Source organism: Lissotriton vulgaris, chromosome 8 (assembly GCF_964263255.1).
Source record: "Lissotriton vulgaris chromosome 8, aLisVul1.2, whole genome shotgun sequence".
Taxonomy (NCBI): Eukaryota; Metazoa; Chordata; class Amphibia; order Caudata; family Salamandridae; genus Lissotriton; species Lissotriton vulgaris.
In genome coordinates this window covers 1,425,123,457-1,425,267,635 of record NC_141696.1, presented here as the reverse complement: position 1 = coordinate 1,425,267,635, position 144,179 = coordinate 1,425,123,457, and the positions used below count along the sequence as shown (strand labels likewise).

At 43.5% G+C, this 144,179-nt stretch overlaps 1 protein-coding gene across 1 annotated transcript; it reads right to left on the bottom strand.

Annotated features, from left to right (window-relative positions):
* Positions 1-25,312: 25,312 nt before the first annotated feature.
* On the bottom strand, positions 25,313-93,033 carry LOC147698862 (uncharacterized). The gene is made up of 6 exons (XM_086935467.1): positions 92,955-93,033; positions 44,754-44,894; positions 33,625-33,771; positions 32,465-32,614; positions 28,652-28,798; positions 25,313-25,706 (listed from the first exon to the last, which is right to left on the bottom strand). The coding sequence occupies exons 1-6, from the start codon at positions 93,022-93,024 to the stop codon at positions 25,693-25,695; spliced, it is 669 nt and encodes a 222-aa protein (XP_086791593.1). The 5' UTR covers positions 93,025-93,033; the 3' UTR covers positions 25,313-25,692.
* Positions 93,034-144,179: the final 51,146 nt, after the last annotated feature.

The following is a 144,179-nucleotide window of genomic DNA, read 5'->3' as shown; positions in this document are numbered from 1 at the left end:
CCGGGCTGAAAATTTCCCGGGGTGCGACTGTCTCCCCCCTTAAACGCCCGCACGGGAGTCGTGCACGGAGTGCGGGACCCTTCCCCTTCTCGGGATGCTTCCCGGCTCCCTTCACCATGGTCTGGGCGGAAAGGAATAAAGAAAATAGAATAGAGAAGAGAAGAAAAGAAAAGAGTTTAAAAAAGTAGTTTAAAATTAACAAAAAGTAGCAGTAAACACAAAAATATAGGGCTAGAAAAATAGAGGGGTAGATAATAAGTAAAATAGATTAAAAAAAACTTCAAACAAGCAAAAGATGGCACGGATTTAGAGAGGAAGCATTCCCAGAACCATAGCAATGAATGAGAAACAAGATGCTCGCGCCCGTTCACGACTGCGTGGGTAAGTTCACGTGAGATGTTCCTCGCGAACACTCGCGAAATTGTACTTGCGAGCCGCACACTTTGCGAGATTACACTTCGCGCCCGGAAACGGAAATACGTCATGCAAACAAGATGGCCGCGCCCTTGAACGACCGCGAGGGTAACTTCGCGCCTTGCGCTACAAGCGGCTCGCGAAAACGCACAAAACCTTGCGAACTAAAACGCCGCAAAAAAAGAAATCGCATATTCACACGAATTCCCGGCTTCCGAATCCGATCTCGCACGTGTTTGCGCCCCGCAAATCCCGCAAAATTGCAGAAAAACGAGTTTTGCTAAACTGAAAGCAATCAGCAGGTGCAAGAGTTCAAACTCATCATTAGTAACAATTCACTGTAGTGCATCCTGACTGGGGCCCCTCCAGAGTTCAGTTGATAGTTGCAACAATTGTATGACCCTGCTCTGACCCTCACAGCAGGCTCATAGAATAGCTAGAAGCAGGCCACAAAGGTCCTGGAAAAAAAATTGCACTGCAACAGAAAGCAAATTACTGATAAGGAAGCAGGTGCCAGACCTGGAATTTTAAAACAGTGACACATTAATAAACTAACCCCAAATTAATTCATGTCAGTAGAAGCAGGGCAGGAGTGCTTGCTTTCCCCCCCCATCATCTACAGTGATGATGAACCAGAGGGTGGCATTGATGTAACAGAGGGTGGCATGGGTGAAAGAGAGGGTGGCAGTGGTGAAACAGAGGGTGCTGGGAGGCTGTGATGATGAACCAGACGTAGAAACAACATAGTCGCGACCGTTGCGAGCCGACAAGTAAGTTCGCAATTGCGAACTAGTACCAAACCCTCGCGAACTGGCAGAAACCCTTGCGAACACAAAAAAAAATCCGCAAATTCGCAAGAATTCGCGGATTTTGCGGATTGCGAGTTCGCAAATTCGCAAAATTCGCGAACGCCAGCTTCGCAAAATTCGCCCATGCTTAATGTAGACATAAAAGAGTCTTAAGGATCATAATCAAAAGCATATCACCAATAGCGATATATGTATTGGATGTCTTTTTTGTTAAAATGTTTTTCATGTAAAATGTGGTTGTGATATATGTTGTACCACACATTTATGTCTTATTTAAGTATGTTTGTTAAATTGTTTTGAGAACAAGGATGTATTGATATGACACGACATACGTCTTTTTTCAGATTGAAAGAAATAACTAAGAATAAAAAATAGTGATAATAAAAAGGTGAAAATACATACACAGGTTCAAACTGAAATCAATGGGTTTGGCTGTTTAGCAAAGACATTCAGCTTTCAAAAAATGCGAGGCACAAGCACATTTCTCATTAGCAAGTTATAATACGGCCCTGCTTGCCCCTTGTCCCCTTGGGCCTAACTCCTCTTTTTCCTAACTTTCTAAAAGTGGCATTGCCCAAAATAGTTATTTAAATTCTGACTTGATTATTTGATTGAATCATAAAATGCCATTAATTTTAGCCCTTAAATCATTACTCTAATTATTCACAAACTGAAGTTTTGCATCAGTGGTATAATGTAACCCAGTGCTTTTCTATGGGAGAGCTAGTTTTCCCACAGTAAAAAACAGATTTTGGGGTTTTCATGGTCAGGACATATAAAACTTAAGTACACATGTCCCTCTTTTTAATTATCATGCACCCTGCTTTATGGACATTATAGGGCCTAACTTAGGGGTGACTAATAAGCCTTAAAATGAAGGTTTAGGCCTGGCAAATGAATTTTTTTCCAGGTCGAACTTGCAAGTTTCAGGTTTTAGAGGCAGGCCAAGGGTCATGCTTTGCATTGTCACTTTAGTGGTGGCACAATAAGTGCCGCGGTTCACAAGATACATTTAACTTGCAGACCCTCAGTACAATGGGTGCCATTTACAAACGTCTAAGAGGTAAGTTAAATGTGCCAATTTTGCTGGTCAGAGAACATGCACTGGCGCTTGGTTAACAAGGTCCCAGTAAATAGAATCCAAAAAACAACAGCATCAGTGCAAACAAATGGGGACGATCATGCAAAAAGAGCCATTTTCTTGCGTCAGGGAGCTCTGTTTTTCTTTTCTGGGGGGTACTCCATCTGAGGCATACATTGCTCTTTCCTACATGTTATGCCTCTTCCCTTAAATATGCTTCCCTCCCTTCCAACACTCGCTTTTGTCGACAACCCTCCTTGATTATCTGTAAAAGCAGAGAAACATGCCTATTTTTAGAGATTTGGAAAAAGAACAGACTTTATTTGGTTGGCTTTCTTTTATCTCCTGTTTTCCATGTGTTCCATGATAGCAGAGTCTTTGGCACACAAAGACAGCATTTATGACACTTCACTCCCTCAGTTTACATCTGAGGCAGAAGATGAATTATTTTTTCTTTTTTTCCAAGCTTTAGGTACTGAGATTTAAACAACATCTTCACAGAAAAAGACTCTCAAAAGAATCACAAAGCTTCAAAAGTGCATCCGCGGAGCAATACAGGCAGGTGGTGCAGAAATCTTCAGAGCGTAGTTCCAGATAGCAATGCAAAGGTTGCATTCACCAAGACTCAGATGCATGTCCTGCAAAGTACTAAAGACCCGTCATCAAGTGATCTGTGGTGCTTAAATCTCCCAGACGGTGAGAGGCTGACCACTCCAGGGACATCCTCTCTGGGGACCAAAAGGCACATTAAGTGTATAGGGGACATGGAGGGTGGAGGGGGAATGTCAAAGGGGAGAAGAGAACAGCGCATAACAGGAAATAGCACAATTGAGCCCCCACAAGTATGTGAACATTATCAGTGGGTGGGTCACTGTGACAATGGGTTGTCACCTCCCAGATAATGGCATCACATTGCCCATCTGTCAAAGTGATGCGTCGGTCCACTAGTAGGTGGAGGAGCGATCAGTTGAGTGATGTTTCAGCACTTGTTACCCCAGAATAATTCAAAGATGTGTGACTGATCATTTAAGTTGTAAGTTATTTTTTCAAGTCCCTCGACATGGTACAATTCGAGGACAAATTAGAAGTCATGGAAATGGGTGGGTTGTCGCCAAAGGTGGAGTATACAGAGTTGTGTCATGGCTGGAGAGATGCCTAGCCATCAGCGATCATTATATGTCATGTCAAGGAGGTCAAGGAGAAGTCACGCAGGTGAGCCATGGGGGTTGAGGGATCAGCTGTAATAACCCCATACCACTGCCAGCTGACCCACACTTTTATCCAATAGTGTGCAATGATTGGACAGGACCACAGGGCATGATGCAAGTCACATCTAGTAGATCTGCATTTCCAACAAAGGTTATAAGGCAGGAGCTTCACCCTGAATAGAGCTTCCAGGGAGTCCAGTATCAATCTTGTAGGATTTTTCAAGTAAAGGAACTCCATCTTGTAGTCTCTGATGCCGAGGATTCAGGGGAGTATGCTTTCACCAGTAAGTTCTGGCATCAAAGACTGGTGGAAGAAAGGGACTAATGAGAACCTCATATACTCCTGAGACCAATCCCTTGCATTGTCCAAACCCCCATAAGTACTGGACAATGGGGTACAGGGGCAGGCCAGGTGGTCATGGGCCACGCATCATGCGGAGACAATGGAATAATTGATGATGTCACCAGGCATCTGTGTGTCACAGCCAAATTCTGTCAGCAGGAGCTCATAGGGTTTGAGTGCACATCTGTTTAAGACTTGGTCGAGAAAGTTTATACCCTTATCATTCCAGATTGCCCACTAGAATGAACAACCACCAATGCAGAAGGCAGGGTTGCACCATAACGGTACCTTCTTGTGAAGGTAGGGAGTCATTCCCAAGAGGTGGAGTGCTTCCCACCAAGCCCAGGCTGTCATTGTCAGAATCATATTCAAGATCACCTCTGGAGCCTTGGACAAGAGGTATTGGGGCTGCATCAAGGCTACAGAGGGGAGAAGGCGTCTCTCCAGTCATGCCCAGAATGGGTTATCCCGGCTGTAATAGATATGACATGTAACCTGGGAAAGGTGGAAGACAAGGCTATGAGAAAAGAGATGGGGGAGTTTGAGGCCTCCTGCTGTTGTATCAGCCCAAAGTCATGATGCTCAGATATGTAGTTTGCATCCGCTCCAAATGTAGAAACAGATGTCATCCTCACCTTGTGCCAGAAGGGTTTTGGGTATCCAGAGAGGTAGCATGCCGAAGACATATTAAAAGTGGCCATTTTAACTGTTAGGTGTGACCACTTCAGGAAGCCTTGATGTATCCATTCCAGGAAGAGAAGGGGGTTATCCTCCACCTTGTGAGACAGGGCTCTAGTAATCCGGATGCTGAGAGGGCGGAGTCCCTTTGGCACCCAAATCATGTCGAACTCATCAATGCATATAGGACTGGTATTCATAGTTATCGGAAAGGCCTCACTTTTTGTACAATTCATCTTATACCCAGACAGTGCAGACAAGTCTTTTGTGATTAACATCACTGCAGCCATCAATGGAATGGCTGGGGCAGAGAGAGAAGGATGTGATCTGCAGACATTTTATTTCACTAGCTCCCCTAAGGATTCCAAGCACTTCTCACAAACCGCAGATCACAGCAGATAGGGGCTCCATCACCAGGAGGGAGAGGAGCAGTGAAAGAGGGCAGCCCTGGTGGGTGGCATTCCTGATCTCAAAGGTGTCTGAAAGGAACCACCACAGGACGCTTCAATGGTGGAGAAATCATATACCAATTGAACTTTCCTGATGAAGTCATACCCTAATCAATCCCCTAGCAGAACCTGCAGCAAATGTCTGCAAAAACCTTGAGAGATGGGCTAGAAAGTGAGTTTTGTCCACTGCAGGAGCATAGATCGATCCCTCTATCATATAGCGGTCTAGAATATGGAGCTTGGTGGACACCCACCTGCCCTCTATGCCTTCTCAAGTCTGAAGGAGAAGGTAAGTTAAGTTCTGTCACATCAGGATCACCACATCAAATTTTTAGGGCACCCTTTGCTGAGGATGGTTATTCAGCATTGTTGACTGCCCTGCTACTACTTATGAACTTACCCACTCACTCATGGCATAGCTTAGAGGCCTTCTCGGAAAACAGGTGAGTCTCCTGCAATAGGGCTATATCTGTTTGCTTTTTGTGTATATAGTGCAGGATTCTCTTATGTTTGATAAAATGGGAGAGACCAATTACATTCAAAGACACTACAAGACTGGCATCTCCAAGACCATTGTTCAATATGTAAAACATATTTAAACTTTACAGAAACACACAGTCACTGGAAGATGTCATCAGTGATGTCATCAGTGATGTCATTTGAGATGTCATCAGTGATGTCATCAGTGATGTCACTGACCATGTCATGAATGATGTAATATGTGACATCTTCAGCAGTGGATTGCGGGTGCGCGAAATATAGTTAGTACAACTAACTATATAGGAGCAATTTCAATGGTTATTTAAATGCTAATTCCTAACTATATAAGGCCTGAAACCTATGGTTTTTTAAGTGAATATATACTCGGGTGCACCTGGAAGTAAAAGTGCTTTATTCCTCTGGCAGCATGACGCGTTTCGACCGAGGGAACCCCGTCTTGATCACATGATGAGATCACAAACCAGCGGGTTTTAATGCAGTTAGTGAACACAAACTCCTCCCAGTGTAGCATAAACATGAAAGACATACTATTAACAGTGGTGACCTCTGTAGTAAATACTAAAAGCTATAATTAGCAAAAATACATGAGGATAAAACGTAGATGAGCACGCATTTACAAATAAATATGCAATATAGAATATAAATATTCATTGTCAAAGCATATAATACTAAGACTCAATCAAGGGCAAGTGCCCAAATTTATCCAAACCTAGAGTGGTAACTACATTTGCACACATAGTATAAAGTCTATAGTATATGTTAAATTTAAGGAGATAGTGCAAACAACAGCATCAACAAAGTGCAAAAAGTGCAAATTAAAATCATGTATTGAATCCATTCTAGATTCATCCATATATCATAGTAGCGGATGTCAAACCATCTATAAAGTGCAAGTGCCTAGTGTAATCTTAATCACATTAAACAAAACATAATTTTTTATATAATCATAGAGTTACAATTGGACCCTGAACGACAATTATGGTACAGAAAAATAGGTGTACTAATATGAAAAAAGATCATAAATTCACCTAAAAGCGGAAATCCCAGTATTATCTCAAAATAACGGGCTCAAATTACCATTCTCATATGTAAAATATCACAAGCCCGTTTTTACCCAATAAATCACCATCCAGACCCCATACCACATCTCCACCAGAAAAAAACCTGTAAAACTAGACAACTAGAAAAACTAGTCAAAATCCGGTAAAAACATGAGTAAACAAGCATTTACAATGCAATGGTCTCAGCATTTTTAAAGTTAGAGCTATTGGCATTGCTCATGACATTATTTTTATTTATGTTTTTGTTTTTAAAACAAAAATAAATGGCATTGTCATTTACAATGCCAATAGCTTAATCGCTCGCAATTGCGAGACCTATGGCATTTGCACCCACACACAGAGCCACACACATACAGAGCCACGCACACACACACAGACAGAGCCGTGCACACACACACACAGACAGAGCCGCGCACACACACACAGACAGAGCCGCGCACACACACAGAGCCCTGCACACACAGACAGAGCCGCGCACACACAGACAGAGCCGCGCACACACAGACAGAGCCGTGCACACACACGCAGACAGAGCTGCGCACACACACATACACAGACAGACCCGCGCACACACACACACACAGACAGAGCCACACACACACACACAGACAGAGCTGCGCACACACACACAGACAGAGCCGCGCACACACACAGACAGAGCCACGCACAAACACACAGACAGGGCTACGCATACACACACAGACAGAGCCACGCACACACACACAGACAGAGCCACGCACACACACACAGACAGAGCCATGCACACACACACATAGAGCCATGCACACACACAGACAGAGCCACGCACACACACACAGACAGAGCCACCACACACACAGACAGAGCCATGCACACATACAGACAGAGCCAGGCACACACAGACAGAGCCATGTACACACAGACAGAGCCACGCACACAGAGGCAGAGAAAAACCGGGATGACAAGCAGGGAACAGAGGCACAGAAAAACCGGGGGAACAGAGGCACAGAAAAACCGGGATGACAAGCAGAGAACAGAGGCACAGAAAAACCGGGATAACAAGCAGGGAACAGAGGTTCAGAAAAACCAGGATGACAAGCAGGGAACAGAGGCACAGAAAAACCGGGATGGTTCAGGGGGAAGACATTGAAGTTTCTCAGTCTGCCAATAAAGTGGAGCGGCATATGCCACTACAATGCAAGCTTTAGACTCTATACAAAACAAAAACTGCTCTAGCTTTTGACCAGGGTTGCCTGCCTGGTAATCTGTGATGCCATCTTCAGTTCCCAGCATGCACCACAAGCTCTGCGAAGCCCATTTTACCAAAAGTGATTTCATCTTATAAATAGGGAGTGCAACTTTCCACTGTGGACAAAGTTGCAAAGTTGGACCTCAGGCTGCTACAGCACCTCCACAGAGTCAAAACTCGGCAGGGCTGAGATTTCCTTGACAATCTGCAGATTACTTTAATAAATCCCAACCGCTCCCCTACCGTCCACAATCCAACTGGCCCCCTCAACCACTGACAACAGCAGATTCCTCCCCATGGGGATCACATTTGTTCCTTATGTAGCACTTCTCTGTAGCCTGATACATCCATTATTATTTTATATCAACCAATCTCCATTTCAGCTCAAGCAGCTCCTGCTTATCTGAAGGAGCTAAGACTGTGTACTGAGGTCCCTCTGCACAAACAGCATTATTTACAGCTGTAAGTGATTAACACATATTAGCATTAATAAATACCAGTAGCGCGTGCTGAAACTAACAAAACGGAAATCGGCCACAGGCGCTTGCCACTGAATATTATAGTGACATCCAGGAATAAAAATGCAAATCCGCTACTTTATGGAAGGCGGTTTTGCAATATGTGTTAACGACAGCTGCTCCCCGAAGTTTCACCAGTTGCGCATTTCTTTGCCAACGATGACAAACGACGCTCTGCGCGCTCGGATCAATATTTTACAGGCAGAAAAGTAAAACTGCAAAGCTCACAGTGTGGCGCGAGTGAAGAGGGCCCGCTGCTAAGCGCGCGATACATGCCACGGGTGCACATTAAACATAATACGGATAAAAGTTTCAACAGGAGACACTGCCCAAAATATTCCATTTCTATTTCAAATGGCCTGATAATAGTCTGTATTTTTCCGCAGCCAAAACGTTAATTGCTCTAGGTTTAGGTGCATAGTTTCCCACAACCTATGGGCACAGGGACTTCTTTTTTTTTTTAGAACCGGGGGAACAGAGGCACAGAAAAACCGGGGGAACAGAGGCACAGAAAAATGAGTGGGGGCACCTGCCAAGGGTGGTAGCGGGGCTTGGGGTGGGGGCACTTGTGTGGTAGCGGGGCTTTGGGGTTGGGGCACCTGCCAGGTGTGTGTGAAGCGCCTCAGATAACACGTCTCTCTGGAGTGCAGGGTCTGCGGAGCGCCCGCGAGGCGCTGATCAGGGAGATCCCGGACTGCGGCAGGCTCCGATGAGGGGAAGGGGAGGGAGGAAGGAAGGGGTAGGCACCAGAGGGAAAGAGAAGAGATGGGAAGAGACGGGGCAGGAGGAAGACACCAGGGGAGGGATCGTGACGAGAAGCGCCCGCCATTTCCTTCTCCTGGAAAGCAAAAGTATTGTGTTGACGCACAGGGGACGTCGGAGGGCGCCGGCCCGAGAATCCCGGTGCCCGCCTACCAGCAGCAGCAGCACCGAGGCGAAGTGCCCCCTACCTGTGCCAAGACATCGGCGGGTCTGCGGAGCGCCCCCGAGGCGCTGATCAGGGAGATCCTGGACTGCGGCAGGCTCCGACGAGGGGAGGGGGAGGGAGGAGGGAAGGGGGAGGCACCAGAGGGAAAGAGAAGAGGTGGGAAGAGACGGGCAGGAGGAGGACACCAGGGGATGGATCGTGAAGAGAAGCGCCCACCATTTGTGTTTAAGCCCCGTCTTTTTCAGACTGGGGGGCGTGTATTTTCATGATGACGTCACAGCAAGAAAGAAACGAAAAAACACGCCCCCGAATCTGGAAAAGAAGGGGCTTAAAGGGAGTGACGCCCCTCTCCTCCAATGGCTGGCAAGCATTTACGAGGCCAGCCAATGAAGAAGAGGGGCGGGTTAATGCCCCATACTAAGAAACATTAAATCTTTGGACCGAACTGCGCAAGCGCAGCCTACGGTCCTCGACCTAAAAAGGACACAGATAAAATTCATCAAGGTAAAAAAAGATTTTTAAATTCCATAGAAAAAAACAGCAACAACATAGCAGCAATATAGAGTGAAACTATGGAACAGGTTACATAGATTAACACTAGGGAGTCAAGCCTGCCCCCAAATGTGCTTACAGAAATCCGAATACTTAATATAAATATCTAAAATGACAAATAAATATTTATAAAAAGTTATATAAATCTTCCCCTGTGTTAAGACTATTTGGAATCTTAGGGGCCCATCAGGATTTCAGCACCGCCTGCCACAATGCTAAGAATACGTGATGCGCCAGCCACTGTGGGCGGCGCATCCTAATACCCCCCACAGGACCCCTGCCCTTATGACCCCCTTAGTGTCAAGAAGTAGAATGTAATGGCTCTCTAATTGTCTAAGTTTTCGCTCCCTATCCCCATCCCCCTTAGAACTAGGCACTGCGTCAATAACAAAATACCTCAAATACTTGAGATTATTTTGATGAACTAATTCAAAATGACACGCCACAGGGTAACTGGGATCGGAGTTAACAATCGCTCGGAGATGTTGCAGGATGCAAATGTAAACCTGGAGCTTAGTGCTCCCAATGTATTGCAAATTGCAAGAACATTGTAAAACATAAACGGCATAATCTGTTTTACAGGTGAACAAACCTTTGATTTTAGTAGCATCTTGAGTGAAATCATCCCACATCTAAATGTAAAAAGAAAATTACTTCCTTAATTAACATAATTAATTACCAATTAAAGAAATATTAATAATTAAAAAACAAATTAAAACTCATAACAAATTAACTTCCCACACTTTACCCCTATATTCCCCAGAACCCACAGCTAAAATTAAACTGTAAAAACATTAATTACACAACTAAACAACGGGCCACAAATACCCCTATCCTCTAAACCATAAATGGAGATTAAAACCTGACCTGGAATGTGCGTGGGCCACCATGATATCTACTCTTTTCTGAAGCAACACCAGGTGCATTATGCGCTGCTACAAGAGCCCCATCTGACGTGCTCCAAGATCTCCAAACTGCACAGTTATTCGCCACTCATTTCTCCTCATATGCGCTTGGGCACTAGTGTGGATAATGTCGGCAGTCCCATTTACTGCAGAAGATGTGGTGATAGATCCCGAGGGTAGGTATGCCCTTGTGTTGGACAGACTAGATGGTAGGCGCATGCTACTCGGCAGGTTTTATGCCCCTAACACAGACCAAACAGTATATTTCAATGCTCTCTCATGGGTCCTTTCACAATGGAGCTGGAGACCATGATTGCTGGGTGGCAACTTTAACAGTGTTCTCAATGTCCACTCAGAAGTTTCATTTTCTTTGTAGCCTGGCACCACAGCCTCATCAAAAACTTAAGCTCTAGAAAACCGTTTAGATTACTGGGGCCTCATGGATATCTGGCACAGGCATAATGCTACGACTAAAGTATAATCCTTTTACTCTGCACTACATGCTGTGCATGCCAGACTGGATAGGCTTGTGGGCACATCATAGGTCATGCAGCATATCACACATACTGACTACATGGGCCGTACGCATTTGGACCATAACCCACAGTATGTGCAACTGACATAGAATACTACATGCCCCCTGGTCCCAACCTGGCGGTTGCAGCCCATTGCACTAGAAGACCTACCTTTTCCTGCATTGGTGAACACAGACATTGCAGCATATTTTGGTCACAACGCTAACACAACAGACACACGATCACTGGAATGGGATGCATTTCAAGTTACGATAATTGTCTAAGTTTAGGTTTGACCTGGAACATCTGAAAAGTGCTTGATACAGGCCTGATGTGCATAGAGCATAAACTGTTGAGGTTGGAAACTGAAGCGGCAGACAATCCCACTGATAGACAGTGCTTGGCAGAGGCGCATACTGAATGCGCTGCTTTATTAGAGAAGTTGCGCTGTCACAACTACGCAGCTCATTTAGAGAAAACTCATGATGTGGCGGATAGGGCAGGTTCTCTACTTGCCTGGCTAATTCATCAGGTTCACCCTGATGGCCCTGTTGGCAGGGTCAGATTGGATCACAATTTGACCCGGGCACTGACGAAAAAAGTGGCCCACATTCAAGAGGCGTGGCCCATATTTAAGGGGCGTGGCCCACATTCAAGGGGCGTACCCTTTCATGAAACACTATTTGCACAGACAAGGAATGAAAGTGGGAGGATACTGTTCTTGCACAGCACACAGGGCAAAGGTGCCAATGGCTTACATGCTGAGCAACTAAAAAAAATAGCAAGGCCCCTTTCTGTCACAAAATTATTCCAGCCCTCCAGCACAGGAGCACCTGAAAAGCAGCAAAGCCCCTGCTATTACTAACATACTTAGCCCTCCCCAGACCTTCAGCTCAGGAGCACATGAACAGAGGTAAGGGTCCTGCAATTAGTAAATTAATCAGCCCTCCAGGCCTTGGGAAAATGTCCTGGCAGGGGAGCACAAAACACAGCTTTCTGGGTCATCCAAAGTAGCCAGGTAGCCAGGGGGAGGCTGAGGTGAAGCTGGTGCATGGGAAGTGCCTTCCCAGTGTGTTCTGGCAGTTTGAGTGTTTACCATTTACTGTAGTATTACCCTTGTACCTGTGTATGGTACCCTTTTGTAACTTGCACAAGCCACTTTTCTCTTGTAACACACTGTTTGCTACCTCTCACTTTTGTTTGCTTTAGATACTTGCACAAGTGCCACCATTGCCTATGTAACGTTTGTTCTTGTGCTGGAGTGTCTGCCATTTATTGCAGTATTATACCTCTACTTGTACTTTGTACGCTTTTGTAACCTGCACACATATCACCTTTTCCTCATGTAATGTACCGATTGCTACCTCATGTATTTTGGTTGATCACTATTGTCACTTTTGATTCATGTAACTTAACGTTTGCTTTTGGCATTTGTCCACTTGTAATTGTTCTCCTCATGTATTATTGCTGTTCCTTGTGTGAAGCGCTCTGACACCTTCGGGTAAAGTCCGCGCTATATAAAATTGCATAAATAAATAAATAAAATAAAAAAAAATCCAAACATCACTTGGCCCCCACAGCAAGACCCATTCTTCCTCGTCCACTATGCCCTGAATGTGAAGGGCTGTGGGCGAGGTGCTAAGACTAACACCGTTTCTGGGCTGCATGGGCCCCAGGGGGGCCGAGGTGAAAATGGCTCAAAGGCCTGAGAAACACCTGGCCCCCAGGGGGCTGATTCTTGCCAACAATCACCCCTCCCCAGCCTCAGCTTGATTGCTTGGCAGGGTAGGGGTGAAGGAGAGGCCACAGCTGACAATCGCTGTCCGGCCGCACAGCGAGGCTGCTTTCATTTTCTCTGTCTGTCTCGTGCCCTCCGTGGGCCGTTTTTTTTCTCCCCTTTCCTAATCCACTCTCTGTGGACTGGGACAGGGGAGAAAAAACGGCCCACAGAGGGCACTGAGGCACCGGCCCTTCGGCCCATTCCCGAATGCCCGCCTTGCCAATCCGCCCCTGCCTGTTGGTGGCCTACACTCAACAATCGGTACTCTCCTACATTCTCAGTGTGACATTCACACAGAATTGACCCGCCACTATGCATCCCTGTATCGTTTACAGACACTAGCATCCCCAGAAGATGTCACCTCCTTCATGACTTGTGTGATGCTACCCATGCATACACTAGAGTAGAAACAGGAACTTTACAAGTCTATCACACCCTTAGAGATACATGGGATAATAAGAGCATTAGCAACGGGCAGAACTCCAGGCTTAGACTGCCGGCCAGTGGAGTTTTATAAACTCTCACGCTCCGTTGCTGGTGCACCGCCTACAGGCCATGTACGGGGAGGCTCTGGAGGCATCCTGTCTCCCGGCTTCCCTCTGTGATGTGCTCTAAATTTCACTGCCCAAGCCCGGTAGAGACCAAGAAGCCCCAAGCTCCTACAGGCCGCTAGCCCTTCTTAACACTGACTACATGATTTTGGAAAAGGTACTTGCAGATAGGCTCTCTTTGCTGACACCTTCATTAATACATGCAAATCAAAATGGTTTTGTTCTGACCCCCACCACCTCTCTTAACCTGTGTAGATTTTTTAGAATACTGAAATATGCCCCAATGACTTTGTCTCATTCTGGGTGCTTGCTGTTGGATCTGGAATGAGCGATTGATTCATTAGAGTGGGCCTCTTTCCTAGCTGTGTTTCCTTGCTATCTAATTGGCGCCCAATTTCTCAACTATATTAAGTTATTGTTCACACTGCCCCTTTCCCTGGCGAAGAAAGGGACTCTTACCTCTGAGCCTATTCACATAGGAGGCAGCACTAGACAGGGGTGTCCTCTATCACAGCTGCTCTTTTCATTAGCCGTGGAACCTCTGTCAGCTCGCCTGCATGCATGCTGCACTTAGTGGGGCATTCCGTATGGTGATGGTATGCATTCTGTCTCTCTATATGTAGATGAACTACTCATTTACCTATGTGATGTCACTGCTGTCCCTGTTGAGGTTCTGAGTATCCTCCAGCAATTTGCCTCCATCTCTGGACTACTTGTAAATTGGAGCAAATCATGTTCATTCCAGGTTGATCCTAGTACATCAAGTCCAAATAATACAGTTGACACAATTCCACTCACCTGGCAGCCTAGTATGTATCATTCCCTATCAGACCTTTTTGAAGGTATCTTGGGACGTGCGGTCATGTCACTGAGAGTCCAGGTGGTCTGCTAGAGGACACTTCATTTGGTAGTGACAGGCCATGTGGAGCTACTTAAAATTGTGACACTTTCCCCCCTCCTGTATTATTTTGAAAACGTGCCACTATACCAAAATGCTTCCTTCTTTTGCACATTTTGTGATGCAGATATTTATCTGGAAAAAATCCTGTTGCCAGGTGGCACTCGCAAAATTATACCAGCCAACAGCTCGCAGCGACCTGGTAGTGCCTAATTATGAGCACTATTATTTGGCAGCACAGTGCAGTGGGTGACATGTTGGCTCACTGCATTGCACTTATCAGCCACAACAACTGCACTATCAGCCTGAAGCCAAACTAATCTATTGAAAATGTTCCACCCATGTGCCCAGCCCTCATTGTCACAATGTATGCTAATCCAAGTAGCTTACCACTGTTACAAGCAGTGTCAATATTTCACACACTGCACCGTCCCTTATGCCCCAGCACTAGTGATACTTGGTACATCTTGCGGTAATGGATTCACAAGTACAGCGGAACTCAAAAACTGGGAGGTGGCTGGGCTTCAGACAGTGGTGCCCTTTACAGAGATGGCACGCTGTTTGAGGAAGACAGGTTCCCTCTGGGACAGTTTCCATAACCTGCTTTGCTAACAGTGGCTCTGTGTCACAGCTGGGGGTACATAGCAAATGAATTACCCACAGATTTAACCATACAATACCTACATATGTTAGGACGCAGAAAACACTTAATCTGCACCCATGCAGCACTTCCCCTTATGTGGTTGTGCAGTAAGTGGGAGACTGACTTGAATTGTCCCTACACCAATAAGGAGTGCCATGCAGTATTGGAGAGCCCTGTACTAATCCCACACTGTCGTCTGATTCAATTGCATGTGGTGCATAGCAACTACCTCACCCCCCGGATAATCAATCGCTATTTTGGGCACCCTGACAACAAATGTTCTCACTGTCAGTTGATGAAGGCTGACTTTCTGCATATGCTGTGGGCCTGACCTCAGCTTGTGCACTACTGGCAAGCTATAATGGACTGACTGTTGCATTGCACTGAAAGGATTCTCCCATTCACATGGGAAGTATGCATACTAGGAAGGTATAGGAGAGGCATAAGGTTATGTCCCACTTCATTGACTTAGTATTTATCTTAACCAAATGTTTTATTACTTTCAGATGGAAATTCTGTGATCCTCCGCAGGATACGACCTGGATGTGCTGGTTCACAAATTGGGCGCATGTGGAGGGCATGGCCTTAGACAGGGAAGATAATCTGACTGCTTGGAAAATGACAACATTTATTAAACAGTAAAAAACATAACAAAATTGTTCGGTAGCCATGAACAAAGTGTATGATGTAGGCTGGTCCCTTATAGTAAAACTGTTTAGCTCTGTTGAAAAATTAAGTTGCAAATGCAGCATCTGCCAGTGTTTATCAATGGCAAATACTATGCATATATTGAAACTGTATTACCACACTATATGATGTGACTAAGCAGTTTGTACAATGTGTATGTATATGATTTACAATAACATCTACAAACCACACTGTCATTGACAAAGTTGTACTGCTAATGAACATGCTAAATCAACCTGAAAAACAATAAAACAGATTAAAAAAATGAGTGATGTAATATGTGAAGTCATAAGCAGTTTAGTGTGGGGGAGTGAGTTATAGTTAGCTCAGATAACTATAACTGCTGAATTTCTCTGGCATTGTACAATTGAAATGTCAGTCACCAGTAGGTAGTTATAGTTAGAACCTTGTTGAAAAAACACAGGTTTCAGGGTCGTTATAGTTAGGAATTAGCATTTAGAAAAACATTACAAATTCTGGTACGTCCTGTAAGTCTTACACAGCAGGATTCCTGAGAGCTTGTTGGAGTCCCAGCCCCCTTTCTCCACCACTCTTCAAATGCTACTACTAGTTAAAAAAAACTTAGAAATTCACTGAAAAAAGGCTACAGTGATGTTATAGTTCGGAATTAGCATGTAAAAAAAGGTTACCCTTCGTGGGACTCATTGCCTACAGGTAACTATCAGCTCATTTTGGAGGCATTCAACAAAGGCATTTATTCTTCATTCCTGTTCCATTACGATCGTCAGTCTTACGCGTTTCAGGCCACCGCCCTTAATCATGGATTGCAGTTGAATAATATCACCGCAAGCACACATACTGGCGTTTTCCCTTTTTATTTAAATGGTCACATGTCACTCATAGACCGTTGCATTATGGGGCTAGTAGTGTCAAATGTTCAATCCCTCGTGGGACGCTGACAGTCCTAACAGTCCTACTTATTACAAAGGTATGGCACACCTGAAGCCATCTTGATTGGAATAAAGTGGTAACTCTTAAAACATTTAATTTAAAAAGGATCAAAATGAAGGGGTATATTTTGCCATAGAAAGTATGATTAGTGCTGCAGAAAGAAAAATTAGGGAACATTTTGAGTGACTTCTCAAATCCTCTTCAATTTCATTAAAAAATTCTGACGTACAGTCTCCCAAGATGGCCACCAGAGACAAAAGAGCCTAAATGTAGCCCAAATATCACCCAGATGTAGCCCAAGTATAGCCCAATGACAGAATGTCCCAGAGTGTTCTAAAGAACAACTAGAGCGCTAACATTCTTACTTATGACAAAAGTATGGCACACCAGAAGCCATCTTGATTGGAATGAAGTGGTAAGTCTGAAAACATTTAATTTAAAAAGGAACAAAATGAGGGGGTTCATTTTGCCATAGAAAGTATGATTAGTGCTTCAGAAAGAAAAATTAGGGATCATTTTGAGTGACTTCTCAAATCCTCTTCTATCTCATTAAAAAAATTCTGACATGCAGACTGAAACATGCACTTTGAATAACAGCAGCAGACTTCCCTGGTGAGCAGTAGCTTTACTACAGTGATCTAATGAGCAACTAGAGTGCTAACATTCAGAATTTATGGCAAATGTGTGACACATCTGAATGCCTTCTTGATGGAACCAAAGTAAACAAGCATTGAAAATGCAATAGATCTCGCCCTCGTTTAAGTTAAAGCCATTCTGTTTGTACTGAGGTGGCTTTTTTTTTTAATTTTCATGTAAATAACAGACATCTGTATACATATATGTATATGTATGCATGCATTTATATTTTTATTTATATAGATATACAGATTATATATGTTTATATATGTATGTATATATATATATATATATATATACATACACATACATATATAAATGCATATGCATATATGCATATATATATATGTGTATATGTGTGCGTGTAGAGAGAGGTAGAGAGGTAGAGGTGTAGAGGTAGAGAGGTAGAGGTAGAGAGGTAGCGGTAGAGAGGTAGAGACTAGTAGAGAGAGAAGTGGAGAGAGGTAGAGAGGTAGAGAGTAGAGAGTGAGTAGTAGAGAGTAGTAGAGAGCAGTAGAAAGAGTAGCAGAGAGTGAGTAGTAGAGAGTAGTAGAGTGAATAGTTGAGTGAGTAGTAGAGAGTAGTAGAGAGTGAGTAGTAGAGAGTAGTAGAGAGTAAGTAGTAGAGTGAGTAGTAGAGAGAAGTAGAGAGTGAGTAGTAGAGAGTAGTAAAGAGTGAGTAATAGAGAGTAGTAGAGAGTGAGTAGTAGAGAGTGTGTAGTAGAGAGTAGTAGAGAGTTAGTAGCAGAGAGAGAGAATAGTAGAGAGTAGTAGAGAGTGAGTAGTAGAGTGAGTAGTAGAGACTAGTAGAGAGAGAGTAGTAGAGAGTGAGTAGTAGAGAGTAGTAGAGAGTGAGTAGTAGAGTGAGAAGTAGAGAGTGAGTAGTAGAGAGAGAGTAGTAGAGAGTGAGTAGTAGAGAGTAGTAGAGAGTGAGAAGTAGAGAGTGAGTAGTAGAGAGTAGTAGAGAGTGAGTAGTAAAAAGTGAGTAGTAGAGCGAGAGTAGTAGAGAGTGAGTAGTAGAGCGTAGTAGATAGTGAGTAGTAGGGAGTGAGTAGCAGAGAGAGAGTAGTAGAGAGTAGTAGAGTAGTAGAGAATGAGTAGTAGAGAGTGAGTATTTGAGAGTAGTGGAGTAGGAGAGAGTAAGTAGTAGAGAGTAGTGGAGAATATTCCAAAGTTTGGCACAGCACCACTTGCACAATAAGTCCAATCAAATCATATCACTTAGAGTCCTTATTGAAGCGCTGAATCTTGGTGTATATTCAAATGCTTTTATTTTCCTTAAGTTTATGTACCACAGCCAGCCGAAACGTTTCGTTCTGTACAACAGAACGTCTTTAGGGCGTTCTTATTTCCTTCAAGTTATGTCGGTATCCTGTTGTCATATAACTAGATATTTCTTCCAAATGTTAGACGAGACGTAAGTACATTCTTATTCAAATTGACTATGTATCAATTTTACCCACACAATTCGGGCAGACTTGAGTAATTTATAGCATCCTCAAAGTCAGTCTTTCAAAAATTCCAAAGTATAGGACATGATAATCCAAATCCAAATGTTTCTCAAGAAAAGTCATTTTCAATTGTTCGGAATATCGGTGTTTGGGCAGATATGACCCAGGGACCCCAGTATGCAAGGGGAATTAGTCCCCCCTCTGCAAACTCGCCAGTGGCCTGCGTTGCAGAGAGGTGTAAAAAGGGGCCTAGCCTCATTACACCTCTGTGCAATGCAGCCCCCTGGTGCATACTGGAGGTTCCATGTGGGCTAGTTGGCCCCCAGGGACCCCTAGTATGCAAGGGGAATTAGTTCCCCCTCTTCAAACATGCACGGGGGCTGCGTTGCAGAGAGGTGTAAAAAAGGGTGTGGCTTCATTACACCTCTCTGCAATGCAGCCCCCTGGAGCATACTGGAGGCTCCTGGTGGGCTAGTTGGTCCCCAGGGACCCCCAGTATGCAAGGGGAATTAGTTCCCCCTCTGCAAACGCAGCAGGGGGCTGCGTTGCAGAGAGGTGTAACAAGGGGCATAGTCTCATTACACCTCTGCAATGCAGCCCCCTGGCGCATACTGGAGGTTCCAGGTGGGCTTTTACCCTTCTAGGCCCCCCTCAGAAAACCTAGGGGGTCAGGGGGTGTCTACTCTGCCCCCTTTTAATTATTTCCCCCTTTCTTTTTCACCTCTTGAGTCTCGATTCTACCGAGACACAAGATGGCGGACTCTCCAGACTGTTTAGAATGTTGAAAGACAACCGACAGCCAATCACCTTTCCGCTCGGGCACTCCCGCCGGGTGCGCTCCCCGGTACGCGTACCGGTGAGCGCCTGGAGCGCGCCTATAGATATATATGTGTTTTTGAAGTTAATTTTCTAAAAATCCACTGGAGCAATTTCCACCAAATATAGCAAAGGCACATCAGCGTACCAGTCCCTACAATTTTGCCAAGTTTGGCGTAATTCCATTCAGCGGTTCGGGCTGTAGACTTGTCAGACCGTCCTATGGAAATTAACAAGGGGAAAACATGTTTTGGGACCCCCCTTTTTTCTCAGCCCCCACTTCATGAATCTCCCCGAAACTTTCAGGGAAGGAACGGAGCAGAGCTGGCCAAACTCCTGGAAAATTACACCCAAATTCCTTAACCGGCATCAGAGTTATTCCCAATAGAATGTTGCGGATTTCCTATGGTAGCCAATCCTAACTATAACTACCTACTGGCGACCGCCAGTAGGTAATATGTATATATATAGAACACCAAGTTCCGGTTGGTAATCAGTCTCGCTCACGGGCGGGTCGGCGTAGGGCTACCGGTCACCCAATCCATCCAAAAGTACATTTCTCCATTGGAAAAAACGTCGCCAACACACAGAAAGTTGCTGTGCACGGTAAATTTAATAGGCAGGAAAACAACGCCATCAGCAACTTTCTGTGTGTTGGCGACGTTTTTTCCAATGGAGAAATGTACTTTCGGATACATATATATATATATGTATATATATATTCACAAAAAAAAACATAGGTTTTAGACCTTATATAGTTAGGAATTAACATATAAAAAACCATTGAAATTCCTCCTATATAGTTAGCTGGACATTTTATTGACATAAAACCCAATGAAATTCCATATATAGTTAGTTGCAATAACTATATATCGCGCACCCGCAATCCACTGCTGATGATGTCACATATTACATCATTCATGACATGGTCAGTGACATCACTGATGACATCACTGATGACATCATCCAGTGACTGTGTGTTCTGTAAAGTTTAAATATGTTTACATATTGAAGAATGAGTGAATGTATAAGTGTCTGGATGAAGGATTTAGTAGGTGCGTGACTGACTGAGCGAGTGAATGTATGTGTCTTACTGAATGCATGGGTTAATGACTAAACTGTCTGAAAGTGTGCATCAATATGTCTGTTGTTGTGCAAGCTGCTGCATGTGTTGATCAGTAGCTATATGAGTGGCTATATAGCTTATTGATTGGTTGCCCAAGTATTTGTATGGAAGACTGAGTGTGTGTGTAACTGGCTGGGAGGCGAGTGACTATGTGCAGATCAATGTGTACTTCTATAAGTAATTGTATAAGAGAGTAAGTATGTGTTAGTATATGTTTGGAAAAGTAAGGTGTTCTGTGTTTAACTGTATAGATGAGGAAATCGAAGTGTGATTGATGCTTTACAGGACTGACTAGATGTGTGAGTAACTCCATGGATGAGTGGCAGTGTGTGAGTGTCTGCATAGGTGTATGAGTACATATGACAGTGTTGTAAAAATGAGTGACTGTATGTACGAGTGATTGTATGGGTGAATGAGTGAATGTGTGCGTAGACGTAGGAATCAGTGAGTGCGTATGTAGTAACTGGTATTGGTGTGTCATGATGTCATCAGTGATGTAATTTGAGATGTCATCAGTTATGTCATCAGTGATGTCATTTGAGATGTCATCAGTGATGTCATCAGTGATGTCACTGACCATGTCATGAATGATGTAATATGTGACATCATCAGCAGTGGATTGCGGGTGCGCGATATATAGTTATTGCAACTAAATATATATGGAATTTCATTGGGTTTTATGTCAATAAAATGTCCAGCTAACTATATAGGAGGAATTTCAATGGTTTTTTATATGTTAATTCCTAACTATATAAGGTCTAAAACCTATGGTTTTTTTTGTGAATTTCATTGGTTTTTTAAAGGCTAATTCCTAACTATATATAGTGTATAACCTATGGTTTTTTCAGTGAATTTCATTGGTTTTTTAAATGCTAATATATAGATATGTAAGGGCAGAAACCTATGGTTTTTTCAGCAATTGGTGCCTAAGTGGTAGCTGCAATTTAAAGAAACAGAGTTTAAGTTAAATACCCCAAAAAGCATGTTATATAAAAATACAAAATAGGTAACGGGTAACATGGTCTTATAATGCCGTATATGAGTTCTGTTGACATTTACAAAACACTCTGCCTTTGGCCTCTTGGGTTGTGATGTCACTAGAACACCTTGGTGGAAATATTGGACAACATTCGACTGTTATGTTATATATAAATATATATATTTATATATATATCAACGTATTTTCATTTTTAATAAGGGTTATACGGTAAATAGTTAAATACCAATGCCATGAATGCAGTGTTTTCGTTGCTAACGGTAAAAAGAACCGAAAAAAGAATCGTGAACAGTTTACTCCTCTTTCATAAAATATATATTTTTTTAATAAAGTTGATATGAATATTTAAATACCAATGTCATTAATGCAGTGTTTTAGCTGCTAACTGAAACGGATTGTGAAACGAATTGTTAACAGTATGATCCACCTTCATCAAAAGCTAAAACAGTTTACAGAAAATATTTCCACAGTACTTTGATTAGGACAGACATTTAAAAATGCCAAATTCTGCCGCATTCAAGACCCGCTTACAGTCTGGCACCGCAGGGATAAGTTGACTTCGGTGCTGTCGGGATGGTATATCTGTTTCCAAGAACATTTTAAATGAGGGCTTTCCTTGGTGCTTTAAAATCTACGCCCGTTTAAAAGACTGAAGAATAAAGGCAGACCCAGGGCCCAATAGCAGAAGAAACTGTGACCTGCTTGAAACTGGTACACGCTGTTTCATAACGTTCCTTTAGTTGATGAGAAGGCCGACATTTTTTATAAATATGGCTTTGAGCAATTGCTAGTAATGTGTATGTTGTCTCTGATTGGCTGATAACTTGGTCCAATTAGATTTTTGTTTCAAGCTCATTGGCTGACAGGATGCGAACTGTGAGGCCACCGAGTGCCCCTGTGGACTCTTAGTGCACGGACACAGTGCTCCGAATCCGAATATATTTAGGTGCACAGAAACGCCAACAACAATGTGCACCTAACAAATGTAAGATTTGGAGCGCAAACGGAAAACTCTTACTGCGAATATACAGTAAGAAACAGCTCGAATATTCATTTGTTGTTAATGGTTAAATAACCCGCGTTTTCAATTTCTCAAACTGACATTCCTTCTTGAGCCGAAATAAATGTGTGTGTGTTTGAGTATATGAATGGAAGAGCGTGTGTGCGTATGTGCGAACGTGGGGTTATGTGTGCGTGGCTGTAAGCGAGTCTTTGTGTAGGGCTGTGTTTCTGTGTGTGTACTCTGCGCGAATGTGCATGTTTCTGTATGTGCGTGTACCTGTGCCTGTGTCTGGTCCTTTGTGTGCCTATCTGTATGTGTGCTTTCTCGTTTATGTGTGCGTGATTTTTAGTGCCTGTGTGTGTGTGTGAAGAAACCATTACACAGCAAAGGCTTCCCCCAGGCAGGGGGAAGCGGAAACCACGTCCTCCCGGCCCCGCCCACAACCAGGCGGCGGCCATCTTAAGGCAGCTCGGGTGGCGGCGGTGATCTCGGGGGCAAAACGAGGGGTGGGCACCCTCGAAATCACATTAAAAACAATAAAATGAAAGAGAGAAGCCCCCCAAGCCCCCCCCCCCCCAAAAAATAGTGAAAAATCGTGGGGTGCGCGCACGCGTTCGCGCTTATAGATATATAATTGATTTCTCTTTGATTTCTCTTCTAATTTTCTCAGGAACCACTGAAGGGATTTACACAATTTTACCAAAAGCGTGATCTGCATACCAGACACTACCATTTTGACAAGTTTGGTGTAATTCCCTTCAGCAGTTCAAGCTGTAGCTGAGTCTAAAGGTCCTATGGAAATTAACATGGGGAAAACACGTTTTGGGACCCCCCTTTTTTCTCAGCCCCCACTTGACGAATCCCCCCCAAACTTTCAGGGAAGGAGCGGAGCGGAGCGAGCCATCTTCTTTGAGAAATTTGTGAAAATTCATCAACCAGGGCCAAAGTTATTCCCAATAGAATGTTGGGGATTTCCTATGGTAAACCGTCCTAACTATATATACCTACTGGCGACCGCCAGTAGGTAATATATATATATATATATAAATATATATATATATATATATATATATATACATATATATATATATATATATATGTATATATATAATTGTATATATATATTACCTACTGGGTGTCACTAGTAGGTAGTTATAGTTAGAACCTAGTTTCCATAGGAAAAGCGTTTTTTGATTTGCCAATAACTTTGGTGCCGTTTGACGAATCTTCACCAGAGAGGTAGCCCGAGGCCACGCCCCTTTTTACACCGCTCTACAAACGCACCTCTTGGCACACTGCTCATGGGGCGATGAGGTCCTCTTGTGTCCTGAGGACCTCAGGACACAAGTGGACTTCATCCTCCGAGCAGCAGTGCACAAGGAGCCGCATTTGAAGAGTGGTGTAAAATGGGACGTGGTCTCAGACCACCTCTCTGCAATCCAGATCTGTGGCACTTACTGGAGGCGCCTGGTGGGCTGGTTGGCCCCCCTAGGGACCCTCAGTATTCAAGGGGAATTAATACCCCAACTTACAACCCGCCAGGGGGCATGTTTACTGACTGGTGGAGAAAAGGGGCATGGCCTGGTGTGAGAAGTTAGCAATCCTGCTGTGTGGCACTTACTGGAGGTAATAGGAGGGGTAGTTGACCCCAAAGGTTGACATTGGGGGCTAACTACCCTTCCTGTTACCTCCAGTAAATCTCACACAATGGGATTGCTAAGAGGTGCTCGGATTCTACTCTAAACTTTGACCACCACTCTGCCAACATGACTGCTACGTTATAGTTACAAATTAGCATTTAAAAAACCTTTGAAATTCACTGAAAAAACATAGGTTTCAGGGACATTATAGTTTAAAATTAGCATTTAAAAAGCCTTTGAAAATCACTTAAAAAACCATAGCTGTCAGGGACGTTATAATTAGAAATTAGCATTTAAAAAAGCTTAGAAATTTACTGAAAATACCCATAGGTTTTAGTGACGTTATAGTTAGAAATTAGCATTGAAAATACCTTAGAAATTCACTGAAAAAACATAGTTTTCAAGGACATTATAGTTAGAAATTAGCATTTAAAAAACCTTAGAAATTCACTGAAAAAAACATCTGTTCCAGGGACTTTATAATTAGTTGGACATTTCACTGGTATACACCCAGAGAAATTTGGCTATTATAGTTAGTAGATCTAACTATAACTCGGGCACCCTCAATGCACTGCTGATGATGTCACATATTACATCGCTCATGACATGCTGAGTGACAGCACTTATGACAACACTGATGAGATCTCAAATGACATCATTGATGACATCATCCATGTGATCATCTGATGCACACCCTAATAAAACCTTTCATACACCCACTCTAAAACAAAGACTACCAATATCAAAACCCTAGATACACCAATACCAGTTAGTACATACCCGCTCAGTGATTCATACAGCTACACACACATCCACCCACTAACCCATACAGTCACTCATATAGGCAGTCACTTATCAATACAGCAACTGATATATCCACTCATACACCCATATAGACACTCACACACTGCCAACAGTTAAGATCTCTATTTTGGTAATTAAATAAAGTAATTAGACACACTAGTTGTTTTAAATAATTTTTATTTGAATTACTTGTATTAGGAAGTATTATCATGTATTGCGATGTAGTAGATTGTGGGTTCTTCCTTCATGGTTGTTGGGAAGGAAGGAGATAATGAATATGTAGTTTGAAACTTAGCTGTTTTAATGATGTCTTATTGTGGTGCAAAAGGAACAGTGAAAAACAGTGGTGAAAATTAGCAAATGAATTCCAAAACCAGGGGCACTGCATTGTCAAAGGGCAGTCTATAAGAGGAAGTTTAAGAAGTAGCGCAGACAGTGAAATTCAGGCACTCTTTTCTTGATTACGGTTTTGTGATATCCAAACTGCGGTGTTAGGACATGGCGATGATAGTGTGAATTCAGGAACAACAATTAACACCGTCTTGTCAGGAAGTTTCAATTAAAACGAGATAACTGAAAGAAAATACAAACAACAAGTTTAATATACAGCTACTGTAGGCAACACAATTTAGAAGTGATATATTCTGTGATTAAGAGCGTAGGGAGAAAATAGATCTAGGACTACTATACAAACACAGCGAATGAGGGAATACGCTCACACCAGGAAACAGAACACAAGGGTCATTGGAAAAAACAGGAAAGTAAGGAACCATTCTGCAGGGCAACACACCATCCCAAAAATAAAATGAACAGAGCTGTCGATCTTAAGAAATAGCTGCCGTGCATCGTGCAATAGACACACTCCATGTCCATAATTTAGCTTACAGGGCCATTTATTAGGACATAGTTGCAACCACCTATTTGAACTTTCTTAACATTTTAACAATAACATCAAAACTTCATCAGTTCGGCACTTCTATTCCTCTTGTAACCATTCAAACCTCACACCAACTTTCATCCAACAGCTCTCATGCCTTGGTTCATTCTTATCTCTTACAGTCATTGAGCTTCAATGAAACACTTTGCCTGCTCAACGAGCTCCAGCACACACGCTTCTTGCACCTGTGCTCCTTTCCCCTCACCTCCTCCCCCCAGGGATGGATACTTCTGCATGTGACTCACACACCCCAAAGATCCAGCCTAATGCATCCTAACTTGGCTGCAACACTATATATAATGACCAGCACCTTGTACCCCAGAACATGTAGGGAGGGTGGATGTTCTTCAATACATTTGTTAACCCTTCCAGTGGTGCTTGGAGTCAGGAAGAGGCTGGACACACCATGCCTGGCTACTTTATGGGGTAACCCTAACCCCTCATCCCCTTCCCCTAAAATGTGGCCTATCACCACCCATGTCTTGTCCCAGAATGAAGCTCCCTGGGGGAAGACTAGTCTGCGACTGTTGCTTCCCCGGGGGCCCTCAGAGTCAAGCAGAGCCAAATATTAAAGGCAGTAAACAGGTAAATGAGGAGTGAGAGGCTCAGAGACGAGAATGCACTGGGATACAATTAGAGGGAGACAGAGGTACAGAGGAACATGGTAGAGTGTGAAGAGCGAGAGGGCAAGCAAGGCACACTGGCAGAGAGACACGTGAACTCTGCACTCAAAACTCACACACACACATCCCTCCCGACAGAAGCCGTGCCTGACTTTCCTAGATTCACCCATGGGTCCGAAATGTATGAGTAGAGCGTGTGAATCATTTACCATATGTAATGCTCTCTGGCACCGACAGTGGCGTCTGTACAAGTGAATTTTAGTGGGATGCATACATTGGGTCACAGATCAAATCGAAGGGGTCACCTACGAAGGTGAATGGTAAAGAGTGCACGTATTTATTTGGTTGGGTTTGTAGGTTAGCTCAAAGCTCACAGAGCCAGATTAAAAAAAAAAAAGCAAACAAGGCTGCTTTGCAGTGAAAGGCATTTGGGCACATTACTAGTACTATGTAGTAAGGTGCAGTGTCTGTTTTTTTCTATCTGTCTTATGCCACATTAAACAATTTTGGTGGGTGAGACTTGGAGGGGTGCAGGACAAACGGCACTGATGCATGATCAAAAGAAATAAAAGCACATTTGTTCATCACAATGTTTTTTTTCTACATTTTAGCCAATACATTTTCAAAAGTGGTTTAATGCAACTGAGCTTATAGATCCTGGGACGCTTGAATATCTTCTGCCTCTGGGTAATGTCTCAGGCCTTCCAGCATGCCTACCCAAGAATGAGAAGCCATTCTGGGGAGGGGAAACTGCTTTTAAAGGCCGATGTGGCCAGAGCACTGACAGGCCTGACAAGACTAGCCATCTCGGGCAGGCTCAAGGGTCTGCAGATCTAGACAGAATATTTATTTCTGCCTTTAAACCTTCACGCCTTCACGTTTCGAATACCTAAATGAGGGTGATATCATCTCTGCACATACTACAAGCATCATCAGCAGGTGGTCACAGGAAGACAGTGGAGAGGGAACAAAGAGGAGAAACTCCTCAAAAACTTGTAAGAAACACTGCATTCTAAATCTCATTGAACAGTAACACTGGTCAGAGCTGATATGGCTCACCTTATATGCACATATACAGGAAATGAGAGAAATCGTGCACCTTAATGAACGTTTTGTCAGCATCATTGGCGCTAAAAGGCCACTTCACAGCAGGGGTTTTGGAGAATCTCCCATGTGGGAGATGTTACAATTGTGGTAGGCAATTATTCATTTTAAAGCACAGACTGCCTATAATGTTGGTCAGATGCTAATAGATCTTAAGGAAACTACCCTACTTGGGCACCTTTACAGGCATGGTGGAAATTTGGGTTTTCTCTTCAAATTAATATTTGGAGAATCACAAGGTAAATTTATTTTGAAAGCACAGTGGTTTCCTTACTCTTGTATGTCACCACAACTTCATCACCCATACGTGAAAAGGGGTGTTGAAAAGTAGGCATTGTACAGTATAGAACACTGTTGCAAACCCGAACAGGGTTTCCTTAAAGAATGGCTTTCTCGATAGAAGTGGGGGGCTCTCCTAGGCTGCTGTTTGGAAATTCAGACTATTGCTATTTACATTGAGGACTGCACTAGCAGACCTAACCTGATGCAGGTTGGAATATTGTGCAATCCCCCTCCTCCCACTCCTCATGTCTAAGATATTTACAGCCTGAGTATGGTTAACTAGAAGACTAGTCTGAATGGACCACCTTGACCGAAAGGCCACCAATAGTCTCTGTTACCTGGGTCAGTGTGGGGGTTCCGATCCAGTCCAGTGTGAGTTTTGCATTTTTCCCCATTATAAAATCAGGAACACTGTCTCAGAGCGACAAGCAAAAACCTGACCTGTCTGAGCTAATCATGCTATTCCACTTTAACCTATTTCCACTGCAGTGCCCCGAGCACCCGGTGTCAACTTAAAGTACCATCATTCACACGAATCAACCGGTGGTTTAATTTTGTGGGTGGTCAAGTACCTTGCTCTATGTGTGGATAGAAGCACCAGATAGTTTGCGGTTTACTCGAATCGAAACAGCATCCTTTCTGAGAGCACTGATCAGCACTAATTCCAGGTTTGCCGCAGTCAATCCTTGCCTTTGGTTGAAGCCCACATTGGACAATGTCTGCAAAAAAAGAAAGGAAGGAGGTACTCCGATTAAGTCATCCTCTCAGTTCAGTGTAGTTCAGAATGACTTTATTCAATTGATAATACAACCAAAAGCAAAAGGAACATAAAAACACAAGGAAGCAAGCAGTAAAATACATCCATATTTCATAAATACTACTTTGTACCATACACAATAATAAATCTAAGAATTAAAACCAAGTATGAATAATGCAGGTAAAGTGCATAGTGCCCTTCATTTCAAAGTAGCAACCCATGAAATAACTAGCAGCATCACATATTTTAAGTAAGGTGCATAGTGCCACGTGATTGTACAGCAGCACAAAGAAAGCAAGTTAGGACAGGGCAAGTGCCCGTGTCTGGAAGATGTTGGAGAAAAAGGAAAGCTAGGGCACAGTGTCTCAAATTCACTCTAGAGAAGCCATTGCCAGTTTCACTCCCCCAAATTGAAGGCAGAATTCCTAAACCTCAAACGTTCCCTAAATATTAGTCCTAAAAATCATATGCATCCCATCCTTGGGGCCTTATAAAGAGCTGGTATTTAAATTCTGTGTACAGATTTTTGCTGGTCAAACTTGCAGAACGTTATTACAAATAGGGCCCAAAAAGCAGGCAATGGTAATTAAATTAAGGGGGAGATGTACTAAGATTTTGTCATGATTTTGTCACAAACATGATGAAAATCGGTGCAACATATTTTTTTTCCAATTTACCTTCCAGTGCTAAACAAGCGAAGGAAATAATGTGAAAGTAGCACAAACCAGCACATAGCTCTGCTTTGCAGTACTTAGCGCCAAGGGGGCGTGCCATGGATGGCGCATGATGTTCCAATGCAACCATCCAAGCTTTCTGATGCTAATCAAATTTAAATAAAGTAGCCAGGGTTTAGCATCAGAAAACTGAGCCCTTTTGAAGAAGACTCAAGGAAAGAGAAGCGCTTTAATTTCTCCTTCCTTTTCCGACTTTGTACATGTGCTGCACCGAACAGCACATATACGAAGAGGGAAAATGGTTTAAGTCAGTCTATGCATAATATTTTGTACTGGAAAGGTACCTTTCCAGTAGTAAATCTATGCTATACTCACGGAGACACCCTTGCAACATGGCGCAAAGGCGTCTCTGTGACGCAAAGCAGCTGCTTTCAGCACCGGCTCTAGGGAGAGTGCCCTATTTCAGTAAATTTGGCTCTCCTTTTCACGCAGCACAGCATTTGCGGCTGCTGCAATGAACTGCATGAAAAAGTGGTAAATCTTCCCCTAAGTGTATTAAATACCACATGTTATGTCTTGTTTCCAGGTAAAATACCTGGAAGAGGAGGTATTTAACACAATAGATAAATACCTCACTGTGAGTTATTGTTGAGGTATTAATTGGGTGTGTTAAATACCTTGCTCGTAATCAATGCCTTAGTCACTGGTTACCTCATGCTTTATTCTAGTAAGTCAATGACTGGAGGCCATAGCTATCATTCTTTCATCCAACGCAACTCAACAATACAACTTGCTGCGCTGCGTGAAAGGGAGAGTGCAGGAATGCGCCATATCTATCAACATATGGTGCATTGTTGTCTTCTGCCTTCGCTGGAGCACATTTAGCAGCCTAGCACCATCGCAAGCACTCTTGCAGCATGGAACATGGGTACCTACATTGCAGGTAGTATTATTTTTGGGCATAAAGGTACAAAACTGTTCAAAAACAACCTTGAGAGGCATGTTCCTCTTTCTAAGTATGCTGTATATTCTGCAAGACATTTCTCCTCTTTGCACCTCTGGTGGGAAGGCGTACAATTCTGATGCATTCTCAGGTCTACCTGTGTTGGCAAATGTGGGAATGCCTCTGAGTACATGGGAGAATGCTTGGGAACACCCACACTCTACCCCTGTAACGCCCCCACCAAGTAGACTTGTGTTGCTTTGCATTACTCTAGATTTACCAAGCAACACAGGGCCATGCAAGGTGGCTTTGTGTGACTTGGTAAAACTCATCTACATTTTGTGTCACCCTTGTGTTACCTTGGGTGGCGTAAGAACGATGCAAAACTTTGATTACTATTCCCCTAAGTGACCCATGAATGATGTGCTCCGTGATGTAGCTAAATGGCCATCAAGAGCTAAGAAGCAGGGTTCCATTACACCCATTTTTAGACAGCAACTGTTTCCACAAAGTTTCATGAAGTAAGGCTACCTTTATGGAGAAAATTCTGATATTCCAAAAGTGAACGAACTTAAGTCAGTCAAATATAATTCCAAAAGTCCGGATTGATCTTTCCATGAAGCTAATCTTTTTATTCCCCAATACTTTTGCAATCGCATATGAAATTTTCGCTAAGGGGCTTTTAATTAGTTATTAACCTCACCCTATAGATCTCTTTTTGTCTGTACATATTTCTAAAAACATTATGTTTTTAATGTAAATTTGAATAACTTTTTGTTGAAAGGGCACTCCTGGGGGCATGCTTGAAAAAAATACAGCATTCAGAAAAAAAAATTGATTTGAACACAATACAATGAATATTATAATTTTGATTTAATTATGATGATGTTATGCAGTATGGAAGTTTACAAAGTGCAAAATCCTTTTTATTACGAACACCACAGGAAAGGAAAAAAAAATGTTTTCGGTTTACGATAACACTTGCCTTTTTTCAACACCACTAAACATTCTATCACATATATTAGAAGGACGTCTACCTGTGTAATGTTACATTAGTAACCAATGGGGAAAGATCTAAACGTAACTTGTCTCCATTCTGCACATTCACAAACAATTACGTGTACATACATGTACATAAAGGATTTGTACATATTGCCACATCTTTGGAATACATGCATCATCGTAATTTTTCAGGCATATGTGCGTTTTCACAATGTGTTTTAATATTTTTTCTTGTCTAGAAAATAATTTTCACTACAAAGAAATTCCATTGCCAGTAGTATTCGTGGAAACTTGTTCCTGTCGGAATTTCCAAGCCTTTCTAAAGCGAATGTTTGAAAATTCAAAAAGTCGTCGATTTACTTTACGTTGTTTTTGTGAAATACCCTCTCAGAGATTTGTGATTGTCATTGAACTCTGAATCAGGACCCTAGCCTCTTCAAATGTATTTTATTTTTTATTTATTTCTTTATTGTAGAGTTTTATACAGTGCAAACTTGACTCGAATCAGGTATCAGAGCACCAGTTACGTTACATGAGGACACACATTAATTTTTGTTAGGCAAGGGGAGATTAAGTGATTTGCCCAGAATCACAGGAGATTTAGCGTTATTACCGAGACTCGAACCCAGTTCCAAGGTCGAGCACCCTAGCCATTAGGTCAACTCCTCTCCCCATCATAAGCATTTTAATAACTTCAGGTTAAGCATAACTAATTATGAACCTCAAATAATAAACTTGTTTTAGGACTATTAGTACTGGTTGTAGATTTGACCACTACTCCACTCTGAAATGGCCACGCAAGGGAGCTTAAAAGTTAAAACTTACCCTAGTCTGGTCTGGTGGATACCTAATGACTAATGCATCCACTTCAGGGATCTGTGTTTTGCATCAAGGTAACAGGTTTGAATCCCAGCAGGTTCACTCAGCCTTTCATCCTTTAATGGTCAAAAGATGAGTACCACGGAATTTGGTAACTTTAAACAACTGTTGTACACCACCAAGACATTACCTCTCTTGATGCGTCCTTTGAAGCACCAGCTCACGCCTTTGACACTGGAGTCAAAGCAGCAGCCGCTGGCCCTGCACTGGTTTGGAGTCACTCCCGGACGACCGCAGTTCACTCTGTCCTTGGGGTTCTCAGATGAGCACATGAGTTCCACTGGTGGAAGGAAAAATAGTTCTGTCATTTCTCTACAATGGTCTTGCATAGGTCTTTGACAAACAAATGTTTTTTTTGGTAAAAGCTCCCCGTACTGCGCTTTCACTTTAATAGTGGAAGCGGACCTTGCTTTAGACACAGCTCGTCTAAAGAAAGGTGCGTGGCCTCAATTAATGTGAAAGTGCGGCATGGGGCGCTTGTGAATAACAAGCATTTGTAATGCAATAGGTCTCGCATTTTCAAAACTTTGACCTATTGGTATTGTAAATGACTACGCTTTTTATAATTGCAGGTAAACACATAAATAAAAGCCATGGTCATTTACAATACCAATAGCTTAAAATCTCGCAATTGCGAGAGCTATTGCATTGTAAATGCTTGTTAGAAGGTTGTGCTAAGCTACTTAACATGGCTTAACGGCACCTGGTACATATGCCTCTTTTCGCTGCAGTCTGCTGCATAATGGTGCGGGCAATGGGTGTTGCTGTGGGTGTTGCACCACAACACCCATTGCTTTTAGAGGCTGCCCTAGCTTTACAAGGCTGGGGCACTGCCAAAAACTAAGGCCATGTATAACCGGGTCTTAGGATGGAGATACAAGGAAAAAGTATACATTTCTCCTTGTTTTCGCTCTTTCTATGATGTGCTGCATTCTGCAAACCACCATTATTGATTGTTTATGTGGATTAAGCTCTTTCTAAAATGGGTTGCAGTGCCGCTCTGAGTCATTCTCTTGTGGATGAGGCCCTTAATTAATCAAAAAAGATATACAGCATGTTGTATCTCTAGTAATGTAAAGCAAAATAATGGCTTCCCAGCAGAATGTGGTAAGGGGCACCTGAGACTCCCAGATGTTGTAACTATGCATAGGTCTCAGGTTGAGTTGGAGACTCCATGAATGGAGGTGCCCCTAGAGCCTCAAGGGCTTGTGTTAACCCCTTTCTCTGCCTCTGCCTAACTGTACCTACTGCACACAGAATGTGAGCTCATAATTATGGTAGCAATATTACCTGATTCAAGGGTGGGTTGAAAGCACCAGATGACATTAGGGACACTAGAATCGAAGCAGCATCCTTTCGTCGTGCAATTCTTGGGGGAGATGCCAGGATAACCACAGTTTACTCTTGCTTTCGGGTCCTGTGCCTTGCACTGAAACTCTAAAAGCAGAAACCAGATGTGTTGGCATAGAATCTAACATAGCAATTTTAAGCCAGTTTCATGTATCATGTAATATCCTTGTTCATCTCTTCACCTTAGTCTGCCTCCTGTCACTGATGATGGTATAATTTTAGAAATTAATCAATCAGTTGTACAGTCAATTACTCCACTAGGAACACAACATTTTAGTACAGTTAAAATGCAAGCAATGTAGTATACACATTTCTGCATCAGTATTATACAAATGTAATATGTTCCTGGTTCTTCATCTGAATAGTTTATCTCAAACCAATACAGAAAAAGAGAGTAAATGTTAATATATAAAATGCTACGAAAACAACAAAAATCCAATCAGTGGAGGTGGAGGTATTGAAATTTACATTTTTAAATGAAAATAGTACCAATACGCTGAAAGTGCCAACTGTGGGTATCTGGTTTCACTTGACCAGGACAAAGTCACAAAATCAGGCCAACAGCGAGGAATGCAGCATGGGCATAGGGCCAGGTTTGCCCAACTGGGAGTTGTACCTTATGTCTATGGTTCGAAGTCCGTGCAGCAGTGCTTTTTTTAAGGCTTTGGGTTACACTGAGTACATACTTGATAGAGCTTCCAGCTGCCGATTAGGCTTTGCATCTCTTGGTGTTAGAGGCTTTCCAGCTTTCAGATGGGATCCGCATGGCATGACCCTTGAGAGGCTTTACATTGCTCGGCGTACGTTCTGGTGAAGTCTTCAGTTCATGGCTGTTCTGCTGTGTGGGTCTCTGCATCTCTCTGCTTCGGACTTTCAGTTAGACAGGAATTACCGCTCTCTGATGCCAGCCAAGGTTTCAGGGCCTGGGGCTACCCCTTAGTGAATGGTACTCACTCCATGAGAGGCAGGCAGCTGAACTCCGGCAGGTCCAGCTAGTCAGCAGGTCAGCCGGGTGGTTTCATGGCAGGCCTCTGAAAACCTTTTATGTGCCTGTAGATCAGAAAGGAGGGCAGCAAACTTAACATTGGAGTGACTATGTGTAGTCTTGGATCAAGGCAAGCAGGTCCAATCTTCCTTCTTCAGACAACAAGGTAGTCCGTCAAGCAGCAAGGCAATCCTTAAGCCCTTCTTCTGAATATTCCACAGGTCCAGTTGTGTTTTTAAGTTCAGGTTCCGAGAGTTCCACTTTTATCCTCAGTGCCAACCTGTGGTTGGGAGATGCCACCTTTGCTTAATTGCCCCCATTACTGACTTTGGCTCCAAACTGGCTAGGTTCAACAAAATACAGGCGTGTCCAGGTGTCAGCTGCATTATCAGTACCCATGTAGGCAGTCCTTAGAAGTCAGGATGGGGTTGGGCAAGCCCTGAGGCTGTCGCTCTGAAGCTTAGGTATTGTTAGGGCCAGTCCCCCAGGAAATCCTGTTCAGGGAGTAATACCCTGCCCCAAAATTACCGGAGATATGAATCTTTTAATTTTAGGGTTCAAAACTGTGCCAAAAAGAAATAAGCACCAACCATGGACATCTGGTTGTGCTTGACTGGGACAAGGTATGGTTTGAGGCAAATCGAGATGCAGTAGGGATTCGATACAGGGACCAGGTTCATCCAGGTGAAAAGTTTTTTCTTTGGACTCTGGAGTGGAAGTCAAAAATCCTCAGTGAGGCAAATTAGCATCTCGGGGAAGCCGTTGACTTTGGCATATAAGCTTATAGCAGGAGAAATTTAAATGTTGTGTTCTTGTACTCTTTGCCAGGTGAAGATTTCTACCTTCAGACTTATTCACTTTTTCCAAGCTCGGAAATGTCCAATAGAGCAAGGCTACAGACTGCAGCCATAAGGGCTCCATAAGGTCGTATAGCATCTCCGCGAGGCCTAGCTGATTTGGATTTTCTGCAAAGAAGAACCTTAAAGGAACAATCTGAATCTTAGGCCCAGGGAGAACATACTCTGCTTGGCAGATTGTCCAGGTCCCACGCCAGTTTTTAGACCACAAAGTTGGCAAAAAAGTTTCTAGATCTTAGGTTTCAGGATACTTTAGGAGACGTACACTTTGACACTATCCAAAGGTCCAAGACCTTGGGACAGCACTTCGGAGCAAAGACTCATTGCAGTAGAGGCCCGCAACAGGGTCCAGGGCAGGTCTAATTGGAACTGACCACCTGTAAAAGCAGTAAAAAGCCTCTTGAAGCATGTAGTGTACCTGTAACCCTAACAGGAGTTCAGCCTTATGACCCTTGGAGTCCATGTTTTGCCATGGGTAGAGGGGGAACAGCAGATCCAGTCTTCAGAACACAGACAGCAGGTTTAGTCCTCTTCTGTTTCTTGACATGTCCAGAAGTGATCTAAGAAGGGTATTGGGAATGGCACTTTTATACCCAGTGCCAGCTTGGTGTGGAAACTCCTGGTCACTTTCTAATCAATGGGGCAAAAGTTCAGGTGGATTATACTGCAAGCAATCTCACACTACCCCTCGCTGCCCAAAACCAACATGGCAGAACCTTTCTTCCCTTATGTAAAGCTCCTTTGCACAATCTTGAAGTGTGACCATAGAAATAGAAATAAACAGCCCCCACGCCATGGTCATTCAAAACCAGTTCTGAGTGCAGCTCCTCTCCCACTGGGTTCGGGGCTTAATGCACTGAGGGACAATGAAAGGGTGCAGCCCCTTCTGTTAGCTACATCTGCCTGTGACAGGGTAGGCCCCTCTGAAGTTGGTTAAACTCCTGGGCACAGCCCAGCTGGTCAGCCTGATATAGAAACAGGAACATCTCCCAACACCCAAGCACTTGCCCTACTCTGTGGGCAATTTTCTCACCTCATTAAGGTGGCTATTCAGCTGCCAGGTGACAGTTGCAAATAGGTCTGCAGAGGTTTTAGGCAGGGAAAAGGTATTTAAAAAAAAACTTTTCTAAAAATGTTATTACAAATCTGAATTCACCAATGAATTGCTATTGTAATAAATATTTAAGAAAATCATAAATTACATTTGTACCTGTTCTCTAACCAGAGCTAATCTAGGCACCTATCCAGGCACACATTGAATACATAAGGGGGGTACAAGGGGCAAATAAAGGTCCAGCATCCTCACTCTAATCAGGATATGTAAATCACAAAGGTGTGCAGCTCCTAACGGGAGAGGAAGAGGTTGGGAGAAGCATGAAGCGTCAGATCGGGGGATGTGATTCTTCAGGAGCAAGAGCCCTCACACACCCAAATGGGCGTCCTGCTTCATTATCGGGCAGATCATAATTTGGCCAGCGCTGCAATGCCCATGAGGGGCTCTTTGCCGGAGTTCTTTTTTGCTTTTTGTCAATGTGAAGAGTAATGTGCAGTGTTGATTGTGATACTATGTGAGTAGGCTGGTCTATTGTGGGATTAAAAAATGACTACGGGGTGGGTCCACTTGGTATTGTTTAAAACCAATAAATGGCTAGAAATGGATACAATGGTCCATAATAGTTCAGTCAGTGATCATTAAAAGAAAATCAAAATTGTTCTTGCCTATTTAATGTCAAAGCTGATCATGCCAATTCATCAGGACCAATATGCTAATCTGCTCATGGTTGGGTCAGTAAAAGGTTCATAATATGTAAATCATACCCAACAGCATTCACAATAGTATGAAGTATACCTTCAGGGTTTTAAATATCCCTGTTAATGGGCACATGCCACCGCATATAAAAAGCCCACAGACTGCAACAGTCTGCTTAGATATGACAGTCACCACCCCAGACATTTGGGATAATTTGCCTGTTGGGTAATTTCTGCGGTAGTTCTTCACTGCAACTGTAATTCCAATAGTGACAATGATCAACAAGCACATACCCTGACTGCCAATTTAGAAGCACACCAGTAACCATCTCACTGTGTTAAGGTGGCTCGGAAAAGGGCTAAAACAATAACAGGGCAGCAGTGTTGGATCCACGCATGCGCACTCAAGATGATGTTCTGACATGTGTGACATTTTTCACTCCGAGCTCCAACAAGATGAGGAAAATCATTAGGAGGCATTGGCCAATATTTGAAATAGGGTCCCTCCCTTTCTCTGCCCCATATTTTGCCTTTAAATATACAAACAACATCAGAGACCCGATCGGACACACCAGACCAAGGGCAACTACAAGACAGACACAGTAACATTTATGGTGTTTAGTGCCTGTTGCCAGACACTTTCTTTGTGAGTTGTGTGGAGTCTGTGACCTTACTGAACCGTCAAATGTCATCCAGATGGATCACAAGCATGTCTGGACACTGAGGTCCCAAAACTAATTGCAAATCCAAAAACAGTGTTTATATGATCACATTTATTTTGTATTTATTTATTTATTTAGATTTATAAAGCGCCTTATCACCCAGAGGTCTCTAAGCTCTTGTCCAGAACCACATACTAGTTTGATCACGGGGCAAGAAGCTATTAGAACGAGCCCCACATCACATGCCCCTGTACCAAATGCTACATAGTGATGACTACCCGGGCAGCGAAGATTAGAATTATGTAAAACACCAGAGTGGTATTATCTGTAGAAATACCACTACCAGAATGAGCACATATTACCTTGACACGCAACATTATCCTGAACACTTACACTGGACAGTGTTAGAAGCACATTCGCAGATGTGCAAAAACACACTATTCTATAGGGAACACAAATCTATTTTTGTCTGGTCACACACCAAAACATCAAAAATTCAACAGAGGGTCCCTGAAATATAACAATACTAAGAGAGGGAGGCAGGGAAATTAACAGGAACAAGAACAAAACCTCTCACACGTTTTCACTTAAACCTTAGGTAATATATCCTTCATTGATTCAATAGTAACATTGTCCCAGACCAAAAGTTATTAGAAAAACATATTCTCTTTTTTATTTAAATGATTTTCTGATAAGAGAAACATAACAATCACAATATACCAAAATCATGATACTAATTTTGTATGTATATTCTATAAACAACATATATTCATAATATATACAGTAGCCCCCAAAAAACAAAATATATACCAACCATATAATTCACACAGCTCATCACAACACACCATCATACATACCTCATGAACTCCCAAAACATAAGTCAAAAACAGTGGACAAAATAGACATAGGAAAACTTAACCAATTATACAATCACATAAAATATATACAGAACAACACAACAAAGAGTGAAGCGCCAGCGCGCGTTTCGGAAAAGGAATTCTGTCCTAACCTCCTTCGTCAGGGCGCAGTAGGTCAATATTCTTGTAAGCACAAATCTTTTTCTTGAATATTTGTACAAAGTAATTTAAATCCAATAATTACAATAGCACGGGGGTTAAATCCTGAATCAGTATAATTACTGACAATATCATCCCTCCTAACTGTTTACATCAAGACGATATATCGAAGGACAATAGTCTGGTGTCACGCCATACAATACTGGCCACACACTAATCTCCAGGCTGAATCATCCAAATCACTATCCAGCCGGAGTTTCTCACATAGGGGTAATCCTATCCCGATGTTGTCACGGGCGCCGCCGCCACACTATTAATTCAAAACCTGATATCTATGAAAAATATTTTGTGGTACAGTAAGTAGTGTAAAGGGGGGCAGTCGATCCCAGAATGGCTCATCCCGAATATTCTAAATCGGTACTGAATAAATCGCGCAGTTCATTCGAGGTATCGGCATCTCAATTGCGGCAAGCAAGTAAAGCCTCTGGTCAAACACCAAACAGGGCTCAACAACAACATCCCCTGGGGTGAGAAACAACGTGAAAACTTGCCCATACCAACTGGCACATTGCCCACATTTTGCCTGTACATAGACAACGCCATAGAGGAACACTTCCGTGGGACGTACAGGAATACCCACGCCCTGGTTTGGAGTCCATGTTGGCTCTATGCCAAGCGCCACCCAAAGTCACCTACTTGCACATTTCAGGGACTAATCCCCGCTTGGCCAGAATCTGTTTCCAGTACAATATGGTTTTGTAGCTATACCAGTTTCAACCGGTATACACTTTACGAACCTTAGCCCACTCTCCCACCTAGACTGCCATGTATTATGTCACCCTACATTTCTTTTATGAACCTTTCCCTGTGATTACCAAGGTCTTAACATTTGTACAAGGCAGCACACCACTACCCCTTGGGAGCTTGCTGCTGGGCACATTGCCATAGATGTCTGAGTGCCCAGAACTGAGAGTCTCTCCCTGTAATATTCTGAGTCCTGACTCTTACTCCTAACACCGTAACTCTTACTCCCAACAGTGCTGCACTCCGGTGAGCAGGACACATCACAGATAGATGCTCCAGTGACAAGCACCTTCAGACTCTCCCATGACTATGGAGGTTTTCACTTCATCTTAAGACAATGCGCTACTTCCTAGACAGCGCTTAGTGTAGAACACATTGTTTATGGATACCCCAGTGGTCAGCTCTCTCCTTGTAACTATGAGAGTTTGCACTTTTCTTAAGTCAGTGATCCACTTCCAGAAAAAGTTCATTGCTGTGTCTCGTGGGTCTTTTATTTGTTCAGGACTTCTGGGGCCTTTTAACTGTAGAAAAGTTTAGTTTGTGCTTGGCTTTTCTGACTGTGACTCATGTTCCTGTCCATTACATGAATAGAAATAAATGTTTTCAATAAGCCATGAGCTACAGTCAAGATGGCGCCTGCACCTGGACGGACACTCCTGCAACATTCTAGTGGCCACATTTTGCTACATCTGTAAACACTTAGACATACACTGTTCGCTTCATAAAGACCGAGGACTTTGCACACCAGATACCTCTGTGGTGGCAGAGATTGGGGTAGGTCATTTGCAAATCGCACTCTCGACAAACCGTGAGTATTAACTTCCAAGGACTAGCTCGCTTTAGATATTAAATCTTACTTACTCGATTCTGAGTAATGCTCATAATTGTCTCTCCTTAGGTTGCTTAACACCAACAAACATTTTTCCCTGCCACTTTATGTTAGGGTATAGTACTTCCCTTTATTGGTAAGCCTCTCTGTTTGGGACATAGGCTTTTTCCTTATTCATTGACACTGAACTGGGCATTTGGCCTTTTGTTGTGTGTCGCATGTCTTTTGTCCGTGTGTACTTCTTTCTTTTTTTGGTTATTTTTTTTGTTGTTTGGTCATTCCACACCTGCATCATTAGGGTAGAGATGACCTCAGCATCCACCATTCCAATTGCACAGTATGCCACTGAATGTAAATATTTTGATTCATGGTTTACTTTCTCTTTCAGGTCTGTTTTCAAAACCCTGAAGGTATTCTATATGCTATTTTGTTCACTGTTGGGTTCCGCCCAGGGCGAAGTTGGCTATGATGCGTTTCTTGATTGTAGCTGGTGGGGGGATCCCCTGTAGGCGGTGCCGCTGATGGTATCTTAAAATATGATAGTGAGTCCACCTCCTAGTTTGTGCCTGGTGAACTTGTAGCAAGCGGGCTGTCATTAGCATTTTCTGGAAGCCGAGGTAGGGTTCGCCATGTTTCTATAAGAAAGAACAGGCCCGGATCTTGGCCATTGAGTAGATTACATATCTCTTTAGCATGTTTGGAGAGCAAGCTAGTGTTGAGGGGCAGGCATGCGAATCTAACATGTTGTTTGGGTTGTGTTTAGTCTGTGTTAGTGTGAGCGTTGGCTAGCATGTGTGAACCTGAGGAAGTGGGGTGCTGGGTGCTGGTGGTGTGGGAGAGTGTATGAGAACTTGCAGGAGGTGCATGTGAATTATCCTTCCATGTTGTGCACCAACACTCTGGCACGCCTCAAGAAGGCATTCAGCAAGCAAAACCCCAAGAAAGCCAGCTGGTTCACCCCTGCCCTCCACGAGTCCAGACGCACCTACAGGCGACTATAGAAGATATAGAGGAACAACAAAACACCGGAAACTCACACAGCCTTCAAAGCAGCGATCATTAAACACCACCTCCTCCTCAAAACCACTAAGAAAATGTCCCTCCAGGACAGAATAAATGCCAATGCACACAACAGTAAAGAATTATTTACCATTGTCAAGGAATTTGCCAGGCTCACCAGCGAGACCACGGATGTCCCCCTCCCCCACAAGACGTCTGCGATAAAGTCTGCACCTTCTTCCACCACAAGATCAGACTTATCTATGACAGTTTCGACACCCAAGGCCCTCCCAGCAAGCCTGATACGATCACTAGTCCTGGGTGGTAAATTCTGTTCCGCTCGCGGAATTTGGGTAATTTCACGTTCCGCGGAGAAAGCGAAATTGCCCAAAATTCTGCATTCCGTAACTTCGCAAAATATTTTGCTTGTTTGCATTCTCAAAATGCATGTTTGCGAGATATTTCCCCCCGAGCACGCAAACAGCAATTGCAAACAGTAAAAAAGCATCACGAACATGCAATTTGGCGTGTTTGCGGAATTTCTGTGTGTTCGCGGACATTTTTTACTGTTTCACGGAGATTTGCGTAATGCGATTACGCAAATTCCGCCCTCCCCTAACGATCACACCCAACAACGCCGCACCCCAACCGATCCTGCTCAACTGGACCTTGTTCGTCACTGACAACACTCTCAAGACCATGGAGAGCATCCACTCTGGAGCCCCCTTGGACCCATGTCCACACCACATCTTTCACAGAGCAGTCAGCGTAACCAAGCACAGCTGCACTATCAACTGCTCCATCGAGACCGCTACCTTCCCCGACGACTGGTAACGCCGAGATCTGCCCTCTGCTAAAAAAAAAATCAGCAGACCCGACAGACCTCAAGAACTTCAAGCCTATCTCCCTGCTCCCATTCCCAGCCAAGGTCATTGAGAAGGCCATCAAAGCCTAACTCTCTGAGTTCATTGAAGCAAACAATGTCCTGGACATCTCCCAATCCTTCTTCAGGAGCAACCCCAGCACCGAGACTGCACTCCTTGCCACCACTGATGACATCCACTTCCTCCTTGACCTGGGCAAAATCACAACCCTCATCCTCCTAAACCTCTTGCCGCCTTGAACACCCTCTCACACCGCACCCTAATCAAGAGACTCCACAATGCCGGCATTCGCAACAAGGCCCTGGACTGGATCCACTCCTTCCCCACCAGACGAACACGAGTCAGACTCTCTCGGTTCCTTTCCAAACCCACAGAGATCTCCTGCAGAGTCCCCAAGGATTCTTCCCTGAGTTGCACCCTCGTCAATGTCTACATGGCCCCCCTCATGACTATCATCAGGAACTACGGACTCTACATCGTCTCCTACGCCAATGATATCCAACTGATCCTCTCCCTCACCAATGAACCAACGACCGCCAGAAACAACTTCCACAGAGGAATGAATGACCTCACCACCTGGATGAAGATCAGCTGCCATAAACTGAATTCGGACAAGCCTGAAGTCCTCATCCTAGGACCCTTAACCCTCAGCTTGGGATGACTCATGGTGGCCCTCCACACTGGGAACCCCGCCCACGCCCACAGGCCACACATGAAACCTCAGCATCATACTGGACTCCTAGTTCACAATAAACCATCAGATCAATGCTAATACAAAATAACAGTCACCCATGCACTCATCAACAGCAGATTCGACTACGGCAACGCAGTCTACGCTGGCGTCACCCAGAAACTCCTCAGAAAACTTCAGAACCTTCAAAAGGCCACAGCCAGACTGGTCCTGGCCATCCCTCACTGCAGCCACTTCTCTGAATACCTCTGAGAACTCCACTGGCTCCCAGTCAGCAATAGGATCACCTTCAAGCTCCTCAGGCATGCCTACAAAGCCCTCTACAATGCAGGACAAGCATACCTGACCCACCGCCTCCCATTCCACTTCCCCATCAGACACCTCCACTCCATCCAGCTTGCCCTGGCCACCGTACCTCAGATCCACTTTAGACAATCCCTGTCGCTGACACAATCCAGGAAGGACCGCAAGACCTGGCTCTTCGACTGAATACCATAGCACAGAAAGATCAGCAGTCCCCTCCCCCACCCTCAACCCCCAGCACCTTGAGACTCTCACCTGTGAGTAGCCGTGCTTTACAAACCTTGATTGGTTGATTGATGATTGCTTCTTCTATGAAATTGATATTTGACATCTTTGATCAAATTATGTCTATTTTAGTGGAGTGTATAATTGGATTTATCAATCCCTAATATTGTAGAAAATAAAGTGCAACTGATACATTTTTACTGGTCTGAAAAGAGTCTTTTATTTGTAGGCATGTAAGTCACTCAATGGGTGTGGCTTTACGACAGAGGCTGTGATCAGAAGGACGTCTGACATTAATTTACGAGCTGCTATAGAATGTGAAATCTCCCTTTTCAAATTATGTCAATTGTTAGCAGGTTAATCTTTTTCTCGTACTTTTGTTAGAAAGTAGGCAAGACAATTCATGTTAGAGACAGCTATCTTGTCTAGTTTGTTCTATAGTATCCACATTGTCTGTCACTTGAATGTCATAGACTTTTGCTGGCATGATCCAGACTGACACTTCCTATTGTGAAATACCAATTTATACATGCCATAAAAATCTAATAAAACTAAATGTGACTTTTTAAAATGAAAGTGCCTCCTCAACAGAACCTGGAGTTATCTTTCTTTTAGCTATCCTTTCTTTAAACAGTCCTACTGAAATGTAACCTGTCACAAGAGAAAGCAGATAGCAAGGGCTATTTGCCACAAGCCCCTCTATTTTAGGGCCCCACACTGTCACTATCAAATCTATTTATATTTTGTGATACAGTCTCAGTAAAACCAAAGAAGGAACCTGCATCACGTTTGTGTCATAAGACTCACAAAACCTTCAAAGATGTGGCTAGAGGCGATACTAAATCCAAACTATTCAAAGTCAAACTTTTATGTGCAACATAAATACTATGGTGGAGGACACTGTGCAAGTAGATTCTTATGTGGATTTGGCATGTACTCCCGAAAGAGGGGGACTTCACTGCCCTATTCTAGGCACTCCATTGATAATATGTCAATTTAGCCTCAACTGTTTTTACAACAAACTGGCAATTGACAACACAGAGTTCCTTCATGTTAGCACCTTACCTTTCTGGCGCAGAGGGTTGAAGCACCAGATGGTATCTGGTTTGCTGTTATCGTAGCAGCAGCCCTTTTCAATGCACATCTCTTTGGTGATTCCTGCTTGACCACAATTGTCTCTTAATTTTGGTTCAATGCCACATCTGTCTGTGGAAAACACGTTTGAAAACGTTTACTTAAAGAAGACATTTTGCAAAGAAAGGTTTGTAAATAAAACTGCAGATAGTCTATCAATTTCCACAAGGTTGCATGTATATTAACATTGACCCTATTGTATATCTGTGGGCATAATTTAAAGTTTAAGTGGCAATGGTTGCTGCAGCAGTCTCTGCTTCTCCACCAACCAAGGAAAAGGACACTTCAAAAACCACAAAGGCCCTCCTCTGGCAGTAGACTTTCACCGCTAGTGGGATTTCCATCTCAAAGTCTGAACACTTGAGATGCACCCACAACATGAGAACACACTGCCAATGACTACACGCCGACCCTGCCTACCATGCTGGGTGAAGTAGACTATACTGATTGCTAAATGAAGGTCCACTCCCTTTGTGCAGCAGACTGCCGCAGAATTACCTCCAACAGACAGTGGCAGATCACCCTCTCAGATCAGGCAACTAATATGCCACTACTTTTAGCACAATTTCCTCAACAATGACACCATGGATAGAGCAGCTGCAATATTTTATTTGGTGGTATATCAACCTTTTGCAGCACTCCAAATTGACTATGCAGCTGGAGCTCCATGCCGGAAGTATACCATATCATGGCAGATTTTAGTTGCTGCCCTCCTCCAAACGAGACCATTAGTCCATTACATGAGTGCAATCATAATTAAGAGCTGTGCTGAAAAGTACTCCTTACACTGGACATATACTTTACAGTTATATCCTGAGAAACTCCACTATGATAATTGGCAGAAAAGTGAGATGTGCTGTTTTGGGAAATGTGTTGTGGACTAAATGTGCATCAGATTCAGAGACTCTCGTCACTTTGCCTTTTTGTATTCCTGATCATATCCAATAAAGCTCAAATTGCACAGCTGTTTTATTCAAGCTTTATTTTCTTTAAACTTTTACTATATTCAAATGATCTTTCTCTTCATGAAGATATTCTTCAAACTGGCTATTCCACTAATATTTACATGAGGCCATCTGACAAAGCAGTCTTTGGGATTTTGTGTTAGTTCAATGCCATGTATGAAAACATGGCCTTTTGCGTATCCTGTCAAACAGCAGCTCCAAAGCCCAATTAATAAAGCAAAATGTAGCAGGAGAAGCTGCCTACCTGAAGCTGTGGTTTAGGTTCAGGAAAGGTAGACATATTTCACTATAATATTTTATCAAATCCCATATATTTTTAAAGCGGAAATCACAGGCAAAACCAAGGGCTTCGTTTCTAGAAACGTAGGACCAGATTTACAAAGGGCTTGTGTTGCTATTGTGTCACACAAGGTGATGTAAGGCAAAGCAAGCCCTTAAGTGGGATTTACTAAGCCAGGACGGTCACTGCCTTGCGTTACCTTGTGGCAGGGAGGCGTTTAATAGATAGAGTGTGGGTTTTAAAACTCATCCACCCATGGATTTTGGAGCATTCCTACATTTACAAAGAGGAGAAATATATGTATTTCTCCTCGTTTCTTCCTTTTGCTGTGTGTGATGCATTCCACAGCACACATAGAAAAGGATACATTCCTTTAAGGATTGTTTTTGTGCAGGAAGGTATCCCGTCATGCAGAAAAACAATGCTGGCTGTAAAGCAGGCACCCTTGCTTTGCCAGGGTGCCTGCTTTGGTGCCAGGCAGCACACAATGCACCAGCACAAGGAAGAAGCAGAAATGAGACATATCTTTGTAACCATGTTGCATTATTTATGTCTTTCTTTAATGTAAATGCAGAGCAGTAAGTTGCCTTGCTTTGCAATGCTGCATTGTATGAAATGTTAGTAAACATGGGCCTTTGATTCTGTCACTGAAAGAAGCCAGATGTATTACTGAATGTTCAAATGTCTTTCTCCCAGTTTAAACTTGTTTTATTAAAGATGTGGACTCTATAGGGTTTAATCACAAAGACATGTTTGAGTTTGTAAAGTAGTACTTCTCTGGTCCTATTACATGCCCCTTTAAATTGGCCCCAATTCACCCACGATGGGGAAAGAATGAAACATTCACGGCATATTCATATGCAATAAGTACAGATAGAATGAACTATGCTCTATTTCCAATTTTATTAACAGGAAAATGGATGATTTTGGCCTAATAAAAAACACCTGTAAAAATAAGAAAAAACGTACTCTTAAGTACTACCTCTCATACACATGAACACTTTTGTGAATTGGGCTCACTTGATGTAAGTTTGAGTCACTCACTGATGTTGAATGTGTTTTTCATCCCCTTTAGAACTCCATAGGAAATGGTTATGACTAATGTTTATGGAACAAGAAATTAGTTCATGTGCAGAGACAGTAACAATAGTAATGACACATGACAACCCACAGTTTCGGTGAGGTTTTTTATATTTATGTATCCAGCTCATTGCTAATTATTTCATAACCCTTCAGAATTTGGCTCTTCGCAAATTACCTATTTATTTGGACATACCTCTGTAGTACATGGCTTTATGTTTTGTATATAGGTGCACAATTGTGACAATCCCCCAGATTCATCAAAGTCCTCTTTTGCAAGTCCTTAATAGCGATTATTAAGGAATCGCTATTAAAGACTCGCAAAACGGGATGCATGTAGATATCGCAATTTATTTAGCGATTTTTAATGCTTCCTTATTTGTGACTCGCTAATTGCTAATCGCAAATAAGGAATGGCTTTCCTATTCATTCCTATCGGCCTAAAGGCTCATAGGAATGAATGGGGAGTCATTCCTTATTTGCGATTAGCAATTAGCGAATTGCAAATAAGGAAGCGATTTCAAGGGTGCCAGGGTGTCCAAAGGACACCCTGTAGCACCCCTGAAATGGTAATGTACACTGGTGTTGTGCACACACATGTCCAAAGGACATGTGTGTGTGTAACATACAACTTGGAAAAATGCACTAAAGTGCATTTTTCTAAGTTTCCGCTATTTACCACGAAGTTACACTTGGCGGTAAATAGCAGCCCCATATTGCGAATTCGCAATTTTAAAAAGGTTCATGACTAGCATTTAAGGAATCTCTAATTGAGATTCCTTAAATGCGATTCTTCGTAATTTTGCGATTTCTATAATTGCGATTTTTGCATTTGGGATGATGAATCCCAAATGCAAAAATAGCGCTCGCAAAGGGCCAGATTCTCAGAATCTGGCACTTTGCGAGCCGATTTTGGCTTTATGAATCTATATGAATGTGCCTTTTGGTTCCCAAAGATTTGTTTATTGTGCTACAAATGAATTATATTTTATTATTATATTTATTTTCTAATGTTTTTAGAAACTTTACAAATGTGTTTGATTTGTCAGTAAGCTATTTATAATCGTGACTCTTCTTGTCATTGAGCTTGAAAGAACACTGCACACAGGACACATTGGAATACTATCATCCCATCTGTTTATTGCTTCCTCCACAGTCTTTACATTTGAAATCGTTGTGTTAGTAGAATGGTTTGCCATCTACAACATATAGTAGGAAATCTGGTGTCCCAAGTATTTCAGAAAGAGTTGCAGAGATTAATTAACTGTACCTAATTTAGTTATATACTTGTATGATCTAATTATATAGCTCCCCTACAAATGAATTCTCAATTCTCACTGAAATTCAATGACATTTTAATTAGAGAAGTTGTCACAGCCATTTCTCTTGTTTACTGTAGCGATTGATAAAACTTATGAAACCGGAGTTATATAAGTATAAGGTGTTACCATGTATCAGTACAAAACCTGTGTATGTTATAAGTGGAACACATTGAAACAAGGCATGCCTATCATTGGGCAACATTTTTATCATTGAGATAATCTTTCAATGTATAAGCATGCTCTTTGACTGTAATAACTAAAGTATTTTTTCTCTCAATTCAATCTCACAGTCTATGCGAAAGGCATGGTAACTGGAATTATGTGTCAGTCAAGCACTAGTTCATGCAGCAGAGTCAATCAGTTATACACAAGAAAAGGAAAATTATAGATCATAATACAGACCATTTTTGTGGCAGTATTATTACACTATATTGTAATTTTAACACACGTTAATAATGTGTGGGCAACAGGGTAACCTAATTTACACCCATTTAACACTGTGTGTAATGCTTTCTTTAAGTACATTTTGATTCATCTGAGCTAGATGTGTCGATCCATATACGTGGGTAAAACATTACAGCAATGGAATTGAATAATTCCAGTTCAATGACCATAGACAAATAACTCAGCATTCGTAGCACTGAGGTTCCATAACCTTTTTTGCAGCCATGCATCCAAGTATTTTGAAAGTGTTTTCTAGCTTTTGCAATCTTCAGTGATATTCTCAGCTTTCCCAATGTCCTATCATTTTGAGGTTTCACTAAGTAACCATTGTTTCAGTCCTCCATATAAAAAATTCCTTTAAAAATGCCTGTCTGATATTGACTACTGATATAAGTTATTTGTAAGGTGTAACATAATCTGAAACTGCTCTATTTTGTATCGGTGTCAGACCTTTGTGACTTGTCTAGTCACAATAAACAGATCCAGTCAAATTTACCACTCTGCTGTGTTTTGTAATGTGTAATGTTTAAATAATGCACTTTAATAAGCAAAGGTATATTACAAAGGATTAAAGTTATCTCTTGGACTCACAAATTCCCAGAGCCACCTATACAACCAGGTACATTTGTTTAAATAAAAAACATGATATATCCTTTTTTTTAATCTAGTGAATTTTCTGTTCAAGTCGCTGACCTTTATAAGCACATGAAGGTTCCTATCGTGACTAGAGCTGAAGGAAAGCTTACTAATATTATGTAATGTACAATAGTAATCCTGGGACCTTATCACAGACAACCTGTCATGCTGCACAATATTTTCTGTAGGACAACGGGTATTCCACAGAGAAGGTGTGGATCACATCTCCATGTTCTAAAGGAAACCATTAAGTAAATAAACTAGGTGTTTTGTTCGTTAGTTTATCTTATGCGAATATCATAAAAATATGCCCAAATCCAGCAGCCCTGGAGCTTAGTGGGGCACACTAGTTTTATACTTTCAACACACATATTTACATTTATATCCTTGATTAACAACGCAAAGAAAGCCATAAACATATCAGTTATTAACTGTTTAGAAAGGTAATCAGTTATTTAAGATTAACTATTGCCATATATTTTAGATACTCAAATTTATTTTCTTGCTACTTTAGTAATAAATAACCTTTTCTGTAGTGCTTCATGTCACACTACTGCCATTTTTTAGTAGTGGAAATAACATCTAATATTTACCAATTTATTTGGCTTCAGTTAACTAACCTCAGAACACAATACAGAAAAAAACGGTAGGCCTTATTTAGAGTTTGGTAGCTGGGATACTCCGTTAAAACTTGATGAGTATCTTGTTTGCTGTAGTATCTTGTTTGCTGTATTAGAACATTGGAATGTTGGGAGCTCCATTGAAAACAATGGAGTGCTCCGGGGTTAGAGTGGCTGGTATAAGCCTGGAACTCCAACATTCCAATGTTTCTTTGTTCACAGCTGTTTTTTTTTGTTAGAACATTCTGCCCTCTAGTGGCAGAATGTTCTAATAGCCTTATAGCCCTTCGTATCTGGGCTACACGGCTATTAAAGTCCCTCTCCCTTGTTAAAGCTGGAGAGGGCCTTTAATAGCTTGTATAGCCCTCTACGGCGTGCTATAAGGCTACATTACAAGTGCCATAGTTTATTATTCACTTGGAATGCAGGAGACGGAACATCCGCCACGTTTGTTATAGGGTTTCCTGTCAGCTAAACTTTCAATATGGTCCTAAATCACATTTGCCAGGATTAAGAATTCATACCTTAACAACCAAAGTTTTGTCAGCAAGGACTGTTTAGCTCGCTGAGTCACCTGTCAGCTGTTTTAAGTGCACTACAAAATTTTAAGAATATCCCACTTTTCTGTATTTTTGATTGCTGATTAATGGATTACAGTTTTCTAAATCATAGTAAAAAGTTATACAAATCTACCTCACTCTTGTGAATTGTTTATGACATATATCCAAGACTGGCTGGCAAGATGTCACCTTGAGGTAATGCCCTTCCCTTTTCTTTCCTTTCTGTGGTCTCCAAATCCAAAGATCAAATCACAACCTCCCAAACCTTAGGTCAGTAAAATGAGTACTATTATGTAAAGTAATGGTAATGCCTTTGAGTAGAAGTTCCTAAGTACAGAAAAAGTGTGATATAAAATGACTACATAAAAAAGTGATTATTTAGCATATAAATTCTCTGGAAATTGAAAAATTGAAACCAAGACAAACACAAAAGCAAGCCTCTAATAGAACAATTGCAAGATTCCTGCATGAACTCCGTCATTGAAATTATAAAAGGTTGTGTAATGTGTAACCAGGAGTCTGTCCATGTCCGCCCCTGAATATTCAGCATGTATAAAAGTGACATATGGGAAATTTAAGGGTGAACAGATCATCTGTGTTTTTTTCCTAGTCTTACAGTATTGTCATAAAATCCCTTTGGCTAATGCACACAAATGCAAATGGCACTTGTAGAGTAAGAACAGATTTGTAGACAGAATTTGCTCCTACTCTTTAGCAGCATCAGGAGAAGACATTTACATGTGTTGATAAATCTTCCAAATTTTGATAATTGGCAGATTATGAACAGTGATAATTGTGTATGGGGACGATGTGCTCAATAGAGAGCTGTGATGTAAACCGTGGTGAATACGTGCAAACTCACTGTACATTTGTGTGAAGTCACAGTTTGTAATGTATTTCCTAGCCTGGAAATGCAGTAGTACAAGCTGTTTCAGTTTGGGACGGGAAAGCACAAGATTTCAAGTGGGTATAAGGGAAGGGTTTTTTCCACAAAAAGGAATACCTATTGAGATAAAAGAGTTACAAAAATAAAAGTTGTGTTTGCACATTCTGTCGTGCTTACTCAAGTGGACTGTAGGCTGTATGGAAAATTCACTGTTACAGGGTTAGTGGACAGGTTGTACGACTCGAAAACCTAGATTTGAAACAGTTTCCTTGCATTATATGTAAGTATTTACATGGTATATCAATTCAATTCAAATTCAAAAGTGCTTTATTCGAGTATTACTCATAAAAGCAGACAAACAAACACATAATAAAATACAATTAAATTACAAGATCGAATATGACTTAAGCACATTGGACATTAAAAAGACAATTAGAAATACATTTCATCCTATTTTATACAATCCAAGGTGCAAAGTTCATAAAAAACAGATTTAAAAAAACAATCCAATATCACTGTTAAAAATCAATATGATTTTTAAAATTATTCATCAGATAAGACACCTCGCATGGGAACAGAGAATAGATAATCTAGCAGTCTCTGTTCAACTAAGCAGAGAGTAGTTACCCTACTAGCAATCTCTGCCTAATTACCCACGCCCACCCCAAATACTTTGCAGTCGCTATTATAATCCAGTTTAAGGAGGTAGATTTTACAATGCGTAGAGCTACCATACTACTTTTAGTACCCAGGTTTCTACACATAGGAGCCAACCAAACACGTCTGGGAACGGAATATGCATAACAAGAGAACAAAAAGTGACCCAACGTTTCCTTTCCTTCCCCACATATTGGTCAGGTATCTGGACCTCCATCTCTCCATTTTGATGTTAAGTTACGTAGAGGTAGAGAGCCAGCCCTCATTTGGAAAAGCAGCTTCCTATCCATGGGTTTCGTTATGAAATCCCAATACATTTCGTACGTAGGAAACAGCTTAGCTTCAAGGAAAGCAGTCGTCATAGACCGATTATTATTGCTAAGCAGACTCCTGTTTTCAACCTGTTCCCAGAAAAGATTTTTTATAAATAACTTAGATGGAAAGGATGACCCGGTTGGATCGGACCACAGTTCGTTTAACCCTAGTTCACATAATGCTGATTTTAATGATCTGAACCATCTGTTTTTATGAAATCGGTCTGCTTTGATGACATCAGCAAACCCTGCTGCATAATGTGACAACTCAGGAGTGGTCCAGATTCTACGCCAATATAATATCGGACGAAGTTTGCACATTGCCGAGATTTCTTTCCTACCAAGGTCATATCTGAGAGGCAAAAGGGGGCTGCTCTGTGGGGTGCCTGTTAGTTTCCGAAGGAAGTTATTCTCTGATGTCTGTAACTCCTGGAGGTTTTCTTGCCCACACATCTCTGCCCCATACAATGCTGACCCTATTGCCTTTGCCTCATATATGATCAAGGGAGGTTTATTTGGTTTGGTCAATGATTTACTATGCTCCTTAATGATGGTACCAGCCAATTGTTTGTGTCTTAACACTGCAATGTTTAAATGTTGGTTCCATCTATTATCATTAGAAATGTGAATCCCCAGGTATGTAAAAGAATTTACTACTTCGAGGTAACGCCAACTCATGGATATTTTAGATTTAAAATTTCTACAAGGATTAAAAACCATGAGTTTTGTTTTAGCTGTGTTTACCTCCAAGCCGTGGTCACTACAAAACTTGTCAAAAATTACCAGTGCCTTTTGCAGACCGCTAGGGGATTTCGATAAAATTGAGGTGTCATCTGCGAACATTAAAATAGGAACTTTTACACCTGCAAGGGAGGGAGCATCCACAGGCTGGGATTGCATGCGGGAAACAATTCCATTAATAAAAAGTGTAAACAATGTTGGTGCCATTGAACAGCCCTGTCGAACCCCACGCTCAACAGGGAAATCAACAGTGTCGTTGCCTTATCCACCCTATTGAATTTTAGCATAAGTGCCCTCATGGAGTCTCATGATCAAGGTCAGAATGGTCATTGGGACCCCCAGAGCTGCCAGCACCTCCCACAATTTTGCCCTTGGCACCAGGTCGAATGCAGCCCGTAGGTCAACAAATGCTGCGTAAAGACTGCATCCACCCAGTACCACGGTCCTCCACTGTATCAATTGAAAACGGAAGACCTGGTCCACAGTGCTGGTTGCTCTGCGAAACCCAGCCTGAAAAGGAGATAAAACATTCTGCTCCTCTGCCCAATCAAGCAAGTTGTTAATAATTACACGCCCTACAACCTTTTGAACCGTGTCAATTAAGCTGATTGGGCGGTAATTGCAAGGTTGGGCACGGTCTCCCTTTTTATATACTGGGATAATAACAGCACCCCGCCAGGATGCCGGAATTTCAGCGCCCCTAGCAATGTGATTTAGTAAAAGGCAGATGTATTTACTCCACCTGTCGGTGTCATTTAAAAAGACATCCGCAGGGACTCCGTCAATACCAGGGGCTCGGCCACTGTGAACAGATTTCAGGGCAGAAAGTACTTCACCCAGAACAAAGATGTCATCGTCTGCAAACAGGTAAGTAGGGCAGGAGCTGTTAACAAACTGGTCCCTGGCAGAGTACTGCTCGCTGAAAAATTTAACCCATGCCTCATGAGAGACATTATTATTGGGAGCTTCTGGAGAACTATCGTGACCCCATTTGACAATATGCCAAAATAGTCTAGAGTGTTTGCGATCACTTGCACATTTCAGCTTCTGCCAGTGGGCTTCGTCCCATTCTCTTTTTGCCATAGCAATGCAGTTTTTATAGTGCTTCCTGGCAGATCGAATCACACCCAAGTTGTTACTTTTGATCGCAGCTCCTAGATTGAATCTTGCTGCCCTACAATCTTGATTGTACCACTTTGCTGCTTTATGTGGGCAGGCCCTCTTATTATGTACAGGTTTTAAGAAAAAACTTTTGACTTCGTTAAAAAGAGTCGTGTGTACTTTAGTGATTTCTTCATATCCCTGTGTAGACCCAACTACACTCTCCAGTGCCGTAATGGCCTTGTCTGTCGCTTCTCCTATTTTTTCGAGGACCTGCTGATCTGTCTTGACACCTGACCACCTTAACCTACGCATATTATTGGATGGAATGATCGTCAGGAGCACAAGTTGGTCACAAGGGGTTGGTGCTATTTCATTAAATGTCCACCAATTATGTGAGACGCAAAGAGGGTTGTGGTCGCTTTCTGGCCTAGCTGTTACTACCATGTCACTGAGAGATGACCATATAGATATGCTACAAATGACATAGTCAATGCGACTTTTATTTCGCCCATTATTAAAAGTCATGGCAGGGACACGATCTGATTTAGTGCGACCGTTCAGGGCTCGTAGCCCATGCTCCAGACACATTGCATTTAAGCCTAGAATGTCAGCCGTCAGCCGTCCAGCGAGTTATAGGTGGAGAGTCGCCAGTGATGAGAGGTTCAAAAGTGCGATTTAAATCGCCTGCAATTAGAATGTTTTTCCCTGCAGAATGTGTCTCAAGAAAATTAAAAAGACTCAAAAGAACCTCTGATTTACCTTTGTTTCCACCTCTAACATAAATATTGTAAATATCTATGGAGATGGATAGATCGCTGGTCAATCTGATGAGCTGAATATCTTTTTGGTCAAGCTCCACACATTTTACAACAGTTTTTAATGACTGCCTGATCCATATAGTAAGACCCCCCATCGGCCGCCCTTTAGGGCCCTTAGTAGCAGGAACATGAAAATTTATACACCCCAAGGCAAAGATAGGGTCACACGCCCAAGTCTCTTGAAAGATGCAAAGATCGTACTTATTAATAAATCCAAACCAGTCAGCACAATCCAACTTGGAACATAGTCCAGCCACATTCCAAGACAAGAGATTCCCTGAGTTAGATTTCATAAGAGAACAAGGGTTTATAATAGTCTCATGTGTCATCCTACCCCCAGTGTCCTGAGTAATATTTTCATTGGATGGTCCTGCTAAATCATCAAAGGGATACCCCTGAGTACAATCTTTAGTTGAATTGCTGACCACACCAATAATTCTTTCGTCACAGACAATCGAAGGCATAGAGTTGCAAATAGGTGGTTGTCAATCACAAGCATTCAAGTTAGATAATGCAGAGAAACGATTTTCCAACCCCAAGCCCCAGTCCACTGAAGCAACATCCTTCCTCCCCCTCTTAGTCACAATGTTCCATTTGGTTCTCAAGATACTTGAATTTGGACCACTTCCCTTTCTTGGATAGAAGAAGTCCAGAGTCAATGGAACAATTGAGGTTGATCTCCGTTGCGGTGGTAAGATGTTGGGTAAGATGTTAGGCAAAACCCCTGGGTCAGAAAAGTGGAGGACAACACACTCCCCCTTAAACTTTTTCACCCTGTCTCCAATCCACTGAACCCTTCTTGCATTTACGAGCTCTTCAGAGAGTTGCTGCTTTCCCCATGGAGAAATTACCATGTTGTTGGTCAACCATGATAGATATTTATTTATTAAGGAAGATGTTGTTTCACGCTCACCTTGGGCCAAGGGAGGAACATTAGCAAGAACAAGTACCAATGGGGAAGCTTCAACTACGAGCTCAAAGGTCCCTTTTTCAGTGATTGGGTCATCAGCAACAGGAACTGGGAAGGAGGCATTGGGAGCATCACCAGGGAAAATACTCTTAGGTGCCATTTGAGGGTTTGAAACAGGGGTAGGGATAGATCCACTGTTAGCTACAGTGACTGATTTACTCAGAGTAGCCTCAATCCTAGCGGAAACATTTTCCAGGAGTTTACCTATCTCACCCAAGGTTTTTTCTAGTAGACCTTCTAGTCGGTTGACCTCAGAGGTTAACTTATCTATTTTACTGACCAGTGGTTTAACCACACCTTTAATTTTGGTATCCATCAGAGCCAGTAGTTTATTAAATTGGGCGTTTGAAAGTGTAACATAAGCCTCGTTAGTCAGATCAAGCTCCTCTTCCTCTGAATGTTTCCTCGGGAGGTTTGCTACGCTGTTCTTGGCTGACCTTAGACCCTCCCGTTTCCCCGGAACTAAAATGGGAGCTGGAGGGGAGATTGAGGACTCGTTACTAGTGGGTATCTCTATCAGAGCTTCATTAACGCTAAGGTCTTCAATTCCAGCAACAGTACCACTAGGCTGAATGATAATAGTATCGGGAAGAGAATCGAGTATTTCGCCATTTGAGCTACTATTAATCTGAAGGCCAAAGGGATCATCTGACTCAGTATCAATAAGGGGGGATTGGGTGGATGAGTCTATTCCCAGGGATGTTCTCCTGTCACTATTGATTCTTTCTACAACGTGTACAAGATAGTTCTCAATTGAGTTATTAGGAGTAACTAACTTTTTCGGCGGCATATTTCTCTATGCACACAGCCACAATTGAAAACACGTAAAAGAATAGCCAGAATGTGAAATGAACTGAAGCTACGTTTACAACACAACAAACCAAGAGACCAGGCCCAACCCAACCTTGGCCAACCTCGGACGGCCTCAGACGGCCCGCCCTTTGTCCGGGCTTCGTCCGGGCGTCCCGCGAGACGGGGGTAACGCGCTATTTCAGCGCCTCCTGGCGCCTGATGACGCGGCGTGCGCCACTCGGGATGCTGGTGATTGTGGTTCTGAGTCCCCCCTCACACCGCGCTCCACTCGGCAACCTGACTCGAAGGTGACAAATGAGTCGGCTGCGGGAGGCGGGAGGGCGAGCTGCAGAGGGCAAAGGTCTCCAAACGTTCTTCTCAGTGGCAAAGCGAGTGGCAGCAAGGACCGGCACAATCACAGTAAGGTTTCCCCCTCTCGACCGGGATAACGCGCTATTTCAGCGCCTCCTGGCACCTGATGATGCGGCGTGCGCCGCTCGGGATGCTGGGGATTGTGGTTCTGAGTCCCCCCTCACACCGCGCTCCACTCGGCAACCTGACTCGAAGGTGACAAATGAGTCGGCTGCGGGAGGCGGGAGGGCGAGCTGCAGAGGGCAAAGGTCTCCAAACGTTCTTCTCAGTGGCAAAGCGAGTGGCAGCAAGGACCGGCACAATCACAGTAAGGTTTCCCCCTCCCATGGTATATCTTTAGGGTGTGCTGAGCAGCAAGGCAGCGGAGTGCTGAATAGAGTCAACAGCAAACAAGAAGTCAACAGGAAATGCAGTTGAGTTGCGGATGGCTGTGATGTTCTGTTCTTTAAAGTGATGGGCCTTCAGCTCTTTCTTAAATTAGAGCAGAATTGGAGCAGTCTGGATGAAGACAGGGATGTTGTTCCAGATCCCAGGTGTCCAGATGAAAAAGATCTTTTGCCTTGCTTTTCCATTTTTACACTACTTGGTCTGCAGGCTGATAGTGATAGTGTCCTTGCTGCAGGAGCTGGTGAGCTTGTCTGCAAGATAAGGAGGAGTGTTGGTTATAATGGTTATGTGAATGATGCAGAATTTGAAAATGCTGAGAACCGACAAGGAGAGCCAAATGAGTTTGATCCTGATGGGGGTGATGTGATCATATATTTTTCAGGCCTTAGAGGAGATCTGCCACACAGTGAACAATGCCTGTAAGGGGCGCTAGTTTGAGGTTTATGTGACCACGTAGCAGGGAGTTACCATCATCCAGATACAAGATTATGAAGGCCCTTAGTAGCAGTTCTGAAATTGCAATGCAAGAAACAGCATAATGTTCTTTAGAAGATAAAGCTGGTACCAGGCTTTCTTTTGTGTGTTTTTGGCAATGTATTCGTTGAGGTGAGGTTGCTGTCCAAGGTGAATCCAAGTGACATGTCCCTCAGTAGTAGCCATCAAATTTCAAGTAATTGAGCCAACATTGTATTGTTTCTTCATGGCAGAAAACAGGAATTCTGACTTGAATGGGGCAGGTAAAGCTTGAGGGCTGGATGTCTGAAGCAGAGGAGACTTTGAAATAGAGTTGTGTGTTATCGGCATACTGGCCAATCAATCAATCAGGCGTTTCTTAAGTGTTACTACTCACCCCTAAGGGTCTCAAGGCACTGGGGTGAGGGGTGGGGGGAATATTAGGCTCCAGTCCATCAAAGGGGGTCTGTCGAAGAGCCAGATTTTGAGGTTTCTTGCGAAGATGGGGAGCGATGTTGTCTGTTTGAGGTGGAGCGGAAGGGCATTCCAGGCTGGGGCTGAGAGGAAGGAGAAGGGGTGGCCTCCCGATCTGGTCTTTCTGGTGTGGGGAACCACGGCGAATGAGAACTGGGCTGATCGTAGCGTAATCTGGGGTGGGTGGCATTTGAGTTGGCTGTTCAGGTATGCTGGTCCGGTGTCATGGAGGGACTTGTGGGCGTGGATGAGCATCTTGAAAGAGACTCTAGCTTCGATGGCGAGCCAGTGGAGTGTGCATAGGTGCTGTGAGATGTGGCAGTGTCTTGGCAGATCAAGGACCAGTCTTGCACCGGCGTTCTGTTGCTTGCGGGTGAGGTTTTTATTTATTCCGGCGTAGAGTGTGTTGCCGTTGTCGAGTCTGCTGGTGACCAGGGCGTGAGTGACGGTCTTTCTGTGTTTGAGGGGGATCCATTTGAAGGTCTTACTTAGGAGGCAGACGGTGTGGAAGCAGGAGGACGAGACAGAGTCCATTTTGAGCTCAGAGTCCTGGATGATTCCCAGGTTGCATGTGTGGTCTGTGGGTGTGGGAGGGCTTCCGAGGGCAGGGGCAGCCAGGTATCGCTCCAGGTGTTGAGGTTTGTGCCAATTAGTTGTAGGCAGCTGTTTCTCATCCATTCGGCAAAGGGTTTCATGCCTTCTTGAAAATTGTGTCTGGTGGTATTGGGTTCGTTGGATAGGGAGAGGATGAGTTGGGTGTCGTCGGCGTATGTCACAATGTAGAGTCTGTAGGTTCTGATGATGGGGGTGAGCAGAGCCATGTAGATGTTGAAGAGTGTAGGGCTGAGGGAGGACCCCAGGGGGACTCCGCAGGTGGTAGGTGTAGGGTCGGAGAGGAAGGGGGGGTCTGACCATCTGCGCTCTGCCGGAGAGGAAGGAGTGGATCCAGTTGAGGGCCTTGTCTTGGATCCCTGCGTCATGGAGTCTGCGTATTAGGGTCCGGTGAGAGACTGTGTCGAATGCCGCTGAGAGATCGAGGAGGATGAGGGTTAATGTTTCTCCTTTGTCCAGTAGGGTGCGGATGTAGTCTGTTGCAGCAACTAGGGAGGTTTCCGTACTGTGGTGTTTATGAAGCCGGATTGGGAGGAGTTGAGGATGTTGTGCTTTTTGATGAATGATGCGAGTTGGCTGTTGATGGCTTTCTCTATGGCTTTCACTGGGAGCGGGAGCAGGGAGATGGGTCTGTAGTTTTTGAGGTTGGTGGAGTCCGCCGAGGGTTCATTCAGGAGGAGGTTGACCTCGGCATGTTTCCAGTCATCGGGAAACGTGGCGGTTGCCAGGGAGCGGTTGATGATGTGGCAGAGCATGGGTACGATGGTGTCGGCGGCTCTGTTGAAAATGTGGTGAGGGCAGGGGTCCGTGGGGGCCCCGGAGTGGATTGACTTCATCGTCTTCAGTGTGTCTTCGGTGGTGAGGGCTGTCCAGTTGTCGATCGCTGGCTTCAGGGTGTCGGGTGGTTGGTGAGGATTCAGTGTGTTGGTTGTCTTTGTCGACAAAGACAACCAACTCTTGATTTTGTGGTGGAAAAAGGTGCTGAGTTTGTCACAGAGGTCTTGTGAGGGAGGGCTGTTGATGGACTTGCTGGTGGATTGGGCGAACTCCTTGATGATGTTGAAGAGTTCTTTGCTGTTGTGTGCGTGAGTGGAGATTCTGTCTTCAAACGCTTTTTTTCTGATTTTTCTTATGAGTTGGTTTGGACGTTGGTGGAGGCTCTGAAGTGGTTGTGGGCTTCTGTGGATTTGCTATTCCTCTAGGTCTTTTCCAGGCGGCGTCAAGTGCGTCTGGACTCTCGAACTTCGGTGGTAAACCAACTGGCTGTCACCCACCCCCTGATAGCATTCGGATCAGTGTTAAAGAATGCAATGTAATTAAATAAAATAAAAAATAGGATAAGATAAAGAAAACTGTTAGAATTATGGTTTTACAGCTTGGGAAAGGAGCTGAGGTAAAGTTAGAATGAATTAAAAGGGACAAAGTAATAGTCATGCATCTATGATGTAAAAGAAGTCCTATGTAAAAGTATGATGCAGTATAGGTAACATAAAAGTGTCATGCCAAGGTGGAGCACATCTCGGTTGGTGTTAGATAATAAATAATGTGGCCAATTCACAAAAGTATTTATGAGTATGTGAAGTAGTACTACAGGAATACTCTTTTACACATTCATAGATGAAAGTACATAAATGAGTACTAGAGTTAAACTACTTACATACCCTAAATGCCATTTGTTCTTAGGGCCCTATGTACTCAACAATGAAAAGGTAATAATACCTATGTGGTGCTATTTATAACACCTGATAAGTAATGATACCCTGGGGTATATTATTTTTCGAGAGTGATAAATACCACCTATTACTAGTTTGTGGGGATTAACATGCAGATTTGGGTTTTGAACCATAAGCTTTTCCCCAGTTAAATTTTGGCAGGTATAACCTGCTGAAATTTAAAGAAGACTGAAGTACTTAATGCATCCAATATTTATCAGATATGTTAAATAATACTCAACTCGTAATTCCAACCCCAGCTCAATCGCAGGGGCCAGATATTAATGGCCCACTCTTGATCAGGCATAATGTTTTATCTGGTTCTCCGTGATATGGATGCATAAGAAGTTTAGGATAGTTGATTCCCCTAACTGTCATTGATAATGTTTTTGATTTTTGGGGCAGGTTCACAAAAGTGTGTAGAGTACTCCAAAATTACTCTTGAAAACCTTTGTGAATTGGCGTCTAAATATCAAAAATAGGATAACAAAGGAAACATCCAGGATATATTTATACACTGTGCCCTTTTTGCATTTTACAAATAGGGAGTTGGACGATTAAGTTTTGATTCACAAAGTCATGTAAGATGTAATAGTACACATAGGTCTTTATTTTTGAATTTGGTGGTCTGATAGACCGCCAAAACCTATGGACCAGTAGTCCAAAAACCCGATAACAAGTTGGGTGTTTGGACTGGCATGGGACCACTGTTGCCGCCAGGGATCCACAATCCCTAGTGGTTTTGAAACGGTATGAGGCCTCTAATATTCTGACTGTGCTGCTTCGGCACCGCCAAGCATATTAGGAGTTTCCTCACTGCAACAGTTTTGATGGCGGTGAGCCCGCCATGAAAAGTGTGGTGGTGAGGAAACAAAGGCAGACCTACAGGGCCCCCTTGTGCCTCTGGACCAGGGGATACATGCAGGGGGGCACATGTGTGTCCCCCTATCTGCATGCAACCCCCAGTTCCTGCAGGTCATGAACTTGTCAGGTACACGCCATTAGGTACCCATTGCAGTGCCTTACCAAGGCTCACATATGAGCCTTGGCACTGCACTGCCGTGGGCCAGCCGCCCCAGGACCATCCAACCTGGATTCCTGTCGGAATCATGTGGGTGGTCACATTATGGCTTTGGCAGTGTGCCACACCGCCAAAGTCATAATAAGGTCCATATTGTACGTAGGAGTTCATAAACGAGTACTGCTTGCAAAGTACGCCACATAATCCTAAAATGCCTTTGTGAATTGGCCCCCAAAATATTTCACAATGGTCACTTTGGTTAACTGGCAAAGTTGCAGAGAAATCTATTAGCAAAACTTAACTGTGTCTATGTCTTGTTTAATCAAAGCACTTTACATCCAGAGCTCAATTCATTCATTTAAAATAATTATGAAAAAAGCGAGACAAATGTGTGACAATCTTTTCAATAGAGTGCAAGAATAGGTATGGCCAACTTCCCGAATGAATTTATGCTTTAGAAATGTATACATTTCTAATAAACAAAAAAATTAATGTGGCTTCAATCTTTGAACAAAGAGTCACTGAATTATAATTCCCTCGGTGATTACTACAGAATGGGTGGCAATTCCACCTTCAACCGGTTTGTGACATTTGGGAGTGCGACTTCTTTTGTGGTGCCTTTTTTAGGTCTCGTCCTACGCAACGCGCATGTGTTGCATAGGAGGGAACCTAATGCCATCGGCAGAGCTTTTTCACCAAAGATGGGCACGCGTTTTTAGATATTCCCGACGTCTGGCAGGTTTATATCAACACCCTTAATTTCAGCTGGATCTTCTACAGCTGTAAATGAATGTTTTGTATTTGAAAGCCTGCTCACCCAGTGTGCCAAAAATACCAATGTACTTGTGCTATACCTATCGAAGAAATGGATTTTAATTCTTCGCTATTTCATACCTAAAAATAATCGTTGTCTTTCCTAATCAATAAAATACCCCCGTTTCTGAATGTTAACACAATTTACGGTAGACCAGCTGTGCGTGCAAATGACTCTGCAAGACACATGCCTCATATGAAAGATCTCGTTTTGTGTCAACATTAGAAGCACAGATCATAGTGACATTTCCACTGACTTGGAAGAATGCTTTCAGCAGCACTCAGTTCACCCTCTTCTGGCTGCTGGACAAATTACACCGGCACACAATAGAAGATGCTGTTCAGCTACATAAATATATGCACCATGTCCTCCCTGCCAGAGATTTCCGGGAGCATCTCAAAGGCACGACCACCGTGATGGGACAGGTCACCAGGATGTGCATGTACAAAGATTACAAATAATTCTGCTCACATCCAAAAGAAAATTCAGCCTCAGAGTCCAATATTATTCACACCTTTAGGTGGCATGAAAAGACTTTTAGGTTTCGTTAGGTCGAGCCTTGGCAGCGCATGCACTGTCTCAGCGAGATCTAAAATAATCTGTATGTTGGCTCAAACTTCATGTAATCTGCTTTTCCCCTTCCTATTGGCTTACTTGTGCTAATTCTGTTGTTATCTCCCTTTCTGTTGGCTGTTGGTCATTTGCTGACTTCCTTGTAGTCCCGATACAGCCCGCCTAACTACAGTGTTAGTCCACTCTGCTTGCACTTCTTTTAATTGCCTGCAGTGTGCCATCTGTTTCTCACGCTGTAGCCTGTGTCTGGACCTGGAGACTTTCATGTCTGCTGGCTAGGTTTCTCTTATCTTTACTTTGTGGTGCATCTGTTAAAAATCTATTGCACCCACTCCCACTTCCCCTTGATTCTTCTGGCGCCCGTACTCTGGCATGTCAAATGGTTTGACCTGTGGTAATAGTTCAAGGAAGGGGGTGCAGCACTGCGCTTTAGCCTTTGGAGAGGCTGATGGGGCTGACAGGCTAGGCCTGTCAGCTATTTTTTCTGCTTTGCCTCAGGTTCTGCCCACGCAGCCCGAGCGCTGGTGAACTCCTATTGATTTTGGCACCAGGGTGAAAAAGACAAAAGTATTATCTACGTGTTAAGACCCGGTTGTTATCAGAAGGATTTGAATAAACTGTCACATTTCACAGCATCTCTCCTGGCTGAAGCGCGCAGCATAGACACGATGAATTATGTCCGGGGTCAGCTGGAGGGCACGGGGAAGCCCTCGCGCCTGCAGCTCAGAAACAAGGGCTGTCGTTTATGAGAGAACTTAGCAAACTATCCAGCAATAAGGTAACAATGTTTACCACCCTTGTTTTCTTCTTTTTCAGCTTGAATGTCTCAGCGCCATGAATCCCCTACATGTTTGCGTTTTTAATTCACAACTGTGTTTAACGTTGTATAGCCCAGCTAAATGGAACATGATCTATGCATACGGTGCTGCAAATATTAGAGTTCATGTATGCGTGACTTTTATATGAGATGAATTGTCATTTCTTATGTGAGGAACATAAAAACAAACCATGAGACGCTTACTTTGTCACACGTAATGTCCTTCATTTCTTTTAATATGATGTGCTATTACAGCTGATATTAAAAGGATAAAGCAATTCTACAAGACCTATCTTCAAGTCCAGTCATTTCAGGGATCCTACAACGTTGCTCTTTCAAGTTTAAAAGGGGCAGATTTATGAAGGCCTTGCGCCGCCGGTGCGTCATTTTTAACATGGGAAAAAGTGACGCACCGGCGGCGCAAGTCCTTCATAAATCTGCCCCTAAGCACTTTAATTTGTTGGTGCTCTGCGCACACACCGTTTTTCTTTTGACCCATGACGCTCTGAAATCACATCCAGGCAAGAGATAGAGAAATTAATACTGGTTTGCCAGTGCACATTGTTTTGGTATACTGCTTTTATTTTTTTTATTTGGGAAGTATTCTCATTTTCGGTTTACAACTTATATCCTTATTGTTAATTAACGAGCAACTTAATTCACGAATCCTGCAGAACTGTCTCGGTTTTCTTCCATCATGTGCTGCAAAACCGTTTTCTAAAAGTTAGCCGCTAGTTGTGCACGTATAGCTCTCATGTGACCATTTCATAAGAGGTTTGTTTGCCGGTGAGCTTTAAGGGTTTCAGGTGTATTTATTTTGGCATCCAGTCACAGAGCATCTATAAGACTTTTCATGTCACGTAACAAGCTGTAGAAGCATACCTTTAATGAAAGCTAGCAGAACTGGAGCTGCCTTGCCTAGCTGCATGTCCATGTCGTGAGTCTCGCAAGAACCACACTCCACGCTGTTACTTGAAGCGTAAAAGGCTATTTATTAGGACAAGGTTGCACTCCTTTAGACTTTATTACATAGTACATAAATGCAATAACTTTACTTTCCCCACCCCATGCCGACTCATTCTCCATTCCTCCTTCTCAAAACCATCTCACCTGTTTGACTCTTCCCCATTCACTCGGTGACCTCCTTCCTCTCCCCATTCTCACCTTCACTTGCCCTCCGAGCATCCTCTGTTGAATTTCCTTCATTGCCTCCCGCGCCCCGCTATCAGTCACCCGTGTTCCGTTCTCCCCCTCAAGGGGTGGATCGCCCGTATGTGACTCACCACCCCTCCAAAGTACCGCCACGCCTCTGCCCTGCAACCTGCCCTAAACTGGCACACTCAGGCCCAAACCACACCCAATCCCATCCCTTAAGACCTGTAGGGTGGGTGGGTGGACAAAATTCTTCTAAAGTCCCCCCGGTGGTTCTTGGTGTTCGGAAGAGGCTGAACCTCCTCTTCCAACACCTTTTAAACCCTCCCAAATCCCCACCCCTTGCCCTTCTAATCCCACCCCCACACCTTGTCCTTCCGGTCTGCGGGAAATTCCCAGGGGAAGACTGGTCTGCGACCTTGCTTCCCCTGGGGCCCGCACTGTGCACAGTCTAAATAAACGTGTGTCTACTTACAAAGAGTAATTAATGTTCTTTGTATTTTCAACTATGAGCAACAGAAATCCTTAATCTATATAATGCCTTTCAACAAGTTTTGAAATGTTGACAAACAGAACTTGCCTAGTGCGAGCTGTAGTATCACTGTTTTGCTGGTCAGACAAATCAGCGCTCCTGGATTGTCCTGTACCGGTACTGGTACTCTCCCCAGCCAAGGAGCACGGTATGCCCAATGTCAAATATAGAGGCCTCACCGAGCATCTCCCACTAATGTACACGTGCCATGTGCTTGCTGTTAGCTCTCTCCCCTGCATCCCTCTGTTACCGTCTCTTCCCCCCCCCCAGCCCCCCTAGTGGCGTAACAATAGCCCCCCACACCCCGGGAAGGGGGGCAAACTCACGGGGACCAGGCTTTAAAGCTCCTAACTGGGTGCGGGCGTGGGGTGCTAAAGTTTTATTGCGCCATGACCCCAAACCCCCCCTTGTTGCTGGCTCCCTCATGTATTTCTCTATCGCTCCCCCTATGCCTTTTTCCTCGTGCCCCTCCCACTCCTCGCCGCATTTCTCCAATTCATGTCCCCTAACCCGCTCTACATCGCTGGTTTTTTCCCAATATTAAAAACACAAAAGAGTGTTCCACAAGTGTTTATTTAATTTTTTTATTTTATTGACCAATCTAAGTATATAGCCAGGGCTTTAAGTGACCTGGGGGGGTCTCTCAAATGTGCGTGGTCCATATAATTAAGGGCGTGGCTTATCAACACCGAAGCTAATTTGTGATTACCAGTGCGCCTCGCTGGTATTTTGCTGCTTCTGTCTTTGCATCGGGATATATAATGCAACAAGAATCATTACACAGACAACAAGATAGGACTATTGGCGTTGTCAATGGGTGTCAGTTGCATTAGATAAATAATCAACAACTTTGGATCCGTTGTAAATAATATTGGAAATGCGTCTGTTCTGAAGTTATGAGACTGGGGAAGAATTATCACGAGTCTCTTTGAAGTCACATTACAGGCAGGGAAGGGTGGTGCAGCTGCAGAGGTACGATTTGTTTTTCACACTGATGGTGAGGGACCCATCTCATTTTTTAGGTCTCGCCTTTTCCATTCCGAAGGAATGGGAAATGGCGAGAATTCAAGTGCTCAAAATACTCGTGAAACCATAGGTTTTTTCGTGCGGTTTTCTTCGAGTTCACGTGGCCACAGGCACACGCTTTTGGGCCATAAACTTTCATGGCCATCTGTTCCCCAGCTCCAGCACCTCCCCTCTCTCTCCCCGCGCACAGCCTTACTTGGATTTCTCCTCCCCCTCCCCAGCCAGCTTCCCCCAGGCCGTGTTCCCTACCCTGCTACCCCATCCTCACTCATCCCTCGCACCCCCTCCTCCTTCAGGCCCCCACCATTTGCTCAGGACATTGCTTGTTTGCATTTGCGATATTTATTTGTTGTAAGGAACGTGTTTATTTAGGGGTTTTGAGTTGCTTGATTTAAACGTGCATGCAGCTTGCCTTGCGGGCTTTAGCAGTGATCTGCATTTTTTTTTCTAACTTTAACATTTTGTGCTTCTCTTAATTTAGGTAATGTGTATTCCACAGATGCGGTAAACCTAAAGATAACAATCTTCACTAGAAGGCTGATTTTTGCTTCATTAGCGGTTGCGTCTTCACTGTTAGGAACGGAGCATGTTTTTCTCTTGTTCAGTTTTCTCACTGTCTGTCTTATTTAGTTCCTCAAGTGCTTGGAGGCCCGTGCTGGATTTTTAAGCACTTTATACGTGTGCTGTAATGACCGCTGGTCTAATGGACCTTATCAGTGGGACCGGTTTCATGGGGCAGAAGACAGTGGCGGTATGAAACATTCACACAATATTTACATAGATTTCTCTTCTTTAAGGCTCAACCTCTCTCCTCTGTTTTCATCTCGAGCGTACACATGCGCACTAAGCCAGGGGGTGGGTTGTTAAATGAATACATATTCTTGTGCACCCTGTGAGCTGAAGGGCTTCTAGGTGCACCCAGCTAGGAATTCGCCCAGGATCACATAGTTTGTGTGAGTGGGGACATTGTGATGCAGTCCTTTGCTCTTTATTTTACAGATGACTGTTTTTGAGAGCCATGTCTGCTGTCACAAAGAGGCTGACCGTCCATTCTTTTGGGACAGCGAGTGCCAGTTTTACTATTGGTATAGATCAGAATCGTAGTCCTTTGCTGACCCAGCACTACAACTCCCAGAATGCCGAGTGTTATTGAATGGAACGCCAGGAGCCCTCTCGTGATCCCGTTCTTAGCCCTGCGCGGGTTTCACTGACCGTGGAGCTCGGAGGCTTGAAGGGGAAGTCACTGCCCTGTGTTTCCGGGCTCTGCAGGCCAAGCACTAACTCTGAGGTGTTCAACATTAATGCGTTCGATGCAGACCTAACACGCGGACTCCACCTGCGTCGGCCCCGCGTGGAGACACTCGAGCATGGAAGGGCCCCAGGACTTAAAACATGGCCGCTTCCAGGCGCTTGAAGTTACCTGCAATCTGATCTCTATTCTCGAACTGAGCGGGCCTGTGGCGTGGCTGCAGAATAAAGGGTGTTGGGAAAAGAATACAGTGTAGAGTCATCTGAATAATTAAGTTATACAGTTACAATGTGCAGTGCGCCTGAAGCTCCGTGCATGTACCTCGGTGTGGGTATGGCGAAGCGCCCTCTGTCACCCCTCACCATCCCTCCCCCAGGGCCTTTTATCTGCACAATGAAAAAGTTAAACCTGAGTGAGGCTAAATGCTGTATACACAAGCTGTAGTGCCTGGGAGTGTTGGAGGGCGCTGGCTGTTTTCTTCTCAGAATTGGGCACCTGTTGTTTTTGATACCGAAGGAACACTTTCCCATAAAGGCAGGGTGTGTCTTGACCCCGTTACTCTTCCTTATTTATTGCAGATCTGCCAAACGGGGTGGGTGCCAGTCCAAAATAGATGGGAGGCATGCTTTCTTTAAGCATGTGGCACGCTTTCTTTATGCATGTGGCACGCTTTCTTTATACATGTGGCATGCCTTCTTTATGCATGTGGCATGCTTTCTTTATGCATGTAGCATGCTTTCTTTATGCATGTCACATGCTTTCTTTATGCATGTCACATGCTTTCTTTATGCATGTCAAATGCTTTCTTTATGCATGTCAAATGCATTCTTTATGCATGTCAAATGCTTTCTTTATGCATGTCAAATGCTTTTTTATGCATGTCAAATGCTTTCTTTATGCATGTCAAATGTTGTAGGAGAGTAGGGTCTGCTATCCTATGGTCACCCCAAATTTTTGTTTTTTGCTTCACTGGGTTATGACTTAATGTGGCTGTGGGCCTGCTAATCAGACCCACAGCCTGCTGTTCTCTCTCTAAATTACTGCCAATGCACTTTAGGTGCATTACGAATTGGAACTGGTTCACCTTATTGGCCCCTGTAACAGTGTACCCTAGGTACCCAGGGCATAGGTGTTTCCAAGGCCTACCAGGGGCTGCAGCATGTATTGTGCCACCCCTGGCCTGGCCTCCATATTTGACACTCAGCTGGGGTAAGTTGGTGTAATCACCTCTTACTTAGGTACAGTATGCCTGTGCCTAACCCTAAACTGGACACATATGTTCCTATCAGCCACTCCTATGGAAGGCCTCATCAATCCTGGAGGCAGAGTGCTTGGAAATATGTGAGATGGTGCTCTAGCATGAGCTGAGCCTGTCTGCAGCCTGTCTGCAGCTGTCGGGAACCACTCCCTAAGCTGTTCCGGGATATTGCCATACCATATACTCTTAAGTGCATTATAATCCTCGCGGTTAAATGCTATCTTTGGTTTGGCTTTATCAAAACATGTCGAGTAAGGTGTCATACGAATTGGAATACTATCCCCTTGACAGTTCTGTCGACGGGGATAGCATTCCACCCTTCTAGAGGGACACGACATGTGTGTAGCCTTAACCCCCGGTTAAAGTTAACCAGAGCCTCAGCATCACAAAATGGATGCTGCCACCACAGACACGAGTCTGGCCTCCTGCTGCTGACCGAAACTCGACAGATGGTGGCCTGGACAAAGGGTTTCCTGCCTTGGGAGGTGCGAGCACCACCCCAGACAGGGTTTTGTGTATTGGGTAGGACAGGGCTGAATAGAATCAGACATGCCCGGGGCACACAAGTTGTCCCCGTGCATAGGCCAGTCCAAACCGGTCCTGGGACTTTCCAGACCCAGGGCTGGCGAGGAGCTGGACAAAGGAAAGGGGGTGTAACCGCCCCCCTTCCTGGTTCCTCCCAGAGGAGGGACCTAGTAGGTGATCCACCCCTCAGATTGGGAATAAGAGTGGGAGCAGTGCCATTGCACAGCAGATCATCCTGAATCATTTTGAAACTAAGAAGACGACTGGACTTCGACATTCTGCTGCTCAGAAGACTGAAGAGAATCTCCCTTGTGGCCTAGGAGTGGCCACCCTGTGAATACAGGTACCAACCAGCGAATCGACGTCTGCTTTGCCGCCGCCTCCCGCCTCCCGCCGGAGCCCAGAGCCCGACAAGAACCAGACTCCCAGACCTCTCCGAGCCCGATCCACAGTCCCTGCAAAGAAGGGACCCGTGGAGGCACCGAGTGACGTGGGACCGGACCTCTTGAAAGACACCCGACAAGCTGACTGCGCAGCATCTGAGGCATCCTCGACATTGTGCTTTGGGGACTGAGAACCCCCACCATCGAGCAGCCCTTGCACCGAAGAAGAGCCCTCCAGCATCTCCACGATCTGCGTGGGGCCCTTTTGCATTGTGCCACTCAACGCGCCATCCCGGCCACTAGCCACGTGGTCAGCGGCCATCTTGGCAACGAAACCGACAAACTACACAGCAGGTCTGGTTGCTCCAGACCTATCCAAGCTCCTGTGAAAAGGAGCACTCGCTCTGACCTTGCTGGTCCGAGTGTTAAGCATCTTTTGATTCCTGCGTGGCTTGCATTAGCCAAGGCCTGTTTGCTCCGATCAGGACGCCGACACCGCCAACAGTGAGAAGCTTGCGTGGGACAGCTCGTGACCGACTCCTGGACGCCCTCAACCCCCGGTGTCCACGTGGCTGCAGAGAGAAGCTACCCAACAACGCCTGTTTGCACCCGACATCGCCTGGTTCCAATCTGGTTCCACAGTAGTCACTGGCTAGTGACTTTGAACATTGTCCCCTCTGCTTTCAGGTCTTCACAACTTCAGATCCACCCTTGGATCCACCGGAACTCTTCACCTCGAGCCGCCTGCAGCATCTTCAGCTCCAAGCACCATCGACCAGCGTGACGAAACCCGACACTACTTCGACCCTGTGCACCCGCTTCCTGTGGGTGAGGTAACTCAGCTCCGCCGGTGTTCCTACACTGGTACACATCTCAAGGGCCTGTGTCTTAAGTTTCAGCGTTCTAGGTCACTCGGAAGGTTCCTAACTCTTTAACTTTGTACTTTTTACGCACCATAGACTTTGCATTGGAAAGTGCGTGCACTTTGAACACTGCACCCGAGTCCCGCAGGCCTTTCCTGACTTAGTCACTGCTAGTCTCGAATAGCTCCAGCGATTCCCAAGGCCCTAGGCCTGTTCCCTTTCCTATTGGTATCTCTTATACCACTTTCTTAGTATATGGTTTAGGTGGCCCCTAGGGCTCATCCATATTGTGCAACTTTTGTGTATTTTAAACTGTATTGTGATTTAACGCTTGTGCTTCTGTGCTCATAAAGAGTCCAGGGGATTTTATAGTTAATAAATCAATATATATTTTCAATATATATCTGTGTGGTGTCCCTTTCATTTGGTATTCAAGGGGGTTGTGTATGGTAATACAGCTGGCTTCACATGCCTTTCAGAGTTTAGCCTAAGACTGCTTTGTCCACGTTACCACTAGGATAACTGGTCTACAAGGTTGAATTACAACCAATCATCATAAGGGTTGCTTGGCATGGTACAAAGTGATCACTAAGAATTAGTGAGCATTATATACCAGGCCAACTTCTCACATTGGTGAGCACCGGATTGGGATCTGAGCTTGCTGTTGTTTTACCATTACAATCTTTGAGATTATCATTTGAAAGATCACACAGGTACCTTTTAGGTACATATAAAACAAGACTAGTATACTTAAGTTCTACTGAACTTAGTTGTTGTAGAGCAAAGGGAGTAGCACACCCTAGCTACAACTACTAGATAGGTTTAGTAGGTAAACACCAGTGTAGGTAGATTGCAACATATCCACCCACACTAGAGCAATGTCTGGAGCAGAGGGTTCCACTGGGAACATCCCTGTTGAGAGTGACCCTCCAAGGGCACCATCCAAATTTGCTATTTTTTTCCTTTAAGGAATTAAGACAGCTTTGTGTCTTAAGGGGTCTGAGGACAGGGCCTTCCCCTTCCACAGACCACCCAAGAGAGCTCTTAGACCAGTCTGAGACTCTAAAGCCCTCTAAGGCAAACCCCACAGGGGATGCTGAAGGAGGCCATCCTTCAGAGGATGACACTGTAGATACCCCTGGTCCTATCATCCTGGTAGATGAGGAAGCCCCCATCACTGGAGCTCCTCAGGTAGATGAGGAGGAAGAAGAAGAGGAAGAGGAAGAAGAGGAGGAGGGGGGAAGCAGTGAGTCAGATGATGACAGAAATAGTCAGGTGCTGGTCAGTAGGCTGAACCAGGCTAACTTAAGCCTACTTGGGAATGAATCAGGTAACAACCCATTCAGACCCCAGGTGGACTTAACCAGAAGCCTAGGAGGAGAAGGACTCACTCAGGTGACTCTGACAAATCCCATGCTTCTAGAGGCTCTCATGGTCACTCCAGAAGGGAGATGACTAGCCCTCAGAGAAGGGAACATGAGGCCAAAATGAGAGAGGCTGAGCTTAGGATCCAGAAGCGAGAATTAGAGGTTGCACTGGTCCAAGAGAGACTTGCTAGAGCAAGACAGCCTAGAGAGAGTGGGGTAATAGAACCCACTGGTGGCAGCAATATCCACAAGGATAAAGACAGGTCTTTTGATAACAGAAACCTGAGTAAGATTGTGCCCCCCTACAAAGCTGGGGATGATATCCATAAATGGATCACTGCAATGGAGAGAGCCTGCAGAGTACAGCAGATCCCTCAGGAGCAGTGGGCAGCAATCTTGTGGCTCTCCTTTGAAGGTAGAGGCCGAGACAGACTCCTCACAGTTAGTGATGGGGATTCTAGAAACTACCTGGTCCTGAAGAGTGCTCTGATTGATGGGTTAGGCTTAACCACTGAACAGTACAGGTTAATGTTCAGAGATACCCAGAAGACACAGACTCAGGACTGGTCTGAATTTGTTGAGTGTGCCACTAAGGCTCTGGAGGGATCGTTGCTGGGAAGCAAGGTTACAGACTATGAAGGATTGTATAATTTGCTGATGAGAGAACAAATTTTAAATAATTGTCAGAACCAGCAGTTGCATCAACATTTGGTTGACTCAGATTTGACCTCTCCCCAAGAATTGGGAAAGAGGGCAGATAAATGGGTAAGAACCAGAGTTAAGCAAAAGAACCAGAACCAGAACCAGGGTGGTGACCAGAAGAAAACAGACCAGAAGGGTGGGGAGCAGAAAGCTAAAGACCAGAAGTCTTCAACAGGGCCCCAAAATGATACAGAGGGTGGGTCCCAAACTTCCAAGAAGAAGAAGAAAGAAGGTCAGAAGAAACCCTGGTGTAAAACTTGTAAAAACACCTCTCACTGGACAAGTGAGTGTAAAAAGGGTGGAGCCCCCAGCACTGCAGCCCCTAAGGCAACTGCACCCACTAGTACAGCTAGCAGTGCTGGTCCACAAACCAAGGCGGTAGTGGGTATCACCTTGGGAACTGAAGGAGATTCTGACCTAGTCAGAACCCTTACACAGGCTGTTCTGATTTGTGAAGGGGACATAGATTTGACCCCTGACATAAGTCCCAGTAACCTGGGCAAATACAGACAGACGCCTTTGATTAACAACAAAGTGGCTCAAGCTTACAGGGACACATGTGCCAGTGTCACAATGGTGACACCTAACTTTGTGGACCCTGGACAATACATGCCAGGTGATAATTACCTGGTGACCAATGCCAGCAATGTCACTACTAGACATAGTGTGGCACTTGTTAACTTTTCCTGGGGAGGGGTAACTGGCCTAAAAAGAGTTGTGGTTAGTGCTGATCTCCCAGTAGAATGTTTGTTGGGCAATGACGTGGAGAACTCTCTATGGTCAGAAGTTGAGTACAGGACTCATGCAGAGATGTTAGGGATATCATCACATGTCCTTGCTGTGACCAGGTCACAGGCCAAAAAGTGCCTCTCTGAACCTCAGGTCTTGGATCCTGGAACAATGGACCAAGCACCTTCCAAGAAGAAGAACAGGAGGGTTAAGGCTGTGCCTTCCCAACTGCCTGCGAGTGAGGATCAAGCTTCACAGAAAGCTGGTCTTGAGACCCCTGAAGGAACTGTCTCTGAAGAACTTGAACCTGATCAGGTTGAGTTTCTGGGGACAGGGGGACCTTCTAGGGCAGACTTGGGGCAAGCTCAGTTAACCTGTCCTTCTCTTGAACCCCTCAGACAGCAGGCTGCTGCTGAGGCTGCTGGGAATGCTCAAGGTGCCCATAAAGTTTATTGGGATGAAGGACTCCTTTACACAGAGGGTAGAGACCCCAAGCCTGGTGCAACCAGGAGGTTGGTTATACCTCTGCAATTTAGGGGTTTCCTTCTCACCTTGGCCCATGATATTCCTTTAGCAGGACACTTAGGCCAGAATAAGACCTGGGACAGGCTTGTCCCTCACTTTCACTGGCCTCACATGTCTGAAGACACCAAGGAGTTTTGTCGCTCCTTTGAAACCTGCCAAGCCAGTGGTAAAGCAGGTGGAACAACAAAGGCCCCCCTGATACCACTACCTGTGGTGGGGGTCCCCTTTCAAAGAGTGGGGATTGATATTGTAGGTCCAATGGATCCCCCTACAGCATCTGGGCACAGATTCATACTGGTGGTAGTGGATCATGCCACCAGGTACCCAGAGGCAATTCCACTTAGGACCACAACAGCTCCTGTTGTGGCAAGGGCCTTACTTGGAGTTTTCTCTAGAGTGGGGTTTCCTAAGGAGGTAATATCTGATAGAGGTGCCAACTTCATGCCAGGATATTTGACAGCTATGTGGAAGGAATGTGGTGTTAACTACAAGTTCACCACTCCTTATCATCCACAATGTAATGGGCTTGTTGAGAGATTTAACAAGACCCTAAAGGGCATGATCAAAGGATTACCTGAAAAGCTCAGGCGAAGATGGGACATCCTACTGCCCTGCCTTTTGTTTGCTTACAGAGAGGTCCCTCAAAAGGGAGTAGGCTTCAGCCCCTTTGAATTGTTGTTTGGGCACCCTGTAAGAGGACACCTGTGTCTGGTGAAGGAAGGATGGGAGTTACCTCTCAAAAAGCCTAAGCAAGACATAGTGGACTATGTACTTGGTCTCCGCTCCAGGATGGCAGAGTACATGGAAAAGGCATCCAAAAACCTTGAGGCTAGCCAAGAATTACAGAAAGCTTGGCATGACCAAAAGGCTGTCCTTGTTGAGTTTCAGCCTGGACAGAAGGTATGGGTGTTGGAGCCAGTGGCCCCAGCAGCACTCCAAGACAAATGGTCTGGACCCCATACAATTCTGGAAAAGAAGGGAGAGGTTACCTACTTGGTGGACCTAGGAACTCCCAGGAGCCCCCACAGGGTGCTCCATGTTAACAGATTGAAAGCATATGTCAGCAGGGAAGACATGGGCTTGCTCATGGCTACAGATGAGGGACAGGAGGAAGAGAGTGACCCTCTCCCAGACCTGCTCACTCAGAACCCTGAGGATGGCTCAGTTGATGGTGTGGCCTTAGGTGGCAGCCTCACTGAACATCAGCAACATGACTGCAGACAAGTTCTACAGGCATACAGGCATATGTTCTCATTGACACCCAGTCAGACTAACTGGTGTACCCATGTGGTGGACACTGGTGACAGTCTTCCTGTAAAGAGCAAGATTTACAGGCAACCTGACCACGTCAGGGACTGTATAAAGACTGAGGTGCAAAAGATGCTGGAATTAGGTGTCATTGAGCCTTCAGAGAGCCCCTGGGCTAGCCCAGTGGTTCTGGTCCCCAAACCTCACACCAAAGATGGCAAGAGAGAGATGAGGTTCTGTGTGGATTACAGAGGACTCAATGCTGTCACCAGGACAGATGCACACCCTATTCCAAGGGCAGATGAGCTCATTGACAAGTTGGCTTCTGCCAAATATTTGAGCACATTTGACTTAACAGCTGGCTACTGGCAAATCAGGTTAGCTGAGGAGTCTAAAGCCAAGACAGCATTTTCTACCCCTAGTGGGCATTATCAATTTGTGGTGATGCCCTTTGGTTTGAAAAATGCACCTGCCACCTTCCAAAGGTTGGTGAATCAAGTCCTCACTGGGTTGGATGACTTTTGTGCAGCTTATCTGGATGATATTGCTGTCTTTAGCTCCACCTGGGAGGATCACATGGTCCACCTGAAGGAAGTGCTTGAGGCTCTGCAAAAGGCAGGCCTCACTATCAAGGCAACAAAGTGCCAGATAGGGCAGAGCAAGGTTGTATACCTGGGCCACCTTGTAGGTGGAGGCCAAGTTCAACCACTGGAGAGTAAGATCCAGACCATAAAGGACTGGTCCCCTCCAACTACCCAGACTCAGGTCAGAGCTTTCTTGGGCCTGACTGGGTACTACAGGAAGTTTGTTAAGAACTATGGGTCCATTGTGACTCCTCTTAATGATCTGACATCCAAGAAGATGCCCAAAAAGGTTCAGTGGACAGAAATCTGTCAAAAGGCATTTGATGACCTGAAGAAGGCCATGTGCTCTGCACCTATCCTGAAGAGTCCTGACTACTCAAGAGAGTTCATTGTCCAAACAGATGCTTCTGAGTTGGGAGTGGGAGCAGTGCTTTCACAGCTTAATGTAGATGGCCAGGACCAGCCCATTGCTTTTATTAGCAGAAGGCTGACCCCCAGAGAGAAACGTTGGTCAGCTATAGAGAGGGAGGCCTTTGCTGTGGTGTGGGCCCTGAAGAAGTTGAGACCATACTTATTTGGCACTCACTTCAAGATTCAGACCGACCATAAGCCCCTCTTATGGCTTAATCAGATGAAGGGTGAAAACCCCAAACTACTCAGGTGGTCCATTTCCCTACAGGGGATGGACTTTACAGTGGAGCACCGCCCAGGGACTGACCATGGCAACGCAGATGGTCTCTCCAGGTACTTCCACTTAGAACATGAAGACACAACTGGTCAAGGTTAGTCTAATGTCCCTGAGTTTGGGGGGGGGGGGTTGTGTAGGAGAGTAGGGTCTGCTATCCTATGGTCACCCCAAATTTTTGCTTTTTGCTTCACTGGTTTATGACTTAATGTGGCTGTGGGCCTGCTAATCAGACCCACAGCCTGCTGTTCTCTCTCTAAATTACTGCCAATGCACTTTAGGTGCATTACGAATTGGAACTGGTTCACCTTATTGGCCCCTGTAACAGTGTACCCTAGGTACCCAGGGCATAGGTGTTTCCAAGGCCTACCAGGGGCTGCAGCATGTGTTGTGCCACCCCTGACCTGGCCTCCATATTTGACACAACTGGCTGATCACTCAGCTGGGGTAAGTTGGTGTAATCACCTCTTACTTAGGTACAGTATGCCTGTGCCTAACCCTAAAATGGACACATATGTTCCTATCAGCCACTCCTATGGAAGGCCTCATCAATCCTGGAGGCAGAGTGCTTGGAAATATGTGAGATGGTGCTCTAGCATGAGCTGAGCCTGTCTGCAGCTGTCGGGAACCACTCCCTAAGCTGTTCAGGGATATTGCCATACCATATACTCTTAAGTGCATTATAATCCTCGCGGTTAAATGCTATCTTTGGTTTGGCTTTATCAAAACATGTTGAGTAAGGTGTCATACGAATTGGAATACTATCCCCTCGACAGTTCTGTCGACGGGGATAGCATTCCACCCTTCTAGAGGGACACGACATGTGTGTAGCCTTAACCCCGGTTAAAGTTAACCAGAGCCTCAGCATCACAAAATGGATGCTGCCACCACAGACACGAGTCTGGCCTCCTGCTGCTGACCGAAACTCGGCAGATGGTGGCCTGGACAAAGGGTTTCCTGCCTTGGGAGGTGCGAGCACCACCCCAGACAGGGTTTTGTGTATTGGGTAGGACAGGGCTGAATAGAATCAGACATGCCCGGGGCACACAAGGTGTCCCAGTGCATAGGCCAGTCCAAACCGGTCCTGGGACTTTCCAGACCCAGGGCTGGCGAGGAGCTGGACAAAGGAAAGGGGGTGTAACCGCCCCCCTTCCTGGTTCCTCCCAGAGGAGGGTCCTAGTAGGTGATCCACCCCTCAGATTGGGAATAAGAGTGGGAGCAGTGCCATTGCACAGCAGATCATCCTGAATCAACTTGAAACTAAGAAGACGACTGGACTTCGACATTCTGCTGCTCAGAAGACTGAAGAGAATCTCCCTTGTGGCCTAGGAGTGGCCACCCTGTGAATACAGGTACCAACCAGCAAATCGACATCTGCTTTGCCGCCGCTTCCCGCCGGAGCCCGAGCCTAGAGCCCGACAAGAACCAGACTCCCAGACCTCTCCGAGCCCGATCCACAGTCCCTGCAAAGAAGGGACCCGTGGAGGCACCGAGTGACGTGGGACCGGACCTCTTGAAAGACACCCGACAAGCTGACTGTGCAGCATCTGAGGCATCCTCGATGTTGTGCTTTGGGGACTGAGAACCCCCACCATCGAGCAGCCCTTGCACCGAAGAAGAGCCCTCCAGCATCTCCACGATCTGTGTGGGGCCCTTTTGCATTGTGCCACTCGACGCGCCATCCCGGCCACTAGCCACGTGGTCAGCGGCCATCTTGGCGACGAAACCGACAAACTACACAGCAGGTCTGGTTGCTCCAGACCTATCCAAGCTCCTGTGAAAAGGAGCACTCGCTCTGACCTTGCTGGTCCGAGTGTTAAGCATCTTTCGATTCCTGCGTGGCTTGCATTAGCCAAGGCCTATTTGCTCCAATCAGGTCGCCGACACCGCCAACAGCGAGAAGCCTGCGTGGGACAGCTTGTGACCGACTCCTGGATGTCCTCGACCCCCGGTGTCTACGTGGCTGCAGAGAGAAGCTACCTGACAACGCCTGTTTGCACCCGACATCGCCTGGTTCCAATCTGGTTCCACGGTAGTCACTGGCTAGTGACTTTGAACATTGTCCCCTCTGCTTTCAGGTCTTCACAACTTCAGATCTACCCTTGGATCCACCGGAACTCTTCACCTCGAGCCGCCTGCAGCATCTTCAGCTCCAAGCACCATCGACCAGCGTGACGAAACCCGACACTACTTCGACCCTGTGCACCCGCTTTCTGTGGGTGAGGTAACTCAGCTCCGCCGGTGTTCCTACACTGGTACACATCTCAAGGGCCTGTGTCTTAAGTTTCAGCGTTCTAGGTCACTCGGAAGGTTCCTAACTCTTTAACTTTGTACTTTTTACGCACCATAGACTTTGCATTGGAAAGTGCGTGCACTTTGAACACTGCTCCCGACTTAGTCACTGCTAGTCTCGAATAGCTCCAGCGATTCCCAAGGCCCTAGGCCTGTTCCCTTTCCTATTGGTATCTCTTATACCACTTTCTTAGTATATGGTTTAGGTGGCCCCTAGGGCTCATCCATATTGTGCAACTTTTGTGTATTTTAAACTGTCTTGTGATTTAACGCTTGTGCTTCTGTGCTCATAAAGAGTCCAGGGGATTTTATAGTTAATAAATCAATATATATTTTCAATATATATCTGTGTGGTGTCCCTTTCATTTGGTATTCAAGGGGGTTGTGTATGGTAATACAGCTGGCTTCACATGCCTTTCAGAGTTTAGCCTAAGACTGCTTTGTCCACGTTACCACTAGGATAACTGGTCTAAAAGGTTGAATTACAACCAATCATCATAAGGGTTGCTTGGCATGGTACAAAGTGATCACTAAGAATTAGTGAGCATTATATACCAGGCCAACTTCTCACACATGTCAAATGCTTTTTTATGCATGTCAAATGCTTTCTTTATGCATGTCAAATGCTTTCTTTATGCATGTCAAATGCTTTTTTATGCATGTCAAATGCTTTCTTTATGCATGACGCATGCTCCTCCCCCTCCCCTCCATCTCTCGCTCTTGCATATGCAGATTTGTCACCGTCAGCTGTGATGAATACCATTATTTCCCCCCTGTCTGTGCACAGTTGGCTCGCACACAAGTCCCTTCATGCCTTTGCCTCCCAGCTGGAGCCAGCCTAGGAATGGCATCTTTAATAATGACAGAAGTTCCTATTGAAATATAGCTTTCCACGTCGCCATGGCTTTATATCCTGGGCTGGCCCACTGAATTAAAAGTAATATAACACAATTGCCAAGGCTGCAAAAACAGAAGTGGCAGAGGGGAATGGATCTTTTAAATAACGCGAAGGGAAAAGAGATTAATCTTGCCCATTAGAGAACAGGACACAAAAGGATGGTTTAATACCCTGATTGCCACCTAACAAGTCATTGAATGTAATCGTTCATGATTATAATTGCCGAGAAAAAGAGAATTGTCTGTGCTCACAGTGTCTCCTCCAGCGTGCGGTTGAAGTCGCCATCTCTCATCAATTTACTGGCAGCTCGTATGGGACTTTAAATTGTTTTGCCAGGAGTTCTTAATAAAGCATAAGGCGTCCAAGGATCAAAGGCCTAAGTGTAATATTACCATCAGGTACCATTTCATTTTTGTATTTGGCAACAGTGCGTGTAGATTGAATCAATAGCGAGCATGTATTACTATTAAACCTTTTGGGTGTGATTGCACGTTGTGTGTCAGGTGCTTGCACAGCAGGCACCCAGGCCGACTTGGAACACTGTTTTGCATAAGTGCTTCGTGCAGCCTCATCACACACAGTTGCACACTGTACTATTTGTGTAATGTGCTTAGTGCAGCAATGCAGATATAAAGACATAGGGAAGTCAGCCTCACAGAGTGAAAATCGTTCCCTTGTAAGGATCATGTGATTAGGGTAAGCAAGATACAGAGCTAACACTGCACTATTTGTATCCTGATGAGAGTGGGCGGGCAGGCTGCAAACACTGCAGGGATTGACGTAGACGAACACACGCAGCATTGTTATTGCATCATGTTAGAATAAACGCAGCTTATCTATTAGTATCATGACTCTAGTGTAAACACATCACTGTGTGTCTCACGTGCTTAGTGCAGCAAGGCACATAGACATACTTATGTCAAGCAACCACACACACTCTGCGGGCAACCTCACAGCCTGTGTATGGTTCCTCATGTGCACCTGGCCTGTGGTTATGGAAAGCAAACACGTAGGTCACCCCAAGGACAACATGTTTGTAGCACGTGATTTACATAGACTGATACACAGGCAGGATGTTAACACCGCACTATTCGCAGAGAGAGATTATATAAAAGCACTCTCATATCATTGGCATGTGGTCCGCTGACAGATTCTAAATTCTCTGCTATGTGTGTCCATACTGTGCTCAGGTTGGGTAGACCTACAGGCATCCTCCTAAAACTGCATGTTTTGGTTGTTACTACGTTTATCAGAAGGCTATACTTTTGTCTTTAAAGATGGCTACTTCACTGATGTCTGACTTTACTTTCTGCTTTATGCAAACGTGCCATTATGCATTGAGCATTTTTGTATTGCCATTGTGCAAGCGCATACAAATGTATTTTATTTTATATTTTTTTTATTCATCACACACCCTCACATCCTCTCACCATCACAAACCCTCACCCTCACCCACCGTCACCCCCTCACCAACCCTCACACCCCCTCACCCTCACACCCTCACTCACCCCCTCATCCTCACCCCCCCTCACAACTCTCTCACCCTCATTCAGCCTCACACCCTCACCCTCACACACTCTCACCCTCACACCCCCTCACTCACCCTCACACACTCACACACCCACTCACCCTCACCCTCACACCCCCTCACCCTCACACCCTCACACCACTCAGTGCTACAACACATATGTGTGTGTAGGTGCAAATGCAATGTTCTTGGATTTTCGTCACAATAAAATACACTGAACATAATCTTCACAAAATGTATTTACAAACGTTTAAGCTATTGCCATTATAAATTACAATAACTTTTATTTAAGTATTAATTATTTACAAAATTAAAAGCCATTGTTATTTGTAATATCAATACATCTAAGTCCCGTGAATACAACACACATTGCATTACAAATGCTATAGGTGTCACATTTGCGAAAGTTAAAAATATTGACATTGTAACTGACAAAGCTATTAATTTTGCTATTTTCAAAACCAACACATAAATTAAAAAAGTGTCATTTACAATACCAATTGCTCAAACTTTCCTAATGCGAAAAGTTAAAAGTATGGGCATTGTAAATCACAAAACAAAAAAATAAAATGTCATTTAGAAAACCAATAGCTCAAACTTTCCTACTGCGAGACCTATTGGCAACGCCAGTGCTTGTTCTGTATTTCTCGTATGCCCTGGTTGTGTATGAATAGGGTTGCCTTTGTTTACTAAACACTGCTCATTTTATCAGTGCCAGGCTTGAGCCTCAGGGGGAGAATTTTCGAGCTAGCGTTCATGAAAAGGGATGCCCTTAAGATCCCAATGTGTCAAGTGCTTTCTGCGGAGATGCTTCTCAGTCTGCATGTCTAAATTCCATTGAGCAAGCCGCCTGTCCTCTATCAATTCTATTCAATTTAGTTGTAAAACTTGTTTGTTTAGTGAAGTGCTTGGCCGATACAATGTCATTGTGCTTTAAAAACACATACTGATATATTTGTTGTCATTGTTAGAAGGGCGCCCAACTCTATGACTTAAAATGCCCACAGGATGAAGGTGAATGTACTTTTGCCAGATAAGCGCCAGTGACAAGGAGAAAGATGGAATACTGTTTTGTTCCCTGACCGCATCACCGCCTGTTTTGCAAAGTAAACATTTTCTCTTGGCATTAAAATAACGGATGTTTATTGATATCCAACTCGGTACATTTTATTGATTTTGGAAGGATGAAAGGCTGTACGTACCCACCAGTATTTGACGTTGTGACCATGAGGCCAAACACTTATTCCTAGATTGGATGCATTAGTCCACTGAACAATCTACAAGACCGTGTATGTAGAAACCCCGATAAAACCACACCAGGGTCACACCTAAGTCCGATTATGACAAAAACTGACTGCAGTGGTTTTAATCCTTTGATAATAAATATGTCCAGTTCAGGCAAAACCAGCTGCTAGACTAATTTAGCCTGAACCGGACATGTAGGGCAGGCCATAAGCAAAACACCAGTCACCCTGACATGCGCAGTTCAGTTAAGAAACCCTAACTGCCGGGTGCCAATAAACAACACCTACTAGTAAAACAAGCATTGGCATCGCCAATAGGTCTTGTTTTTATCTATCTCCCTCACTTACTTTGTTGTATTTGGTCACCCCCTCTGTGTTTTCCCATTGTTCTCTTGTAATTGAAAAAAAATTGTAATGTATGTTTCCTTCCCTGTACATTCCAGCCCACCTCCCACGCCTCTCTGCCATGGCATCCCCTAAAAGTGACATTCCCTCTTGTGTGCATATCTCTGTCTGCGTTTTTTTTTTCCAGTGTGCTCGTTTCTGTATCCGTTTCTGTGTGTGCTTCTCTATGTGCATGTTTCTGTCGCTCGGTGCACATCTCTGTCTCGGTGTGCGTGTCTATAACTGGGTGTATAAACAATTAGCATTATAAATGACAATGCCTTTCATTTATCTGTTTTAAAAACCAAAACATAATAAAAGGCAATGTCATTTACAATGCTAATAGCTCAAACTCGAGTAAATGCGAGACCTATTACATTGCAAATGCTTGTTTTTATTTTGCTTATTCATGCAATCCCAACCAGGGCCCAACTGGGAACCACAACCAGCCCTGGCAAAGTGCTCGGCCACCCCTCCCCCTCCATATCCCCCCCCCAATGGGGGGTGGGGGGGGGGGGGGGGGGTTAGGGGTGCCGCCAAGCTTTTTGCTGGGGACGGTTTTCAGCCGATTTTGGTACAGTGGCGATTTTGCAGCTATGCTGCAAAAACGGCCATGTAACAAAAACGGCCCCTAGGGGCCCACATCCAGCCCACACCCGTGCGGCGCACTTGGGGGATTGCCCGGTGCCCGCTATGGCCAGTCCGGCCCTGATCCCAACCAGACACAAGCATGTAAGAAACAATTTAATTTCTAAACCCAGTACCAGGGATAATAATACTAATCGGAGAGCAGAGAGTGAGTGACACATGCGCAGAATTCTAAGCAAGCCTACTCTCGACCATGCCCTACTGCGGTCGCGTACTCTCCTTTGTAAACCCCTCCTGTTGTACAGCGCTCCGTTACTCTGTACCTAGTTTCATACAATATGAAGTTACAGGCATAGATGGAAGATGGCCTGGGATGGTAGGCCTATATTTGTACACTTTGCTCTACTACACACTTTCAGAACCACCTACTGAACAGTTTGTACAGAAGGGTGATCATCCAGAAGAGCGCGCAGACAGACCCATCTACCTCAGCAATGTACCTGCTATAGAAAGTATGTGTACGTGGAGTTTCGCATGATCAGGGCTTCTCTGTCAACAGCAAAAAGACGGCAGCTGATGCAAGAAATGCTTTGAACAGTGACAAAATGGATCAATGCTTGTTTAGTGTCCTGACTCGGCTTTCCTTGGCCTTGCTGTCATGTGCCCTCATCCCCGTCACACTGCGCCCGTACAGTGCACGGAGGGAAGTGCTTGTGACTATCGGTGCGCATTTTCACTTTCTTTGACTTGGAATTGGACGCAGCCTGTGCGCTCGAGTCTCGTGCCAGCGCACCAGCCCTGGGCGCGTGGCATTGAGTGTGGGGTGGAAGCGCAGCTGTTTAATTGCCTGGCATTGGCCAAGACGAGGTCCTGTCAGGCCGCCCGCCGCAGTATTTGTAATTATCTGCATATCGATATTATAGGCGCACTCTGGCAAGGTAGAGCCCTGGACTGACCCTGCTTTTATGACTGACTGGGAGTTGCGCCCGGTAGTGGTTTGGGCTATATTTATTTAATGTAATCCCCTTTCTTCTCAACATGTGCTTCACTGGTTATTATTTTGAATGTACACTTGCCAGCAGAGCAGTTGGATTATAAACAACATGACTTTTAATATAAAATAGAGTTCTACTTGATCATGGCTCTCTGAATACATTTCCCGTCCCCTCTACGACAGGACAGTCCCTCCTTTAATCTTTGTAAGAGGCAGTCCGTTCAGAGGCAAGGGTGCGAGGCGCTCACTCCACATGCAGCTCTTTGAAGCAGATAGCGTTCTCTAGTTCTTTACATATTTGCTCATGCATGACAGCTTCATTTTCAGTTTACTCCACTGCAAGTTTTGAATGCATGTCAGGCTTTCTGAATCCATGGTGGAAGCCCATAAAGATGAAAAACAACATTTGTCAACAACTGGGTTCCCATCACGTGAAGCCACTGAAGCGATACTAAAATGCACTCCTGCCAAGATCAAAACAAACTTTGCGTGCGGTAAGCAAACAGATCTTTCCTGCAATTCGATGCTTTTGGCAGAATGTGATTGTTGTAGGCTACGGGCAGCATGATTCGCTTGTGTTTTGGTAGCACGTTGTTTACATGCCACATAATTACACTCTACTCAATGCAATATAAATACACTCCACATAATACCACTGTGACACATAATTACACACCACATAATTACACTCTACTCAATGCAACATAAATACACTCCACAGAATATCACTCAGTGTAACATAATTACACACCACATAATTAGACTCTACTCAGTGCAACATAAATACACTCCACATAATACCATTAAGTGCCTCATAATTACCCCCACATAATTACACTCTACTCAATGCAACATAAATACACTCCACATAATACTACTCAGTGCCACATAATTACATGTCACACAAATACACTCTATTCAATGCAACATAAATACCCTCCACATAATACTACTGTGCCACATAATTACATGCCCCAAAATTACATTCTACTCAATGCAACATAAATACACTCCACAGAATACCACTCAGTGCAAAATAGTTACATGCCACATAATTACACTCTACTCAATGCAATATAAATACACTCAACATAATACCACTCAGTGCCACATAATTACACACCACATAATTACACTCTACTCAATGGAACATAAATACACTCCACATAAACACATTCTAAGCCACATACCACCAATCAATATAAATGCACTCCATGCCATGACACAATTTCACTAAGCATAATTTCACTCAACACGACAGTTCCAGGCCACACAATTCAAATCCTCACATTTCCAAAACACATCACATAATTACACACCAAACAACATAATTAATTTCACAACTCCATAAACCACAACGTACCTCCAATCCACACCATATAGTGGCACCACCTGAGCACCAAACATCACTCACCGCCACCATTTCGCATAAGCATCACCTAAACATCGCCTAAGCATCACGGCAGTCTGCCCTCAGAATCTGGCATCTGTTGATTCTCCCATACTGTCCATTCGCTGCTGGTGTTCTAATTAAACTACTGTTTTACAACCTCCACTCCCATGTTGCTTATGTCCTCCCCCATAACAAACCAAAATTATAACAAAGAAGCATGAGAACAGGCAGGAAGAAGTTGCCAGCAGTGCAAATACAAAAAATAGGAGACATTACTTATGTTCATTTTTTTGTTATCAGGTTTTTCAGTTGTATATAGTGCCTTCTTGGTTTGTATAAAGGTAACAAAAATAGGTAACACTTTTTATTATAACGTTTTAAGATGATGCACATCAGCCACAGTGCTCTACAACATAGCCAAATGTTTTGGCTAAACACATAAAGTCCCAAAAGCGAGACCTATTGGCTATGCCAATGCCTGTCTTCTAAGGATTCTTTGCCATCTCTTGTACCAGACTTGGTTGGTTTGTGCAATTTCAGTTTCACTTTACTTTTCTCTGTTCAGTAATACCTGCTTTACCTTCACCATAGGTGTTTCATTCTTTAACTTCTAATACGATCCTCATATTTGGTTGGATTTCCAAAATTCCTGTGAACTGGGTGGAAATACCAGTGGGCTTTCTCTATCATTTGCAGTAAAGTTTCAACTTTAAGAGATTGACAAAGAACCCTTGAAGCTGTCCACAAAATCGTTGTCAGTTATAGACCTACTGAAGTACTCAAATGCAGAATTCATATCAGTTCACAAATCCAGCAAGTATAAATGATAGCACGCATTTATTTTCAGATATATTTTTGTTCTCTATAAGAATAATGTTTTCCAGGTTCAGGTTCAGGTTTAAATACTTTATTCGACAACATTGTCATAAAAGCTTTCATCCCTATCTAAACATAATAAATACTAGTCTAATAGTAAAAAACATATTAAATAACGTGCATTAGTGCATTGTTGGCGAATAAGAATCTTTAAAATTTACACATTAAAAAGTATCATCACAGGCCAAAGGAAGTTCATGTAGTTCATGGGGGTTTTAAAGTGCGCGTGCGTATAATCCAAGCCCATCCCAGGAATTTGGCCACTGCAATTGCAAGTTGAGGGGCACAATTTGATTTCAGGACCCTGAAAGCCTCGACACATCTCCTTGTGCCCAGATTTTTACATGCCGGTTTCAGCCACCTGTTCCTTGGGACAGCGTATAATGGACATACGAATAAAAAATGCAAAATATCTTCTACATGGGATTTACAATAAAAGCATGTGCTAACATTATCAGGGGACCATTTAACAGTAAAAGCATTTAGGGGCAGGGTGCCGGCTCTGAACTGGAAAAACAATTTCCTATCTAGAGGCTTGGAGATCAAATCCCAGTACTGTTCAAACATAGGGAAAGTTTTTATCTCTAGAAACTGGGATGTCAAGGCGGGAGATTGGCTGGAGACCAACGCGGCGTTATTTATCATTTCCCAGTATAGCTTTTTTAATGTATTCTTGGAAGGAAAGTCATCTGGGTCAGTTACGGACCACAAGTGTTCAAGGTGTAATTTTTGAAGTAAAGTTCCAAAAGGTCAAGGCAGCAGACCAGGTCAAGCACTACTAGTTCTGTCGTTCTAAATTCTGGGTGGTGCAAACTTCTTCCTACACCTGCTACCAATAGGTGTATGAGTCAGAGATACAAAAACAGAAAGTGGAAGGTGCACACAATTAGAGTCCAAAGGAAGAATAGTATATTGTATATCTTCTTCTTTATTTAGCAATTTTTGTCAAATACAGGCACAGCCAACGCGTTTCGTTCCATTAGCCTTGTGGAACTTCGTCAGGGCAAATTGGTTCAATTTAAAGTTGTCAACCTGTTTGGTCCCACCGTGTGGATCGAACAGCAAATGGCAAAAGCTCTTCAAAGGTATATAGCCTTCGTATATTAAGAAATGGTGTTCACATCAGATACGAATAAGTCAGCCCAGTGGATATCCCAGTGTTAAATTCAGCATTTTTCTGGGTATTGAAGAAATTCAAGGACTTGGTACAATAATTGTTCAAAGTCAACCGAACGTTCGCCGTGGAATCTAATGGTTCCCAGGCAAAATTTCTTTTTCCGCTTTCTAATGTCCAACTCCAGTATGGGCATAGAGTGAAGCTGTAGGGGACACCGGTCTGCAGTGGAACGCGGTGTTCGTGGTAGTAACCACCGAGCACCTGTAGTCGGGTGCTCAATCTCCGTGGTCTGGCTCGTGGTGGCGTCCCGGTTTTGAAATTTCCGCCAACTGATTATATTTTAACATTACAAAGTCCATGTGAGATCTCCAATTCATGCTAGCATTCAGAGAGATGCCTAGATAGGTAAAGGCGTCAACTTCTTCTAAGAAAGCCCCATTGTGAACCATTTTCCCCTTGTATTTCTTGGAGGGATTCAGATTCATAAATTTTGTCTTTGATGTGTTTATTTCTAGGCCTCGGATCCGGCAGAATTCTCCAAAAGCGTTTAATGTCTTTTGTAGACCGCTAGGGGTCCGCGAGACCTGCAGAGTGTCGTCCGCAAACATAAGTACTGGAACTCGCTTCCCATCTAGTAATGGAGCGTCCGTCGGAATTTGCTTCAGGAAATCCACAATGCCGTTTATGTAGAGGGAGAATAGCGTGGGGGCCAGGACACAGCCCTGTCTTACTCCTCTCTCCACAGGAAAGGTTTCCGTGACCTCCCCCTGGGTTCCCCACCTAATCCGGGCATAGTTGTTCTCGTGGAGTCTTACAAGCAAAGTTAGTAATTCCGGGCTTATTCCTAAATCCCTTAAAACATCCCAAAGTTTTTGACGGGGAACTAAATCAAATGCGGCCTTTAGGTCAACAAAAACAGCGAACAGGGGACCATTTAGCAGGGTGACGTTCTTCCAATATAAAGTTAAAAAGTGAAACACTTGGTCAACAGAGCTGGTTAAAGGGCGAAATCCGGCTTGATAAGGCGAAAGAATGTCCTTGTCAACTATCCAGGCTTGCAACTTGTTTTGAACCAGCCTACCCATCAATTTTTGGGCACAGTCGATAAGGCTGATTGGCCTGTAGTTGCTTGCTAGAGCCTTATCTCCTTTTTTGTAAACTGGAATTATTTCTGCTCCTTTCCACGTTGTGGGAATCTTTGCCCCCTGTGCGATAGCATTCCCGAGCCATACGAAATATTTACACCAGCTATCTCTGTCTAATAAGAAAACGTCAGCCGGTATACCATCAATGCCTGGTGCCCTGCCTCTGGTCACTCCATCCATTGCCTCATGTACATCTTTTAGTGTGAATGGTCCATTGGCAAAGAAGACCCTATCTGGAGGAGGAACTACCTGGGGGCCTATATTGTCAGCATATTGGGGTTTAAAGAAGTCAACCCAGGACTCCTTCGGAACATGATTTTTTGGGCATTCCGCTACACCCCCTGAACCCCATTTTAATATGGCCCAAAACTCTTTCTGATGTTTGTCAGCACATGCCTTCTTCAGTTCTAACCAGAGATTCTCATCCCATTGCTTTTTTGCCTTTGCCTGGGTTTTTCTATATTCGTCCCTGGCTTTCAGAACTCCCGTTTTAGATCTAAGAGCATTACTAAGGTTATGCCTTGCTACTCTACATGATTGGTCGTACCAACCCTTTTTTATAGGTTGTCCGTTACCCTTCTTCTTCTTGCCAGCTTTCAAGAATAACTTCTGGAGGTTGGCAAAGAACTTTGGCTGTGACTCTTCGATTATCATTTTAAAATTTCCATCATTCATTAAAACCTGCAGTCTGGCAACTTCATCAATAACTAGCCCCTCAAGGACCTGCCTATCCTCTGCATTGGCTACTAAAGTTGCCCATCTGACATGACGAACGTTGTTTGATAAAACAACATCTGAGGTCATAAGGTTCCTAGCTAAATTTTCTGTCATAATTTTTTGTTCAAGGTTAAATATTAAAGACAGAGGGTTGTGATCACTCTCCAACCTGGATATGACCTGCATGTCGATCACTTTGTTCCAGACTCTAACATCTATCAGAATATAATCAATTCTACTACTTGATCTTAGGTTATCAAAGGTATGCCTACCCTGAGCATCAGAAGGAGTACGGCCATTTACTGCCCTCAGTCCTCTGGATAGGCATAAGCTTTTCACCTGAATAGCTACTTGTGACCATTTTTTAACCACTGGAATGTCTAACTGAGGAATTCCCCATTTGGTGTCTTCTTCGTAAGTCAGATCATTGTCCTCACAACCTAGAGGTTCAAATGTTGTATTTAGGTCTCCTCCTACTAAGATGTTATACTGGGTAGATAACTTCTCTAGGTCCGCATCTAGATCTACTACTATATCTGAGGGTATACCCCCTAGAGTCCCCCTAGCATAGATGTTGTATATTGCCAGCTTGCAACCATCGTTGCAAGTAAGCAGGATAGAAAGTAGGTCACTGTTGGAAATAAGGTTCTGCTTAGTGGTACATTGCAGAGCTTGCCGTATCCAGATGATTAAACCCCCTGAAGGGCGTCCCTTTGGATTCTTCTTCGCGGGCACATGAAAGTTTAGGAATCCCAGGCGAAATACTGGTGACACTGACCATGTCTCTTGTAACAGTACAATGTCATAAGAATCTATAAAGTCACACCATTCCGGGGTCTCAATTTTATGTTGGATACCTGCAATATTCCAAGAGGTGATCTTGATGGGACTTCCTCTTTCCATACTCCTCTTATTTAAGGGAGTAGTCAGGTTAGGGGAAGGCTCACCAGGTAGGGACCTTACTTCAATCAATTTAATACCTGATTGGGCAGCTGATGAGCTGTTCTCCACTAGTTTAGTGGTACAGCCTCTAGGGTCGAGTATCCTACGAACTGTTTCTTCTATCATAGTAGGACTAGGGTTCCCATGCTGAACCTCTATAATCTTTGGTTGCCCTGCACTCCTCTGGTTATCCAGTCAATCACATTGGCTTAGTCCTGATATGGCAGAGAACCTATTTTCTAACGTAATTCCCCAGTTACTTTTGTTTGGCGGGTATTTGGCTTTTCTTATAACGGGGTTCCATTTAGTTTTTAACAACGTTGGATTTATGGCATTTCCCTTTTTTGTATAAAAGAAATCCAGCGTTAATGGCACTATTTCTGTAGATCTTCGCTGAGGGGGGTATATATTAGCTAGTATGTTTGGTAGGACTTCGGGATCTGAGAGGTGCAACACCACGCAATCCCCCGTAAACTTTTTAATGCCACCTCCGATCCATTCGACCCTTCTAGCTTTTACTACTTCCTGTGCCAGCTGATCCCTGCCTCCTGGTTTAAAAGCCATATTCTTGGATAACCAATGGAGTGATTTGTTTATCAATGAAGGGATATTCTCCTCTTGTCCTGGTTCTAATTGAGGGACGTTTGCTAGAACCAGAATTTATGTTCATTTTTTTGTTATCAGGTTTTTCAGTTGTATATAGTGCCTTCTTGGTTTGTATAAAGGTAACAAAAATAGGTAACACTTTTTATTATAACGTTTTAAGATGATGCACATCAGCCACAGTGCTCTACAACATAGCCAAATGTTTTGGCTAAACACATAAAGTCCCAAAAGCGAGACCTATTGGCTATGCCAATGCCTGTCTTCTAAGGATTCTTTGCCATCTCTTGTACCAGACTTGGTTGGTTTGTGCAATTTCAGTTTCACTTTACTTTTCTCTGTTCAATAATACCTGATTTACCTTCACCATAGGTGTTTCATTCTTTAACTTCTAATACGATCCTCATATTTGGTTGGATTTCCAAAATTCCTGTGAACTGGGTGGAAATACCAGTGGGCTTTCTCTATCATTTGCAGTAAAGTTTCAACTTTAAGAGATTGACAAAGAACCCTTGAAGCTGTCCACAAAATCGTTGTCAGTTATAGACCTACTGAAGTACTCAAATGCAGAATTCATATCAGTTCACAAATCCAGCAAGTATAAATGATAGCACGCATTTATTTTCAGATATATTTTTGTTCTCTATAAGAATAATGTTTTCCCTATAAAACAATCCTTTTACTGCCATCAACAAATGTGAGTGTATTCCTAACCTTTCCTGGAAAAGAGCTTACTCTAACAGTTTACACGAAACACAGGTGTACTAAAAGGTTTGTCAGTCACATCCATAATATCTATATTAATATGCATTCTACACTTGGTCTGCACTTCACTAGTTCATCTGTGTTTCCCATAACATTTCATTGTTAATGCTGAGATCAACATTTTCTAACTCTTTGGTATTTTATGTGCTGAAAGTGACCTGAGCTTTAAGATGGAAAGTGACTATGGTGTTAGGGAAGATACTCCTATTGGGTGAGCTAATTTCTCTAACATTTTGATACCTAAATCTGAGACTACCTCATTTTTAATTTGCACTGCTGTGCGCTCTTCTGAGTGTGTGTTAGTTTATTGAAACATTGAAATTGTATTTAAGATGATTATATTCAATTATTCCTAACTAACACGTAAATTGCATGTTAAAGTTAATGTACTTACACTGGTTAGTCTGGAGCTCTGTAGTTGCACTGACTAGTCCAAAAGTTAGGGTTATCACGAGGAAGAACATCTTGCTTGCCCCTGCTACCTCCTGACGGTCTGACAGCCACAGATTTGTTTTATACCCACTGCCCTGTTTGTTGTCAGACCGGTTTCCACATCTCTAATCAAGATAAACATCACCTTTCGTGGCTTGGCTCAAAAATTACATTTTCTTTTTAAATGACCTACATTTGCTTACCAATGGATAAAAAGATTAAGTTGACAAGGAACATATCCTTTTCCTTAAGTCATCTTAATCTCCGAAGGGAGTTCATTAAATTTGGCAGTGAGTGTCCAAAATACTACCCACTGCATCATGTGTCAAAGTATATGTTTATAGTGTGCATTTTAATATTTGAAAAAATTGCACCGTGATGACAGCTCAAAAGATTCAGACTGTAAATAAGGAATTCCAAATATTAGTGTTATTAATATTCAATTTCAGGAAGTTTATTCACGATTGATGTGTCACCAGTTCGCACGCCGAGGTTAATGCTGAAAGGACAGTGAAACATTATCTATGGTATCAACTAGTACAAATCTACCTTAGTATATTTATACACTGCTTTGTTTGCATGAGACTTACACAAATACACCTGCTCATCTAAGAAGATATTCAACCATGCTTGGCTGGCATTGGCAACATGAGCAAAATATGTTAACCACTTCCTAGCATAATGTGAACCTTTGAACAGATCAAGTTACTGACTCCAAGAAATAAGACACAATATCTACTGAAGTGACAGGCTCACATATTTTGACCTAATGAATTGGAGATAGCATTTGTTACTCTGTTGAGTTTTTGGTAGAAGTGATATTTTTTTTTCAGAACTGTGTTCATTATACCATAGAAGACAACGTAAAATAACACTGGGCCGAAAAAACATCATTTGTTCATTTTGTGTTTGTCTAGGATTTATATAATTGTATTGTATTGTATTGTATTGTATTGTATTGTATATTGGATTTATATAAATGTCCTCAGAGCTTTTAGAAGTTGCCTCCCTGATGAAATGTTGGCGGCAGTGGCACAAATTACAGTTGCCTAATCATATACTCATGCATGTCTTACATTAATAGAGATATATCTTATTTTATATTTTAAGTAACATTTAAAAGAAAAAGTCGGCATACATTTTTGAAATTCCATCCATCTCCTATTGTTGGCTAGGCTAAAATCAGATCAGCATCTTAGTTTACCGTAATCATATCAACTGCAATTAAATAGTACTTCTATTATAAATGATAATAAAATATATCACAACTATGACATTTCAAAAAGCAGTGGTCGCAAAACCACAGGGGAGGAAGAGAAATGACATATTATATCCTTCTTTATGGGCAATGAGTCTACAAGCATGTTAATCCTTATCCTTCCCATAAAAGATAACAAAAACCTGAGCACTCTAGTGTAACTTGTGTCTTATTGGTTAGCTAGCTGACAAACTGTAGAGAGTAGTAGCAAAACCTGTTACTGCTACATAAATAATGTTCATAGTAAGCATAGTACAATGTATTTCTAACTCTTTTTTACTGCAGACAAAATACAACTAAGTAAATTCTATGTATTTATTTCACATTAAAAAATATATATATATATATCCAGAAAGCCGCGTCTCACTCCCAGCACGCAGAACTTCGCCTCAGCAAGGATAGCACGGACACGGACCAGTTAGGTGCTTAAATTTATTTGTGCAAATTCAGCCGCATGGCTTTTCAGCTACGAGGGGCCTGGCTCACATGACAACGTTCTAGTTGAAACAGTGCTCTTTTTAAAGTGCCAGAATTCAAATGTAAAGGCATCACGTGTTAATGCTGAGAGTAGAAATGGACAAATAACTTCATCCCAATAAGAAATTGGAGAAGCCTTGTAAACAGAAATGAAACATCAATGATTGTGATATTTAACACAAGGTAGTACAATCATGGTAAAATACCATAAAATTCACATACGACAAGAGGAATCATTTTAAAATTCAATTAAGGTGGATAATGGTGAAATTAGACAAGAATCATGGTTAAATACAAGTAATGGATGTTCTGATATGGTATTGCAGTAAACGCTATAGATTTGTTGGTACCTGCCAGACTAGATAGCAGTCAGATTAAAGTGCTAATGCAAGAAATTTGTGCAAATTGCGCTATAATGTAATTAATATATCAACAAATAAATAATTCTTTCAGATACGTGCAAATTACGCAACTGTGCAAATAGCTTGTTATGATATTACTGACATTTAAAATGCAAATAGTAATTGAACTGTGCAAATCCTGCCAATTCATCACTGAAATGTGCAAAGTAAACAGTCTAGTAGGTTGACCATAAAATCTGTTTAAAACATCATATCCTATCTAGGTAAAAACTCATAAATTATTTAAAACCTATTGTTCCATTTTCACCAATCCTCCCAATTGTCATGAGAAGCCTTATCTCCTGCCTCACATAAGGAGTCTCTATTGAAGTCATATTTCTATAGTCCATGTAGTGAAAGATCAATAATTAAAGTGTTCGGGAACCACGCAGATCTCTCAATAGGTTCCGGGTTAGTGTCCACCAGTTGATCTTTAACATATATATGTATATATATATATATATATATATATATATATATATATATATATATATATATATATATATATATATATATATATATATATATATATATATTACCTACTGGCTATCGCCAGTAGGTATATATAGTTAGGATTAATTCCCTATGGCATTTCTGAAAATTCTATGTCTAATAACTTTGGCGTTTGTGGACGGAATCGGCTGAAATTTTCAGGAAAATGGCACATTTTGTTTCTGAGCAGCTCTTGAAAATTTGGGGGGGTTTCGTCAAGGGGGGGCTGAGAAAAAAGGGGGGTCCCAAAACGCGTTTTCCCCATGTTAATTTCCATAGGGCGGTTGGCCTCACTTTTAGCCCGAACGGCTGAATGGATTTGCACGAAACTTGGCAAAATTGTAGGGACTGTTAGCCCGATGTGCCTTTGCTAGGTCTCAATATATGTGCTTCAGTGGATTTTGAGAAATTAACGTTTAAATCAAGATATATATCTGTAACAGCGCTCCGGGCAGCGATCCGGTCCGCTTACTTTTCGCGTTTCGGAACTTTGCGAGCAGAAAGCTGATTGGCTCTCCGGTGTCTGTCAACATTCTAAACAGTCCGGAGCGGCCGCCATCTTGTCTCTCGGTAGGATCGAGAGAGAAGAAGATGTGAAAAACGAAGGGGGAATTTAATGAAAGGGGGCAAGGTATCCCCCTCTTGACCCCCTAGGAATGTTGTTGGGGTTATTAAAGGGTCCCGTGGGGAAAAGAAAAAAAAATGATTTTTCACGGTAGAAGCGCTTCACGGGCCGCGAACTGGGCCGCAAACTGGTAGCGAAACGGGAATTCGCCATTTTGTGCTTTGTTAATTAAATTACTAGGTATAAGGGGGTGCGGGAGACGTATCCTAATCCCCTATGTTTCCTGAGGGTGGCTGAGGAGGCTGATATATGTTGATACATCTCTTCCAGCGGCTGCGCCATCTTGCCTTTTTTCCAATGCCACAATTTTGTCGTGCACGGCAGCCATTTTAGATGCCAGGCTGGTCCCAGGCTATCACCTACCCCTGCGGATGTAGTTTATGGCCCCAGCTGTAGAGAATTCAGACATGCCAACCCTCCCGATTCAGGCGTGTGACTACTGATTTCAGTGCTAGTCTCCCGCCTCCCGATTTCTGCAAGCAAAAACCCGGGGGCATATTACGAACAACTAGCGATAATTTTTGTCTCTAACTTGTTTAGAGACAAAAATTATCGCCGCACATCGGCGATTTTTATCGCAGATAAACCTTGCTATTATCGCAGAAAAGTCAGCGATATTCATGTATTATCGAGCAAATGCTCTTAGCCATGTTATCCACCTCCCATTGGATAACATGGCTAAGAACTGCTCAGGGCAGGTGTTAGATTTTGGAGATATTCGCGCTTAGCGCGAATATCTCCAAAAGTTGGTAATAGGAGATAGCGATGTTAGGGACTGTTTCCAGTCGCTAACATCTTGGCACGCCACTTTGCATGTCATTAGTGATAAGTATCACTGACATGCAAAGCGGGGCCCAAGATGGTCGCTATCTCCTTTTAGCTGTCACTAACTGGTGTTAGCGACAGCTTGGTAATAGGGAGATAATTTTATCTCCGCTTTCATGGCTTTTAAAGCCAAAAAAGCGGAGATAAACCCCCTTGATAATATGCCCCACGATTCCTTGGGGGTTTCAGCTGACAAGGCTTGGTATTGTGTTACATGGTAATTTTTCCAGGAAACGTCAGAGGGTCGATGCAGGGGTTCTAGAAGAGGTGATAAACCATTTAAGCCTCATGAACAAGCGCATGGTCTTTTAAAGATTTGTGAAGTACTCGGGGCGGCGGTGTGTGTGTGCCCTCTTTCAGGAGCGGGCGGGGGGGCACTGCCAGCAACTTGCCAGGTCAGGTAGTGTTCAACACGTGCATCACCCTTTCTCTGCCTACTATTGCGCTCCATGCTTCGGAAAGGTAAGAAAAAGAACGTGCATTTGAGTTTGAAATGTCCGATCCTGCAGCAGCAAACTTCCAAAGCCCACACATGACAATAACCCGATTCAAGGCCCTATTCACCCGTTTTAAAAAAAATAGATAACACTCCAACAAAGTAAGATTATAAAACTTTATTAACTTTTAACTATAATGAACGGAACAAAAACTAAAAACATTTAAACATTTTTCAACTCAAAAAGCAACAATGGTTAGAAGCTGTCTTTTGTGCGAATAGTCCCAAGGCAGCACAACGTGCAGAGTTCTGGACGGCACCCAGGTGATGTCGCCTGGATGCCGCACTGGTTTTGGGATCCTACAATGCAGCACAGAAAAACAGCGTGGGGCGTCCCGGGTGGTGCGGGGGGAGGCCTCGTCAGTAGCGGTCTGTTGTGCGAATAGTCCCAAGGCAGCAGAACGCGTTGAGATGTTGATGGGACTGTGTCCAGTGTCCCATGGCTGACACAACATGTACGACAGGCACCCAGGTGATGTCCAGTAAACTGCCGCACTGGTTTTGGTATCCTACAATGCTGCTCCGAAAATTGGCGTGCGGCGCCCCGGGGGGGGGGGGGGCGTGGGGGAGGCGGCGTGAACGGGCCTCCCCAGGTGGCGGCCATCTAGCTGAGTTGCGCCCGCTCTTGCGGCTACAGCGTCTCGCTCACCATGTTGTTGAGTTGCTCCCACTCTTGCAGTGCAGCGATAGACGGCTGCCACATGGCTCTTAAAATGGCGGACGGCTCCTCAGTTTTGGGCCTGGTCCACTGAAATGGCCCTGGGACACCTTGGAACTCGGACGCTTGCCTGCTAGGGCTTGGGCTCCATTCTCGAAAAGCGTCCCCTCAGCCGTGAAGATTCTACAAAAGTCTTGGGGGCCCCCGACTCCCGTAGGCTTCCGGTGGGGAGCGGCTGCCATGATTGCTCGCGGAATGACCACGACGGAGCCACGAGATGGTGGTGCTCTCATGCTGACGCCAGCTTCAGTCTGAATGATCCAGAAACAAGGTGGGGCTTTCATCGTTTGGGAAAAAAAAATGTTCTAAACCAATGAAAAGTGTTATTTTTAGGTCATATGACCAAGCCTTCCATCTTTAGGAAACCAAAAGTAAAATGAACCAATGAAAAGTTTTATAAACAAGTCACATGACCTGTTATGCGGCATAGGGCTACAAAAAGCGTAGAAAATCCGTTGGCACGTGAGGCGGCGTCAGTAGCGGACCGATGTGCGAATAGGCCGAAGGCAGCACAACGCGCCGAGATTCGGATGGCACCGAGGTGGTGTCCAGCAAATTGCCGCACTGGTGTGGCCATCCTACAATGCTGCGCCGAAAGACGGCGTGTCCAGCTGAGTTTCTCCCGCTCTTGCGGTACAGTGACTCGAACGCGCCGAGATCCGGATGGCACCGAGGTGGTGTCCAGCAAATTGCCGCACTGGTGTGGCCATCCTACAATGCTGCGCCGAAAGACGGCGTGTCCAGCTGAGTTGCGGTCACTGTTGCGGTACAGTGACTCGAACGCGCCGAAATCCGGATGGCACCGAGGTGGTGTCCAGCAAATTTCCGCACTGGTGTGGCCATCCTACAATGCTGCGCCGAAAGACGGCGTGTCCAGCTGAGTTGCGGTCACTGTTGCGGTACAGTGACTCGAACGCGCCGAGATCCGGATGGCACCGAGGTGGTGTCCAGCAAATTGCCGCACTGGTGTGGCCATCCTACAATGCTGCGCCGAAAGATGGCGTGTCCAGCTGAGTTGCGATCACTCTTGCGGTACAGTGAGTCGAACGCGCCGAGATCTGGATGGCCCCGATGTTGTGTCCAGCAAGTTGCCGCACTGGTGTGGCCATCCTACAATGCTGCGCCGAAAGTCGGCGTGGGGTGCCCCGTTGGCTTATGAGGTGATGTCAGTAGTGGACCGATGTGTGAATAGGTCGGAACCAGCACAAGGCGCCAAGATCCGAATGGCAAGTCCTGGATGTTGAGTGCCTCAGTTGAGAGTTCTGAGCAGTGCTTGTAAGACTGTCTGAAGCTTATTTGCACCTGCTGCAGCTTCACTATTGCCCTGGTGTGGCCAAAGGTGGCACATGACATAGGCGGCCGGCTCCCGAGGTCCGGCGGAACTTTTTGCCTTTTCCTTTCTGCTTCTTTTCCTACAATCCGTTTCATCTGAAGACACGACCAGGTCCCTGAATGTGTGCAGGGGGACGCTATTGATTGAATGAAAATGGCGGCTTGAAACAAAGCTGACTCAAGCGTTACTGTTGATGCTATACAGACAAAAATTGGTTTTCAGTTTGTACATTCTTCAGGTTTTTTTTTTCCATCCAAGTCTGATTGAGAGTTTGTAGAAAAATGGCTTCAGATTTTCCACATACTACTCTTCAACATTCTTCCTAAATGTAACAATGTGAAACTCACTAGGAGAACGGCTGTTTCTGTTTCCTTTCAAAATGCTGCCAACAATATTTTCTGAATGGAAGACACCATCTTGTAGCATAAAGGGCCGAAAGGGGTTCTGGTCTGGCCGATGGTTGGTGGAGACATTTTGACTATATCTTGGACCTGCCCGGCCTCGCCCAAAATGGTGCGGTATAAATGGGACTCGTAACTCCTTGCCCGCAAATGTATATCTAGAAAATGTTATTGTAAGTGGCCCTGTCGTATTTTAATTACAAAATGTACGTCCACCGATTCCGCAACTGTTAGACACCTTTGTTCTTGCAACCTAATGGCCCGCTCGTTACGTTCTTCTACAGTGTAAATGTCTCCTCATCATATACGATTTCAGTTTGCTCCGTGGCCGGCCCACGTGGTTATAGGCCCGTATTTGTATACTGACATTTTCACAATAAAGGTTTTTAAAACAAAACACGGTAGTAGTATTTACATTGGTAAAGTTTTTACTTTTAGTCACTGTTTTCGAATCAGTAAAGGCAAGTAAATTAAAGCAGTCCAATTACATGACGGATAAAAGGTATAATATGTAGGAACGCAGTAAAGATAAATGCTTAAGGGCAGTTGTGTTTTTCATGTCTGCAATATAAAGTGATCGATAAGAATCTGATAATCAGGCGTATCGGCGACTAAGACAGCAGGCCGAATCTCTTTTACTCAACGGCTCCGTCATGGAAGGAAGAAACGCCCTTTTTCTCGAAAAAGGAATATATTTTACTTACAAGACAGTTGTAAATTTTCCGGGAAAGTACATTAGCCTGGAATATTATAACATATGTTTGAAAAAAATATATTGTTCGAAAACAATAAAAAGCGTAATTTTTAGGTCATATGACCAAGCTTTTCATCATTAAATTAACAAAAGTAAAATGAACCAATGAAAAGTTTTATTAACAAGTCACATGACCTGTTATGCTTACGTTACGCGCTGCGCGCCGCGCCTTGGATCACTTCCGGGTGCGGTAACGCGGCGTGTCATATAACGCATTACGCGACAACGTAGGTCAAGAATATAGTCAAAATGTCTCCACCAACCAGCGTTCGGAACACAACTCCTTTCAGCAGTCCAAAAAGTTCTGTTAAATGACAACAGAGGGGACAGGCAACAAGAACCATCAGTCAAAGAGGGGAGGGCAAGTTCTTCTCTTCCGGGTCATGTTGGGGCGCTACCGGAACTGATCGAATTGGTAGTCTACAGTGTTTCTGGATGTTTCAGACTAAAGCTGGCGTCAGCATGAGACCACTACCATCTCGTAGCTCCGTCGTGGCCATTCCACGAGCAATCATGGCAGCCGCTCCCCACCAGAAGCCTGCGGGAGTCGGAGGCCCCCAAGACTTTTGTAGAATCTTCACGGCTGAGGGGACGCTTTTCGAGAATGGGACCCAAGCCCTATCAGGGAAGCGTCCGAGTTCAAAGGTGTCCCAGGGCCATTTTAGTGGACCAGGCCCAAAACCGAAGAGCCGGCCGCCATTTTGAGAGTCCTGTGGCAGCCGCCTATCGCTGCACCGCAAGAGTGGGCGCAATTCAGCTGGATGGTGGGCAAGACGCTGTAGCCGCAAGAGTGGGCGCAACTCAGCTGGATGGGACAAGGTTCAGAATTGAAGAGTCATCAAAAGGCAAAAAGTTCCGCCGGACCCCGGGAGCCGGCCGCCTATGTCGGGGGCGATCTCAGGCTACACCAGTGCTATAAGACTTGGGGAGGGTGTCGGAGCCAAGCGTCTTCTCCGAGTCCATGGCCATCACACCGCCCCTCAGGGGCCTCCGTCAAGCTGTTTAGGAAGGTAACATATCACATTGTTTTCTAATGCAGTCAGGTCCACAAACGACACTCACTTACTTTGAGAATAGTGAAGCTGCAGTAGGTGGAAATAAGCTTCAGACAGTGTTACAAGCACTGCTCAGAACTCTTAACTATGGCACCCAACATCCAGAACTTATGCCATTTGAGAATGGCAGTGACATCGAAGCAACTCAGGGACCAAAACCATTAACGTACTTTCACGTATGAAAATCTTACTTGGGGAGGGGGCAGGAGCGAAGCGCCCCCTCCCAGTCAGCGCCACCACACCGTATGTTGAAAATTTGAAGCCATCGTTCTACAAAGTCAACCAAACTTGGATTGAAAAATCTAGAAAAATGTACAAACTGAAAACCAGTTTTGGTCTGCATAGCATCAGTAGCAACGCTTGAGTCAGCTTTGTGTCAAGCCGCCATTTTGATTCAACAAAGCACAGGCATTGAAAAAGGCTCAAACTCAGAACTCTGAACTATGGCACCCAACATCCAGGAGCTTGCCATCCGGATCTTGGAGCCTTGTGCTGCTTTCGACCTATTCACACATCGGTCCACTACTGACATCATCTTATAAACCAACGTTATGTAAATAGTTTTTTAATAAAATGTTTTACCCTGTTTCTTTGCTGGTGTGTTGTCTATATTTTTAATATTTGCATAGGGTTTGTCGTTATTTTGTGCGGGATGGGTGATGGAGCCGAGCTGTCTTGCAGCCCTCATGGTGTGGAGCTCAGTTCATCTCACTATTTTCGTATTTCTCATGAAGGGTTGTTCCTAATATTTCTATTTTAGCGAGGTCAAAAAGAGATCCAATTAGTGGCCTACTGATTTTGCTCGATTATTTTTATTTTTTTACACGATTTTTCACTATCTGCAAAGACTAAACAGAGTATTGCGACTTTGTGCTTGTTTGTAAATAGAGAATGATCCAAAGAGAACCAATTCTAAAACAGTAAATGCTTGGACAACAATCAATCAAATGGAGAGACAAGCAGGCACGACGGATTACAACGGGGGTAAAGGCCTGCGTTAACTACCCTTCAGTATCTGCAAAGAGAGAGTACTACTAAGACAAAAGAGGGGAGGGGGGGGGATGCAGCGTTCAAAGCACATCAGCGTGCATAAATACGAAAATGTTTTTATCTATCACGTACTTGACATTTTAAAGCTTTTCATATTTGCTATTAAAAAACCAATGAAATTCACAGAAAAAACCATAGGTTATAGTGGATATATAGTTAGGAATTTGCATTTACAAAACCTTGAAAATTCAATGAAAAAACCATTGGTTTTAGGCCATATATAGTTAGGGATTTGCATTTACAAAACCTTATTTTACTCGCATAAAACCATTGAAATTCCATATATAGTTATAAGCGCTAACTATATATCGCGCACCCGCAATCCACTGCTGATGATGTCACATATTACATCATTCATGACATGGTTAGTGACATCACTGATGACATCACTGATGACATCTCAAATGACATCACTGATGACATCACTGAAAACATCTCATTTGACATGACTGATAACATCACTGATGATATCATTCATGTGATAATACGATGAACCTCTTCAGACTCTAATATAACCTTAGATACAATCAGTGTAAACAGACACTCACAGACTGTCACTCATCCATGGAGTTACTCACACACCTAGTCAGTCATGCAAAGAATCAATCACACCTCCATTTCCTCAAATATACAGTTATACAAACTTTACTTATTCAAACATATACTAACACATATTTACTCTCTTATACAATCCCTGATACAAGTTCACAATGATCCATACAGCCACTCACACATTCACTGGCTCTTATGCACAGTTATTTATATATGTCAACTCTCACATGTACTGTGTTTTACATATGTACTTACTTTGACATGTAGCACTGAGATATCCATTCACTCACCAATACACTCATGCACACAGTCAACCGCCCATACAGCTGTTTCCACATGCACTTTTGAAACCATACATCTAGTGAATCAACTGCTTACAGATCTATGCACAGAGTCACACACCTCCCAGCCACCCACACACACATTCAGTATCCCATACAAATACTTGGGCAACCAATCAATAACCCATATAGTTACTCATATAGCTACTTATCAACACATGCAACAGTTTACAGAACAACAGACATAATGATGCACAAATTAAGACAGTTTAGTCACTAACCCATGCACTCAGTGAGACACATTTAATCACTCACTCATACAGTCAGTCATGCACCTACTAAATCCTTCATCCAGACACTTATATATCCACTCATTCTTCAATATGTAAGAGATATTTTAACTTTACAGAAACATACAGTCACTGGATGATGTCATCAGTGATGTCATTTGAGATGTCATCAGTGATGTCATCAGTGATGTCACTAACCATGTCATGAATGATGTAATATGTGACATCATCAGCAGTGGATTGCGGGTGCGCGATATATAGTTAGCGCTTATAACTATATATGGAATTTCAATGGTTTTATGCGAGTAAAATAAGGTTTTGTAAATGCAAATCCCTAACTATATATGGCCTAAAACCAATGGTTTTTTCATTGAATATATATATATATATATACATATATATATATATATATATATATATATATATATATCTATATATATATATATATATATATATATATATATATATATATATATATATATATATATATATTTTTGGTGGTAGACTGGGCACTGAAATAAATCAGTGAAAAAGAAGTTGCTGTGTGCGGCGTCCTTTGTTCAAAAAATTGTCTTTTGGCCATTGGTCTGGCCCAACGCCAGCACCCGCTGTGGAGCGATCCTGTGAGAAGACCACATTGTGTGAAAAAAAAAAAATATATATATATATATATATATTTGTAAGGGGAACTCACTCTCGGATACTGCCCATACAATCGAACAATGACTGGCAACACAGGAAGATGGCACACAGGAGGTATGTAGATTCAGCTGCAATATTTCTTGATCTTTTTTTCTTTGCCTTGCGAAGTGTATGTGTGCCAGAAAATCAAAACAGACCTACGCATTTCAGCTGAGGCCCTCAACTGGGTCATAGAGTCAGTGTAAAGAGTGTCATATTTACAGGGCAGACACCCTGTTTTTCACCACCTTAATTAAAATTAGATTAACATTTATAGGGATTGGACGCATATTTAATTTCCTATTTAGTAAAACATGGTTTAAAAATGTAAACAATTTCAACTCAAGTCGACATTTTCTTTCATGTAATTGTAAAGTACATTAGTGTATAGTAAACATATATTCATCATCTCTCAAAGACAATAAGTCTAATTCATTTTCTAATTTCCTGTCTTAGCAACCAATAATTATTCACACAGAAAATACCCATCAGAGAAGAAACAAGGAAAAGTGGGGGAAAGAAGAACATGGTGTAGGTACCTGTACATTGTTATAATTTAAGACAAATCAATGTCCTATCATTGAAAGCAGAAAAACCTCTGCAATAATCCACCCATTTGGACTGACATTTCATTATAGTTCATCATAATAACACTCTATTTCTTCATGCATATTTTTGACCAAAAGACATATGCAAAAGTACAGTACCTATGTCTATGTAGTAGTCATCTAGAAAGTGCAAAATATAAAGTGCACTTCCACTTATCATGTAAATTCTACATTACCACAAGCATATTTGTAAAGCAAGGAAAAGTACAAGTTCTGATTGTCTATACAGTACTCATCACTAAACTACATAATAGCTATAAAGTACCTTTCTAATTTGCAAACTCATCAATAAAATTCATGATTTAAATAAATAACTGTACAGTGCCTTGATAAAGTGCAAACGTCTTTGCCTTATCATATTGTCATATGTGAAACATAAGCAGTATCTCTGTACATCTGTATTTGAAATTGATTTAACAACAAGCTTGTATCCTTCCTAATGTATATTGTCATTTATGCATATACAAAAGACATGCAAGGTGCTAATAATTGTACAGTACCACAATAATAGTCTTGTTGTCCAAACATCCTTATATCAAACCCACTTGGCATCTAAACACTGAGACATTGCCTAATATTGTTTAGGTAGAACACCAAGCATTCAAATCTTATTCCAAGTCAACATTCCTAATGGTATCGGGCAAACATTCACATTAGGCCCAAGCATGAATACCCATTTTGTACTTTGTTGCTGTTTTTGTTTCTACAACCCAATCATGAAGGCCAAACTGTGGTCTCACACATGTGTAAATAATTCAGCATCCGTATTCGGGCCCCACGGAATCTCAGTCCTAACGGTTACAATCCCTCTTGATTCTGGCTTTCTCAGTGCTAGCTGGTGATCACCTGCTCTGATTTTGCTTGGAATGTGCTCAATACCAGGAAATGTATATTGTCAGGTGAATCAAGTCACTCTTACCTGAAAGGCTGTGTAATCTTACCTGTAAGGTGCTTGACGGGTTTTGCAGAGACGCTATGAGCCAAACTCCCTGAAACCTATCCTACCTCTGGTGGTTAGTAGATTTACGCGCCAAGATGCTGGATAGCTAAAAGGGAGAGTGGCCGGATCTGACGCTAATGTGAGTTCTTGTAATCGACCTGCAAAGCAACAAGCTCACCTTAGTATCTTGTCTACAAAGGGGTTGACACTCTCTTACTTTTAATCTATGATTCTGTTAACCTCTTTCTAGGTTTAAGTATCCTACCTGCGATCTACTAAGAGAGGCTCGCGTCCTGGAAGTGGTGTGGTGTGTCGGAACAGGTTAGCAGAGATGAGATGATGAGGAGATGGAGTTCTTGAAGTTAAATGCAGCGTGGCATCAGTTTCACTACAAAGATACAAATGCACAATTATACCAATTCTACAAGAAAGATTCTAAACCGACTTCCTTTCCACTTGCACTTACTTTTTTGCTAACTGTAATAACTTTCACCACTTCCACGTTTTCAGATGACTTTGATTTCCTGCTTAAAGAACTAAGAGATATACATATACAGCAAACAAAGAAATATACATATAGCCTAAACTGAAATCACAATCAATGTCCACATTGAACACATTAATTCAAATGTCTTTCTTTCAATAATTCCCCTCTTGAATTCAGAGGAAATGTTCCAAAAATTGTTCTTTCCAAAAAAAGTTGCTAGCGGTGGGCGCCTATGAGGAAAAGAGTTTGCACTTAGCTTTCAATATCTTGTTGCTGCATTGTCCTGAACTGGTCCTTCAAACGATTTACTGCAATCTGCGAACCTTGAAGGAATCCTGAAGGTCTTCCGATGATGCGCGATGTTTCCCCAAGCAAGGCTGGAAGGCTAAGCATCTTCCAGAAGCTCGGGTGTGGTTTTTATAGCCGAACCACACCCAAACGCTGAGACGCATGCGTGCCTTCTGACGCTGGGCTTCTCTCCTTGCGCGCAGAGAGAAATGTAAACAAACGCGTCTTTCCGCTTTTGACTGAAGCGGAGCACACGCGTCTTTTCGAAAGATAAACCAAAGCGTGTTTCCGCTAGTCTGCTGAAGTGAGGCAGAAACCAATATTCATAAGTTCAAGCATGACAATGCATACCGCCTAAAGTTACATCTTATCAAACAGATTAATAAATCAAGCTTACACCGCCAAGAGTCACAAAAGGAAACAAGTGTTAACACGGAAGGATGCATGCACGCACAATTCACTTTAAAGATCATTTTCACAAACATATACACACGGAGTGCTGGATGCACGGGACAGGGGTGGGTTTCCTAAATTGAGTATAGGCCTTGCTTTTAAACGTGCGTGTTGCAGGTTTTTACTTCTATGGGGATTGAAGAGACTGTGAGTGTGGTCTCATGACAGTACCCCCCTCGTAGAATCCCTCCTAACACTGTAGGAACCGGTTTGGGCTTGTTAGGGTATTTAGCATGAAAAACCTTCAGAATTTTAGGAGCATTTTGCAGATTCACCAAAGGTTCCCAAGTTCTTTCCTCAGGACCGTAACCTTTCCAATCAACTAGATAATGTAATTTTCCTTTTACCCTTTTGGAATCTAGAACAGCTTTGACTTCAAATTCTGGAACTCCATCAATATCTATAGCTGGAGGATTTTTAAGACTTCTGGTTCCAGGATTACATGGTTTAATCAAAGAGATGTGAAATACAGGATGAATGCGAAACCTAGCTGGTAACGTTAATTTCACACAAACAGGGTTAACCACTCTTTCTATAGGAAAGGGACCTATGAACCTGGGGCGGAAAGTTTTGTGACATTTCAACCTAAGATTTTTAGTTGCCAACCAAACCTTGTCTCCTACAGAATACAGTGGTGATTTAGAACGATGCTTGTCAGCATACAATTTTTGGGTTTCTTTGGCTTGTGCCAGATGTTGTTGTGCTTCTTGCTGAATATCAACTAGATCTTTTACATAGTCAGAAACTGCTGGAACTAAGGTTGAACCCAAATCTGATCCTAATATCTCCTTAGGATGATAACCAAAAGTGCAGAAGAAAGGGGACATACCAATAGAGGAGTGGTCAGCATTATTGTATGCGAATTCTGCGGCCCAAAGAATTTCTGACCAATCCTGATCATGAGTGGCTAACAAGCAACGTAATAGCTGTTCAACAGTTTGATTTGTGCGCTCCGTTAAGCCATCAGTTTGTGGATGGTAACTCGTAGAGGTACGAATTTCCATATTCAAAGCCTTCCCCAAATTACGCCAAAAATGGGAAATAAACTGTGGACCTCTGTCTGAAATTAAGACTGATGGTATTCCATGTAATTTCACTACCTCTTTCATGAATACTTGAGTTAATTCAGAAGCTGTGGGAAGCTTAGAAAGAGGTATGAAATGAGCATAGCGAGTGAAATGATCCACTACCGTGAGTATCGTAGTGTAGCCTGACTTGGAGCGAGGTAATTCAACAATAAAATCTAACGACACTGTATGCCAGGGCTGAGGTAGTAAAGTTAATGGTAATAGGAGACCACTAGGAGCATGATGTACAGGCTTGTTCTGACTACAAACAGTACAAGTGTCCACGTAATGTTGTATGTCTTTATACAATGAAGGCCACCAAAACTTTCTCTTGATCAACTGGTACATCTTTGTTACTCCAGGATGTATGGACATAGAAGTATCATGATACAACTGTAAAACTTTTTTCTGAAGAGATTCAATAGGTACAAACACCTGATTATTCATGTACAAAACATTTTCTTTCCATTGTAACAAAGGATAGGCCTTATTCCAATCCTCCTTTGATTGTGATTGAAAGGCTTCTTTAAGATCTAATACAACATCAGAATTTACAAGACCTACAAGAAAACGTTCAGCAGGAATGATCGGAAGTACGGGCTCTTGTCTTATGTTCATATCATCACTACCTCCAATTCTTGATAAAGCATCCGCTTTATTGTTTTCTTTTCCGGGGCGATAGGTGATGATAAAATCAAAATCATTAAAAAACAAAGTCCACCTTAACTGTCGAGCTGATAAAGCCTTTACAGATTTAAGTGACTGAAGGTTTCTATGATCTGTGTAAATGGTCACAGGATGTCTGGCCCCTAGCAAGTAGTGTCGCCATTCTTTGAAGACAGCTTTAATGGCTAGCAATTCTCTATCTGCTATGGCTTAGTTTTGCTCAGTGGGATTGAGTTTTCTAGAGAAAAAGGCAACTGGATGCATTTGACCAGTAGTAGTACTTCTTTGGGAAAGTATGCCTCCAATAGCAAATTGAGATGCATCAGCCTCTACAATAAATGGTTGGGAAGGATCTGGGTGTTTTAGAATCGGAGCGGTAGTAAATTGAGTTTTCAATTTCTGAAAAGCTCTTTCAGCTTCAGCGTCCCATTCAAATTTCACATTTTTTCTCAGTAATTTAGTAATTGGGGTGATGATTTGTGAGAAATCCTTAATGAATCGCCTATAGAAATTTGCGAATCCCAAAAAGCTCTGGATTTGTTTAACGCTGTTTGGGATGGGCCAATCAATTATGGCTTGCACTTTCTTTTGATCCATTTCTATGCCAGAAGGACTGAGGATATATCCCAAGAAATCCACGGTGGTAACATGAAACAAACTTTTCTCTAGTTTGACAAATAAAGAATTCTGCAAAAGCTGCTTCAAAATGGCTCGTACTTGCTTCACATGCTCAGAAGTATTTTTGGAGTAAATGAGGATATCATCAATATAGACGATACAACATACATCAAGAAATTCCCTTAAAACCTCATTTATGAAGAATTGAAATGCTGCTGGGGCGTTGCAGAGTCCGAAGGACATGACTTGATACTCATAAAGTCCAAACTTTGTGCGGAAAGCTGTTTTCCACTCATCACCCTCTCGGACTCTTACTAGATGATATGCTCCTCGTAAATCTAGTTTTGTATAAATTGCTGCATCTTTAATTTGGTCAAGTAAAGTTGGAATCAAGGGCAATGGATACCTATTCTTGACAGTCATGTTGTTAATTGCGCGATAGTCGATGCAAGTGCGCAATTCTCCTCCCTTCTTTGGTATAAAAAATAAAGGAGAGGAGACTGGGGACTTAGAGTGTCTGATAAAACCGTTAGCAAGGTATTCATCTAAATATGCCCTAAGATGTTCATTTTCTTTCTCCGTAAGGGCATAAATTCTACTACATGGTAATGTAACTCCTGGAACTAGATCAATTTGACAATCATAATCCCTGTGCGGTGGTAAGGTATTGGCTTTTGTCTTGTCAAATACATCCAGTAGATCATGATAGTCTTCTGGAACCCCTGTAATAGTTAGTACACTCTGAATTTGTTTAGGAAAATTATAGCCCTGAACTATGAGATCGGTACCTGGATATTGCCGAAAAAATTTTGCATGACAGTAACCAGATTTGAAGAGAATGGTTCTGTTAACCCAATCAATGTAAGGGTTGTGGAGGACTAACCAAGGAATACCCAAGATTAGACCAAACTGAGGGGCATCAATAATATCAAAGGTTATATCTTCACTGTGTTTAGTTGCACATATCATAGTCAAGATCTCGGTGTGATGTTGTATAGGACCTGAAGTCAATTCTTTTCCATCCACGGCCCTGACTATTTCTGGAGACTTTTTCTCAGTTCTTTGCAAACCTAATTTCTCAAACAATTGGGTGTCGATAAAATTGCCTGTGGCTCCTGAATCTATCAAAGCATCCACAGACCATGAGCGAGTGTTGTCTAATTGTGATTGAAGTAGAACTCTCATACAGAGATGACTATGTGAGATAGTTGGAGCATTAGAGGCCAAACTAAGCTGCTTACCCGATAAACTGACCTCCTGGTCTACCAAGTTCACAAGTTTTCCGACTGCGATATCGCGTTGACATCGACTGATTTTGTTTTAGGTTTTGTGGGTCGAGTTGGGCACTCCTTGACAAAGTGCCCAGATTTCCCACAATACATACAGTGATTCAATTTTCTCCTCTTCTCTCTTTCATCTTTAGACAGAGGCCCTCTAACTGTCCCTATTTGCATTGGTTCAGTTGGATCCTGTCTTGGCGCGGATTCATGTTTAGGATTTCTTTTGTCTTTAGATAAGAAAAGTTTGAAATCTGTCTTTCCTTTTTCTCCCTTTCTTTCTATTATGCGATGATTTAGCTTGACTACCAGATCAATAAATTCTTCACAGTCAGTGGGAGGATCAAGAATCTGTGTAACCATGTCTTTCAAATCGTCCTTCAACCCCCTATAGAACAAAGACACTCGTTTGTCTTCTGGCCATTCAGCTTCTATTACTAATCTGTTAAAGGAGGAGATGTAATGTAAAAGATCTGAGGACCCTTGTTTCAAACTTAGTAGTTCGTAATCAGCCGACTGCACAAAGACATGCTTGGCGAATAGTTTTTTCATGGTGTTTTTAAATCGCCTTAGATCATATAGAATTGCATCATTCCTTTCTACATAAGGTACAGACCAGAGAGCTGCCTCACCACCCAAATAAGAAAGAATAAAAGCTACCTTCGCCGAATCATCAGGGAATGCTGTGGGTTTGGCTACGAAATGCAGATGGCATTGATTTAAGAATATAGCAAACTTGTTGCAGTCGCCATAGAATCTCTCTGGCGGTGCTAAGGGTACAGAAACAGGGGTAACCACCTGAATTTGGGTAGATGCAGAAGGGGAACTAGATGTGTTACCACTGTACAAAGTTTGCATTGGAGGTTGAAAGGTTGCTGGCCTAATAGGAGAAGTCCAAGATGTTTTAGAAGTTTGTAAATTATTTTGTAGTTCAGAAACGTCCCTACGTAGTTCTGCATTCTCGTGTCTAATCTCAGCTAACATAGCTGCTATGTCTTGAAGAGACACCTGACCTGTTTGGTCCATAGCGTTTGGGCAAAACTGTTTTCCGTGGGCTTAGCCTTCTGTCAGGTGAATCAAGTCACTCTTACCTGAAAGGCTGTGTAATCTTACCTGTAAGGTGCTTGACGGGTTTTGCAGAGACGCTATGAGCCAAACTCCCTGAAACCTATCCTACCTCTGGTGGTTAGTAGATTTACGCGCCAAGATGCTGGATAGCTAAAAGGGAGAGTGGCCGGATCTGACGCTAATGTGAGTTCTTGTAGTCGACCTGCAAAGCAACAAGCTCACCTTAGTATCTTGTCTACAAAGGGGTTGACACTCTCTTACTTTTAATCTATGATTCTGTTAACCTCTTTCTAGGTTTAAGTATCCTACCTGCGATCTACTAAGAGAGGCTTCGCGTCCTGGAAGTGGTGTGGTGTGTCGGAACAGGTTAGCAGAGATGAGATGATGAGGAGATGGAGTTCTTGAAGTTAAATGCAGCGTGGCATCAGTTTCACTACAAAGATACAAATGCACAATTATACCAATTCTACAAGAAAGATTCTAAACCGACTTCCTTTCCACTTGCACTTACTTTTTTGCTAACTGTAATAACTTTCACCACTTCCACGTTTTCAGATGACTTTGATTTCCTGCTTAAAGAACTAAGAGATATACATATACAGCAAACAAAGAAATATACATATAGCCTAAACTGAAATCACAATCAATGTCCACATTGAACACATTAATTCAAATGTCTTTCTTTCAATAATTCCCCTCTTGAATTCAGAGGAAATGTTCCAAAAATTGTTCTTTCCAAAAAAAGTTGCTAGCGGTGGGCGCCTATGAGGAAAAGAGTTTGCACTTAGCTTTCAATATCTTGTTGCTGCATTGTCCTGAACTGGTCCTTCAAACGATTTACTGCAATCTGCGAACCTTGAAGGAATCCTGAAGGTCTTCCGATGATGCGCGATGTTTCCCCAAGCAAGGCTGGAAGGCTAAGCATCTTCCAGAAGCTCGGGTGTGGTTTTTATAGCCGAACCACACCCAAACGCTGAGACGCATGCGTGCCTTCTGACGCTGGGCTTCTCTCCTTGCGCGCAGAGAGAAATGTAAACAAACGCGTCTTTCCGCTTTTGACTGAAGCGGAGCACACGCGTCTTTTCGAAAGATAAACCAAAGCGTGTTTCCGCTAGTCTGCTGAAGTGAGGCAGAAACCAATATTCATAAGTTCAAGCATGACAATGCATACCGCCTAAAGTTACATCTTATCAAACAGACTAATAAATCAAGCTTACACCGCCAAGAGTCACAAAAGGAAACAAGTGTTAACACGGAATGATGCATGCACGCACAATTCACTTTAAAGATCATTTTCACAAACATATACACACGGAGTGCTGGATGCACGGGACAGGGGTGGGTTTCCTAAATTGAGTATAGGCCTTGCTTTTAAACGTGCGTGTTGCAGGTTTTTACTTCTATGGGGATTGAAGAGACTGTGAGTGTGGTCTCATGACATATATTTATAATGTGTGTTCGTGTGTGTTCATGTATATTTGTGTGGTTCCTTAAAATATAAAAAGCAATTGTTTTTGAAAGGAGCGATAAGGTCCATAAAATCATGATAGAGATCTTTGAGACAAGCAATATATCACAAATTACAGTTTTATTGTATTCTCCGTATTAAAACAATTTGCAATAGATCAATGATACTCCTTGTAAATATTCCAGTTACTTGAAAGGAAAAAAGATGATGTTATAGTGCCTGGGCAGAATTGTGTTGTAAACTTGCTGTAATTAACATGTCACACACCAGTCATCTCCAAAAGTGGGAAGAATATTTACCCTACTTTTTCCAAGAAACATTTGATTCTCAGAGGAAAATACTTTTCATATCAACTGAAGGAATACACATCAGTAACATCTGTATTATGGTTCAGCAAAGTCATATATGTGTTATGGCAACATTTACAAATTGTTTGACTGTCTTGTTAGCCATAAATTGTTGAGATTACACTGGATATTTGTCTCCAAAAGTAAATTATGACCTGTTTGAAAAATGGACATTGACAGATGTGTCTCACTTTTTCCACTGAGTTATGCTTATATGATTAAGAGTGTTAAAATCTGCCAGGAAGTGCATTGTATATGGCAGTGCTCTATCTAACCTGATCCCTAAGGTCAGTATACACACACAAGTATTGACATTTTTCACTACTGAATTATATTTCATACTCTATTCCTCTTCACATAATGTGAATGAGAATGATTGTACACATTATGAATAACAACATGTTACATTCAGGTTAGTGCATAGGTGCATACTGTTGGGTTTGGAGAAAGGCTCAGTCACTGACCGGATCTCTAGTGTTAGGTTCTTGAATGATGCACATGTTCCAACTTCAAACTTTCCACTGACATAGACCGTCAGACATCTAGAAACTGTTAATAGGTAAAAGTGGAATGGTATGGGGTACAAAAGGGATGGGAAAAAAGGAACTGTCTTCTGTCACTACTTGCACAGTTCTTCTTTTGTCACCTAGGTACTTCCATCCGGTCTTCAGGGTGTGACTAAAGGCAGAAATGGAAAACTTCTTATAACACAAGGATACAAGTTGAATTCTGAGTTATTTCATAACATTGATTGTGCACTGCAGTAATAAACCTTTTTGTTATTAAGAACTTTTATTCTACTGAGGATCCACCTTATTACTTCATGCCCTGATATTGCTGACACATTTGTTGAGGGCTTGGTAGAGATGAGTGATGTTTTGAAATGTTGTCTCATCACACCATTGATTGGGCTTTTCTATCACACTTAGACCAAAGTAACTGATAAGAAACAAGGCAAATGTGATAGAAACACTATTCACATTACATCCTCTTCAAAGACGCAGCCTGAGTGAAATACTGTGTCACACCATAATAACCGGTCTTTGCTGGCCTTTACCATTCTTTCAAAATATTGTGTTTCTTTAACTTCTCTCTACTTAAGAGTTCAATGGACCTTCAGTTTTAGTAATACAAATTGTATGCATGCTCTTCCTACACACTTTACTTGAAATGTATAGGTCATCGTTCATGTCGCACAAAAAATCCAATGAGTATTCTTAGAATTGCTCTCCACCCTCTGCTTAAAACATAGTCACTTGTCTTACAATTTGCTTTTTTAGTTATTCTTTGCTTTCTTCTGTGGATAAATGTCTCTATGCCAAATCACTAGCTGCATCAGTAACCATTGTTTTTCAGTCTTGCAGAATCTCGGATGCCTTCAGGAATTCCTTTCAATTGGGTTAGAAGAACAGACCAAGCTACATGTTAATGCAGAAAACCTCTAGTGATGTATAACAGACCTCTGGAAACATCCAGGCACTCCTTGGTGCAAGTAAGGATCTTCTTGTTATCAAGATTCAGTCCTGGCGCTCCTTGGTGCAAGTAAGACTCTTCTCAGTATCAAGATTCAGTAAGCATTGCATTGTGCCACACTCAGATGTTATTTTTATAGGAAACGATGCCCAAAATGGCCACCAGCTCTTGTGAGATCTTGACTTTCAGAGAGATCTTGCATCATGTGCATTCTTGCTAGAAGTCAACAGCCTGTTAGGATGTGGCTCGGTTGACTGGAGAGATGTTCTCTGGAACCAAGTTTAAAGTGATTTTCCCCTCGGAGAATGAAATTAGTCAACTAAAATCCTAGGACAATCATCACTTTACTCATTCATTTAGTTAATTCCTATCTGCAGGGAGACATATCCGTAAACCACTGTGTAAATAACAAAATCTAATTCTTAAAAAAAAAAAGTATTAAAGATTTACTCATGAAAAATATCTTTTAATATTAAAAAAAATCAGTTTTACACAATCACATAAACATAAACAATATACATAATACGAAGAAATGTTAAAAACAAGCTCATACAATCAGCTATTAAAATTGTGCATATCCATCATTTTTTGTCACTGTGTAATCATGAAATTGATCAGTCAAGTATAATTGTTTAGCACAAATGGATTATTTATGTCACTTGTTGTTTGTCAACACATGTCGGTGGCCAAGATCTTATTTCTTGAAAACCACCTACTTCAGGACATTGAAACATTATATTTATCCCAAGGAGGTATTATTGGAAACCCATATCATAATCTTGACTACAGAAAGTCCAAAGGAACAAAAATAAAATATATTTTATCAATAATACAACATTATAATTATTTCAAACCTGAAAACAACCAATTAATTACATGGATTGTATTGCAGACGCCAAGACGCCTGCACCTGAACAGAGTAAAAGTATCGGACAGCACACACACGTGCATCACCAGGACTGATCCGGGGTTTAACATCCTTTTAATGTAATAGTTGCAGTTGTGAATTCTCCCTTGAGCACCCGGACTGGCATCTAGACCTACAGTATATTTTGGTTAGCTCGTACTTTTTGTTCTTGAAAAGCAATCGCCTTACCAGGACTGATCATACCCTACCGGCTTTGGGTTATCACAGACTTTGAATTCAGTCACAGAGCCCTGAAGAGTCGGAGAACACTGTTTCTCTGATGAAACACATATCGACTTGCTGTGTGTCTTTCTGTTTGATGACCAATTAAAGAAATCAAGAATTTCAACGTTGGATTCGGTCCATTTGCTTCCACAATACGTGGCTGAATCAAAATACGTATACATTGACCAAATATTACATTTACAATGTTCAGAATAACCACTCGGTTACCTTGTTGCCCTTCCTCCTAATGCAGTATTTGGCCCAAGGTACCACAGCCTAACTGTCAAACAAATTACAAAATAAAAACATTTCTTTTTAAATGAAGCCACGTTTAGTTCATGAAAATGCCATCACGGGCACAGTGGTCTGCTGACCCCAGCAGCACACCATCCCTTTAATTGATTTTAATCATAGTGTGTAGCAATTCATGACCTACCTCATGAATATTGATGAAGTAGTTGGGATTGTGGCCCACTATGGTTTAGAATTTTGAGAACCAACCACTCAATATTTAAGTCAGTTCACAAAATGCCTGTCTCTTCTCACAAACTGGGGTGGCATGGTGAGCAAAAGAATGATGGATTTAACCTAGATCTCTTGACTGGGGTGTATATTTTGATTTGTTCAGCATTCTGTCCATCAATAGTGTGTCTTTAACTTTCTAAAATTGGCATTTCCAAAACTGTAATGAAAAATCAGACTTTAACATTAAAGAGGGTTTATCATTACTATTTCATAGCTACCAACCATTATACATCTACCTTCCTACAATTGGAAATTATATTTATTTAATGTAATGAGGAATCCCCATTGTTATCCAATGGTTGGGTTAGGCCTCACAGTGTTGAGAAATGAATGTAGGAGTTTTTCACTACCAGAACATGTAAGAGTACACATCCAACCTTTTAATTACACAGCACCCGGCCTTATAGGCTACCTCGGGTATACCTTCGGGGTTACATATGCAATAAAATGGGAGTTTAAGGCTTGGCAAGGGGGTTTAAATGAAAACTGAACAGTTTACAGGTGGTGCAGAACACAACAGCCTGCCAGGTATCCAGTGCGCCCTATCGAGCTTTGTCACTTCTCCTGCTACACAAGCTTCATTGTTTACCCATACGCAAGAGAATCCAATTCAACATCTGCTCTCTGGTGTTTAAAGGCCAGCTGGGTCCTACATATCTGGCAGACAAACTGGTCAGACACACACCATCACGTACCCCTCGCTCTAATGGGAAAGGCGTGCTTGTCATCCCACGCATCAAGCAAACCAGATTGGGAGGCAAATCGTTCTCCTATCTAGTCCCTCAATTCTGTAACCAACTACTCTTGGACATACGCCTCTGCGCTAATTATCTGGGCTTTAGGAAAAAACTCAAAACGTCACTCTTCTTACACCTAGTGCTCCACCTGTATACGTCCTCAGCCCGGAGATACCCCATCTGGGGTGATTCATGCTCTTTACAAATGATATAATTAAATGATATAAATAAAAGTCTACATGGCTGTGAGACATTGCATTCAGGCTGTAATGGCAGGACTGGGACATGTTTAGGCTTCTAGTTAAGTGGGTGTCACAATATGTGCTGTAGGCCTGCTGGTGAAAATTGCAAAAAACACAGTTGATGGACAGAATGTAGAACAATGTCATACATTCACCCCAGTATAAGGATCTGGGCCTAAATCCATCATTTTTTTGCACTCCACACCACCCTGGGTTAGACACTGGGTATATGCAAATCAGCTCTGACCCTGTGCCTCATGGGAACAGTCCAGTCCGAACTACCAAGCCATGTCTTTCCCAGATCGGAATCAAGCATCCAAGGACCGGTTTCTGGCTATCAGCCTTCATCAGCCTGGATAGCTTGACTCCAGTGGTGTGAAGAGCCTGGGACTCACGTCTGAGTATACCCAGCACACTCGGAGTGAAAATTGCAAAAAACACAGTTGATGGACAGAATGTAGAACAATGTCATACATTCACCCCAGTACAAGGATCTGGGCCTAAATCCATCATTTTTTGCACTCCATACCACCCTCGGTTAGACACTGGCTATATGCAAATCAGCTCTGACCCTGTGCCTCATGGGAACAGTCCAGTCCGAACTACCAAGCCATGTCTTTCCCAGACCAGAATCAAGCATCCAAGGACCGGTTTATGGCTATTAGCCTTCATCAGCCTGGATAGCTTGACTCCAGTGGTGTGGCGAGCCTGGGACTCACGTCTGAGTATACCCAGCACACTTGGGGTGAAAATTGCAAAAAACACAGTTGATGGACAGAATGTAGAACAATGTCATACATTCACCCCAGTACAAGGATCTGGGCCTAAATCCGTCGTTTTTTTGCACTCCACACCACCCTGGGTTAGACACTGGCTATATGCAAATCAGCTCTGACCCTGTGCCTCATGGGAACAGTCCAGTCCGAACTACCAAGCCATGTCTTTCCCAGACCGGAATCAAGCATCCAAGGACCGGTTTCTGGCTATCAGCATTCATCAGCCTGGATAGCTTGACTCCAGTGGTGTGGAGAGCCTGGGACTCACGTCTGAGTATACCCAGCACACTCGGGGTGAAAATTGCAAAAAACACAGTTGATGGACAGAATGTAGAACAATGTCATACATTCACCCCAGTACAAGGATCTGCGCCTAAATCCGTCGTTTTTTTGCACTCCACACCACCCTGGGTTAGACACTGGCTATATGCAAATCAGCTCTGACCCTGTGCCTCATGGGAACAGTCCAGTCCGAACTACCAAGCCATGTCTTTCCCAGACCGGAATCAAGCATCCAAGGACCGGTTTCTGGCTATCAGCCTTCATCAGCCTGGATAGCTTGACTCCAGTGGTGTGGAGAGCACACTCAGGGTTAAAATTGAAAATTGCTGGTAGCATTTAATTTACAAGCCATAGGTACATGGTATACCATAGCCTCAGGGCCATTTATTTTATTAAAGGGTATGGATCCATGTGTCCGTCTTTCCATGCCTTGTTAGGCTCTTGGGGCCCTATCCCCCAGGGCCACTACTTCAAATAAAGGGGAAGGGGGCTGCACAACACCCCTTCCGAGTGTTTGCACACCTGTGCACCCCATGAACTGGGGCCCATATTATTAAACGTGGGTGCCCTGGTTCCTACCCACAGCACCCACCATACATTTGTTGGGGGCTGTGGGGGGAGGATTTAAGGTCCTAGAGGACCCAGACAGCTCTTTGCATGCTGCAGGACCCGGCATTGCTCCAGCCCACAGGGAGCAGCTACTTATGTTGCTGGCTGGAGGTAGGTGCAATATTGTGATATTGCGATCTGTTTCCTGGACCGCATCAGTGTGAGCAGGAAAACAGATCAAATGTCTACTCCCAGCTGGAGGGTCCTCTCCCGTTTAGTTAAGCTAAAGGCCTGGGGGGTGGGGTCCCCAGGGCCTTTAGAGGCTTGAGGAGGGGGTGTGCATCACCCCTCCCCTTTTTTACAAATTGTGGCCTGGAGATGGTCTCTGAGATGTCTGTGATTGCTCGGGGAGGGAACCGTGCAGCCACCTCCCATATTCAATCATTAAGGCTTGGAGGGCGGGCTCCCTGGGGCCTGTGATGGATCGGGAAGGGAGCCCATGGAGTGCCCTACCTATATTCAATAATTTTGGCCAAAGGGTGGGCTTCCTGAGGTCTTTAATGGCTCAGGAGGGAGACTGCATGCCCCCCCATATTCAATAATGTCATCCCCCGGAGTCAGCACCCCGAGGCCTGTGATGTACTCAATAATTTTTGCTCTGGGGTGGGCTCTCCAGGGTCGGTAAGGGCTATGGGAGGGGGCCACATGCCCTTTCCCATTAATCAAACAAAATGGGCCGGCCACCATTTCTTTTTTACATACTGAGGGAGTCCCATGCGATGGCAGCAATTTTTGTCCTCGAGTTCTGTAATGGCTGTCAGCAACATTGTTCTCATATTGCTGACAGTGAATCAGAGCATTTGCTCCTGCCAGACTGTGACTCCTGTAGGAGAGATGTGACCCAAGTGAAAAAGCTCCCTGGGACAATCAAAATCCTATATTTTTTTAATTGGGATTGTGGGTATATTCATCTAACAATGCAATTTTTCAAACATATACTTTATTATCTTTGTTGTATGTTATTATTATCTTATATATTTTTCTGTTTAGGAATCCCCTTTCCTGAAATTTATGTATTGGTTATTTGGATTTCAAATATATAATGCACATCAATATTCATTACATTGTCATAATGAGGCCTGCCTAAATATATTTTACGAATACAGTCCTCTTTTTCAGTGAGTTTTTTCAACAATGAACAAGGTTTCAAAGACCAGCATAGTTTCAAAGAATATAAGTACAAGAAAGGGTGGCTAAACCTTTTCTGCTAATTGTTTATTCTGCAAGGTTCAATAGTAATCAAACACATTTTATAAGTTGAGAACAGAGTATGATTATTGGAGACGGTTACCATACAGAATGGTATCATCTTCCTTTGCTGAAGGCTACCAGGAAGCACATTTAGCCTTTGCTTATTGGTCTGCTTGCCAACGCAGAGGAAAGTAGCTGATGCTTTTATTTTGCAGAATTTTGTTTTTTTTTGTTTAGAAAAGGTGCGTGGTGTGAACAATCTTTGAAACTCGAATTAGGCACCTTTTGCTTGGTGCTGAGTTAAGTTTGTTTAGCCACAGAGATGAGGATGCTGTTAGAGAAATTAATATTGAGAAAGTTTTATGATATTCCCAAATATTTTGCAATATTATTTGCAACATTATTTTGTTGGTGACTATTCACTTTGTCTGCATTAGGATAGGATATTGATTGTGAACTAAATCTTTAAAATATATGGCTAATCACCCCTGTGATATCGAATATCAATTAGTGGTCGGTGGGTTGCAGGGTGGTTGTGGTCCAATTGGCTTTCTGTCTCTGGTTGGTAGATTGAAAATGCCCTTAGTGCAGCGGGGGTCCAGAAAGTCTAGTACCGAAGTGTTCTGGAAAATATCTAGAAAAAGAATCACCAACCGATGAGCAGGAGGAGTCAGGTAGGTGCTTGCTTCGAAAGAGAGACACTGCTCCTGCTCTTGATAAAAAAAAGTTCAGTTGGCTCCTTAATTTATGAATATAGAGCCATTGGCGACTGCCCCTTGAACGCCTGGTTTCATGCTTTTATGCAAAGGTTTTGTTTGTTTTGCAGCCCTACTCAAGGAACAAGTGAATACATCAATAAAACTCTCAATTTATGGGGATTTTTCTCTACACTGCTCCAGTGTTATTGCCCAAGGAAACAATATGACACTTTGTAAGGCAGAGACTTGTTACAAATAGTTGTATAGGTAACTTTATATGTTACAAAATGAACAGTGTAACCTTTTCTATACAATGTGTTCGGACAGTGACGGGGTGAGCGGGTGGCTATTAAAAATTCTTTATGTAGCAACATTGGACTAGTTTTAGGTAACAAAAATATCATGCATGTAATGGCTCTGTAGTCTAATTACCGTATCTAGCAAACTATATTACAAAAATCTGGATCATTCCAGAATGCTGTGATCTAATACTTGAATCGCTGGCAAAAGGAGGCAGGTGGATCGGTCTGTGAAAGATATAGCATATTACACTTTATGCCAGGTCGACGATACGGCGAGATCAAGTTGTTTCTTTGGACAAAAATGTTACCTATCCCGTTGTTTGTTGACTTCCCTCCTCCACCTCTCCCCACCCAACCACCCCAACGTTCTTACCTGTGGCGGCACTGTGAGCGATATAATAGCTCATATAATGCAATTGTCAGGAGAATTGTGATATGGATCCCATGCACAAGATATATACCATGTCAGTAAGAATTTAATGTAATTTATTTTTAGTTTTGTATAGCATGAGCAAGGTTGAGAGGGTCTCCAAGAACATAGAAGCATAAATTGCAAAGAGTCATATAACAGGTAATCCATAAATGCTGTAATATACAGGTGATAAAAACAAGAGAAGCAAATGAAAAAATTCATTAGGGAGTTGAAATCAGTAGGAGCAAGTTGTCACATGAACGCTGACACCAAGACTTTTGAACGTACAGCTACTTAGAAATGCCAATAATGAATTTGAACGATTTGAAATTTGCTGATTCTCATGTCTGTTTAGACAGAGCTTTAGTTTTCTGCCGGAACCATTATAATTGCAGTTCATTCAACAGAGTTGAGAGGACTGTAACTCGCTATCCAATCCAATCTTGCTCGTAAAGCCTTCTCTCATCACCTTCTTCCCCTGGCTGCTGAACAACTTGCACAACTTCCTACCACTCTCTCTCACATAATCCTTCTTTGGCTGCCTTCCACCACCATCATCCTGAGAATCATCTGGCCTCACTTTCTCCCTCCCATCCGCACTCTTTCACCCATACTCACTTTTTGGATATTTGTATTTGGTTTTCAAACAAAAAGAAAAAGGTAACATCTCCAAAGTACACAAGTATCATTATGTCAGCATTAGTAATTGCCACTCATTGGCAGATATTTTAATGCAGCATCATTAGTCTTTGACTATGCTCATATTTTCCTACACCTCTCTCACAACACCATGACTCTCTGCTCCACCACCATAACAGAATTCACCGGTTGGTCATGGCCTACCCCCTGCCCTGTTCAGTAGGGTGACCAGATTCTCAAAACAAAAAACTGGGACAGTTCATAGACATAGAAGTAGGACTACTGTTTGCAATAACGGTCAACATGAAAGTAGGACTATTTGACAGCTGTCGTAGACATAGAAATGGGACTTAAATCACAGCCGCCTCTAAGACACAGATGAACAGTTAAAAACAAATCATATGTGTGACACAGACTTAGCCGAGAGAGACGTTGAGGTTTCATGACCGTCACCCGGGTGACCTGCTAATTGCACGGTATGATAGCCTTACTTGGTGACACTCATGGCTCACCGTGGATTGCAAAGTATGACTCACTGCACAGCCTGGACAACACGGCCTCGAGGCACGAATTGAGAAGCAAACCCGAATTGCCGGGGAACGCAGTGGCTGGCAGCCTGAGCCTACCAGTGCCTGCAGCCTGGCCAGCCTTGGCAGAGTGTGTTACCGCCCAAGTTAGTTTAAGTTTTAAGCCTGGGTGCCAATGGCAGCGCGTGATCAGGTAGCTGCAGCGCCTGCGGTGTTACTGTGAACGGTGAAATGGGTTGCAAGACTGGCGCCACGTGAAGTTTGTTTTATGTTTTTGGGGCCTCTCTGACATAGGTTCCCTGTTGGGCCGGGTAACTCACATTACGTCAGAGAGTGGCCCGAGTCCTGATGTTCTCCTGACTTCAGTTTGCTGGGAAGGAGGGGGGCACCGCAAAGGCTGGCAATCTTATGTTGATTTTTCTGCTGGCCCATCCAACAACAGTAGTCACCAGAGTGTTGTTAGGGCCTCGCACATCTTTTTTGGGCTAGGTCCCACCTTGAAGAGAGGCACAGAGTCACTAATGTGACGTCACAGGGTGGTCCGAGACCTGATGTTCTCCTGACTTTAGTTTGCAGGGAAGGAGGGGGGCCACCTCAAAGGCGGGCAATCTTTATGTTGTTCCTCTGCTGGCCTATCCAACAACAGTAGCCACCAGGGTGTTGTTAGCAGGGCTTGAGCGATGCTCTCTGTGCAGCATCATTAATTACGACGGAGAAACCAGAAGGTCCAGTATAAGTCAACAAAGCCCGAAGGTACAAGCCTCAAAAAACAAACAACCACAAAAAAATAAAAAAAATGTTTCTGACTTTGTGTGCAGAGAGAGCCTTGATTTGTTGCAAGGGAGTTTCCTGATATTTGTATGATTCTAAGTAGTATATTTACTTAGACATGAGTATAAATTAAAGTTGTTTACCCATTGTTTCTTATGCTTTGCAACAGCTAAAGTAGAGTTTCTAGTTGCTCAAATGGGTGTCATATCTGATATTTATAAGTTTCCTTCGTTTTCATAGCTTGATTTTGCTCTCAAGAAAGTGCCACTCACAGTCGTTAAAATGTAACGCATAATTACTCGGGCCAAGCAAGTCATTGTGGCATATGTGCAGATCATTTGGGCAGAAATATTGGATTCTGCTTGAGTTCCCGACTTCGAGTGGATTGTAGCTACACAATCCGAAGGTAAGCAACATTTTAACCACCCAACTGGCACTTTTTAAGGTAATGAAAAGCAATTAGTAGTGATGAACTAATTGACATGTCCTCCCTTTCACTAGAATTTTCAACTAAGGGAGCCTGGTACCCCTTGACAACCACTCATCGCTAGTAGGTTGGCCTGTAACCACCATGAAAGAGCCCATCTGGCCTGCTTTGAGGTGAGTTCTCACCACTTCATAATCCAAGTAGCTGTTCGCAATCCTTTGCTTACCAATCCAAACCTGATATCATTTATTTTAATTAACAGGCTGCAACAAACACATCCTCTACCTCCCCCCGCCTTCACCCTGTCCTGGTGAAGACCTGCGCTGACGTTTCAAGAGCGCTGTTTCAGGGTTGAAACGTCGACAGTTAAACTTTGTGGACCAGTGTTAAGGATTCTGCAACTAGGCTGACTTATGTGGTCTGCAGAACTCTCTTAAAGACTTTGCATTGCTGGCCACTTCATTTCCCCTCCCCTTAACCCAAATCGCCGTTGTATATATTACACTTGTATATATTACACTTGCACAAAACCTCACTGAGCACTAAATGTCACCAATTTTCACTTCATGCGCCGCCATGTATTGAAAACAGCCTTGTGAATAATTAACAAGGGTATTTATAAATGAATACAATTCATAAAATATTTGGTGATACCCTTTATGGTTTGGATTCATTTTTCAATTTCCTTTTTCCTTGATTTGCTTCACTTACAAAGGAGTGAATATGTTTAGACGAATGTCTAGAAATAATTAAGAAATATTGTGCACCCCACAGAACCAATTGTATGTTTATTGCATAAGATAAATAAGCAACAAACTTGGGCTTCATTGTACATAACATTGAAATTGCTTCAGTTCTGGGATGACGAGACTGTGAAAGAAATATAACGGGTCTCTTTGAAGGCAGTGAAGGGTGGTATTGCTTCAGCAGTAAGATTTTTTTTTCATCCTGAGGGCAAAAATGGAGAGCCCAATAGAGACCTGTCTCAGCACCTGTGCTAAGTAAGCAGAGAAATGTCCCGGTTTTTAACCCCTCCCATGCCCATGACGAGCTCAGCTCATCATGAGCCACGGTGCTCCGGTGCTCATGACGAGCTGAGCTCCTCCAGGCCCCTGGAACGCTCGCACGCTAGGCTAATTCCCCTGCTGTGCTGAGCGTTCCATTAAACCAGAGGTCTTCAAACTTTTGAAGGTTGAGTCCCCCCAGCTGAATTTTTTTAAATGTCGGGCCCCCCCACCACCTGACAGAAATTTCTGGAATCTGGTTCACTACATAATCGACCGCCACCCGCATATCCCTGGCCATATCCAGCAACTAATGTTCAAAACAATGAGTGTTTCCTCGTTCTTCATGAATTCCCTCACTACCACTCACCAACAATGCACCTCATCTATCTATAGCACCTTTCTGGCAAACATATAATTTTTTTATAGTGCTACTCATAGTTTCATCATACTCAGGGCCATATGTACAAGCCCCTATAGACACCACACCGTCAATTTTTACGACCTTGTGGTGGTGATAGGGGCATTGCCGTATTTACACGGCAGAGTTAAGCCACTCAACTTGGCTTAACGCTGCCTTGTAAATAAGGCCCTCTTTCATACTATGCTTAGCGTGAAAGGGTGGGCAGTGGGTGTTGCAGTGGGGGTTCCACTGCAACAGGCACTGATTTTGATGTTGCGCCCTATTTACAAGGGCAGAGTAAAAGTGAGGCAGCGTTAAAATTAAGAACAGGGAAAACCTGGTCTTAAGCTGGTGAAACTAGGAGAAATGCATTATTTCTCTTCATTTTTGATTCATCCATGTGTGCTGCCTTGTGCAGCACACATGGATAAAGCAAAATGCCTTGTATTTGTATTCTTTAAAAAAAAATCAATTTTGTGATTTCTGTGTGTGCTGCATTAAGCAGCACACAGGGAAGTGAGACGAATAGTATTTAAAGATTGTTTATGTACAGGAAGGTCCCCCTCCTGAACATAAACAATGTTTTCCCTGCACCCAGACACCCTTGCACTATGGTGCAATGGTGTCTGCATTGGCGCTACACTGCTAAGTGTAGCGCCAGCGCAGGGGAAACGAAAGGCTGCACCATATTGTTGCAAATATGGTGCAGCCTTCCGTTCTGAAGTGGCGGAGAGAGGCTTTAACCCATGACTGCTAACGCCTCACTCCGCAACTTCCTTGACTAATGACCCTCAGTTCTTTGATCTGCATGGTATACCTTCTTTGTAGCAGGCACATTAACCCTCTGTGCTGTGAGAGTAGGGTAAGTGGAGGGACTGCAGGGTGACTGAGGTGACCATATGAATTTGGGTGAACATGTTAGTGCAGAGTAGGACTAATGAATGCATGGTTAGTGATGGGCTTGTTTAAGTGAGATTGCAGATTGAGCAGTGAGGGGGACAAGTGAGTGAAGTGTCACATGAGTGTAGGGTGTGTAGTGTGCTTGTGTGGCTACAGGTTGAGGTACAGGGAAAACTGTGGAAGTGCATTGTGAGAGTAGAGTGATCACTGAGTGCAGGGTGAATGGTGTGAGTGCATGGGGGTCAGTATGAGGGAATTGTGATCGCTGTGAGTGCAGGGTGAGCATGAAAGTGTCTGAATGAAGGGTGCATTCCCAGACACTTGCAGTAACTCAGCATGCTATTGACGGCAGTGCAGGGTTTCAGATATGTTAAACTATTGCTATTGCAATTACCAGGGATCGAGGGAGTAGGAAATAAATACTGGGCTGATCTTGCAACAAATTTCCAGTTTTATGATTAGGGTTGCCAGCTCATTATTTTGATGTCCCAGGTTGTACAAAAATTAGCAGTCACCTAAAGCTCTATTTTCAGCACTTATCTGTGCATACTCTGAACAGCAAATATAAATAGAGAGCCCTTTAAATTGTGTTTTAGGGCTGTCAGAATGATATGACTGATAATAAATGGGAATAAAGACAGAAAAGTCACATCATAAATGAACAGTACGTGCCGTCAATGGAACACTGACGACATCCCTCTAAGGCACACACTCCTATCCTCTTTAGAAAGGATTTCAATTGTGAAACTTAATTTGAATGTTTCAGAAAAGTTTTATTCAATTCATTCGTGTTCGCACGTTAAATCACTTTCTTTTGGGAAACCATAGTTACAATGCAACTGTTACAACGGAATACTATTACAACGCAACTACTACAACGCATGCCTTTACAATGCATGACATTACATAGCAGATGCTATTACAACGCATGCCATTACAATGTAAGTATAGGTAAGTTTATCTTTTTTTAAACATTTATTTAATTTGGGTTATGGGGTACAGGGGTATTTTTAGGGTTCAGGGCTAGGTTTGGGTTATCGGGTACAGGGGTATTTTAGGGTTCAGGGCTAGGTTTGGGTTATGGGGTACAGGGGTATTTTTAGGGTTCAGGGCTAGGTTTGGGTTGTGGGGTAGGGGAGTATTTTTAGGGTTTAGGGCTAGGTTTGGGTTTTGGGGTACAGGGGTATTTTTAGGGTTCAGGGCTAGGTTTGGATTTTGGGGTACACGGGTATTTTTAGGGTTCAGGGCTAGTTTGGGTTTTGGGGTAGAGGGGTAGCTTTAGGGATTAGGGATAGGTTTTGGGTATAGGGGTACAGGGGTATTTTTAGGGTTCAGGGCTAGTTTGCGTTTTGGGGTAGAGGGGTAGCTTTAGGGATTAGGGATAGGTTTTGGGTATAGGGGTACAGGGGTATTTTAAGGGTTCCGTTTTTTAAAAAAAACTACTTTTAATAAATTAAATTAATTAAATTTAATTAATTAAATTAAATTAATTAAATATTTATTAATTACAATTTTTTTTAAAAAGACATACTTACCTACACTTACGTTGTAATGGCATGCGTTGGAATAGCATCTGCTATGTAATGACATGCGTTGTAAAGGCATGCGTTTTGAAGGATCCTGCGTTGTAAATATCGCGTTGTAATGGTATGCGATGTAAATGTTTGCGTTTTAACGTCATACATCCCATTCTTTGCCATGTTTTTCACTGAACGTCATTACTACTCATCCTCCTATGCATTTCGGGTGAAAAACACCCTTCTTCAGGGAGAGGCACTAGAAATCAAAAACATATATAATACAACAGTCAATATATCGTTCCCATATAACAATACTTGCAATTTCCTAGTGTGGAAGGGCAGCGCCGCTTACCTCGACAGAGCCGCGCTTGAGCAGGGATTCCATGACCCTTGACCCTCCCACGTCCCTGACGACCAGGACTCCTCCTCTCTCTTTCCCCCTGCAGGTTACGGAACAGGCAGTGGAGACGCGCATTGTACCGGAAGTGAACGCCGGTGACCCCGGAAGTCCCGCCCCCATCACCAGCACGGGATACAGAAAAGCCGGCGAAGAAGAGAGGAGAGCGTTCCATGCAGCGGACTCGTGGCAGGAGACAGCAGGCGGAGAACCAGAGACGGAGAGCGGAAGGACCAAGAGCGGAAGCGAGGAAGAGAAGGAGGACGTCTGGACCGAAGAGTGGTGGAGTCCTCAGGAGGTTGCTGGAGAGCGGCCGCAACTCTGCGGAGAGTTGTGGCGGGGCACGTGAGTACACAGTCACCTTTTCTCCGTGTCTCCCTGTAGATAATTGTATAGTAGATGTATATAGATCCCCTCACGGAGAGTACACCGTTGCACTGTATATACTTAGTAGTTTCATTGCACCTAGCCATTGTATTATATCCCCTGCAACCCCCCTCACCGCAGCACGCTCTTCCCCCTCCTGTCTCGTCTATCCCCTTTCTTGAATCCTCCCGATCCGCCCCCTCCTCACGTTCTCTGTGGCCCCCTCACAACCCGGGGGTTGGTGACAGTACTCCAGCAGTCCACAAGCCGTAAAGGACTAACTGCCCTCTTCTCTCTCTCTTTTCCCTCCGAGGCGAAACCGGATCCCGACCCTGGACCTGCAGCCAACCCGAAGACCCTATCACCCGGACGGACTTACAGCCATCCGGCTACACCTACCTGCCATCCCTCCTGTTTTACCTGATTTGTGAACAAAAAAAACAGCTGCCATAGCGCAATACATCCGGCCTCCACGCCAGTTATTCCGGTCCGCCCGTAACCCCAGTCCACACTTGGTGTCAGAAGTGGGATTAACCGGAAGCATGGAGGCCGCGGTGAAACAGCTGGCAGAAAGCCAAGAGATGTTGGGAAAGATGATGGAACATTTCTTAAAAACAGCTGAAGACGATCGTGGCCAGCTACACGACGTCCTGAAAGATCAGGGCACCGCTCAGGATCAGGCTCTCGGGAGGTTGGCCGACGTCATGGGTCAACAACGACCAGCCACCTCCCTACCCTCGGTGGTCCTACAAAAGTACGTTCCGGGAGAAGACCCGGATTTCTTCTTCACAAACTTTGAACGCCTCGCCCAATGCGCTTCCTGGCCAGCTGACCGCTGGGGTCACTACCTGAGTCCCCTACTGACAGGAGAACTGCAGGCAGCCTATCAACAGGCCAACATACAGGGTCAAACACCGTACCAGGATATAAAGACCTGCATCCTAGAACGTTTAGGGATCGACGAGGAGACCTATAGGGTGCGACTCCGGCAAGCCCGCGAAGGACCCCAAGAGACACCCCGGGCCATGTCGTTCTGCATCCAGGATCTGGCCAACAGATGGTTAAAGCCTGCCACAGCATCAAAGGAAGAAATATTATCCAAGATTATTTAGAGCAATTCCTGGCCTCTCTCCATCCCGCTACCCAGAAATGGGTGCGACAGCATGCCCGCTTGACACTAGACAGCGCTGTGGAAATCGCTAGTGCATACAGCCGAGCACAAGAATTCCAGAAAAAGGATGAGCATCCTCCCCGGGTACCCCATGGAATTCACCCTCGAGCCCAAAGACCCGTTGCTCCCCGAAAACCGGAACCAGTTCCCATGTTTTCCTTCCCCGTGGCACCCCGACCTAGCCCTTCTGGACCCCAATGCTACAACTGTGGAGGACATGGACATATCGCCCGCTTCTGTCCACAGAAAGAAGAGCCCATGGAGGTCGGGCTTACCAGGAACTATGTTTGCCTCACAACAGATGTCAGCCCTCCTCCCTTCCGGTGTCCCGTGAAGATCGATGGCCACCCCATGATGGCCCTCGCCGATTCCGGTTGCAGGCAAAGTGTCCTAAGACCCCAGGAGATGCCCACCCCTATCGGACCTCTGATTGGTACAGTGGATATACAATGTGTACATGGTGACACAAAGAGGTATCCCACTACTAGGGTCCGTGTTCAACAGACTTCGGAGGAAGGAAGCCCACTCACGGTGGGGCTGGTGCCAAACCTACCGGAACAAGTGATCCTGGGGAGCGACTATAGCGGTCTTCCACATCTACTCCAAGATGCGATCAACTCCCTAGAAAGGTGGTGGACCGAAGCTCCTTTCTCTCACCACTCTCCTCCCCTAGAGCCAACAACCAAGGTTCCAAAAACTCGAGGCAAAAAGAAGAAAGAGAAGAGGACCCACACTACAGCCTATCCGGTCCAAGTGGACCAACATCTGTGGGAGTCCGACCAAGAATACCGAGCAGCACAACAAGAAGACCCGGTGTTACAGGACGCCTGGGGGCGTGCCCTCAAAAATGAAGACCCCCTACAAGTATGTCCTTACTTTTTCAAAAAGAATGGTCTGCTATATCGGAAGGGCGGACCCCAACAAAACCCTCAGCTCCTCGTTCCTGCTCCCTTTTGCGACAAAGTACTGTTCCTGGCCCATAGCCATTTATTAGGGGGTCATTTCGGAGATGACAAAACCGGACAAACCATTTTGGAAAAGTTCGACTGGCCTGGGGTGTACAAATAAGTGAGTCAGTACTGCCGTGAATGCCCGGTATGTCAAAAGAACAGTCGGTGCCGGCCCCCCAAAGTTCCCCTCCAACCCCTCCCTCTCATCGATGTCCCTTTCAGTAGGGTGGGAATGGACCTCATAGGCCCCATGTTACCCTCAAAGAGCGGGTGTAGATACGCTCTTGTCCTCGTGGACTACGCTACTCGTTTTCCTGAGGCCGTACCCTCACGCCACCCTACCACCCAGAACATTGCTAAAGCCCTTGTCTCCATCTTCACATGGGTTGGTTTTCCCCGTGAAATATTGACAGACCAAGGTACCCCATTTGTCTCTTCCCTTATGCGCCAGGTATGTTCCCACCTGGGCATTAAACAAATAAGGACCTCTGCCTACAACCCCCAGACCGACGGGCTAGTGGAACGGTATAATGCCACCCTGAAAACTACTCTAAAAAAACTATTGGGACTGGAGAGCCCCCGCTGGGAAGAGATGTTGCCCTTAGCCTTATTCGCAATAAGATGCAAAGTCCAGAGCAGCACAGGATACTCCCCCTAGGAACTCCTGTATGGGAGGGCACCCAGGACCCTATTGGATATGGCCCAAGAGGCCTGGGAGGCCGAGCCTGATCGCACTCGACCTCTACCGGAATACGTTGCAAACCTTAAAACGCATCTAGGTCAAATCAGAGAAATAGTATGACAAAACATGATGACTGCTCAGGCAACCCAAAAACGCCAGTACGACCGGGGTGCCAAAGCAAGGACCTTTAATCCCGGGGACCTAGTACTGCTTCTTCTTCCCTCCTCCGACCACAAGTTACTAGGCCAATGGCAAGGGCCTTATCCCATACTAAGACAAGTGACTCCGGTCACGTACGAAATCGAATTGGACCACAACCGCAGCCAGACACAAATATACCATGTAAACCTCTTGAAGAAATGGGAAGGACCCCAACCCGTACTGGCCAACACACGGCGACATGAACCCCTGCCATTTGAGTGTTGTCTGGACCCTGATTTGACCGAAGGTAAAAGACAAGACCTAAGAAACACCCTATCACCTGTACAGACTGTCTTTTCCTCCCTACCAGGGCATACCACGGTTATTGAGCATGCCATCCACACGGAACCTGGAAAAACCGTAAGGCAATGGCCCTACCGGGTCCCTGAAGCGTACCGAAACGTAATCAGGGAAGAGACCAAGCAGATGTTACAAATGGGCATTATTGAACCTTCTATCAGTAGCTGGAACTCGCCCATTGTCCTAGTCCCCAAACCCGATGGCTCCACAAGATTTTGTATTGACTTTCGAGAGGTAAATAAGGTCTCAAGTTTCGATACCTATCCTTTACCCAGGGTAGACGAAATGATGGAACGCATAGGCAAAGCCAGATATATCAGTACGTTGGACCTCTGCAAGGGATACTGGCAGATACCCCTGAAAAAGGAAGATAAGAAGAAAACGGCGTTCTCCACGCTGGATGGCCTGTTTCAATTCCGGGTAATGCCCTTCGGGCTTCATGGGGCCCCGGCGACGTTTCAGAGGGCCATGAACGTTGTCCTACAACCACATGCCCAATACGCCGGGGCCTACCTGGACGATATCGTCATTTACAGTAACGACTGGCCAGAACATCTGTCCCACCTAAAACATGTCATCACATCCCTCGGAAACCACGGGTTCACTATCAATCCCACTAAGACCACTCTTGCAGCTCAATCCGTAAAATACCTGGGGTATCTGCTTGGGGAAGGTGTTATCAGACCCCAGGACAACAAAAATAAAAGCCATCCAGGCCATCCTCTTCCCCCAAACCAAGAGAGACCTCCGGGCTTTCCTTGGGCTGTTAGGGTACTACAGAAGATTTATCCCCTGTTTTTCCCAAACTGCCGTTCCCTTGACTGACCTTTTGAAAAAAAGCACCCAAACAGAGGCCGCACTAAAACACCCCTCCCCACAGATGTTGCAAGCCTTTCACGAACTCAAAAGATCTCTGGTTTCTGAACCCGTCCTGATTAGCCACGACTATTCACAACCCTTCATCTTACAAACCGATGCCTCAGACCAGGGATTGGGGGTCGTTCTATCCCAGAAAGACCATACAGGGGTGGAGAGACCTATCCTTTACCTTAGCAGAAAGCTCTTCCCTCGGGAAATGAATTATGCGGTAGTCGAAAAGGAGGCCCTGGCCATCAAATGGGCAGTTGAAAGCCTTCGTTATTATCTGGAGGGGCGTGAGTTTATTCTGTACACTGATCACGCCCCATTGGAATGGATGGCATGGAACCGAGGTCACAATGACCGAGTGCTATGATGGTTCCTATCCCTACAACACTACCGATTTAAAACATTACACCGGAAAGGGGTAGAACAGGGTAACGCGGATTATGTTTCTCGATATCCCCCACCTACCTCCCCCACAAGAAAGACAGCTAGGGAAAGGGGATGTGGAAGGGCAGCGCCGCTTACCTCGACAGAGCCGCACTCGAGCAGGGATTCCATGACCCTTGACCCTCCCGCGTCCCTGACGACCAGGACTCCTCCTCTCTCTCTCCCCCTGCAGGTTACGGAACAGCCAGTGGAGACGCGCATTGTACCGGAAGTGAACACCGGTGACCCCGGAAGTCCCGCCCCCATCACCAGCACAGGATACAGAAAAGCCGGCGAAGAAGAGAGGAGAGAGTTCCATGCAGCGGACTCGTGGCAGGAGACAGCAGGAGGAGAACCAGAGACGGAGAGCGAAAGGACCAAGAGCGGTAGCGAGGAAGAGAAGGAGGACGTCTGGACCGAAGAGTGGTGGAGTCCTCAGGAGGTTGCTGGAGAGCGGCCGCAACTCTGCGGAGAGTTGCGGCGGGGCACGTGAGTACACAGTCACCTTTTCTCCGTGTCTCCCTGTAGATAATTGTATAGTAGATGTATATACATCCCCTCACGGAGAGTACACCGTTGCACTGTATATACTTAGTAGTTTCATTGCACCTAGCCATTGTATTATATCCCCTGCAACCCCCCTGACCGCAGCACGCTCTTCCCCCTCCTGTCTCGTCTATCCCCTTCCTTGAATCCTCCCGATCCGCCCCCTCCTCACGTTCTCTGTGGCCCCCTCACAACCCGGTGGTTATTGACAGTACTCCGGCAGTCCACAAGCCGTAAAGGACTAACTGCCCTCTTCTCTCTCTCTTTTCCCTCCGAGGCGAAACCGGATCCCGACCCTGGACCTGCAGCCAACCCGAAGACCCTATCCCCCAGACGGACTTACAGCCATCCGGCTACACCTACCTGCCATCCCTCCTGTTTTACCTGATTTGTGAACAATAAAAACAGCTGCCATAGCGCAATACATCCGGCCTCCACGCCTGTTATTCCGGTCCGCCCGTAACCCCAGTCCACACCTAAATATTCTACAAGTGCTACATGCCACCAAAAGTGCGTGTTGTTTCTAAATTCACCGCTATCCCAAACCTGGGTAAAAAAACTTGAACTCACATGAGTTGCTTTCAGCCAATGCACTCCACCTGGAAATATCAACCATTAATGCCATATGTTTATAAAACGCATCTGTTCCTATATCGAGTCTTGACCGGCCAGTATCCTAACTATATCCACACTAACCTTTAAACGTTCATATCCGATGTTCAACTTCTGCAGCTAACTGCTTCACAAATCGTTCATGGCGCTCGTTTCGCGCTTCCGTGTTTGAAGCTAGGTCTCTTCTGATTGGACCGCCTCGTGGTCACCTGGTCTATGGCCATAAACAAAAGACTCTTATGGCAAAACCTATAACGGTGAAAATATTAGCAATTGTTTGAGCTCTATTAAATATTTTCTAAATGATTAAATCAAGTAAACACATATAACCATAAAATTTGTAAATTAAATTGGCATGTGTTGGTATAAGCTCTGTAAGTAGTAACCAGCATGAATTATTTAAATGGCACAATCATTTCTCAGAATCACATCTGGAAACAAAGAACCCCGTTGGGTTTTTTTGGATTATAAATATCATGCTAACTCAATTCGATCATTGAGCCCATTTGGCTTACTCGAACATGGTATTTGAATCCAAATATTTTCACGTTGTAACAAGTGTCTGTTGTTGTCTCTTCCTTCTTGTTTCTCTACACATTCCAATACGAGAAACTTCAATTGGGAAATATTGTGATGAGCTTTCGCAAAATGCACTGCGATGGATGATTTGGTGTTCTGAGACCGAATATTAGATTTGTGTTCTGTAAGTCTGATTTTTATTTTTATTTCAGTTTTACCCACATAGGGCTTTCCACATGGACATTTCAATAAATAGATCACGTTTGACGTGTCACAGGTTGCCGTAACTTTTAGTTTTATTTCATGGCCTTTCATCGGGTGATTTATGATAGTTCCATTCATGATATTGTTTAAGCATGGACCGAAAATCCGTTCCTCTCGCGGATTTCGCGGATTTTCAGTAAATTCGCAATCTACGAGATTCGTGAATTTCCCACAAAATCCGTGAGCGGAACGGATTGGGTCAAAAGTTCAAACAGACTTTTTTAACTCTTTTAGAATGGCGCCGGCAAGCTGCCAGAGCCATTCTAAAATACTTACAAAAGTCAGCTTCAACAGGAAGCTCTAATAGATAAAGTAAAGCAGGTGCTGCTCAAATTCAGTTACACAATCATTATTCACCCCAAACTTGGGGTGATTAATGATTGTGTAACTTAATTTGATCTTCAACTGGAGCACCTGCTTTACTTTATCTATTAGTGCTTCCTGTTGAAGCTATTTCTAGCTATTTTAGAATGGCGCTGGCAGCTTGCCGGCGCCATTCTAAGTGGGGCTGAGGGCAGAAGGGCACAAAAGTGGGACAGAGGGCAGAAGGGGACAAAAAATGAGTGGGGCAGAAGGGCACAGAAACGAGTGGTACAGAGGGAAGATGGGCATAAAAAACGAGAGGGTGGCAGTGATTAAGCAGGCAAAAAAAAAAAAACACGAAATTGCAAAGTGCCTCGCGAACACTCGCGAACACGCAAAGCGCCTCGCGAACACGCAAAAATAAAAAAATCCGCAAATTCGCGAATTTTGTGGTTTACCAATTCGCAAATCCGCAAATTCGCGAATTGCGAATTTGCAAAATTCGCCCATGCTTAATATTGTTGCAGTTCCCACAACTCATGCAGGGTCTTGTTCCCTTAAATGTCTCATTTGCCTTTCTCTTGTATTTGAGGATTTCACCAATGTTGTTTCCACGTGTGTAAGCAAAGAGGGGTGGTTCTTTAAAGATGTTGTTGAAGTCTGTTTCCAATTTTAAAACTTGCCAATGTCGTAGCACAATCTTTTTGATCTCTTTACTTAAGGTTGAAAATTTGGACACCACCACTATCTGTTTTCTGTGCTTTTTTTGTGTTCTTTCAATAATTCAGTGCGGTTAGTATCCATGACACTTCTCTTTGCCTTTGTGATAATTTCCTGTGGATAACCTCTTGTTAAGAATCTCTGTCCCATTTCCTCAATTCTTTGTGTTACTTTATTCTCATCTGAAGTTATAAGTTTGACTCTTGTCATTTGTGAATAAGGCAAATGATGTTTCAATGAAATCTGATGAAAGCTTGAAAAATTTAGGGTATTATTCCTGTCCGTCGGCTTGCGGTAGATATCTGTTTCAAACCCCCTTTCCTTGATGGTAACTTCCACATCCAGAAATGGGATTTTTTGTCTGATATTTCCCATGTAAATTGTATTCTATTGTCTGCTTTATTGAGTTCCTTAAGTGCGGATTGTAATTTTTCTTCTGTGTTTTTCCAAATTATGAACATGTTGTCAATATACCTGATGATCAATTTTGAATTTTCCCGCCATTCTTCTTTGGATAAGATGTATTGATTCTCATATTGCATCATGAAAATGTTGGCATACGCCGGCGCAGCCGAATTGCCCATAGAAGTACCTACGAGCTGTTGGTACCAACTATCATCAAATTTAAAGTAGCTGTGATAGAGTATAAATAGCATCAACTCCATAAGAAATGTTTTCATGGGCATTTCCAGTTCAGTATTAAGAATAGCTTGTTCCACAGCTTCAATGGGAATTGAGGTATAAAGTGATCTGACGTCCGCTGTGCATAGGAGTAATGTCTCCTCTTCTTTGATTTCAACTGCTTGGAGTTTGAGGAGAAAATCGGTAGTATCTTTCACGTATGTTACCATTTTTTTAACGGTTGGTTGTAGATATTCGTCTAATAGTTGGCCCAAAGGTTCATGAAGACTCCCACACGTTGAAACAATAGGTTGCAAAGGTGGATCATACAAGTTCTTATGAATTTTTGGTGTCATATATAGTGTTGGACTTTTCGGATGATCCTTCATTAGGAATTTCTTGGTTTTTTGGTTGATGGTACCCATTTCCATTGCCTTTTCCACCATCCCTCTTTGCTTACTCACGTGTAAACAACATTGGTGAAATCCTCAAATACAAGAGAAAGGCAAATGAGACATTTAAGGGAACAAGACCCTGCATGAGTTGTGGGAACTGCAACAATATAAAGAAAGGAACTATCATAAATCACCCGATGAAAGGCCATGAAATATAACTAAAAGTTACGGCAACCTGTGACACATCAAACGTGATCTATTTATTGAAATGTCCATGCGGAAAACCCTATGTGGGTAAAATTGAAATAAAAATAAAAATCAGACTTATATATATATATATAGAGAGAGATATATATATATATATATATAAGTTTCTCGTATTGGAATGTGTAGAGAAACAAGAAGGAAGAGACAACAACAGACACTTGTTACAACGTGAAAATATTTGGATTCAAATACTATGTTCGAGTAAGCCAAATGGGCTCAATGATCGAATTGAGTTAGCATGATATTTATAATCCAAAAAAAAACAACGGGGTTCTTTGTTTCCTGATGTGATTCTGAGAAATGATTGTGCCATTTAAATAATTCATGCTGGTTACTACTTACAGAGCTTATACCAACACATGCCAATTTAATTTACAAATTTTATGGTTATATGTGTTTACTTGATTTAATCATTAGAAAATATTTAATAGAGCTCAAACAATTGCTAATATTTTCACCGTTATAGGTTTTGCCATAAGAGTCTTTGGTTTATGGCCATAGACCAGGTGACCACGAGGCGGTCCAATCAGAAGAGACCTAGCTTCAAACACGGAAGCGCAAAACGAGCGCCATGAACGATTTGTGAAGCAGTTAGCTGCAGAAGTTAAACATCGGATATGAACGTTTAAAGGTTAGTGTGGATATAGTTAGGATACTGGCCGGTCAAGACTCGATATAGGAACAGATGCGTTTTATAAACATATGGCATTAATGGTTGATATTTCCAGGTGGAGTGCATTGGCTGAAAGCAACTCATGTGAGTTCAAGTTTTTTTACCCAGGTTTGGGATAGCGGTGAATTTAGACACACTTTTGCTGGCATGTAGCACTTGTAGAATATCTAGGAAATTGCAAGTATTGTTATATGGGAACGATATATTGACTGTTGTAGTATATATGTTTTTGATTTCTAGTGCCTCTCCCTGAAGAAGGGTGTTTTTCACCCGAAATGCATAGGAGGATGAGTAGTAATGACGTTCAGTGAAAAAGAATGTAATTTGACTAAAGTGATTTAACGTGCGAACACGAATTAATTGAATAAAACTTTTCTGAAACATTCAAATTAAGTTTCACAATTGAAATCCTTTCTCAAGAGGATAGAAGTGTGTGCCTTAGAGGAATGTCGTCAGTGTTCCATTGACGGCACATACTGTTCCTTTGTTCAATTGACGCCACCTGGCGGAAGAAGTCACCTCGAGACCACCCGTACACCCAAGGTTTAACACTACAAACAAAGTATAAACTCAAAAGAAACAGGCTGTGCACCTAGAGCGCAATTTCTAATTACCTCATAAATGAATACATACTTCTTTATAACCCATATTTAGTGTCAAGAGAAGCAATTTGCAGGCTGTTTAAACACCTGACTTCGATTTGTCTTTTGGCAACGTAAAGCCCTTTTAGCTCTGTGATCATTGTGCTCCTGCCAGTGTAATTTAAAAAGCAACATTGTCGCCTTTCTGGGAAGAGCTGTCCCTCCCTGGACAGGGTTAAATTCCTAGAGCTGAAATGCTTTAGCTGCAGCGGGAGAAAGGAAGCCTTCTCTGCTAAAACTGAAAGCAAGTAACAGACATTCATTTCATCTGCAGTGTGAGGCAAGGAGTCTCCTCTGCTCTGAAATAGTTGCTTTCAGTTTTAGATAATGGGGCTCCTTGCCTCCCACTGCAGCTAAAGCATTTCAGCTGTAGTAATTAACCAGAATAGCCCCCACCCCACAAACCCAGTGTGTGGTAGCCTGGATGAGACATCTTCCCGTGCACACAGCCGCGAGTATTTCACAGGTCTTTAAAAGACCTTTTACTTGTTAATGAGGCTTTAATGGTTTTCACCCGTTCTTCGGGCCCCTGCAGCTCCACTCTGCCGTTTGTTTGTTTGTTTCTTGAACCAGTAGAGGACAAAGGTGAGATTTACGGAGGAGTGCGCACCCCCCCTGAGACGGTGTCCCTGGGGGGGCGCGCCCCACACATTGAAGAACTCTGCATTAAACGGACGTGGTCGTGATGAGCTCAGCTTGTAATGAGCACCATGGCTCATGACGAGCTGAGCTCGACATGAGCATGGGGGCGCTGTGCGAGCCCCCCCACCCGCCCCCAAGCACAGCAGGGGAATAGCCCCAGCAGCCAAGGGGTTAATTAGTGTTTCATTAAGAGACACTATGTAAAACCGGGAAATTTCTCAGTTTAACTGGGGCACTGCACAAAAACCGGGACATTTCTGTAATTTTAGTAGCAAAGTGTCGGGACACTGGGACACTGCTCTGAAAACAGGGACTGTCCGGGGAAAACTGGGACGTCTGGTCACCCTACTGTTCAGGCACTGTCCATATTTCCCCCCGATGTTCACTTCATGGGTCCTACATTTTTTGCAAATGATTGTATTCACCCCCACATTTTACACATGGTTTCTTCGGCTGCGTACAATATTCAGGACCCATTGTTCAAGGGATGGAACAGACTGGATCCTCCAAAGTTTCAAAGTCCCTCCTCCTGCCATGAATAATTGTACATTACAGAAAAGCTGGTTACACTTTCATTAGGTTTCTTCTGCATTTAAGTCTTGTTCATCTTCTATTACTCTACAGATCTGTTGACTAACCCTTTTCCTAAGCCACTGTATTAGAGGACAGCTCCATGGTGTGTGAGCCAGCATGCCTCCCTGATTTCATCCCCTAAAACATCTACCATTTTCTGCCCTCCTTACCTTTAGCAACAGTGGCATTGTATCATAAACATGATGCAATTTCTTAAGCTGCAGTAACCGAAATCCTGCTCTGATTGTAGCCTCTCCTGGGTATCCCCATGTTTCTCCCAACCTTCCACCTCCGACAGGAATGGTCTGTTTTCACTTGTTTTTAGGGCAGTTAGCAGTCTTTGCCTGTGATTTATGAGTCCAATACATTAGCAAGATGGCATATTTGTGAGTCCGCCTCCTTTTTAATATGCAGCTCGTTGCACTGCCCTGCACGACGTCTTCATTGGCCACTTATATACAGATCATTTTTTGGATTATAAATACTAAATTACAGAATCTAGTTTATCCAAGAAGATTTACAAAAATGAGTGACATTATATTTTTCTTTAGGAAATGATTGCATAGAATAAGTCAATAGAAAGAAAACCAAGCATATGCAATCAATCGGTCTCGCATTTGTGAAAATTAGAGCTGTTGGTGTTTAATGGCAATGTTTTTTACCATTGTTTTTTAATTTGCAGTTGCCTATGCTCGACCTAAAAAGTAAAGGACTCCTGTAAACAGAAGGACAAAATCAAAGTTGTTTCAAACCCAAAACTGTTCCCTGATGTCACAGACAGAACAGTATGTATGTAGTATGATTTGTAGAATACTGCTAATGCTCAAAAAAGAGCTTCTAGTCGCGGATGCGTCAGACAGCAAATGCAGAGGAAGGATTATAAAAATGGAATAGAAAAGTAGGAGAGAGCAGAGAGCGTAATTACTAAAGATTGACTTTTGATTAAATAAAAGCAACGCACCAAGGGCCCGATGTAGGAGCCTTAATACCGGTCGCAAACGGCCGATTTCGGCCGTCTCCGACCGGTATTAGGCTTTTGAGATGTAGGGGACCTTTTTTGTAAGAATCGGTAATTTTACCGAATCAGTAAATTCCACATTTAGGTGGCACTAAAAACAGTGCCACAGGCCTTTAGGAGTCTGTATTTTACCACCCAATCCAATTGGGTGGTAAAATACCGAATCCAGGTGTGCATGCACATCTGTGCATGCACACCTGTGCCATGTGACACACAGACATGCCCTTAGGGCATGTATGTGTGCCACATGGCACACATGCCTGTAATTGGGGTGCCAGAGGGTGTCAAAGTGACACCCCCTGCACCCTTGCCAAATTCAGTATTTACCGATTTGGTAAATACCGATTCGGTAATGCCCATTGATTCCTATGGGCTTCAATGCCCATAGGAATCAATGGGCATTACCGATTCGGTATTTACCGAATCGGTAAATACCGATTCCTTCCGATTCGGTAATTATTACAATATAATTACCTACATCTGCCCTGCTCTTTTTTACCACTTCTTAAATACCGATTCGGTATGAATCGGTATTTAAGAAGTGGTAAAAAAGTTTTACCTACATCGGGCCCCAAGATTTGAAATTTTACCGCAACAGAAAGATTAGAAGGTCATAGAGCAAACGACCTTGGAGGAGGGAGTGAGCCGGATGTGTATGACTGCTGGCATCCACCAAAATACATCCTAGTTGTCTGCCTACGAGGCAGTCCATATGAGTCACTGGTCAAAGACCACACGTCCTACTGACCGATGAGGGCGAAGGTTTAAGGTGTGCAATAATGCACAGTTTGTTCTTCAGTTTCTATTATTTTATGTTGTCTTTTAAACATTACCTTAGAAATATATTGCTGCTAAATAACTATACAGTGACTGAATAACGCTCAGATATTCTATCTCACTGTGTGAGTAATGTGGATACTGTAATCTTACTGTAAGATGAAAAAGAAAATTCTACTACCAGATATTCCACTCCATCAAGACCATGAGACATGTGGAAGCTGCAAATCTAAAGAGGACTCACAGACCAGAAATTGAGCTGATTGTACAGGCTATAAAGGAAAGTTCGAGTGCAAACCAGTTACTGTACAGAGAAAAAACATAGAACAAGATCTACTGGCTTTGTCAATGTTTACAGTCATCTTGTACAGCAGTCTAACTAAAAGTCTAGCTAAAAGTTTTTAAAAAATAAGTTCTGTGACATGGTCAACCTTGTCCTCTTTCTTTATAGCCCTTTTTTTCTTACTTTCAAACATGCTTTACAGCAGCCTCACATTTGTACAACATGGCAAAGAAAACATTGGCAAAGCCAAATTGTCCTAATATTTGGTTTTACAATGTTTTTTAACCCACAGTGAACGGTTGCTGTGCAGTGCGGTTGAAAGTACAAAATCCCTTCTGCGCGGCCATCGTTGAAGGAATCATAGCATTTGTTTTATTTTATAATTTCAGCCTTGCTGCACTAGGTAGGAATTAGTACAACATGCCTAAAAGCATTGGAGCTGGAATACCAGGTTCGGACGTCCGTTCAACATCCTGTGATTCTAGGCAAATCACTTAATTTCCATGCACTTACCAAAAAATGAATGTGACAGAGTGGAATGTAACTGGTGTTCGTGTAAAGCGCTACAATACCTCTGGGTAGATATATAGCTGTTAAAAGAGTGCCTAGCAAAGATTCAAAGATAACCGGAAGTGCAAAGGGTTGCTTCTCATTTTATCCAAAGTAAAAAGTGCCATTAAGGGGGATGGGATACATTCACTGACAATAGGTGACAGTGCAGTTTTTTTAATAAGTGTGAAGTTTTTTAATACACGCACCGTTAGATTTTTCACGATTTGAAGCAAAGGTTTCTGCTAGCGCCGGGACACTCTGAGTAGCCTTGCGCTCTACAAATACCCAGTAACATAACATAACATAACTTGCTTTACTGTAAAACTATTGATGCCCATTGCCCAGTTCGTGCTGCCTAAGTTTGCTGACTTCGAATAAAATAATACAAGGAAGATCTCTACATTAACTTGGGCAAAGATTAAATTCCACTGCAATGAGGCCCCAGAGGCCATCTCTGGCTCACCCTGCTCTGTGCACAACGATACAGCTCTTCCCTTCTGCATGCTGCTGCTTCACTGCTGCTCTCTGGAGGGTGTCCGGTCGAACAGTTTCCAGCTGCCCTTTGTGTGTCAGAGCGCAGCCTTCGAGCTTAACTATACAGTCAACAACAGCCATGCCTTCACGGGGTTCACCTGAGGCAGAAGCATCACAGGGAAGTACTGCAGCCTTTTTACTAATGCGGACTTCAGGTCAGCAGTGAGAAGAAAAGGGGGCATAAACAAAATGAGCATTAGCAATGCAATAGGGCTCGCATTTATGCAAGACCTAGTGCATTGCAAACGGGAGTGCAGCGGGTTACAAGGCACGAATTACAGGGGGGGCGAGAAGGCATGGGCTGCGGGAGGGGGGCAACGGGAAGGTAGTGATGTGGAACACTC

What these genes read in the sequence shown, in the direction of transcription:
- LOC147698862 (XM_086935467.1), bottom strand. Translation starts at nt 93,024, where the DNA reads ATGTTCTTCCTCGTGATAACCCTAACTTTTGGACTAGTCAGTGCAACT. An exon ending in CAACCCTCTGCGCCAGAAAG is followed by an intron (nt 33,772 to 44,753) that starts GTAAGGTGCTAA and finishes TTCTGCTTTTAG; the next exon opens with AGTTTCAGTGCAAGGCACAG. An exon ending in TCAACCCACCCTTGAATCAG is followed by an intron (nt 32,615 to 33,624) that starts GTAATATTGCTA and finishes TCCTTCCACCAG; the next exon opens with TGGAACTCATGTGCTCATCT.